This window comes from Nomascus leucogenys, chromosome 10 (genome assembly GCF_006542625.1).
Source record: "Nomascus leucogenys isolate Asia chromosome 10, Asia_NLE_v1, whole genome shotgun sequence".
Lineage (NCBI taxonomy): Eukaryota > Metazoa > Chordata > Mammalia > Primates > Hylobatidae > Nomascus > Nomascus leucogenys.
In genome coordinates, this window is record NC_044390.1 from 196,931 (window position 1) to 307,802 (window position 110,872).

The 110,872-nt window shown below is 52.6% G+C and overlaps 7 protein-coding genes and 2 long non-coding RNA genes across 16 annotated transcripts; 3 read left to right on the top strand and 6 right to left on the bottom strand.

The window, feature by feature from the left end:
• Positions 1-9,857: 9,857 nt before the first annotated feature.
• On the bottom strand, positions 9,858-23,633 carry ZNF584 (zinc finger protein 584). Of its 2 annotated transcripts, XM_030819442.1 has the most exons (4): positions 19,761-23,621; positions 18,814-18,940; positions 12,554-12,676; positions 9,858-11,377 (listed from the first exon to the last, which is right to left on the bottom strand). In XM_030819442.1, the coding sequence occupies exons 1-4, from the start codon at positions 19,776-19,778 to the stop codon at positions 10,401-10,403; spliced, it is 1,245 nt and encodes a 414-aa protein (XP_030675302.1). In that variant the 5' UTR covers positions 19,779-23,621; the 3' UTR covers positions 9,858-10,400. The 2 variants fall into 2 exon arrangements, 1 of the variants encoding a protein (XP_030675302.1); XR_004031880.1 differs by lacking the exon at positions 18,814-18,940 and having other exon boundaries at positions 11,099-11,377; positions 19,761-23,633.
• A 6,005-nt stretch (positions 23,634-29,638) lies between these two features.
• On the bottom strand, positions 29,639-30,631 carry RNF225 (ring finger protein 225). Its single transcript, XM_003277302.2, has one exon. The coding sequence runs from the start codon at positions 30,629-30,631 to the stop codon at positions 29,639-29,641; it is 993 nt and encodes a 330-aa protein (XP_003277350.2).
• A 1,414-nt stretch (positions 30,632-32,045) lies between these two features.
• RPS5 (ribosomal protein S5) lies at positions 32,046-39,224 on the bottom strand. Its single transcript, XM_030819443.1, has 6 exons — positions 38,932-39,224; positions 38,026-38,134; positions 34,051-34,260; positions 33,749-33,877; positions 32,255-32,353; positions 32,046-32,168 (listed from the first exon to the last, which is right to left on the bottom strand). The coding sequence occupies exons 2-6, from the start codon at positions 38,131-38,133 to the stop codon at positions 32,100-32,102; spliced, it is 615 nt and encodes a 204-aa protein (XP_030675303.1). The 5' UTR covers position 38,134; positions 38,932-39,224; the 3' UTR covers positions 32,046-32,099.
• A 5,468-nt stretch (positions 39,225-44,692) lies between these two features.
• ZNF837 (zinc finger protein 837) lies at positions 44,693-58,974 on the top strand. Its single transcript, XM_030819444.1, has 3 exons — positions 44,693-45,282; positions 56,677-56,786; positions 57,244-58,974. Exon 3 carries the CDS (start codon positions 57,273-57,275, stop codon positions 58,857-58,859), a length of 1,587 nt encoding a protein of 528 aa, XP_030675304.1. The 5' UTR covers positions 44,693-45,282; positions 56,677-56,786; positions 57,244-57,272; the 3' UTR covers positions 58,860-58,974.
• LOC115836895 lies at positions 47,200-63,609 on the bottom strand. 3 transcript variants are annotated; one of them, XR_004031881.1, is made up of 6 exons: positions 63,455-63,609; positions 62,008-62,071; positions 56,711-56,807; positions 52,332-53,929; positions 50,308-50,421; positions 47,200-47,442 (listed from the first exon to the last, which is right to left on the bottom strand). It is a non-coding gene; the product is annotated as an uncharacterized LOC115836895 (long non-coding RNA). The 3 variants fall into 3 exon arrangements; XR_004031882.1 differs by having other exon boundaries at positions 50,308-50,424; XR_004031883.1 differs by lacking the exon at positions 50,308-50,421.
• A 3,060-nt stretch (positions 63,610-66,669) lies between these two features.
• Positions 66,670-70,466, top strand: ZNF497 (zinc finger protein 497). The gene has a single exon (XM_030819446.1). It carries the CDS (start codon positions 68,731-68,733, stop codon positions 69,973-69,975), a length of 1,245 nt encoding a protein of 414 aa, XP_030675306.1. The 5' UTR covers positions 66,670-68,730; the 3' UTR covers positions 69,976-70,466.
• Positions 70,467-70,929: 463 nt separating this feature from the next.
• Positions 70,930-78,647, bottom strand: LOC105738372. 3 transcript variants are annotated; one of them, XR_004031884.1, is made up of 4 exons: positions 78,483-78,647; positions 73,055-73,278; positions 72,624-72,719; positions 70,930-72,393 (listed from the first exon to the last, which is right to left on the bottom strand). It is a non-coding gene; the product is annotated as an uncharacterized LOC105738372 (long non-coding RNA). The 3 variants fall into 3 exon arrangements; XR_004031885.1 differs by lacking the exon at positions 78,483-78,647 and adding an exon at positions 74,491-74,576; XR_001114172.2 differs by lacking the exon at positions 78,483-78,647 and having other exon boundaries at positions 73,055-74,133.
• Positions 71,664-80,435, top strand: A1BG (alpha-1-B glycoprotein). Its single transcript, XM_030819447.1, has 7 exons — positions 71,664-71,745; positions 72,902-73,171; positions 73,549-73,821; positions 74,412-74,708; positions 75,450-75,731; positions 78,642-78,929; positions 79,248-80,435. Exons 1-7 carry the CDS (start codon positions 71,742-71,744, stop codon positions 79,253-79,255), a joined length of 1,422 nt encoding a protein of 473 aa, XP_030675307.1. The 5' UTR covers positions 71,664-71,741; the 3' UTR covers positions 79,256-80,435.
• A 5,822-nt stretch (positions 80,436-86,257) lies between these two features.
• ZSCAN22 (zinc finger and SCAN domain containing 22) lies at positions 86,258-99,738 on the bottom strand. Of its 3 annotated transcripts, none has more exons than XM_012500251.2 (3): positions 99,648-99,738; positions 90,852-91,302; positions 86,258-88,369 (listed from the first exon to the last, which is right to left on the bottom strand). In XM_012500251.2, the coding sequence occupies exons 2-3, from the start codon at positions 91,249-91,251 to the stop codon at positions 87,294-87,296; spliced, it is 1,476 nt and encodes a 491-aa protein (XP_012355705.1). In that variant the 5' UTR covers positions 91,252-91,302; positions 99,648-99,738; the 3' UTR covers positions 86,258-87,293. The 3 variants fall into 3 exon arrangements, with proteins under 3 accessions (XP_012355705.1, XP_030675311.1, XP_030675312.1); XM_030819451.1 differs by lacking the exon at positions 99,648-99,738 and adding an exon at positions 94,292-94,319; XM_030819452.1 differs by lacking the exon at positions 99,648-99,738 and having other exon boundaries at positions 90,868-91,571.
• Between the last annotated feature and the right edge of the window lie 11,134 nt (positions 99,739-110,872).

A 110,872-nucleotide genomic window follows, 5' to 3' on the forward strand; every position in this document is an offset into this window, starting at 1 on the left:
ACAATGATAACCACATTGTGAGCAGAAGCCACAACAGTTTTGCCATCAGCAAAGTTTACAGCAGGGCTTCTCAAATACTCCCCAGCACAGTGAGGTGTCTGGGGGATCCCTACCATGCTCAGGCCTTCCTTCCTGAGTGTAATGTCTCCAATATGGAAGACGCAGGTGGGATCAGAATTAAAGGTTAGCTGAGCCATATGGGACTCAGCCTTCTAAGCAAATAAAGTTAGGGTAGACACATCATCAGAGCTCAATCCTCTGTGTGAGTGGCCAAGATTAGATCTCATAAGATGGTGCTGGGCATGATCGTGGCATGCCTGTTCCCAGCTACTTGAGGCAGGAGGATCACTGGATCCCAGGAGTTCAAGACTGCAGTGAGCTATGTTTGCACCACTGCACTCCAGCCTGGGCAACAGAATGAGACCTTGTCTCTAAAACAGGAAAAAAAAGGCTGGGCGCGGTAGCTCACGCATGTAATCCCAGCACTTTGGGAGGCCAATGCGGGCGGATCACCTGAGGTTGGGAGTTTGAGACCAGCCTGACCAACATGGAGAAATCCTGTCTCTACTTAAAAAAAAAAAAAAAAAAGAAAGAAAGAAAAAAGCCAGGCATGGTGGCGCATGCCTGTAATCCCAGCTACTCAGGAGGCAGGAGAATTGCTTGAGCCTGGGAGGCAGAGGTTGCAGTGAGCTGAGATCGCGCCATTGCACTCCAGCCTGGGCAACAAGAGTGAAACTCCATCTAAAAAAAATAATAAAAAATAAAAAAAAGGACAATAAAAAAGTTCCCAATATGTGAGTAGAGTCCTATGTGTTTCTACTGAACCTGCCTTCTGATCTCCGACTGGGTCTCAGTATACAGAGCAGCCAACCTGTTAGGGGAAGAGAGATGTTTGCCAATAATGCCAGAATATTCCAGGCAAAGCCCTGATGGCTCTGACCTTTGAGCTGTCCAGGTTACCAGCTTTTGTGGGATTCAGTGGCTCCACTGCTTTCAGACTATGCTCAAACCAAAAGGTAGTTGCCTTCAGCCCCTTGATGCAGTGTACTGACTACCCTGTTATTGTACACTCTGCTGTATGGCAATGGTAGTTCTCTTCTGGAATCTACTGGGCAGTTCCTTGCCCCTGGGCCTTTGCTTGTGCCCTCCCACATCAGGGACACCCTTGAAAGGCTTCTCAGCCTCTCCCAATCATACCTCCAGATCAGCTATACCTCTCCTCCATGCTAGTGTCAGCATCTGTTGATTCCCTCATCTCCAACTCCCAAGCTTTGAGTGAAATATCTGGAACATGGGGGCTGTGAAATCTGAAGAGCAGCAGATTAAGGCCAAGGGTGCCAAAACACTCAGTAACCTTCTCTGGCTTGGCTCCACTTGGACTCCTACTGCTAATAAATTGTGTGATCTGGGGCACAGACTCCCAAGCTTCAGCTGTCTCATCTATAAATCCATGAAATCTGTCTCACAGTGTCCACCAGAATTTCTGACAACACAGAAAACTCTCCATCAATATGAAGCCCTTTACACCTACAGTGGGATCACTACATTCCCCTTAGGCCACACCCACTAACCAGAGCTTCAGCCATTATACCCGGATGGCAGACAATATTGTCCTACCACCCCATCCTCTCACCTTGGACCCCAATTTTGACATTTCCAGACTTGCCCCTTGTGAAACCCAGATCCTCTACCCCCAGCCCCAGCCTTCTTTTGGCACTCAGAGAAGTCAGTCAAGCTTCGGTGTGTGATGGGGAGGCATGACCTGACAACTAATGACTCAGAGCTACCAGTCTCTAGCCTCTCCAAAATGCCAAGAACTCATCGATCTGCAGACCTTGTAACCCTCAAGGAATCACTATACCCTCAATGGGTATGAAAATAGACACCACTGTGATTCAAGAAGGTGATCCCAGAAAGAAGCACAAGTGAAAATTTATAACCAAGAGATTTCAACATGGGAGGGTGGAAATCTAGAGGTAGGGAGAGGTGAGTAAAGCAGTGGAAACATTAGACCCAGTTCACCTGCCTTGAAATCCCAGCTGTCTTTCTTACTAAATCCTACCTACTATGTGACCTTTGTGCTAGGCCGTTTTTGTGTTACTATAAAGAAATATCTCAAGCTGGGCACGGTGGCTCACACCTGTAATCCCAGCACTTTGGGAGGCCCAGGCAGGCAGATCACCTGAGGTTGGGAGTTCGAGACCAGCCTGGCCAACATGGTGAAACTGCGTCTCTACTAAAAATACAAAAAATTAGCCAGGCGTGGTGGTGGCGGCTGTAATCCCAGTTACTCAGGAGGCTGAGGTAGGAGAATTGCTTGAACCCGGCAGGCAGAGGTTGCAGTGAGCCAAGATCACAGCATTGCACTCCAGCCTGGGCCGCAAGAGCAAAATTCTGTTTCAAAAAAAAAAAGAGAGAGAGAAGGAAGGAAGGAAGAAGGAAGGAAGGAAGGAAGGAAGGAAGGAAGGAAGGAGGAAGGAAGGAAGGAAGGAAGGAAGGAAGGAAGGAAGGAAGGAAGGAAGGAAGGAAGGAAGGAAGGAAGGAAAAATCTAGCCTGTAATCCCAGCACTTTTGTAGACCAAGGCAGGAGGATCACTTGAGCCCAGGAATTTAAGACCAGCCTGGGCAACAGAGCAAGGCCCCATCTTTTTTTTTTTTGAGCTGGAGTCTGGCTCTGTCGCCCAGGCTGGAGTGCAGTGGCGCAATCTTGGCTCATGGCAAGCTCCACCTCCCACGTTCAAGCAATTCCCCTGCCTTAGCCTCCTGAGTAGTTGGGACTGCAGGTGCACACCACCACGCCTGGCTGACTTTTTTTTTTTGTATTTTTAGTAGAGACAGGGTTTCATCACGTTGGCAATGCTGGTCTCAAACTCCTGACCTCATGATCCACCCGCCTCAGCCTCCCAAAGTGCTGGGATTACAACCATGAGCCACAGTGCCTGGCCGAATTGCTTCTAACTTTTGACTATCTCAAATGAAGCTGCTATAAACATTTGTGTATAAGTCCTTGTGTGAATATATCCTTTGGATTCTCTTGGGTAGATACTTAGAAGTGGAATTTTGGGGGTATATGGTAGGTGTATGTTTAATTGTTTTGTTTTGTTTTTGTTTTTGTTTTTAGACAGGGTCTGGCTATGTTGCCCAGGCTGGACTTGGACTCCTGGGCTCAAAAGATCTTCCCGCCCAATGTAGCTGGGACTACAGGTGCACTCCACCCTACCCAGCTTTTATGTTTAACATTTTAAGAACTGTCAAACTGTTTTCAAAAAAATTTATAACACTTATATTAGAACTCACTGAGAGTTCTAGTTGCTCCACATTCTTACCATATATTTGTATGTTTGTCTTTTTCATTTTAACGATTCTAATAAATGTGTAGTTGTATCTCATCATAGTTTAAATTTGCATTTCCTGAATGACTAGTGACGTTGAACAACTTTTCAAGTGTGTATTTGATAAACATCTATCTTCTTTCAAAGCATGTTTGTTCAGACCTTTTGCCCATTTTTAACTTCGGATGATTATTAACTTATAATCGAGTTGTGTTACTTATATATTTGAGATAAAAGATGTCGAATATATTTAGCTAATATTTTCTCCCAACATGTGCTTTTCCTTTTCTTTCTTTTTTTTTTTGTTGTTGTTTTTTGTTATATTTTGTTCTATTTTGTTCTTTTGAGACTGAGTTTCACTCTTGTTGCCCAGGCTGGAGTGCAATGGTGCAATCTCAGCTCACTGCAACCTCTGCCTCCTGGGTTCAAGCTATTCTCCTGCCTTAGCCTCCCAAGCAGCTGAGATTACAGCCATGCGCCACCACACCCGGCTAATTTTTTTTGTATTTTTAGTAGAGATGGGGTTTCACCATGTCAGTCAAGCTGGTCTCGAACTCCTGACCTCTGGTGATCCACCCTCCTTGGCCTCCCAAAGTGCTGGGATTACAGGTATGAGCCACTGCCCCCACCCCCTTGTTTTTATCTAGTAGTTTTACAGTTTTGAATCATATGTTTAAGTCTTTATTTAGAGTTGTTTTTGTATATGGTGAGAGATGGGGGTCTAGTTTCATTCAAATGGATATCTAGTTTTTGGATTTATTGAAGAGGGTATCCCTTCCCAATGTACGTTATTGGCATCTTTGTTGAAAATCAGTTGGCTGTGAATACCTGGATTTATTTCTGGGTCTCTGTTATGTTTCTGTGGTCTATGTGACTGTTATACCAATACCACATTCTTTTGGTCACTATAGCCTTGTAACATATTTTCAAGTCAGGTAGTGTGATGCTTCCAGCTTTGCTCTTTGTGCTCAGGATTGCTTTGGCTACTTGGGCTCTTTTTTGATTCTACAAAGCTCTGAAAACTTTTTCTAATTCTGTGGGGAAAAAAATGCATTTGATATCTTGATAGGGATTGCATTGAATCTGTAGCTTGCTTCGGGCAGTATGGTCATTTTAACAATATTAATTCTTCTGCCAGGCACGGTGGCTCATGCCTGTAATCCCAGCACTTCGGGCGGCCAAGCCGGGCAGACTACGAGGTCAGGAGTTTGAGACCAGCCTGGGCAATATGGTGAAAACCTGTCTCTACTAAAGATACAAAAAATTAGCCAGGCGTGGTGGCGCATGCCAACAGTCCCAGCTACTCTGGAGGCTGAGGCAGGAGAATGGCGAGAACCCGGGAGGCAGAGCTTGCAGTGAGCCGAGATCACGCCACTGCACTCCAGCCTGGGCGACAGAGCAAGACTCTGTCTCAAAAAAAAAAAAAAAAAACACACACACACACAGCCGGGCGCAGTGGCTCACGCTTGTAATCCCAGCACTTTGGGAGGCCGAGGCGGGCGGATCACAAGGTCAGGAGATCGAGACCATCCTGGCTAACACGGTGAAACCCTGTCTCTACTAAAAATACAAAAAATTAGCTGGGTATAGTGGCGTGCGCCTGTAGTCCCAGCTGCTGGGAAGGCTGAGGCAGAAGAATGGCATGAACCCGGGAGGCGGAGCTTGTAGTGAGCCGAGATCGTGCCATTGTGCTCCAGCCTGGGCAACAGAGCGAGACTCTGTCTCAAAACAAACAAAAACAAAACAAAACAAAATATATTAATTATCCTAATCCATGAGCATATGTTTTTCCATTTGTTTGTATCCTCTTTTTTTTTTTTTTTTTTTTGGAAGGGGGTTATTTGTGGGCAGAACAGGATGAATGAAAAGGTCTCTTCAATTCTATTATCAATGTTGTGTAATTTTCCTTGTAGAGGTGTTTCACCTCCTTGGTTAAATTTATTCCCAGGTATATTTTGGTAACTATCATAAATGGGATTGCCTTCTTGATTTCTTTTTCAGCTAGATCATTACTGGTGTATAGAAACACTACTGATTTTTGTACATTGATTGTATCCTGAAACCTTACTGAATCTCTTTGTCAGATCTAAGAGTTTTTTTGGTGGGGTCTAGGTTTTTCTAAATATAAGATCATGTCATCTGCAAAGAGGAACAATTTACTTTGTCTCCTCCAATTTGGATACATTTTCTTTTCTCTTGCCTGGCTAGGACATCTAGTACTATGTTGAATAGGAGTGGTGAAAGTGGGCATCTTTGTCTTGTTCCAGTTCTGAGAGAAAAAGCTTTCAGCCTTTCCCCATTCAGTATGATGTTAGCTGTGGGTCTGTCATATATGGCCATTATTATGTTGTATGTTCCTTCCACGCCTAGTTGAGAGTTTCTGCCATGACGGGATGTTGAATTTGATCAACTGCTCATGCCTGTAATCCCAGCACGTTAGGAAGGTGAGAGGGGCAGATTACTTGAGGTTAGGAGTTTGAGACCAGCCTAGCCAACATAGCAAACCCTGTCTCTACTAAAAATACAAAAATTAGCTGGGCGTGGTGGCAAACACCTGTAGTCCCAGCTACTTGGGGGGCTGAGGCAGGAGAATCGCTTGAACCCGGGACGCGGAGGTTGCAGTGAGAAAAGATTGCACCACTGCACTCCGGCCTGGGTTACAGAGCGAGTCAAAAACAACAACAAAACCTAGTGACATTTTTACTGGGACTGCATTGAATCTGCAAATCAACTTGGGGAGGATTAACATACTAATATTGAGACTTCCAGTTCATGAACATGGTAAATGTCCTCATTCACTTAGGTGTTCTTCAGTCTCTCTCAGCAACATTTTGTAGTTTTCAGTGTACAAGTCTTGCATCCCAGCACTTGCCTGTAATCCCAGCACTTTGGGAGGCCGAGGCGGGCGGATCACGAGGTCAGGGGTTCGAGACCAATCTGACCAACATGGTGAAACCCCGTCTCTACTAAAAATACAAAAATTAGCCGGGCATGGTGCGGTGCACCTGTAATCCCAGCTACTCAGGAGGCTGAGGCAGGAGAATCACTTGAACCTGGGAGCCAAGACTGCGCCGCTGCACTCCAGCCTGGGTGACGGGGAGACTCCGTCTCAAAAGAAAAAAAAATTACAATTTGGATTGGCTTCCGTTCCCCCTAAAAAAGCAGCACTGAGATTTCTATAGGCAGCAAGGTGATCAATATCTTATCCAGCAGCTAGTCTGGGGAAGTGGGGGAGCAGTGGAAAATGAAGATAATTCCTCCTTCAAGGGATTTTTGTGAAGCTGAGGTAGGAGGCAGATGGGACTCTACTTCAGAGCAGGTTGAAGACGCTGAAATCAGGAAGAGGCGCTGAAAGCACTTCCCCGTAAGACAGGCCCGCCATTGCCATGGCAGTTTGCCATTGCCTTGGCAACACTCGGAAGTTACTGCCCCTTAGCATGGCAACAGCTGGAAGTTACCACCCATTTTCTAGCCCATTCTGAATAACATTTAGCATCTCGTATGTCTTTATAAGTGGGTATATAGGCTGGGCGCGGTGGCTCATGCCGGTAATCCCAGCACTTTGAGAGGCTGAGGTGGGCAGAATACCTCATTGGTAAATTTGAATTTACCAATCCAAATTGTAAGGTCAGGAGTTCGAGACCAGCCTGGCCAGCATGGTGAAAACCCGTCTCTACTAAAAATACAAATTAGCCAGGCATGCTGACAGGTGCCTATAATCCCAGCTACTCGGGAGACTGAGGTAGGAGAATCGCTTGACCCCGGGAGGCGGAGGTTGCAGTGAGCTGAGATCACACCACTGCACTCCAGCCTGGGCAACAGAGCGAGACTCCATCTCAAAAAAAATAAAATAAAAGTGGGTATAAGCTGGAAACAGTGTCACACCTGTAACCCCAGCACTTTGGGAGTTTGAGGCTAGAAGATCACTTGAGCCCAAGAGTTCAAGATCACCCTGGGCATATGGCAAAACCTTGTCTCTTTAAAAAAAATAAAAATTTAAAGAGATGGGGTCTTGCCGTGCTGCCCAGGCTGGTCATGAACTTCTTGGCTCAAGCGATCCTCCCACCTCAGTCTCCCAGAGTGCTGGCATTATGGGCATGAGCCACCAAACCTGAACCCCTCAAAAATTGTTTTGGTTTTTTTTTTGAGACGGAGTCTTGCTCTGTCACCGAGGCTGGAGTGCAGTGGTGCGATCTTGGCTCACTGCAACCTCTGCCTCCCCGGTTCAAGCAATTCTCCTGCCTCAGCCTCCCAAGTAGCTGGGACTACAGGCGCCCGCCACCACGCCCGGCTAATTTTTTTGTATTTTTAGTAGAGATGGGGTTTCACCATGTTAGCCAGGATGGTCTCAATCTCCTGACCTCATGATCCACCCACCTCGGCCTCTCAAAGTGCTGGGATTACAGGCGTGAGCCACTGCGCCCAGCCAATTTTTTTGTATTTTTAGTAGAGGCGGGGTTTCACCATGTTGTCCAGGCTGGTTTCAAACTCCTGACCTAAAGTGATCTGCCCACCTTGGCCTCCCAAAGTGCTAGGATTACATGCGTGGGCCAACACGCCCAGCCTAAAACGATTTTTTTTTTTAATTAGCTGAGTGTGGTGGCATGCAACTGTAGTCTCTGCTACTCAGGAGGCTGAGGTAGAAGGATCACTTGAATCCCAGGAGTCAAGGGTGCAGTGAGCCGTGATCACACCACTACACTCCAGGCTGCATGACACAGCAAGACTCTGAAAAGGTCCCATAAACCGCAAGATCTGGATCCATACTTTGGTTACCCTACCTGTCTCCCTTGAGCACCAGAGGGAGAGCCCTGACACTATGACAGCAAAAACTTGACAATCGCAAAGGCTACAGCATCCAGAGACACCAGGAGTACTGGCTGGGTCACAAAAGGCACATCCCAGGACTATAGAATCTTTTTTTTTTTGAGACGGAGTCTCACTCTGTCACCCAGGCTGGAGTGCAGTGGCACAATCTCAGCTCACTGCAAGCTCTGCCTCCCGGGTTCACGCCATTCTCCTGCCTCAGCCTCTCCGAGTAGCTGGGACTATAGGCGCCCGCCACTATACCCAGCTAATTTTTTTGTATTTTTAGTAGAGACGGGGTTTCACTGTGGTCTCGATCTCCTGACCTCGTGATCCGCCCGCCTCGGCCTCCCAAAGTGCTGGGATTACAAGCGTGAGCCACCACGCCCGGCGACTATAGAATCTTTCAGTCTCAGGATAATGGCCATGAGAGGTGAACAGCCCAGAGAGGATGAGAATCTAGAAAGTCTGTAGATTATTTGCTGACAGTGACCTTGACACAAATAACAGGTCTGCAACTGCTGAGAAGTTCTGGTGCCCTCACCCCAGGAAACCTCAGTTGCTGGAACATTTGTGGATGCCTCTTTAGAACTGACTGAAGTCCTCTTCTTTATCAGACACTTCACTCCATACTACTTCACTCAGTATTTCTATGCCCACTTACTCTACTCAAATTACTCTACCCAACAGGCCCCTATAGGTCTTACAGTCAGTCTATAACTTACCTCCATGTTCCAGATTTTGGAGAATATGACTTTTGAGCTGAATCTGGAAACAGCTCCTTCTGACCAATGCTGGAAGTTCTGGAACATTCCCTGGGAACAAGGAACCCAACTTTTTCTGTCCATAAACATATAGAAGATCTCTCACCAACTATTCCCTTCCACAAGGTGAGCTCTGGACCCACAAAAAAGCCTGACATCCAGGCTACAAGTCTTTCCCTGGAGGACTCAGGGGCCAATACAAATTAGGCCAACCTTGACCAGAGCTATTTTCTGTCATCCTGCCATCCCCACTGAGGCAGAAAAAACTCAAGAGACGACCTCCACAAAAGCCATTCCCTCAACTTATGGTGATAGTGCCGGATTCTATTCTCAATCTCCCCACACACAGGGATCAGAACCTCAATATTAAAAGAGACTTGGCAGGGCACAGTGGCTCACAACTATAATACCAGCAGTTTGGAAGGCTGAGGCAAGAGGACTGCTTGAGGCGAAGAGTTCATGACCAGCCTGGGCAATGTAGCAAGATCCTGTCTCTATAAAACATTTTTAAAATGAGTCAGATGTGGTGCCATACAAGTACAATCCTAGCTATTCAATACGCTGAAGCAGGAGGATCACTTGAGTCCAGCAGTTCAAGTCTGCAATGAGCTAGGTTCACACTACTGCACTCCAGCCTGGGCGAGACTGTGAGACCCTGTCTCTAAAAAAACTAGGCCAGGCGCAGTAGTTCCCAGCACCTTGGGAGGCCAAGGCAGGAGGATAGCTTGAGGCTCAGAGTTTGAGACCAGCTTGGGCAATACAGCAAGACCCTGTCTACAAATAAAAAAAAAAATTAGCCAGGTGTGATGGCACACACCTGTAGTGCCAGCTACTCAGGAGGCTGAAGCAGGAAGATCCCTTGAGACCAGCAGTTCAAGGCTGTGGTGAGCTATGATGGCACCACTGTATTCCAGCCTGGGCAACAGAATAAGACCATCTCAAAAAAAAAAAAAAATTTTAAGCGGCTTGAACAATAAAGCCTTTATTACCACACAGTCCAGAGCAGTATGAGACAGTCCATGCTAGGGCATGACAAATACCATGTGTAATGTCAACCATGTCCATGAAAATGGTAAACCTTCCCAGGAAGCCTCCAGAAGATACCAGCTCAGCTCCTCTGGCCAGAGGTGGGTTATGTCCACAGCTAAACCAGTCAAGGGTAGGGAATGAGGCCTGTTTTGGGCTCCACCATTAATGACTCTGTACTGTTTAGAGCAAGGAGCACAAGGTCTGCTGTCCCACTTGCTGTAGGGACCTTATGGGGTGGATAGAGGTGGATGGCGGTGGATAAACTGAGTGATGTGACACTGCCAACAGCCCCAGGCAAGTCAGAGTGCAATGTGGCTCCTGAAAGCTTCCCACACACTGGGCACACAGGGGAACTCTCCCCGGGGTGGGTGTTGGGATGTACAAGGTTTAGCTTCTTTCAGATGGCATTCTCATGGCCACTCTCCTCAACCTCCTTTCTGGAATAAGACTTTTCCTGATGAACACGGTGCTAGCAGCTAATGACTTTCCCATGTGACCTGTCCTCCTGAGGCCTTTCTGGAGTATGGACTTTCTTGTGCTGATGGAGGGTGGAACTATGTTTGAAGGCTTTCCCACACTCTGTACATTTATAAGACCTCTCTTCAGTGTGGAACTGCTGGTGCCGATTGCGGTAGGACCTGGTAGTGAAGGTTTTCCCACACAGGCTACATTCATAGGGCCGTTCCCCAGTGTGGACTTTCCAGTGCTGATAGAGGCCTGAACGGGTCACGTAGCCTTTCCCACATTGCTTGCATTCAAAAGGCCTTTCTCCAGTGTGAACTCGCTGGTGAAGAATGAAGCTATTATTGTATTTAAAGAACTTCCCACATTCTGTACACTCATAGGGTCTTTCTCCAATGTGCACTTTCCGGTGCCGAATGAGGGTAGACAGAACACTGAAGGTTTTCCCACATTTGCTGCACTCATAAGGCCTTTCTCCAGTGTGAATCCTCTGGTGTAGAACAAGTGCGTCTTTGCGGTTGAAGGTTTTACTACAGTCACTACACTTAAAAGGTTTTATACCTGTGTGAACCTTCTGGTGTTTCCTCAGCTTAGATGGGTAATTGAAGGTCTTCCCACACTCATTACACACATGGGCTGTTTCTCCAGTGTGAATTTTTCGGGGGTTAATATGAGTTGACTTCTCCTTGAAAGCACTTCTGCCTGTTGGGTATCTGAAGGGTCTCTCTTCAGAATGCGTTATCAGATGGTCAAGGAGGGCAAAGGCCTTTAAGAACACCTTCCCACAGTCACTGCATTTGAACAGCTTCTCTGCCACATGGACTCCTTGCTGTTGCCCACAACTGGAACCAGGTGGGAAGGCTGCCCCATGCTCAGTGTGCCTTCTTGGTTTCCCCTCACTATGAGTGTCCTGGTGCTGGATGACTCTGTAGCTCTTCAGATGCTCAGGATGGGCTCTCTCATCCTCCACTCTACACAAACCATCTGAAAGCAGAGATGAATCTATTACTAAGAGTTGAACTAGAGGGAGGAGGTACCTTCATCACCATTGCATGTCAGACACACCCAAAAGGACTCCACAGAACTGTTGAAAGGGCCAGGCATGGTGGCTCACGCCTGTAATCCCAGTGCTTTGGGAGGCCGAGGCGGGCAGATTACCTGAGGTCAGGAGTTCGAGACGAGCCTGACCAACACAATGAAACCCCATCTCTTCTAAAAATACAAAATTAGCCGGGTGTGGTGGCGCATGCCTGTAATCCCAGCTACTTGGGAGGCTGAGGCAGGAGGATCACTTGAATCTGGAGGCGGAGGTTGCAGTGAGCTGAGATCACGCCATTGCACTCCAGCCTGGGCAGTAAGAGCAAAACTCCGTCTCAAAAAAAAAAAAAAATTAGCTGGGCATGTTGGCAGGTGCCTGTAGTCCCAGCTACTCATGAGGCTGAGGCAGGAGAATGGCATGAACCCAGGAGGCAGAGGTTGCAGTGAGCCGAGATTGCACCATTGCACTCCAGTCTGGGCAATAAGAGCAAAACTCCATCTTAAAAAAAAAAAAAAAAAAAAAAAGAATTGCTGAAAAGTTGCTAGGAAAGGTCTGGGTTGGGAAAGCCTGGCCCAACTGAATATGGCTCCACCAGACTACAGACTAAGGAAAACCTCAACTGAGATGAGGGCACAAGATAGGATGCAGTGCAGGGAAGAGAGGTGGGGTCTCCAAGTCACTCCTCTGCAAAGGGTTCCAGCAGGGACTTGGCTGCTGGTGACAGCCAAGCACTATGAGGAGGCATGTGTCTAGTCCCAGCAAAATGTGATTCCAAAATAGTAGCTGGTGTTTAAGTATTAATTAAGGATTGGCTGAAGTTCAAATACCTGTTTAAGGATATGTGCACGTTTCAAGACACGCACTGAGTCGCCAGCAGTAGACAGCTCCGCACAGATACAGAGAAGGGCAATGAGGAGACACAGGCCAGAGAGGCAGGAACATGCAGGGCCCGAAAATCATGGTAGAGATGGCAGACTGCACAGTGTCCAGATAAGACAGGAAAGGTGGAAGGAAATAAGGTATGGTCACTGCCCTCAACACCAAGGTATCAGTGTATGCAGGTACTCAGCATTCTGTGAGCCCACTGCTGAAACCAAGGTATTCCCCTCCACTCCACTTACCAAGACCAAAACCTCTCCTGGCTTCTGCTCTGCTGACTGGAGTCACGTCCACCCAGTTGGGCACCCACGACTGTTCATCATCCTCCAGCTGGGTAAACACAGGGGATCTCGAAGGTGCAAGTCCTGCGGGTGACAGGTAGTAAAAGAAACATGCTGGGCATGGTGGCTTATGCCTGCAATCCCAGCACTTTGGAAAGTGAGGTAGGAGATCGCTTAAACCCAGATGTTCGCAACCAGCCTGGGCAACACAGTAAGACCCCAACTCTACAAAAAATATATTATTTTAATTAGCCAGGCATGATGGCATGCACCACCTGTAGTCCCAGTTACTGGGGAGGCCATAGTGAGAGGATCGCTTGAGCCTAGGAGGTCAAAGCGTCAGTGAGTCATGATCACACCATTGCACTACAGCCTGGGCAACAGAGTGAGACCCTGTCTCAAAAACAAACAGGCCAGGCGCAGTGGCTCACGCCTGTAATCCCAGCAGTTTGGGAGGCCGAGGTGGGAGGATCACGAGGTTAGGAGATCAAGACTATCCTGGCTAACACGGTGAAACCCCCCTTCTACTAAAAATACAAAAAATTAGCCGGGTGTGGTGGCGGGCACCTGTAGTCCCAGCTACTCGGGAGGCTTAGGCAGGAGAATGGCATGAACCTGGGAGGCGGAGCTTGCAGTGAGCCGAGATTGCACCACTGCACTCCAGCCTGGACGACAGTGCGAGACTCCGTCTCAAAAACACAAATAAACAAACAAACGAAAAGAAAAAAAAAGCCTTTCTATGAAGCAAAGCTGACATAACTGAAGAAACCGACTGTTCAGCAATAATAAAGATTGTAATTTTCCACCATCAATAATGAATAGAACCACTAAGAAGAAAATGAACAAGGATGTAGCGGACTTGAACAACATGAAAACCAACTAGTCCTAACAGACATCTATAGAGCTTGCCACCTAACAACAGCGGGATATACATTGTCACGTGCACATGGAACGGTCTTCAGAACGTACCATTTGCTAGGATATAAAATAAGCCTCAGCTGGGCACGGTGGCTCACGCCTGTAATCCCAGCACTTTGGGAGGCCAAGATGGGCAGATCATGAGGTCAGGAGATCGAGACCATCCTGGCTAACACAGTGAAACCCCGTCTCTACTAAAAATACAAAAAAAAAATTACCCGGGCATGGTGGCGGGCGCCTGTAGTCCCAGCTACTCAGGAGGCTGAGGCAGGAGAATGGCGTGAACCGAGGAGGCAGAGCTTGCAGTGAGCTGAGATCGCGCAACTGCACTCCAGCCTGAGCGACACAGCAAGACTCTGTCTCAAAATAAATAAATAAATAAATAAAGCCTCAGTAGATTTCAAAGGATTGAAATAATGTCAAGTATGTTCTTGTCCACAAATGAATTAAAACAGAAATCAACAACAGAAAGAAATTTAGGAAACTCACAAATTTAAGGAATTTAAACAAAACATTCCTAAACATCCAGAGTCAAAGAAAAAATAAATCACATGACAATTACAAAGTACTTTGAGAGGAATGAAAATAAAAACACAGGGCCGGGTGCGGTGGCTCACGCCTGTAATCCCAGCACTTTGGGAGGCCGAGGCAGGCGGATCACAAGGTCAGGAGTTTGAGACCATCCTGCCGAACACAGTGGAACCCCGTCTCTACTAAAAATACAAAAAAAAAAAATTAGCCGGGCGTGGTGGCGGGCGCCTGTAGTCCCAGTTACTTGGGAGGCTGAGGCAGGAGAATGGCATGAACCCAGGAGGCGGAGCTTGCAGTGAGCCGAGATTGCGCCACTGCACTCCAGCCTGGGTGACATAGCGAGACTCCATCTCAAAAAAAGAAAAGAAAAGAAAAGAAAAACACAGCAGGCCGGGCGGTGGCTCACACCTGGTAGGCTGAGGTGGGTGGATCACCTGTGGTCAGGAGTTCAAGACCAGCCTGGCCAACATGGCGAAACCCCGTCTCACCAAAAAAAAAATACAAAAATTAGCCAGGCATGGTGGCACATGCCACTCGGGAGGCTAAAGCAGGAGAATCACTTGAACCTGGGGGGTGGAGGTTGCAGTGAGCCAAGATTGCACCACTGCACTCCAGCCTGGGTGGCATCAGACTCCATCTCAAAAAAAAAAAAAAAATTAGCTGGGCATGGTAGCACATGCCTGTAATCCCAGCAACTCCGGAGGCTGAGGCAAGAGAATTGCTTGAACCCAGGAGGTAGAGACTGCATTGAGCCGAGATTGCGCCATTGCATTCCAGCCTGGGCAACAAGACTCCATCTCAAAAAGAAAAATTAAAAAAAGAAAAAAGAAAAAGAAAAAAAAACCACAGCAAACAAAAAATTATGGGATGCAGAAAATGCAGAGCTTAGTGGGAAAATTATGGCTATAACTACCCATATTTTAAAAGATCTCAAACCAATAACCTAACTTTACACCTCAAGGAACAAGAAGAAGAAAAACAAACCCAAAGATAGCAAGAGGAGGGAAATAATAAAAATTAGAGCAGAAACAAATGAAACAGAGATTAGAAAAAGAGAATCAACAAACCAAAATTTGGTTCTTTGAAAAAATCAACAAAATTGGCAAATGTTTACCTAGAGTGACAAAAAACAGAGAGAAGACTCAATACTACTTCCAACAGGAATGGAAAAAGGACATCACTAGTAACCTTATAAAAATTAAAAAATAATGAAATACTATGTACCAATGTATGCCAACAAATTGGATAACTTAGATGAAATGGACAAATTCCCAAGTAGACACAAACTATCAAAACTAACTAAGTCAAGAAGAAATGGAAAATCTAAATACAAATGTAACAAAGAGGGTTTTCTTGTTGTTATTAAAAAACTTTCCCCCCAACACGCACACAACCCCAAGCCCTAATGGCTTCAAAGGTGAATACTAACAATACTGAAATAAGAATTAATACCAATACTTAACAAACTCTTCCAGAAAACGGAAGAGAAGGAAACATTCCCAACTCATCCATTGAGGTCAAAATTACCCTCATACTCTATAATACAGAGACATTATAAGAAAACTACACCACTGGCCGGGCGTGGTGGCTCACACCTGTAATCTCAGCACTTTGGAGGCCGAGGCGGGCAAATCACCTGAGGTCGGGAGTTCAAGACCACCCTGGCCAATATGGTGAAACCCCTGTCTCTACTAAAAATAAAAAAATTAGCCGGGCATAGTGGCGCGCGCCTGTAATCCCAGCTACTCAGGAGGCGGAGGCAGGAGAATCACTTGAACCCAAGAGGTGGAGGTTGCAATGAGCTGAGATCGTGCCACTGAACTCCAGCTTGGGCGACAGAGTGAGACTCTGTCCAAAAAAAAAAAAAGTATTATAAGCCATGACAGGGAATTTATCCCAGTAATTCAAGGTTGAACATATGAAAATCAATTACTGTTGGGAGGCTGACGGGGGCAGATCACAAGGTCAAGAGATCAAGACCATCCTTGCCAACATGGTGAAACCCCATCTGTACGAAAAATACAAAAATTAGCTGGGCGTGGTGGCACGCGCCTATAGTCCCAGCTACTTGGGAGGCTGAGGCAGGAAAATCACTTGAACCTGGGAGGTGGAGGTTGCAGTGAGCCGAGATCGCGCCACTCACTCCAGCCTGGTGACAGAACAAGGCTCCATCTCAAAAAAAAAAAGGCAATCAATTATTCTAATATGCTACGTTAACAGAAGAAAGGACAAAAATCACATGCTCATTTCATTAGACATTGGAAAAGCATTTGACAAAATCTAGTGACCTTTCTTTTTTTTTTTTTTTTTTTTGAGACGAAGTTTTGCTCTTGTTGCCCAGGCTGGAGTGCAATGGAGCAATCTCAGCTCACTGCAACCTCCACCTCCCAGGTTCAAGCGATTCTCCTGCCTCAGCTTCCCAAGTAGCTGGGATTACAGGCATGTGCCACTGAACCTGGCTAATTTTGTATTTTTAGTAGAGACAGGGTTTCACCATGTTGACCACACTGGTCTTGAACTCCTGAGCTCAGGTAATCCACCTGCCTCACCCTCCCAAAATGCTGAAATTACAGGCATGAGCCACTGCACCTGGCCATGACTTTTCTTAATAAACACATTAAATGAACTAGAAAGAGAAGGGAACTTCCTCACCTGAAATGGGCATCTGCAAAAAAACCAACAGCTAACACCATACTTAACAGTGAAAGACTGAACACCCTCAAGACAGGGAACAAGGATGTCTCCTCTCCCCATTTCTACTGAATAAAGTACTGGAGGGTCTAGCTAGGTCAGTGAGGCAAAGGAAGAAGTAAAACTATCTCTATTCATAGACAGCATGATCTTTTTTTTTTTTTTTCCTTTTTTTTTTTTTTGAGATGGAGTCTGGATCTGTCACCCAGGCTGGAGTGCAGTGGCATGATCTCGGCTCACTGCAAGCTCCACCTCCCGGGTTCACCCCATTCTGCTGCCTCAGCCCCCCGAGTAGCTGGGACGACAGGCGCCCGCCACCACGCTCGGCTAATTTTTTGTATTTTTAGTAGAGACGGGGTCTCACTGTGGTCTCGATCTCCTGACCTTGTGGTCCGCTCGCCTCGGCCTCCCACAGTGCTGGGATTACAGACGTGAGCCACCGCGCCCGGCCGACAGCATGATCTTATATATGGAAAATAGGAAGGAATCCACTAAAAAACTATTTGAACTAATAAACAGATTTAGTAATGCTACAGGATACAAGATTAGTATATGAAACCGATTATATGTCTACAACTAGCAATGAAGAATCCAAAATTAAATTAAGAAAACAATTCCATTTAAAATAGCATCAAGCCAGGTATAGTGGCTCATGCCTGTAATCCCAGCACTTTGGGAGGCCGAGGCGGGTGGATCACGAGGTCAGGAGTTCAAGACCAGCCTGGCCAACATGGAGAAACCTTGTCTCTACTAAAAATACAAAAATTAGCCAGATGTGGTGGCACGTGCCTGTAGTCCCAGCTACTCGGGAGGCTGAGGCAGGAGATTCACTTGAATCCAGGAGGCGGAGCTTGCAGTGAGCCAAGATCAGGCCACTGCACTCCAGCCTGGGTGACAGAGTGAGACTCCGTCTCAAAAAAAAAAGCATCAAAAAGAATAAAGTACTTAGGAATAAATTTAACGAAAGAAGTACCTTTGTGGCCGGGCTCAGTGGCTCACGCCTGTAATCCCAGCACTTTGGGAGGCTGAGGTGGGTGGATCACGAGGTCAGGAGATCAAGACCATGGTGAAACCCCATCTCTACTAAAAATACAAAAAATTAGCTGGGCATGGTGGTGGGCGCCTGTAGTCCCAGCTACTTGGGAGGCTGAGGCAGGAGAATGGCGTCAACCCAGGAGGCGGAGCTTGCAGTGAGCCGAGATCGTGCCACTGCACTCCAGCCTGGGCAACAGAGCGAGAGTCTGTCTAAAAAAAAAAAAAAAAAAGAAGTACCTTTGTACACTGATAATACAAAACATTGAAAATAAAAGAGCTAAATAAATGAAAACATATCCCATGTTCATTGACCTAAAGATTTAATATTAAGATGGCAATATTGGCTGGGCACAGTGGCTCACGCCTGTTATCCCAGCATTTTGAGAGGCCAAGGCAGGCAGATCACGAGGTCAGGAGTTCAAGACCAGCCTTGCCAACATAGTGAAACTCCTTCTCTACTAAAAATACAAAAATTAGCCAGGCGTGGTGGCGCGAGCCTGGAGAGAATCGCTTGAACCCTGCGCCTGGAGGCAGAGGTTGTGGTGAGCCAAGATTGCGCCACCGCACTCCAGCCTGGGCAACAGAGCAAGGCTCTGTCTCAAAAAACACGTATACATATATTCCCCAAACTGTTCTGATTAAAATTCATGGGTCAAGGCTGGCCCAGGGAGGTCCCTGTAAAATTTCTTTTGTAGGAAGGCAAAACCGGGAGCACAGAGAAGCCATGTCTTCAAGAGAGTCACATGGCCAGGAAAAGGCAGAGCTTGGTGGGATTTGGTGGGCAAACTATGAAACATCTGACCCCCAAAACCTGCTCCACTAGCTCCTGGGGCAAGAGGTGTTGAGGCTGCCAACAGCATTGCTCAGAGAAAGGCAGGGAAAGAGCACACCGCCGAGTCCCACCACCGAGTCCCACCACCCACAACACCTACAACAGGGAATCTGGGAAGGAGAGCCCCCATGGTCTGGCTTTGTTATGCACAGAACTTCACATGGGGAAAATGCGGGGGTAGTCAGTGTGCTGGGGGACAGTGTAAGAGACTTACCCAGTGAGCTAACGAGTGCAAAGTTCTCCAGCATCACATCCCGGTATAGGCCCTTCTGGGTCACATTAAGGAGCCCCCACTCCTCCCTGGAGAAATATACCGTCACATCCTCAAACATCACCAAGCCCTGCAATGATGGGTCCAACTGAGCCTTGGGGTCAATGATGGGCAGAAAAAAAACAACCAAAATATGGACAGAGGGACACATTCAGGCCCTTGACCTGTATCTCAGGGTCCTATCACATCTCCCCCTGACATTATCTTTCCCTATGAGCCCCAGACCCTTCCCCACCTTACTCCCTACACATACCCTTATACCTTCCTTCTATCCCAGAGGAATATCAGAGCTGCTGGTGTTATTGATGCTTCTGGTGTTACTACTGGAAACTGTGTCCAGCCCAAAGCGACACCAGGCTGGTGACCAGACTGATCCCATCTATGTGCAGGGCCAAGCACACAGGCTCCACTCCATCTCCTGCCTGCCAATTCCAGTCCCAGAGATCACACCTCTCAGACGCAACCAAACCTATGCTCATCCTTCTCCCTTAGGTCTCAAGTACCTGGTCCCAGGGTCCAGTTTGCCTCCTGCTCAACAAGCACAAAACTGGACAACAGAATGCCTAAAACTCTGCAACCTCAGCACAACCTCCCCAGTTTACCCTATAGGCAATTGCCTGGCCTTCCACACGCCGTTCTGCACATGCGCCTCCAGAGTGCCTGGCACAGCAACCACGACCCCATACTGTCCCAGTCCTGCGGCACATCTCCAATGGCTCCCACTGCCAAGGGCATGCCCCAGCCCTGCATCAAAGACCTCCCCCTGGAATCATACGCAGATCTCCGAGATTTCCATACGCAGATCTCCTGCCCTCCTCCAACTCTGCCCTGGCACACGCCGCCCCCCACCTGGCGGCCCCCCTCATTCCTCGGAGGCAACCTCTGCTCACCTCCGCCTCCCCGGCCATTGGACCGTGCGGGCAGAACCCGTGGCCTGGACCCACGGCCTCAGCCGAAACGCGTCCCGGGCGCGGAAACCCTCGGCCGCCGTGGAACCTTCCCGGGAAGCTCTCCCCGCGCGGGTGAAATGCGTCCGAAGACAGGGAACCGCTTCCCGGAGCCGCGGGGAAGGAGGACGGTACGGAGGCCCGGGAAACCCACGGCGCCTGTCCGCGAGCGACAAGTCTGAGGAAGATGGAGCCACTCGCCGGTGGGACACGGCGCGTGGAAGGTGCGGCAAGTGTCCCTGCCCTTCACCTCGCCCAGGGGATCGCGAGGAAGTCACCTCGGCCCACGCAGAGCTGCCTGAGGCGCCGGGACAGTCTTCCCGCCGAGGATTGCGGACTGCCGGGCAACGCCGGAACTCCCGTGGCCCGCGCCTCCCCTAGCTCGGCGCCCCTCACGCCACGACCTCCATTCCCGGCTCTCCTCGCGGCGCGGCTGGGTCGTTGCCAAGGCGATAAGGGAGGGCGCCGTTAGCTCCTGAAGCGGGGCGTGAACTACATTTCCCATAAGGAGCCTCGACGTGGGGCCGTTCAGACTTGGCCAATAGCGGCCCAGGAACGGGAACGTTCGGGCGGGCCCTGAGTGGGGCGGGGCTTCCGGCGCCGGCTTTCGGCGCTGGCTTTGGAGCGATTTGCGGCAGTGGGATCGCTGGGCTGTATGCGGTGTGCGGTGTGGAGATTCCGCTGGTCCGCAGAAACGAGCGAAGGCGCGAGAGTCGGGAAGTTCTGCCTCAGTGACCTGTACGCGTCCTAGCCGCTGTGAATGTTGCTGAGCCCCGGTGACCTCACAGTGGAGGGGGCGGCCCCGTGACCGCGCCGCGCGGGGGCATTCGCCAGGGCCTCCGCAGAAGCCCGCCTGTGCCCGCAACCGCCCCGAAACCCTCTCCCTGGCACCGTGTCCGCTTTACGGAGCCCGGAGCAAGGCTCAGAAAAACGTCCCAGCCAAAAACATGGTACATGCCTGTCATCAGGCAAGTCTTCAAAGAGCGGCTGGGACCAGGGGCCTAGGGACCTCGTTTAGAGGCGGCTTCGGGGGAAGGTCAGCAGTTGTGTTTCAGTTGTGTTGGGTTTTCGGCGCCCCACAATGCGGGCGACGTATGGGCCACAGGTGTGGATGCCAGGGACAGGTCGCCCTGCATATGGCCGAGGCACGGTAGGCTGGTAGTCTACCCCATATCGCCATGGTGATCTCGGGTTTGGGGGCCTGGGAGAGGAGAGTGAGTACATGGCTGAGTACGTCAGACACGGGGTCAAGGACAAATGAGGGGCGGACGCTGGCAGGAGAACAACCGGGCTCCTGGGTGTCCTGCGCTGAATTCAGACGCGTTCATGTTAGAGCAGAGGTGGGCCTGCGTCCTCCCGCACGAACGGAGTTCTTAGGCAAGGTCCAGAGGAGCTTCTACCTGAGAGTGATGCTGGAGAACTTTGCACTCAGTGCTGGGTCAGACCACTGGCACCGTCACTCTCCCCAGCCTGAACTCTGGTTTTTTTCCTCTGCTCTTTCCACGTTCCCCTTGGAAGTCGCTGTTGGTCGTGGCACTGAGGCCCAGATCATGCCACCTTCTCTAACAAGTGGCTGAGTGGACACCCCACACATTCTACCCAAGGGCCGTGAGTGGCCAAGATCGGGGCTCAGAAGTCTTTGCATCTTCACAGCTGGTCACGTTCAGCTCGGTCACTTCCTGTAAGATTCCAGGCACTGCATGCACTGACATGGGTGCGTGTGGGGCCCCTGGGTCCTGCCCTGGGAGCCTTCCCGCGATGTTCATTTTGTGCAGTTCTGTTTGTCTTGGAGTAAGGATTATTCTCGCTTGCTGGGGTCATGGTGTTTTGGCCTCTCCTGAGCTGGACTCTCAAAAACTCATCATCCTTCATAGGTCTGAAGGCTTCTACATTCCCACCAGCAGGTGGACCACATGAACTCAAAACTAGTTGTGGCAGAGGGACCCTGAAGAGATCTACTCCTGGTGAATGCCCCCAGGAGTGGGCTGTTCTCACACCTGGTGCCCAGCCTGTGCCCTCGCAGGTCTTGGTGCCTCCACTCAGCTCCCCAATTCCAGTCTTCTGGCCATGCCCCGCTGTGTCCCTTTCTCTCTCCTTAGTGCCTAGCTGTGCAATGTTTGCCTCTCCTTAACATGTCCTCAGCTGACCCCATATCCTCAGATAGTCCTTGCAACCCTGTTCCTCAGTGACACCTGTGTATTCTCTCCAGTGGAGACACAGGTGGGACGCCCCCAAGCTCATGGTACATGCCTGTCATCAGTACCCCTGGACTGTCATGGTGGGTCAGTCTGCCCTAGGCTGGACTGACGAACCTGTTCATTCCCCACAGGATTGCCCTTTACAGTTCATGGGTTCCCCCAACTGGAGTGCAGACAAGAGCACTGATTGATGGACCAGGTAGACTTGAAACCAGGAATAGCACAAGTTAGCACAAGTTATCAAAGAGGCTCAGCCGTGGACATTGCAAGCTGGGGATGGAAGTATCCCTGGAGTTGCGCTGTTCTCACACCTGGTGTCTGAGTTATACCCCTGCTGTCTGGGTACCAAGGTCACTAGTCTTGCCACTTTTCTATGTTCCTGATCCCCTACTAAACAGTCCACCTTTTCGCCTACTTCCCCTGACTCCTGTACCCTGTCCCCCACTTGTCCCCTCTTTCTGCCTAGTTTGAAGACGCTGGTCATCCCATAACATGTCCTGGGCTAATACATATCCTCAAATCGTTCTTGAAAATCTGTTCCTCTGTGAGATGGGCCTGATCTCTCCCATGGGTGGAGCAGAGGAGTAGAGGGTCCAGGGCCTGAGTCTCCCATAGGCTAAGTATTTGCCCTGAGTCATAAAGCTGGTGGGAGGCAGTGCTACAGTTTGATTCCAGTAAGTCTCAGACCAAAGTTCTCTCTTAACCACTTACCTTTCCTGGGCTTAACAGCTCATTATGTTTTTCCTGGCACTGCTTCATTGGACCTCATTTTAGTTTCTTCTTCCCTTTTTATTTTTGAGACGGAGTCTTGCTCTGTCACCCAGGCTGGAGTGCAGTGGCGTGATCTCACAGCAACCTCTGCCTCCCGGGTTCATGCAATTCTCCTGCCTCAGCCTCACGAGTAGCTGGGACGACAAGCGCGTGCCACCACACCCGGCTAATTATTGTATTTTTAGTAGAGTTGGGGTTTCACCATTTTGGCCAGGATGGTCTCCATCTCCTGACCTCATGATCCGCCCACCTCAGCCTCCCAAAGTGCTGGGATTACAGGCATGAGCTACCGTACCCGGCCTATTTGTTAACATTTTAAAATGAGTATTAGTACATTATTAACTAAACCCATATTGTACATCATATGGGTTTTCACAAATGCATAAACTCATGTATCCACCATTACAATATAGTACAAAATACTTTCACTGCCCCCAAAAATTACTTGTGCTACTATTCATTCCCCCCTCCCTCCCTCCCACTGAGCCCCTGGCAGTCACTGCTTTACCTTTTCCAGAATGTCATAAACTTGTAATCATACAGTATGTAGCTTTCTCAGTCTGGCTTCTGTCACTTACCAATATGCATTTCAGACTCTTCCATGCCTTTCATAACTTGGTAGCACAGTTAATTTTATTGCTGAATGATATTCCATTGTGTGGATGTAACACAGATTAGCCATTTATCTGTTGAAGGACATCTGGGTTGATTCAAGTTTTGAGCAATTATGAATAAAGCTGCTATAATAATTTGTGTGGTTTTCACATGGACATAAGTTCTCAACTCATTTGTGCAAATACCCAGGAGTGTGATTGCTGTATCATATGGTAAGACTATATTTAACTTTTTGTAAGAAACTGCCAAACTGTCTTCCAAAGTGGCTATACCATTTTGCCTTTCTACCAGCAGTATTCGAGAGTTCCCATTGCCTCATAACCTTGCTAGCATATGGTGCTATCAGTGTTTTGCATTTTAGCCATTCTAATAGATGTATAGTAGTATCTCATTATTGTTTCAATTTGCCATTCCCTAATGGCATATGATGTGTAGCATATTTTCATGTGCCTATTTGCCAGCTATGTATCTATTTTTCTTAGGTGAGGGGTCTGTTCAGACCTATGGCCTTTTTTTTTTTTTTTGAGACGCAGTTTCGCTTTTTGCCCAGGCTGGAGTGCAATGGTGCGATCTCGGCTTGCCGCAACCTCCGCCTCCCGAGTTCAAGCGATTCTCCTGCCTCTCAGCCTCCCAAGGAGCTGGGATTACAGGCATGTGCCACCACGCCCAGCTAATTTTGTATTTTTAGTACAGATGGGGTTTCTCCATGTTGGTCAGGCTGGTCTCGAACTCCTGACCTCAGGTGATCCACCCACCTCGGCCTCCCAAAGTGGTGGGATTACAGGCGTGAGCCGCCGCGCCCAGCCTTGAATTGTACACTCAAAATGGGCAAATTATATGGTATGTAAATTATTTTTTTAAAAATCTGTGATGTTTTGAAAGAACAAGTAGATGTCTGGGAGATTCTTTGGAGAAGTCCAGTACTTAATGTGAAGTTTTGCACAACGATAAAAATGAAAGCACCCATCCCCCTGGTGGGGGGATATATAGATCACAGGTAGCTTGTGGCCCCTCTTGGGCACTTCTCCCACCACCCTCTGCTCTTTCTGCAGAGGCTTACAGAGCAGAGGAAACCCCAACCTAGGGCGAGACTCCCAGCTTTGCCACGCCAAGCCGGGCCCCAGGGGAGCCAGTGCGAACCCTAGTCTCTTCCCTGGGATGAGAGGACCTCAGGACTAACCGGGTCTGCAGGTAGGTGTGGGGTTAGAGCGGATCAACTATGTGATCCTATAAACCTATGTTCGAATTTGACCGCATTTTAAAAAACACTTCCCCCCCCCTGCAAACGGAGTCTCTCGCTCTGTCGCCCAGGTTGGAGTGCAGTGGCGCGATTTCGGCTCACTGAAGCCTCCGCCTCCCGGCTTCAAGCGATTCTCCTGCCTCAGCCTCCCGAGTGGTTAGGACTACAGACGCCCGCCATCACGTCCGGCTAAAAAAAAACAAAACAAAAAATAAACTTTTTTTTTTGAGAAGGAGTCTCACTTTATATAGGATCCTCACGTTATACTATGTGTGTGGATCTGCGTTAAAATGTATTCATAACTATATGATCTGTACTCACAGTCACCGCCCCCAGACAACTGAAGCCCGCGGGGCCGGGGACAAAACGCGTGAGGGCGCTCGAAGGGACTGGTCTCTCGCTTGCTGCTCACCTAAGGCCCGCAGCCTCCTGTCCCCCATCCTGGGGTCCCGCGGCCTCGAGTCACAACCTTGGGCCCCACAGCCTCGCTCTGCGCGCCGCAGCCTTTCCTCTCGCCAGCGCCATCGGAGTGCTGGTGCTCACTGTTCTCAGCACTCGCTCCCCGAGTTCCCCGCGGTTCCAGCGCCTGACGCATTCTCCGGCGCAACGTGGTCGTCATGGCAACGCCGGCCTCGGGTCCCTGATTGGCCGTCGAGTCTGGCGCGCCTTCCCTGCCTCACTTACTAGAGTTGCGGCGCGGAGGCGACGCGCGCGCACCACAGGCGGGATGAGTTGTTATGGCGACCAGAGTCCCGCCTCTTCAGCCCTACATAGGGCCTCCGATTGGTCCGCGCTTCCCCGAACGCCTCTCCGCGTTCTGGGCGGGGCCCGCCCGAGGCATGATGGGGGAGAAGGCAGGGCCGTGACTATGAGGGCGGAGGAGAGAACTGCGGCTGTGATCTGGGGAAGGAGGGAAACCCAAGGATGCCAGCACGTGCGGTTGAGGTGAGAAGGGATCTTGCAGAACGCTTCCAGGACCCAGATTCGAATGCACGCCCTGCCCAGCTGGTCAGCCTCAGTTTCCCCATCTGTCAGTCTGGACAGTGATGCTCCCAGCGTCCGGCGAAGCCCCGCTCTTGGCCCTTGGTCCCTCGGCCTGATCACAAGAGGATGCCGCGACGGCCGGGGACGGGTCTGGCGTGGGCAGGGACCTCTCCGACCCTCATTGAAGAAAGAATGGTGGAACCCGAAAACCGGGCCCCGGCGTCCCTCCTGCAAGGTGGGGAGGAGAGCTGGACGGCAGGATTTGGGAAGGGCTTGGGGAGCAGGGCCCCCTGAGCGTGGCGGGGGAGGCAGTGCTACCAGAACCATGGTTCGGTTGGCTCAGCCGCCTGGACCTCATCTGCTCCCTGAGGTTGGTCTTTGCTCCGCACCCTGGTGCGGCCTGGTACACAGAAGGCGCTCAGTAAACACTTGCGGATGAAGGAAAAAGAGAATTTATTGTCGTCCATTTACAGAAAAGAGAATCAAAGCTGTCTCGTGCTGGGCCCTCTGGCACCCGGCTTCACAAGCACCCAGGCCTGCCAGGAGGAGCAAGTCTGGGGCCGAAGTGCCAAGGGGCAGGGTGTACAGCAGTGATGGGGTGGGCCGAGAGAGGCTAGGAGAGCACAACTCCAGCTCTGGAGAAAGAGGAGATTGGCTGAGGCTGGGCAAGGGTGGGAGGCGTCCCCCTGGGTGGTTTCAGGCAGCCCCTTTGTTTGAAGGCGGTGGGTAGGCAGGCAGACACCGGGCACCAACGTGGTAATCAGCAGACCAGATGCTCAGCAACTCCTAGGCTCAGTCATCAGCCTCATTTTACTGCAAGAGAGAATGAGGCCTCTGGCTCCAAGCTGGTAGAGTGCAGAAGCCACAAAAGCCCCTAGGAGCGAGCTGGTTAAGACAGAGAATGGGGCCAGCCCCACCCCTGGCCTCCCCAGTCCTCCTGTATTTGTGCTGCCTATGCTACTGGCCTCAATGCCAGCTCCTGAGCATCCTTTAGGATACAGCTCTCTCCTCCAGGCAGCCTTCCTGGACCACCCTCAGGCACAGAACATCCTCTCCCTCTTCTGTGCAACACCAGGCAAGGGCCCCTTTCTGACCCCCCTGCTTGGCCCATCTGGGTCAGATCTACTATTGCACACCCCCACTCCCCTAGGTTGGGTGGGAGAGGGAAGCAATGAGGAAGATCTCTGAGACCCTAGGGTAGGCAGAATAATGGCCTCCCAACATATCCTGGTCTGAATCCCTGGAACTTGTGAATCTTTTACCTGACACCACAAAATGGACTTTGCAGGTGTGATTAAATTAACGATCATGAGATGGGGAGACTATCTTGGATTATCCGGGTGGGCGCTATGTCCTTGTAGTGTCCTTGTAAGTGAAAGAGGGAGGCAGGAGGGTCAGAGAGATCTGAAGATGCTGCACTGCTGGCTTTGAAGGAGCCAGGAGCCAAGGAATGCAGCCCTAGAAGCTGGAAAAACTAATAAAGTGAATTCTCTCTTAGCGTCTCTAGAAAGAACTAGCCCTGTGGGGTAGTTCGCAACTTTAGCCCAGGGAAACTAATCATGGACTTCTGGACTGCAGAACTGCAAGATAATAAGTGTGTGTTTAGCCAGGCATGGTGGCCCGTGCCTGTAATCCCAGCACTTTGGGAGGCTGAGGTGGGTAGATTACTTGAGACCAAGAGTTCAAGACCAGCCTGGCCAACATGGTGAAACCCCGTCTCCATTACAAATACAAAAAGCTGGTCGTGGTGGCGGGCGCCTGTAATATCAGCTACCTGGGAGACTGAGGCAGGAAAATGGTTTGAACCCAGGAGGCAGAGGTTGCAGTGAACCGAGGTTGCGCCACTGCACTCCAGCCTGGGCTACAGAGCGAGACTCTGTCTCAAAATAAATAAATAAATAAATAAAATAAGGCCGGCTGCGGTGGCTCAGGCCTGTAATCCCAGCACTTTGGGAGGGCAAGGCAGGCAAATCACGAGGCCGGGAGTTTGAGACCAGCCTGGCCAACATAGTGAAACCCCGTCTCTACTAAAAATACAAAAATTAGCCAGGCATGGTGGCGAGTGCCTGTAATCCTAGCTACTTGGGAGACCAAGGCAGGAGAATCGCTTGAACCCGGGAAGCGGAGGTTGCAGTAAGCCAAGATCACACCACTCCACTCCAGCTCGGGCGACAGAGTGAGACTCCGTTTCAAAAATAAATAAATAAAAATAAACGCGTGTTCTAAAGAATTAAATTGGGGGTATTTCGTCACAGCAGCCAGAGAAAATGAATAGACCACCAACTCTGCTGCTGTCTGACCAGGTTTCTTCCCTATGAGGCCAGGCTGTGGCTGCCCAGTGACCCAGTACCCTGTTCCCAGCCCCTGTGGGTGACATCGGCATGTGTGTGTGGGCAAGAACTGGTCTGGGAAGACACACTATGGACTCCTTAGTGTTCCTCCTCTGGCTCCCACCAGGAAGCAGCAGCTCACACCAGAGCTAGCTCTAGACAGTCCTGGGCCCAGGGTGCATTCCCAGGCTGCCTGGGTCACCTGCAATTCTGTCCCTCCTTTGTTTGGCACCTACTGTATGCTGGTGCTGAGGACACACGTAAACAAATCAAACAGGAGCCTCCAGCCACATAGAAGTCACGTTTCTCTTTGGAACATGCTGGGTGCCCATTCCCAAAACACAGCACTCCATCCCAGAGTGAGGTGAGGCAGGATGGGGGTGGGGGTGCAGGGCCTGGGAGGAAACAGAAGCCCCAGGTTCAGTCTGCACAGAGAATAGCTGCCATCTACCCCCACAACTAACCCAGGAAGGCTTCTGGGAGGAAGAGTACAGGAGCCCATATGCTACCTTCCCTGGAGGCTGCTGTCTATTGGGAAGGCTCAAGGTTCACCTTGAGGCACAAGAAAGGAGGCTGGGCAGGACAGATGGAGCCCTGGAGGAAGAAGTGCAGTAACTGGCACCAAGATATTAATCGGGGGTGATGGGGACTCTGGTGGCCAGGGAAAGGGACTAGGATCCCTCTGGCTAACCGATGAGGTCCAGGACTCCCACCCCCACCATTGTCTGCCTCTGTCTGACCCCTGGGGTGTTGTTGACCTCTCTGAGCCATCATGAGCACAGCTGCACCACAGCATATTGGGAAGATCCTAGAAGCCACGACCCAGGGGGAAGTGGAGGCTCCCAGAGCAGTTTGGGACTTAGGATTGGGGCAGGAGCCAGTCTTTAAGGCTCAAGTTCCCCCTCAGCCCTGGCCAGGGCACCCTGTTACTTCAAGCCTGAGCCCCAGCCCCAACCGGGTGTGCAGGATGGCAACTCTACAACCCGGACCAGCATGTAGACAGCTGGAGCCCACCCAGGCCCAGCCTGCAGGCAGTAGAAAACAAACTCCACAGATGGGTGGAGTGGTAGGACGTCCCCTGCAATGAGCCAGTTGGGGAGGAGGTGACCAGGGAATAATAGCAGCAGCAGCTCTGCCCTCCAAAGATAGGCGGGCCCCTGCCACCTATGGCCAATCCGAAGGATGAGTGCTTTGGCCTCCAGTGCTAGCAAAGACGCTCCCCCAGGAATCTGTGGTGAGGATGACTGGGGGCACTCCCAGCAGGACCCGTTCAAGGATCCGTGTGGGGCTGCCCCTGGCTGGGCACCTGCATGGATGTCAGTCGGGGGTGTCCACAGCTGGACTCCTACAAGGGATGAGGATCAGGGATGCTTCCAACTGCACCCCCACGGAGTAGGGGTTGCAGAGCAGGAGCAAGCCCCAGCAAGAGCCTTATGGAGGTCACGGTCAGGGCACCCTCCGCTGGACAGCCACAAGAATGGGGGTCAGGGGCGTTCCCAGAAGATCCTTGTGGGACGACTGCGGTGCCTGTTCCTTGAGAGGGTCCACCCCATGGTGACAATGCCAAGGATGCTTGCCCTAGGCCCCAATCTGGAGAAACGGGTAAGTGCTGTGCGCCCTACTAAGGGCCCCAGATAACACAGAGGTGCCACGCCTGGAGGCAGGACTGCAGTGCTGGCGCACTTATTGTGGGCCCCACAGCCTCCTCGCGCCCCGTGGCCACGGGGCCCAGCCGGGGCCAGTCTCTGTGCCCCACGTGCCATCTGATCGGCTGTCCAGCGTCCCCTCGGCCTCCGCCGGGTCCTCGGAGCCCGCCTCGGGCTCCAGCGCATCTTCTGCAGTTCCCGGCAGGGCCGTGTCCAGGTCAGGGCCCGTGGGGCGCGGCGTCCAGGCGGGGGTCCAGGGCGACCCCGGCGTGGGCCTGGGCGGGAACCAAGAGAAGCCGGGTGCTGGAGCGAGCGCCACGAGCTGGGGCCGCGCGGGGCCGGAGGAGGTGGCGTGCGGGATGAGGAAGAAGATGTAGACGCCCGAGACCACGAGGCCCGCGGCCACCAGCACGGCCAGCGCCACGGCCGCGTTGAAGACCCAGGCCGGGCTGGCCAGCGACAGGCGGCGCGACAGCGGGCGGCCCAGGCGCAGAGGCGGTGGGGGCGGCGGGGCGCGGGCCTTGCGCGGCCCGGGCGGGGGCGGCGGCGGCCGCAGGTAGAGAAGGCCGCGGCGCCGGTCGAAGCGCACGGAGCCCTGGCGAGAGGGCGGTGCGCGCGCGTCGCGGGGCAGGAGACCGGACTGCGTTGGCAACGCGGGGAGTCCGCGGCGGGGGGCCAGGCGCGTGGGCGCGCGGCACACAGGACAGGCCACCGCGTTGCCGCCGCCCGCCGTGGCCAACGATAGGCGCGCCAGGCACTCGAGACAGAAGACGTGGCCGCAGTCCAGGCACTTGGGCAGCTTGAACACGCCGTCGAAGGAGGACACGCAGATGAGGCACTCCACCGGTGAGGCGGGGGGCAGGATGGGGCCGGAGCCTAGGCTGCCATCTCCGTCCTCCTCCTCCTCCTCCTCATTCTGGTCTTCCGCTCTGCTTGGGGAGCGGGGCGCAGAGAGCGAGCCCGGAGAGCTGGGACCCAAGCCCTGGGGGACCCGGGAATGGCGGAGCCAGAACGGCCGAGGGCAGGGCATCCAGATGGACCTGCGAGGAGAGGTCAGGCAGGGAAGGAGGCGGTGGAGCCTGGAGCGGGTTCCGAGACCAGCAGGGAATCCAGGGAAGACCGGGGACTGTACTTTAGAGAGGATCCCCCAGTACAGAGCAGCACCATCCCGAGAAGGGTGTAGCTAGCGTCGAGGAGCAGGGTAGATGGGGAGGCCCGAGGCGGAGACTGGGGATAGGAATGGACCCACGGGGGACCAGTTCCTGAATTGGAAACGGAGAGACAGACTGGAGTTGAACACGGAGATGGGGAGGGCCCCAGACAGGGATGGAAAGGACCTGACCCACAGAGGAGCAGAGATAGGCACCCCTCAGGAGCTTGGCGGAGAGAACCTGGGGGACCATACAAGACCCCAGTGGAACAGAGACATTGACATCTAGGCAGGGAAAGGAATTCAGCCGCTGAGATAGAGGAGCCAAGCACAGGGGCCAGGGGCCACCCACAGACCAATGACAGACCCCAGCCAGCCTGTGGGCCCCTTCCTACCTGTGGAAGCCTCCTCCCTCTGACCAGTGGCGTGTCCCTGTCCTGACCGTTTCTGGCCTGCCTGCAGCTGGGCTCGAAAGTACCCTCCCAGGGGGAGGGTGCTCAACCAGGGCCACCCCTCCAGGTCCCAGGTACCCGCTGGACCCGTTTGACTGCCTGCCCCACCCCCTGGGCCAGCCCCACCAGGATGAACACCAAGCCTGCCTTGGCCAGATGCTGGGAGCGGTGGAAGGGTGATGGCACACGGTGGGTGGGCTTAGGCCCACCCCGCCCTTCAGAACCTGATGAGTCTTCTACCAGGTCACCAGCCTGTGGCCCTGGGTGGGTCCCAACCTGTCCCCAGCAGCCTGATGACACTGCATGGACACTGGCAGAAGGGAACCCGTACAGCCCACAGAACCGGGCATGCAGGCCTGGGGTGCAGCCACAACCAGTGTAGCCGGGGAGGTAACCAGGAGCGCAACCTAGCCAGTGTGAAACCAGCCCAGATCCAAGAGCCGGGTGAAGCTAGGGGTCTTAAATCGTGTGCCCTAAACAGCTGAGCTTTCCTCCTCTCCCCAGTGCTACTTCAAGGTGACAGGCCTCTCAGGATGGTCTTGTGACTACCCAGACCTCGCAGGCACCCAAGCCACCCATCCACCCAGACCACAGCAACATCTCACATGCCACGCCCTCAGAAGTTATGGATAACCCCGTCTCACTTCCAGTACCTGCTGGGACACTCCAGGCAGCCTGGCCTGCATCTGGTGCCCCACCTGCTGGCCCTGGGGTGCCACAGTTCTGAGTCAGCAATGCTTCCAGGTACCCACAGGCCACCAGGTCAGGAAGGTGAGCAGCTCCCAAGGCCACCAGGGCTATGCCACCCACGTCCCCCCACTGAAGACAGACAATGGCACAGGTGGGTGGGGCTGCCCCAAAGAGCAGACAGGTTTATTGGGCAGCAGCCGGGAAAATCAGCGGTTGGACTTGGCCACACGCTCCAGCTCGTCCTTCTTCTTAATGGCATAGGAGTTGGAGGAGCCCTGCAAGGAGACAGACAGCTCTGAATTCTGAAGGACCCCCACAAATGCCCAACTTAAGACCCCCCAACCACAGTGCCCTCACCCACCTTGGCAGCATTGATGAGCTCATCTGCCAGGCACTCAGCAATGGTCTTAATGTTCCGGAAGGCAGCCTCACGAGCGCCTGTGCACAGCAGCCAGATGGCCTAGGAAGAGAGCAGGGGTCAGGCTAAAAGGGCAGACTGCGGTCCTCCAGCACCCTGGGCCCACCCCCAACTGATGCTGCTAGCCATGTTGTCACCTATAGGCCCACTGAAACAAGAGGAGGTGGCATCATGCCTGATTTGCAATCAGATAGAGGGTCACAAGAGCAAGTGTCCGGACACACACACACACACACAGGTTGAAGTTGTGTCCCCAATGACAGGAGATTGAGACCTGCCTCAACAGCAAACTGCTAGACGGCCAGGCGCGGTGGCTTGCGCCTGTAACACTTTGGGATGCTGAGGCAGGAGGAACACTTCGGCAGGGAGTTTGAGACCAGCCTGAGCAACTTGGTGAAACCCCACCTCTACGAACAACAAAAAAACCAACGACAACAAAAAAGGCGGCCAGCTGTGGTGGCTCACGCCTGTAATCCTAGCACTTTGGGAGGCTGAGGGGACAGGATCATTTGAGACCAGGAGTTCAAGAACACCCTGAGATTCCATCTCAATTATTTCTAAAAAAAAAAATTAAAGGCCGGGCACGGTGGCTCATGTCTGTAATCCCAGCACTTTGGGAGGCCGAGGCGGGTGGATCATGAGGTCAGGAGTTCAAGACCAGCCTGGCCAAGATGGTGAAACCCCATCCCTACTAAAAAATACAAAAATTAGCTGGGTGCGGTGGCGGGCGCCTGTAATCCCAGCTACTCAGTGGGCTGAGGCAGGAGAATTGCTTGAACCCAGGAGGCAGAGTTTGCAGTGAGCCGAGATTGCACCACTGCACTCTAGCCTGGGTGACTGAGCCAGTATAAAGGGCATTCTGGGGACAGATGCTAAATGGAACAACAACTGACTTGATTATTCTATTGCTGTTAAATTCCTTCCTGGAGTGACGCGGGTAGGTCATCTTTTTTTTTTTTTTTTTTTTTTTTTTTTTTTTTTCTTTTTTTTTCTTCTCTGGTAGCTGGATACCGAACAGCTTTTTTTTTTTTGTAGACGGGTTCACTGGTCGATCCTACTCGTACGCCGTGCTCAGTTTACAGTACACCTTCTTGTTCTTAAGACACTTGCTGTGTTCAGGGGAAACACAATCGAAATGTCTGCAACTGATTCTCAAAATGTCCAAGAAAAAAAAAAAAGAAAAAAGTACATATACACACACAGTGTAAAAATACACACTCAAAGGAAAGAAAGAAAGACCCTGCCAAATGTGTTCCAGAAGACGACCCAGAGCCTGGATCAGCCCCTATGCAGGGCTGGAATCCAGGAAGGCTTCCTAGAGGAAGTGATGCTGCAGGTAAAACATGCAGACAGAGACGAGCCTTCCTGCCCCAGGCAAGACCCCACCCACTCCCGTGGCTGTGTCCACCCTGCCACGTGCATAAGCCCCAGGTTCACCTGATTCACACGGCGCAGTGGGGACACATCCACAGCCTGTCGTCTCACAGTCCCGGCGCGCCCAATGCGTGTGGAGTCCTCCCGGGGACCACTGTTGATGATGGCGTTCACCAAGACCTGCAGAGGGTTCTAGAGAGAAGGGGGATATGAGCCTGACATCCAGCCCCATGCATTCCTCCCCTTTTCTCACACCTAAAATAAGAGTGACCATACCACACAGGGGATAAGCCTGGCATACACTCCGTGGGGCTTTGGGGTGTACTGAGGGCACAGCCTGCCCTCACCAGGCCACAGAGCCCTACCTCGCCCGTGAGCAGGTGTATGATCTCGAAGGCATGCTTGACGATGCGCACAGTCATGAGCTTCTTGCCATTGTTGCGGCCGTGCATCATCATGGAGTTAGTGAGGCGCTCCACAATGGGACACTGAGCTTTGCGGAAGCGTTTGGCGGCATACCGCCCTGCACTGTGAGGCAGGTACTTGGCATACTTCTCTTTCACTGCAATGTAATCCTGACGGAGCAGGAAATGAAGGGAAAATGGTCAGGAGCAGCATGGGCGTTGGCCAGACACCAGAGGAGAAATCAAGTACCCATTTGGGGTATCCAACAGCTGTCTGGGATCCTGGTATGCCTCCCCAGGGAATTGGATGTAAGCCCCATCTACCATGACGGAAAAAACCCTGAACAGGTGACTTTACCAAGTCGCTAAAAAGTACACTTCCTTTATAATGAAAGAGTGGGAATCTAAGGAGGCTAGATTTTGGACCAGATAATTGTCTGGGGGGCTGTCCTGCACACTATAGGATGTTTAACAGCCATCTGGTATGCCACTGGCAACCCCATCAGTTTTTTTTTTTTGAGAGTCTCTCGCTGTCGCCCAGGCTGGTGTGCAGTGGTGCCATCTTAGCTCACTGCAACCTACGACTCCGAGGTTCAAATGATTCTCCTGCCTCAACCTCCCGAGTAGCTAGGATTATAGGGGCCTGCCACCACGCCTAGCTTGTTTTTTTGTATTTTTAGTAGAGACAGGTTTCACTATGTTGGCCAGGCTGGTCTTGAAATCCTGGCCTTGTGATCCGCCCGTCTCAGCCTCCCAAAGTGTTGGGATTACAGGCGTGAGCCACTGCGCCTGGCCTAGTTTTTTTTTTTTCCCCCTTGAGACAGTCTTGCTGTCACCCAGGCTGGAGTGCAATGGCGTGACTTCAGCTCACTGCAACTTCTGCCTCCTGGGTTCAAGTGATTCTCCTGCCTCAGCCTCCTGAGTAGCTGGAATTACAGGCCACGCACCACCAAGCCCAGCTACATTTTTTGTACTTTTAATAGAGAAGGGGTTTCACTATTTCAAGCAGGCTGGTCTCGAACTCTTGACCTCAAGTGACCTGCCCGCCTTGTGCTCCCAAAGTGCTGAAATTACAGGCATGAGCCACGGTGCCTGGCACCACCCCAGTCAGTTTTCACACCTAAAAATGTATCCAGACATTGCTAAGTGTCCCCTAAGACAGGGGACTAACCACCCCAGAGTAAGAACCACAGTTTTTTGGTTGTTTTTTGAGATGGAGTCTCACTGCCTTCCAGGCTGGAATGCAGTGGTGCAATCTCAGCTCACTGAAACCTTCGCCTCCCAGGTTCAAGCAATTCTCCTGCCTCAGCTTCCTGGGTAGCTGGGACTACAGGTGCATGCCACCATGCCAGGCTAATTTTTGTATTTTTAGTAGAGATGGGGTTTGGACATGTTGGCCAGGCTGGTCTTGAACTCTTGACCTCAGGTGATCCGCCTGCCTCAGCCTCCCAAAGTGGTAGGATTACAGGCATAAGCCACTGCACCTGGCTGAGAACTTTTTTGTTTTTGGGTTTTTTTGTTTGTTTGTTTTTGAGATGGAGTCTCTATCACCCAGGCTGCAGTGCAACGTCGCAATCTTGGCTCACTGCAACCTCTGCCTACTGGGTTCAAGCAATTCTCCTGCCTCAGCCTCCCAAGTTGCTGGGATTACAGACATGCGCCACCATGCCCAGCCCAGTTTTTTTTTTTTTTTTTTTTTTTTTGAGATGGAGTTTCGCTCTTGTTGGCCAGACTGGAGTGCAATGGCATGATTTCAGCTCATCCCAACCTCCACCTCCCAGGTTCAAGTGATTCTCCTGCATCAGCCTCCTAAGTAGCTGGGACAACAGGTGCACGCCACCATGCATGGCTAATTTTTGTATTTTTACTACGTAGAGACGGGGCTTCTACCACGTTGGCCAGGCTGGTCTCAAACCCCTGACCTCAGAAGATCTGCCCACCTCGGCCTCCCAAAGTGCTGGGATTACTGCGCCCGGCCCAGAACCACAGTTTTAAAACAATCATTTAACAAGTCTTCTTATACTTACATAGCCATCCCCACACAAAAATCTAGAAAAATGCCAAAAAGTTAACCTTGAGTATGTAAAGGGGAAGAGAGGAGCTATGTGTATTCGAAGGAGACTGCTGTTGAATAGTTCCATTACAAAATGTACCCAAGGCCATTCTATCACTTGCCTCTGAGAATATACACAAAATACCTGTTTCTACAAATACAAGGAATGATGGGAAAAGAACACAGGACACTGAAACTCTCAGTACTATTTCATAGTCTGGCTGCAAGAAAAAAAACTCAGTCTCGTGAAGGGCATTCACGCAGGGCTTTCACTATGCAGAAAAAAACTGCAAACACAAAATTCCCCAGCAAGGGTTTGGCCCAACAGTGGAGCCCTGCACAGGTGTTTAAAATACAGTGAACTTCCACTGATGCTTACTTCCCTAGCGGAACAGGTACTTAACAAACGTTTAGTAGATCAAGGAGTTTGAGGCCAGCCTGGCCAACATGGTAAAACCCTGTCTCTACTAAAAAGACAAAAATTAGCCAGGTGTGGTGGCATGCACCTGTAGTTCCAGCTACTAGGGAGGCTGAGGCAGGAAAATCACCTGAACCTAGGAGGTAGAAGTTGCAGTGAGCTGAGATCATGCCACTGCACTCCAGCCTGGGTGACAGAGCGACTCCATCTCAAAAAAAAGAAAAAAAAAAACAAAATAGCTGGGCGTGGTGGGCATGTGCCAGTAATCCAAGCTATTTGGGAGGCTGAGACAGAAGAATCGCTTGAACCCAGGAGGCAGAGGTTGCAGTGAGCCAGATCGCACCATTGCACTCCAGACTGGGCGACAAGAACGAAACTCTGTCTCAAAAAATAAATAAAAAATTAAAATGTTTTTGGACCCCCCGAAATAAACCCCTGAAAGAAAGAAAAGCCAAGATCCACAAGATATTCACAGTGAAAAACAAGGCTGAATTATCCATTAGCAAAGTGCCTAAGTCCCCTGACATCTTTACAGACAACAAAAAGTTTTCATTCTTTATAAAACAAAAGGTAGCAGGTTTGGTGGCATGCACCTGTGGTCCCAGCTAGTTGGAGTCTAAGACAGGAGGATCCCCTGAGCCTAGGTGTATTGAGGCTGCAGTGAACTGTGATCACACCATTGCACTCCAGCCTGGGTGACAGAGAGCAATCCTATCTCGAAGATAAAACTTTAATGATTAAAAAAAAAGAGGAGAAAAGTGAATAAAGTGCAACCCAAGTTATATTCATCTTTATATCAATGCAGTCACAAAATATAGTTTCAAACACTTTCTTTTAATGGAGGAAGGGCTCACAAAAGCTAAAGTTCCTAAAGCCCACAAAATTCTTAATGATGCCTTCATGGGGAGGGGAAAAAAAGGCTATGTGTAAAACTGTACGGAGTAGGAACAAAGTAGGACAACTCACACTTCCCAGTTGCAAAACTTAATACAAAGCAAGAAAGTGTGGTACTGGCATAAGGACAGCATACAGACCAATGGAATATAACTGAAAGTCCATAATGAAACCCATACATCTATGGCCAGCTGATTTATGACAAGTGGCCAAGGCCATTCAATTGGGGAAAAAAAAACATCTCTTTAGGAGATGGTATTGGATACCTGGATATTGACATGCAAAAGAATGACACTGGATGTTATGTATTTTACTATAAAAACAGTAACAAAAATACCATATGTGAGATGTGATGCTCCTTCTGGTGAAGGAGTCCTCTCATGATAGAAGTTGTAGTCATCTTTGAACAGGACGCAAGAGCGAATGTGGTAGATGTGGTGGTCAAGGGATCCCTTCTTTACCTGTTATGACCTCTATTCTTGACTTAATGGCACAGCAACAAATTTGATGCGTTCCTTCCTGGAGTAATGTCCGCCCCAGCCGGGAAGGCCAATCACCAAGGTCCCCTCACCTGCAGGGAAATGTCGTTGATCTGCACATCATCGGTGCTCCACTTCCCAAAGAGCTTGATGTCTGGGGTCTCTGCCACCGCTGGTGCTGCTGTCTCCCACTCGGTCATCCTGGGACAGGGTGATGACAGGAAAAAAACGTCAGAGCCCAGCTAGCACGGAGCAGAGGCGCACTCATTCCTAACTCTGAGGCTAGCCGCCATCTAGTGATGAACTGGGGGGTCGCAAAGGACCAAGAAAGGCTGTGAACGTGTTTTCAAGCACTAGAAAAATTACTCAGCTGTCAGCAAGAAGCATCTGTCTTTCACCTAGAACCCCTGGGCCCAAGACTTGGCAGCCACCAGTCAACAGCTGCTGCATTGGGACCAAGGCATAATGGCTCAGCAGACACCATACGTCCTTACATTGCATCGGCTGTAATTCAAACCACAACCTCGCCATTTACATGGTCTTTGACCCAAGTCAACAGTCTGTCTTGGGCTGTTTCTCTGGCAGTGAGGTGGGACCGTTATATGACATCAAGGACCACGGTAGGTACTGTGTGGCAAAATCAACCCAAAGCTTTCGATTCTTGACCGACAGCATGAAGGCTCTCGGGGCTGCTCTTACGGGGGGAAAGTTACACAGAGCAAAAGAGGGCATCGTGTGCCTAAGAAATGGAAACCTCCTATCTCAGAGTACAACTGCATAGTCCAAACCAAGTTCCCCAAGCCCCGCTATGGGGAAAAGGTAGAAGCGGCGGAGCATCAGGAAGAAGTCAAGAGTAACTCGTCCCGCGCCCGTTTCTTCTACATTTTCTTTTCCAGAGACAGAAATGAGACCTAATGAGAAAAGGCCCAGGCCGCGGGGCACTATCCCCGAAAGACCATGAACCGTCCCTAGGATCCCCGGCCCCGCGGCAGTCTCACCTGAGAACACAGCCTGAGCGTCTCTGTCGCTCAGCGTAGACCACGCGCCGCCCTGGCACAGACAGGAAGAGGCCGCGCGCAGCGGGCCAACACTTTTAACTGGGAAGAAGACTTCCGGGTCAGCACGGGTGACGCTTGCGTAAAAGGCCATCGTGTCCCTATAGACCAATCCGGAGGAAGGATGTAGAGGAACTTTTTGGGCTAGACGGAACGGGTGCAACCCAAGCGCATGCGCAGTTGCAGAAGCGGCCCTAGAAGCGTGCCTGGCGGATGTCCGCTACCCCGTAGTTGCCGTGTCTTGTGGGTGCCTGCAAAAGCGCAGAGATTTCCGTGAGACCAACGCCGCCATGTCTAATAAAGAAAAAAGTCCGGCCCGCGCTCGCTTCTTTGTTCAGCTGCTGACCTTAACTCCCACCTGCCGCGGGAGTAGCCAGTTCAGTTCCCTCTGACTCTTCGCCGCGGCCACGGCCGCCTCACAGGCACGCGCGTGAAGCGGACCTGGGTTGGCGGAGTGGGGCCCAGTGGTCACCGCCACCCTCCACAGGTGCAGGTTGCCGTGCGCATGCGCCTGCCCACACGCGGCCCCTCCCCCACCGCCCGGCCCAGGAGCGCCACGTTCGCGAGTCCCGGATCCCGAGCCTGTGGCTGGGCCTGTTTCCCTGCTCGACCCTTCCGGCCGTACCACGCTGGGTTCCCCCACAACCTCCGCGCCCTTCACCTCTGCGCAGTAATCTCGCCCGCGGAAGAGGGGAGACCGCCGGCACGAGGGCTCGGGGTTGCGGCGGCGGGAGCAGCGCGACCCGTCTCTGGGTGGAGCGCGGAGGTAGCCTACAGGCTACGCGCGGTGTCGGGGAGGAGGGGGTCGGCAGGTCGGGGACCCTTCGTGTTTGTCCTTGTGTCCTCCACGGCCGGGGAGCCCGCGCGAGTGGTTGCAGCCCCCTGCCCTCAGGGCTCACGTCACGAGGCCCTCGTGTCTGCAGACCTGGCTCTCAGGGGTGCCTCTTGAACGGGCCGACCTCTCCGAGGGCCAGAAACGTAGGGATGGAAGATTAAGCCATGAGATGAAGCAGATGATTCCCGCAAGCACACAATCCCCTGCCCCCCAACTTCTGTCCCTTCCCCCAGCTGCCACTGAACAGGTAGGGCCTCTGAACAGCTCAGCCCTGGCGGGGGGCAGACAGCGAACCCTCTCAGAGGGCCGGAGCTATTGCGTGGGATTGAGGACGTGGGCCTTCGACCCGGGGTCATCCGTGCGTGGGGTTGGCACGGTAGTGAGTGCCCCAGCTCACTCTACTCACTTGGCCACCCTGGCAGCCAGTGTGGACAGTCTGCCTGCCCACGACCCCTTCATACCCCTCTGCCTGTCCCAGCCTCTTAGATCTAGGCTCATGAGCAGAACTGGGACTTTCCAGAGGTAGCAACTACTGTGACTGTGTCTCTGCCTGCAGCATGCATAGGCTTAGCCTTTACAAGGTGACTCCAGGACCACCTGGGGCCGCCCTGTCTCTGATGCTCATCTCTGCCTCCAAGGGGGTATCCCTCCAACTCGGGATCCCAAGGGCCCAGCCACCTGACCCAGGTCCCAGGGCTGGGCCTGCCCCGTACTCCCATCCCTGAGGCATGCACATAGCAGGTGCCCAGCAGCTGTGTTTCTTCACTGCCTGACTGTAAAGGCTCTTCTTACCCCAATTCCGGGGCGTTTCTGTCCAGATATGCTGAGGACTCCCCACAGTGGGCCCTTGGACTGTGGTCAGTCACAGCTCATGAAAGGACACATGCCCTGAAGCTGGCCTGGTCAGGGGGTCAGACCTCAGCCTCTGGTGAGGGGCGCGGCCGACTGCCACCACCTAATGGCCTTTACTCCTGCCCTCCATCCTGTGCAGAGTAGCAGCCTTGGGGCTCCCACTGGGGTCTGTGTGGTTGCAGGAGGGGCTAGCTGGGCTTCTCCCTGGTCTTGAGTGAGGGGCATGGGGGGTGCTGGTTGTAGGGAGGGTGGGAGCAAATGGGCAGCACTCATCAGGACAGTGGGCCCACCCCTCTGAACCTGTTTTCCCCTTCAGTGTGGAGATGAGAATGCAATGAGGTAACGTCAATGTGAACCCTGTGGCCTGGCTACCATGGTCACTTGATAATGGACATCTTTATAGACCTCATGAGAATGACCCACCGTGCTGCAGAGGGCAGGTGCCCTCAGGTGTGGGGTGGTGAATACTGCAGAGCCGAGACTCATGCACCCCACCCCCCGCCAGGCCCAGGGTGGTCCAGCCTCCCCAGGTCCCCAAGGTGCTAGGATAAGATGCAGAGTCTGACCTTATAGATCTAGGGCTGCTGGTGCTGTGTTCTTCAGACTGGATGAGGACCCCAGGGACTCTGCAGAGATCCACCTCACTTCTGGTACATTGTGTCCATCCTGAGTGGCTGGCCCCAGACTGGACTCGTCACTTCTGGGAAGGCACCCTCTGGGCCTTGCTGGGCCACCTGCCCACTCTCCAGGCAGTCACTTTGCCTGTCCACCCTACCAGCCACAGTCCTACTGTCAGCTGATCTGACGTCCTTGTGATGGCTCCCTTTTTTTTTTTTTTTTTTTGAGACAGAGTCTTGCTCTGTTGCCCAGGCTGGAGTGCAGTGGCGCAATCTCAGCTCACTGCAAGCTCCGCCTCCCGGGTTCACGCCATTCTCCTGCCTCAGCCTCCCGAGTAGCTGGGACTACAGGCGCCCACCACCACGCCCGGCTAGTTTTTTTGTGTTTTTAGTAGAGATGGGATCTCACTGTGTTAGCCAGGATGGTCTCGATTTCCTGACCTCGTGATCCGCCTGCCTCGGCCTCCCAAAGTGCTGGGATTACAGGCGTGAGCCACTGCGCCTGGCCATGATGGCTCCTTAATGCCCTTACTGGCACTTTGGTTGTCTGTTGAAGTCCCCAGCCTGATTATCAACTCGTTTGGAGTGTGCTGGATTCAGTCCACCCAGTTGCCTGGCAGAGCCAAGCCTGGCCCTGCCGCACGCCAAACTTGATCTTGTGCCCATGGCTGATACTTCATGGGCTACTTTGGCCCAGCCACTGTCTGCTTCCATGGGATGCCCACCTGTAATGGATTGAATGGTGGCCCCCAAAAAGGTAAGTTCATGCCCTAATACCCAGACCCAGCGAATGTGACCTATTGGAAAAAAATCTTTGCAGATGTAATTTAGTCAAGGATCCCAAGATGACAGCATCCAGGATTAGTGCGGTGGACCCTACATCCAATGACAAGTGTCCTAATAAGAGACAGAAGAGGGCCGGGCGCGGTGGCTCATGCCTCTAATCCCAGCACTTTGGGAGGCCGAGGCGGGCAGATCATGAGGTCAGGAGATCGAGACCATCTTGGCTAACACAGTGAAACCCCATCTCTACTAAAAAGACAAAAAAATTGGCCGGGCGTGGTGGCAGGTGCTTGTAGTCTCAGCTACTCGGGAGGCTGAGGCAAGAGAATCATTTGAACCTGGGAGGTGGAGGTTGCAGTGAGCCAAGATCGCACCACTTCACTCCAGCCTGGGTGACAGAATGGGACTCCGTCTCACACACACAGACACGAAAAGATTCTTAAGGAAATGTGGCCGAGTCATTCAGGATGCTTCAGCCACTGGGGTTTGCTTTCGTGGCTCACCAGCACCTTCTCCCCTCCTGGGAACTGCCAACTTCCATTTCTCCTCTGTTCTTCCAGATCCTACAATCAGGATTCTGTGTTGGGGGCCAAGATGCCCTGCTGAAGCCTCTATCCCCTGAGGCTGCTTTGCAGTAAGCTACCCCAGGCCCTCAGGAGAGGCGTGAAATGGAGCAGAGGCCCTTTGCTGAAGACAGCATAGAGCCAGAGGGGGACCTCTGCGGAGGGATGGCCAGTAGCAGGACAACTCTCCAGGGTGCAGGGTCCCAGGCCTACAGACATAGAATGAGCCCCAGACTGGGGACCTGTGGGATTGGTAAAGTTGGACCCCTTGGGTGGGAGCCCCACTAGAGCTTCCTCTCTAGGTCCTTGCCTGATTCAGTGTCTCATTCCTGAAATCGTTCCTATGTAACCATTGTCACAAGATGCTTCTCTGGTGCTGGCACTGCATGAACCCTGCAGGGTCCACTTAGACAACAGGCTTGTGTAGAAGTGAAGAAAGCCTACAGACTGTCACAGCCCCCATAGCCAGTCCCCTCCAGACAAGGCACCTGTGCCTGCCAAATGGTAGGGCCTTTCACTGGTGCTTCAAACCACTGCAGGGCTGCCAGTCACCCCATGCCAGCCCTGCAGGGACAAGGCCTTTTTGTGGTGGCCAGGCCTGTGGTACCACCAGATGCTTCACTCCAGAGGGAGGGCCTTTCTCTGCCTGGGAGTGGGAAGTTCTTCCACATGGGCTCAAGACTCCTCCAGTAGCAGTGCAAGCAGTGCATCCACAGGCGTGAGAAATCCTACTTGTGTCACGCCGGGTGCAGTGGCTCACGCCTGTAATCCCAGCACTTTGCGAGGCTGAGGCGGGTGGATCACGAGGTCAGGAATTCAAGACCAGCCTGGCCAAGATGGTGAAACCCCATCTCTACTAAAAATACAAAAATTAGCCGGGCGTGGTGGTGGGCACCTATAATCCCAGCTACTTGGGAGGCTGAGTCAAAGAACTGCTTGAACCTGGGAGGTGGAAGTTGCAGTGAGCCGAGATCGCAGCCACTGCACTCCAACCTGGGCAACAGAGCAAGACTCTGTCTCAAAAAAAAAAAAAAAAAATCCCACTTGTGTCCCAATTGGGGCCAGTGGCTGAAACTGTCAGACATCTGCACACCCACACAGAGCCAGCAGCTGCACTCGTTTCTCTGTGACAACTGTCAAGGCCTTCCTGTGCAACTCTCTTCAGCCACCAAGGGACCCACAAGGCGGGCAGCCCTCCAAGTGCCCTTCAGCCTCCTGCTCGCCCTCAATGAGCTTGGTAAGCCCTGAGTTTTGTACTTGGGCAGGGAGAGAGACCTCTTGACAAGGCTTTCGATGTGGAGACACCCAAAGGATGGAGAAAGGGAGTGAAACAGTCCCAGCATCCCTGAAGCAGATGCAGTGGAGGCAGAAGGTGGGGCAAACTGGGTCGTTACATGCAATATATGTGCTGGACTGGCCAACAAAATTAGATATCCCTATTGAGGGCAGGAGCCACACAATAGATGGGGGTAAGAGCTGGGGGTGACAAATGGGTAGGAGGCGTGACCAGTTCATCCTACCTGGGCGGGCCCGTAGAGTCAGCAACATCCAAAGGGGCTGGGGAGGCTGTGGTTCCCCAATGGGGCCGCACATGTTAGAATCAACTAGGGGACTAGGGGCCTGGCGCAGTGGCTCAAGCCTGTACTCCCAGCACTCTGGAAGGCTGAGACACGAGGATCGCTTGAGCCCAGGAGTTCCAGACCAGTCTGGGCAACATACGCAGACCCTATCTCTAAAATAAATAAATAAATTAAAAAAACTATCCAGGCATGGTGGCTCCCACCTATAGTCCCAGCTATTCGGGAGGGTGAGGTGGGAGGGTCGCTTCAGTACAGGAGTTCGAGACCAGCCTGGGCGACATAGTGGGAGGAGGAAGAGAGGGGGAGGAGGGGGAGGGAGACGAGAAAGAAAATTAGCCGGGCGTGGTGGCGCGCGCCCCTGTTAACAGCTACTCTGGAGGCTGAGGTAGGAGGATCGCTTGCGCTCAGGAGGTGGAGGCTGCAGTGAACCGTGATGGTGTCACTGCATTCGCCTGGGTGACAGAGCGAGACCCCCGTCTCAAAAAAGCAAACCAAAAAAAAAAAAAAGACTCAACTGAGAAGTTTTGACGCGCATACGCTCAGGCCCACTCCCAGATCTGATGTTACCGGTCTGACTCGCAACGCGCTCACCAGGACACTTCAGAGCTCCCTAGGTGCTTCCCAGCCCAACTCTTCCACCCGAGGGGAGCCTGCGAAAGGCAAGTCGGTTCCGGGTTGGGACCTCTTAGAAATCAGATTGGGAGAGGGGGGCTATCAATCATAATCATGACCAGTCACCCGCTTTCACTAGAAGGAATGGGCGGGACTCTACGTCCTGGTCCGGAACGCCGTTTCCTTGGCGACGACGTAGGTCCACGCCCCCGCCTTTTAGGTGTAGCCGGCCTCTGTTTCTATGACAACCGAAACCCCTACCCCGCTTTCTCCGCAGCGTCAAAGCGGGATATGACGGGACTACGTTTCCCAGCAGTCCCCGCGCGGGTTCCCGCCTGCGCTTGCTGTGGCCGGGTCCCTCAGTGCCGCGGCGGCCCGGAGGTGGCGGGAGGACGGCTCCGCGCTGCATGCGGGGCGGGGACCAGGGGACCCGTGCGGGCCGCCTCCAGAGAGTAAGTGGCATTCTGCGCGGACCCGCAACCTCGGCCTGCGAGGCGGGGACCTCCCGGCGCATAGCGCGGCCACCACCCCAGTCCCCTCTCCACCTCCGCGCGCGGGGTCCGGGGCAGAGGCGTGACGCCGTGCACTTCCGGTCCTCGCGCTCCGGGTCCGGACCGGCCACAGCACTCGCGACCTTGAGTTCCGGGCGGGACGGGCTTCTGTAGTTCTGGCCCCCGCGTTTCCGTGCTGGGTGTCATTGAAGCCCGCGAGGGGAGGCTCCAGGCCCGGGACCCATCCTGGCGGCCTGCGGCTCTCGGAGTCAAGCCCACCTGCTAGCCGAGGCCGACGCCGGCCTCCCTACCGTCTCTGCCCCCGCATCCTGGCCTTTGCACTTGCTGTTACCTTTCCTTGTCTCCAGACCGCTTTCATGCCCCCTCCTCACAGAGGCCCGAAGAATCCGCTGCCTCCCTCCCCGGCGCCCTCGCGCTGCTCCCTGTCTGATGTTCTTCACGTCTTTTTCTCTTTTAAACTGTCTCCTTGTTCATTTCTTCTTGTCTGCGGTCCCCTCCTTCACTCACTATTAGAGCAGGATGCAGCACCGTTTGGCCCTGACACAGTGGATGTCCTGCGAGGGTTGAAGCTTGCTAATCCTTGAGGGTGGAGGCACTGTGGGGAGGCCAGACACAGAAGGGAGCTGTGCCTGCACTCAGAGGACATTTCTTCTGCTGTACAGTGCATGATGCACTGTTCTTCCCGTTGCGTGCACAGTGTAGAATTGGACATAGGGGCTAGAGTCTGTGTCCCCTGGGACCATCAGTGTGGGTGAGGTTGGTCTGTGGCTCAGAGAGGTGGAGCCACGCTGACCTGGGCACTAGCCTGTGTCCTCCACACCTGAGAGCCACCAACGTTGACTTCCCTGCACATTCTGTTTTTGTTGCTGTTGTCGTTGTTGTTGGTTTGAGACGGAGTTTCACTCTTGTCGCCCAGGCTGGAGTGCAATGGCGCGATCTCGGCTCACTGCAACCTCCACCTCCTGGGTTCAAGCGATTCTCCAGCCTCAGCCTCCCGAGTAGCTGGGATTACAGGCATGCACCACCGTGCCTGGCGACTTTCCTGCACATTCTCTTGGGCAAATAAGACCTCACTGTGCCGTGTCCAACCTCCATGAGGACGTGGAACCTCACTAGCTTTCCTGTGTGTGCTGTTGCTCTGCAGTTCTGCAGGGCTCAGCCTTGGCCACGTTAACCTCTCAGTCCCCCTAAATTGGTAACTCTGCATCCTGTTCCCAACACCAAAAGCCCTAAGGACAACTAGAAAGGCTGGGCGAGCACCTAGGTGCAAGCACGCTCACCTGGGGCAGATGGGAGGTCGCTGTCAGAACAGCCTGGGAGAGCTGTAATGCACCATCACGGACGGGCTCCTGGGGCCTGGGACCCAGAGCCTCCATTGTGTTTGCTGTGCTCAGCCTCAGATCATGGGTCCATGGCTGGAATGCCACCCACCTACAGGTGGGATAGTGGGACAGTGCATCCTGGGAGCAGATCAAGGAGACGAAGAGACTCGGCCATGGTCCACAGCTCCCACCTGCTGTGTCTGGTGCTGTGAGGCAGGTTCTTGTTGCAGCAGAGGAGCCACCCCTGGGAGCAGGGCATCTGGGGACCAATCCAAAGATGCTCTTAGCACATGGCTAGCAGGCGCCCCTCAGCCCCCACCTCCCGCAAGTTCAGGGTCCCTTTCTGCCAAGTGGGGACTGCTGGTTCTTCAGGACAACCCAGCTTCCCCAACCCTCTGTTCAGACACTAAGCAGTCCTCTGACTCCCCATCACTAGGGATCAGGAGAGCCCCATACAACACACACATTCTGTCGAGGGTGCTAGACCAGTCTCTGTTAGTTTCTGTGGCTGCTATAACACACTACCACACACTGGGCAGTTTAAAACAACAGAAATTTATTCTCACAGTCCTAGAAGCCAGAAGTCTGAAATCAAGGTGTCGGCGTCGGCAGTACTGTGCTCTCTGACGGCTCTGGGTGGGGGTCTTGCCTCTTCTGGCTTCTGGTGGCTCCAGGTGTTCCTTGGAGTGTGGCTGCATCACTCCAATATCAGCCTCCATCTTCACACGGCCTCCTCTTCTCCGTGTCAGAACTCCCTTTGCCTCCTTCATAAGGACACCTGTCACTGGAGTTAGGGCACACCCAGGTTATTCAGGGTGATCTCATCACAAGATCCTTAATTATGTCTGCAAAGACCTAATAAGGTCACATTCTGAGAGTTCCGGGGTTAGGGCGTTGGATATATCTTTTGCAGCCTCCTTCAGTGGAACCTGCCCGGTCCTGGGTGACCTCATGTGTCCATCCATTCTTGGGCCTGTCCACTGATTGCATGGTGATCAATTGTCCCTGTTTGGCCAGGCTGTCTCAGGTATGGTCTTCCACCCTGGGAAGTCCTCAGCCCCTAAGTCCCTAGAGTTCTAGGAAGTCATGCTGAATGCTGGTCCTAGCCCTGCTCATGCCACCAGCTGTTGTACAGACTGTGACATGAAGCCAGCAGCCTTGGGGCTAATGGCAAGGCAGGTGCCCAAGTCCCTCCGTCCCTGACATCTGGGTCTCTGTGACCTGGAGTTGTGTCACAGAGGTCCAGATCCTGGCTGTGGGGCTTCTGGGATGGCACATTGTGAAAGCGGGGCCCCTGACCTCCTGCTGCTCAGCATCCATAGTGGCATGCTCCCTCCTCCGTGTAAGGGGCTGCAGTCCACACTGGTACCCCCATCAGAGTCTATGGCTGGGGAGTTCCCAGCCCTATGTGTGGGGACCTCAGATCCCAGCCTGGCAATGACCCTGGACCGACCCCCTTAGCAGTGGGTCCTGGTGGCTTTCTCAGGAGCTCTTCAGTCAGCCTGGCCTCTCAGAGGTAGACGAGGGAACACTACAAAACCTGCAGTGCTCAGAGACAGAGGCTTGAGAGAGTGTGGGGAGGTGGGCAGGGTGGGCCTGCCCCGAATAGCCAGGCCCATGGCCAGCAGAGGGACTCCAGAGAGAGAAGCCGACACCTGTGAGAGACGCCAGATACTGTGTGGTGGGGGAGCCAGCAGGCAGCCTGGGTGTGGACAGAGCTCCATGGTCAGACAGACCAGAACGTGTGTCTCCATGTCCTGTGTCCTGCCCTCAGTCTCCTCCCTCCCAAGTCACAACTTCCCATGTGGTGGCAGCAGTGCCCTTGCACATGTGCCCCTGTAAGGAATTGCCCTGTGCCCTGAATATCATTCCCAGCGAGCATGTTCAGTTTCTAATGAAGAGTTTTCTTTGCTTTCTTTTTTGAGATGTGGTCTCACTGTGTTGCCCAGGCTGGCGTGCAGTGGCGCAATTGTAGCTCACTGCAGCCTCCATCTCCCAGGCTCAAGCGATCCTCCCACCTTAGCTTCCTGGTAGCTGGGGCTACAGGCTTGCACCACCACACCAGGATAGTTTTTTTTTTTTTTTTTGAGACGGAGTCTCCCTCTGTCACCCAGGCTGGAGTGCAGTGGCAACATCTCAGCTCACTGCAAGCTCCGCCTCCCGGGTTCACACCATTCTCCTGCAGGCACCCACCACCACACCTGGCTAATTTTTTGTATTTGTAGTAGAGACAGGGTTTCACCATGTTAGCCAGGATGGTCTCAATCTCCTGAGCTCGTGATCTGCCCACCTTGGCCTCCTAAAGTGCTGGGATTACAGGCGTGAGCCACTGCGCCCAGCCTTTTTTTTTTTTTTTGAGACAGAGTCTCCCTCTGTCGCCCAGGCTGGAGTGCAGTGGCGCGATCTCGGCTCACTGCAACCTCCGCCTCCCGGATTCCAGTGATTCTCCTGTCTCAGCCTCCCGAGTATCTGGGATTACAGGCACACACCACCTCGCCTGGTTAATTTTTTGTATTTTTAGTAGAGATGGGGTTTCACCGTGTTAGCCAGGCTGGTCTTAATCTCCTGACCTTGTGATCCACCCGCCTTGGCCTTCCAAAGTGTTGGGATTACAGGCATGAGCCACCGCGTCCGGCCATTTTTTTTTTTTTTAATAGAGACGGGGTTTCACCATACTGCCCAGGCTGGTCTCTAACTCCTGGGCTCAAGCCATCCACCCACCTTGGCTTCACAAAGTGCTGGGATTATAGGCATAAGCCACCACACCCAGCCAAGTTTTCTCTTTGATATGAGTGAATTGACAGATACCTGGTTAAAGAAAATGGTTTTACCCCAGAGCTTAAGCCTCTGATGTGGAAACCATGCTTGGTACTCTGGTGCGCAGTTGACTTGGCTGTGTGTGAGAAATTACTTTATTTTTACCTAGAGATTTAAAAGAACTTGTTTTTCTCTTTGTTTTTCCTTTTTTTTTTTTTTTTTTGAGACAGAGTCCTGCTCTGTCACCCAGGCTGGAGTGTAGTGGCCTGATTTCGACTTACGGCAAGCTCTGCCTCCCGGGTTCACGCCATTCTCCTGCCTCAGCCTCTGGAGTAGCTGCGACTACAGGCGCCCACCACCACGCCTGGCTAATTTTTTGTATTTTTTTTAGTAGAGATGGGGTTTCACCGTGTTAACCAGGATGGTCTTGATCTCTTGACCTCGTGATCCGCCCACCTTAGCCTCCCAAAGTGCTGAAATTACAGATGTGAGCCACCGCGCCCGGCCAAGAACTTGTTTTTCTCAATACAAATGTATTGCTTAAAAGAAACCACCTTTGGCGGGGCGCAGTGGCTCATGCCTGTAATCCCAGCACCTTTGGGAAGCCGAGGAAGGTGGATCACTTGAGGCCAGGAGTTTGAGACCAGCCAGGCCAACATGGTGAAACCTCATCTCTACTGAAAATGCAAAAATTAGCTGGGCGTGGGGGCAGGCACCTGTAATCCCAGCTACTCACCAGGCTGAGGCAGGAGAATTGCTTGAACCTGGGAGGCGGAGGTTGCAGTGAGCCGAGATTGTTTCACTGCACTCCAGCCTGGGCAACAGAACGAGACTCTGTGTCAAAAAAATAAATAAATAATAAAATAAAAACAAATAAAGAAACCACCTTCATCCCATGCAGTGCTTTCGTGTGACCAGGGCTGAAATGACATCCTGGATGTTGCAGGGTGGGCCGACGCCTGGCAGGCTGCAGGCAGGAGCACTGTGGCATGGGTGCATTCTGCTTTAAAAAAAAAAAAAAAGATATAAATCAGCTGGGCGCAGTGGCTCACGCCTGTAATCCCAGCACTTTGAGAGGCCGAGGCAGGCGGATCACGATGTCAGGAGTTCAAGACCAGCCTGACCAACATGGTGAAATCCCGTCTCCACTAAAAATACAAAAATTAGCCGTTCTTGGTGGCACATGCCTGTAATCCCAGCTACTCAGGAGGTTGAGGCAGGAGACTTGCTTGAACCCGGGAGGCGGAGGTTGCAGTGAGCCGAGATCACGCCACTGCACTCCAGCTTGGGTGACAGAGGGAGACTCCGTCTCAAAAAAACAAAACAAAACAAAACAAAAATATATAAATCATGTAACAAATGAACCATTTTACAATTCAGGTTGGGTTTTAGTATATATATATCTCTAATATATATATTTACATTCTATATAAATATATACTCTAAGTATATATATATATATATATTTTTTTTTTTTTTTGAGACAGATTCTTGCTCTGTTGCCCAGGCTGGAGTACAGTGGTGTGATCTCGGCTCACTGCAGCCTCCTCCTCCCAGGTTCAAGCAATTCTACCTCAGCCTCTCAAGTAGCTGGAATTACAGGTGCCTGCCACCACGCCTGGCTAATTTTCATATTTTTAGTAGAGACAGGGTTTCACCATGTTGGCCAGGGTGGTCTCGAACTCCTGACCTCAAGTGATCCGTCTGCCTCAGCCTCCTAAAGTGTTAGGATTACAGGCGTGAGACACTGTGCCCGGCCATGTTTTTGTGTATATACATATATATATATAATTTTTTTTTTTTGAGATAGAGTCTTGCTCAGTCGCCCAGGCTGGAGTGCAGTGGTGCGATCTCGGCTCACTGCAGCCTCCCCCTCCCAGGTTCCAGCGATTCTCTGCCTCAGTCTCTCAAGTAGCTGGGACTACAGGAATGTGCCACCACATCCGGCTAGTTTTTGTATTTTTAGCAGAGATGGGGTTTTGACATTTTGGCCAGGCTGGTCTCGAACTGGCCTCAAGTAATCGTCCCACCTTCGCCTCCCAAAGTGCGGGGATTACAAGTGTGAACCACCGCCTGGCCAGGTTTTAGTATATTTTTTAGGTTTTAATATATTCACTATGTTGTGCAACCATCACCACTATAATTTCCAGAACATTTTAATTACCCCAAAACAAAACTTGATACCCACAAAGCAATTTACTCCCCATTCTTTTCCCCCTCAGCCCCTGGCGACCACTAATCTACTTTCCGTCTCTATGGATTTGCCTATTCTGGATATATCGTATAAATGGAATCATGCAATATGTGGTCTTTTGTGACTCACTTCTTTTACTTCCCATGTTTTCTTTTTTTTTTTTTTTTTTTTTTTTTTGAGACAGAGTCTCGCTCTGTCGCCCAGGCTGGAGTGCAGTGGCGCGATCTCGGCTCACTGCAAGCTCCGCTTCCCGGGTTCACGCCATTCTCCTGCCTCAGCCTCTCCTAGTAGCTGGGACTACAGGCGCCCGCCACCACGCCCGGCTAATTTTTTGTATTTTTAGTAGAGACGGGGTTTCACCGTGGTCTCGATCTCCTGACCTCGTGATCCGCCCGCCTCGGCCTCCCAAAGTGCTGGGATTACAAGCGTGAGCCACCGCGCCCAGCTACTTCCCATGTTTTCTAAAGTCCATGTTGCAGTATGTGTTAGTACTCGTCCATTTTCATGGCTGAATAATAACCCATTCTATGGATATACCACATTTTATTTATGCATTTGTCATTTTATATACTTGGCTTATTTCTCCATTTTGGCTACTGTGAACAGCGCTGCCGTGAACCTCTGTGAGCCAGTGTTTGCTTGAATGCCTGTGTTCATTTCTCTTGGGTGGATACCTAGGGGTGGAATTGCTGGGGGTGTGGTAGCTCCATCTTTACCTTTCTGTGGAGCTGAAGGTTTCCACGGCAGCTGCACCGTCTATATCCCCACCAGCCAGGTGGGAGCGCGTTCTGTACTTTCCTCTTTTCTGCCAGGTCTTCTTGTCCTCAGGGCAAACACTGAGCATGGATGGTGCCAGCTAAGGCCAGTCAGCTCACCTGCAGTGGGGGAGCCCCATGATAGAGCTTACTGCCAGCAGCTTTGCCAGTCCTGGGTGTATGAGTGGTGCTTTTTGAAATCTTGCCCGCCCCCCTCCACCCAGCTCATTTACTTTATTCACACAGTGAGTCCATACTCTACATTCTGGAGAAAGCTTCCTTGTCTCCCTGTGGGGGCCTGTGAGAACCCCATCCAGACTCAGGGAGCCCAGCTCCCTCTACTCTGGTGTCTGTGGGTTAGACTCATGTCCACCTGCTGTTGGGACCGTCAGTGCCCATGAGCAGGTGAGGCCCATGGCTGCTCGCCTCCCCAGGCGCCCATATCATTCCCCATCCTGTTCTTGGAAGCTGCATGGTCAAGACCTGAGGGCAGAAGGGACAGAAAGAGAATAACAAGCTACAACAGCAGCCAGCCAACCCTCACCTGGAAGGAGTAGCCTCAGACTTCGATCCACAAGTGTTTGGGAAGGGGATGTTTGTAACTGAGTGCCCATGCTGTCTCACACCCTTCCACCTGCGTGGGAGGTGACAGGTCAGTCTAGGTGCCCTGTGCACAGTCCAGGCCACGGGGCAAAGCATGCTGGTGTTCAGCACCACCCAGATGTCCTCATACTCACAGAAGTTCCCTACTTCCAAGCATGCCTCCTTGAGTCCCAAGCTCCAGCTGGCTGATAGGTGGAGAGACCAAGGCATGAAGTGGCAGAGCCCACAGTGGGGGGAGGTGATGGATTTTCTCTAAATTAGACCTGATTAGTGCCACTCTTGAGGGAGGGAGATCGAGGAAGGATCAGTGCCTTTGGGAGTCTGCATCTGGCTCCCGAAGTCTCAGGAAAACCCAGACCCCGAGTGGCTTTAAGGTGCAGAGGGAGGGGCAGCCTCACCTTTCCTGTCTCACACAGGCCTGGAGGGGACAGGAGGGTTGTGCAATTATCACACGTGTAACAAGTGAGGCTGAGAAACCTCACATCACACCAGAGTCCCCTTGTCCTTACTGTCACCCTGGCTTATTAGCAAATGCCTGGCCTGGGACCGGTACTTGCTGAACTCTTGGCACTGGGCCTTTCTGCTCTCCAGCTTAGGCCAGCAGCCTCCCATACAGCAGAGCAGGAACCGGGCCTGGCTGCTTCAAAGGCCCTTCATGACCTGCAGAACTTGTCCAACTCTGCATTTTTGTCTTTAACCAGTTTGGTATGTTTAATTTCCCCTCAAAAACATTCATCCCCAGAGTGCTGGCCATCAATGCATTTCTGCCATTGTGGTCATGATGTCCAAGAAGGAAATAACCCCCCAGGGGCAACTGGCAGCAGCTTCCTTCGGAGAACTGCGGCCAGTCACTGAAGTGTCCTTGGCTGAAAAGTCAACATGTAGAGTCTTGGTTAAATGCTTCGTGAGTTCTTTTGGTCGTTATTTCAGGCCACCAGGTGGCCCAGGGCAACTGCCTGTTAGAAATTTGCAACACAGACAGAAAAAGTGACATCAGGTCAAGGACGTCTCACCATGTTGGCGAGGATGGTCTCGATCTCTTGACCTCCTGATCCGCCCGCCTCGGCCTCCCCAAGTGCTGGGATTACAGGCGTGAGCCACCGCACCTGGCCCTCTGAGACATTTAATAAATGGATATCGGCTGGGTGCGGTGGCTCACGCCTGTAATCCCAGCACTTGGGGAGGCCGAGACGGGTGGATCACCTGAAGTCAGGAGTTCGAGACCAGCCTGGTGAACATGGTGAAACCCCTGGCTCTACTTAAAAAAAAAAAAACAAAATTAGCCGGGCTTGGTGGTGGATGGCTATAATCCCAGCTACTCGGGAGGTTTAGGCAGGAGAATTGCTTGAACCCAGGAGGCGGAGGTTGCAGTGAGCCAAGATGGGGCCAATTCATTCCAGCCTGGGCAACAAGAGTGAAACCTTGTCTCTAAATAAATAAAAATAAACAAACAAACAAATAAATAAAGGGATATCTGGCCAGGCATGGTAGCTCACGCCTGTAATCCCAGCACTTTGGGAGGCGGGCAGATCACAAGGTCAGGAGTTCAAGACCAGCCTGGCCAGCATGGTGAAACCCCGTCTCTACTAAAAATACAAAAAATTAGCCAGACATGGTGGCAGGCACCTGTAATCCCAGCTACTCAGGAGAGTGAGGTAGGAGAATTGCTTGAACCCAGCAGGCAGAGGTTGCAGTGAGCTGAGATCGCGCCCCTGCACTGCAGCCTGGGTGACAGAGAGAGACTCCGTCTCAAAAAAACAAAATAAATAAATAAAATAAAATAAGGGGATATCTGCCTTGCACAGAAAAGGGAACACAGGACGAAAGGAGAAGAATCTGAGCTCCTGTGCTCAATGAAGCAGTGATTTACAAGGGTGCCACAGGTGTGTCCATCTCATGCTCTGCATGTGATATTAGCCATCAGGGCTTCATAGTCTAAAGGCTGTGCTGGACAGATCCATCTTTGTTCTGGAAACAATGACAGGAGGATTGTGCAGTCACCACATGTGCGAGGCTGAGAAACCACATCACAACACAGTGAGGAAAATTCTTATTTATTTATTTATTTTTGAGACGGAGTCTCGCTCTGTCGCCCAGGCTGGAGTGCAGTGGCTCGATCTCGGCTCACTGCAAGCTCCACCTCCCAGGTTCACGCCATTCTCCTGCCGCAGCCTCTCTGAGTAGCTGGGACTACAGGCGCCCGCCACCACGCCCGGCTAATTTTTTGTATGTTTAGTAGAGACGGGGTTTCACCATGTTAGCCAGGATGGTCTCGATCTGACCTCGTGATCCGCCGGCCTCAGCCTCCCAAAGTGCTGGGATTACAGGCTTGAGCCACCGCGCCCGGCCCCTCCCTCCCTTTCTCTCTCTCTCTTTCCCTCTCTCTCTCTCTCCCTCTCTCTCTCTCTCTCTCCCTCCCTCCCTCCCCCTCTCTTTTCTTTTTTTGAAAGAGTTTCACTTTTGTTGCCCAGGCTGGAGTGCAATGGTGCGATCTCGGCTAACTGCAACCTCCACCTCCCAGGTTCAAGTGATTCTCTTGCCTTAGCCTCCTGAGTAGCTGGGATTACAGGCATGCACCACCATGCGTGGCTAATTTTGTATTTTTAGTAGAGACGGGGTTTCTCTATGTTGGTCAGGCTGGTCTCAAACTCCCGACCTCAGGTGATCCATCTGCCTCGGCCTCCCAAAGTGTTGGGATTACAGGCGTGAGCTACCGTGCCCGGTCGCCCTTTGTTTTCACTTGCTATTCAATTGCTTGCTTAGGATATGAATATTTATATATGCACGTGTGTGTATCTCGGCAGAGTCCACTGTTGTAGGCAGAATAATGGCCCCCTGAAAGATCTGCACGTCCTGTTCCCTAGAACCTCTGAGTATGTTACTTCACAAGGCAAAAGAACTGAGTGTGATGAGATTTTGGATCTTTTTTTTTTTTTTTGAGACGGAGTCTCGCTCTGTCGCCCAGGCTGGAGTGCAGTGGCACAATCTCGGCTCACTGCAAGCTCCGCCTCCCGGGTTCACGCCATTCTCCTGCCTCAGCCTCTCCGAGTAGCTGGGACTACAGGCGCCCGCTACCATGCCTGGCTAATTTTTTGTATTTTTAGTAGAGACAGGGTTTCACCATGGTCTCGATGTCCTGACCTCGTGATCCGCCTGCCTCGGCCTCCCAAAGTGCTGGGATTACAAGCGTGAGCCACCGCGCCCGGCCCAAGGTTTTGGATCTTGAGATGGGGGGATTCCTGGATTATGTGTGGTTGGCCTAGTGTGATCACAAGAGGCAGAAGGGTCAGAATCCTATAAGGAGTATCAGGAGATTTGACGACAAACCCAGAAAGAGAGAGATGACCATGTCTTACTGCTGGCTTGAAGATGGAAGCAAGAAAAGTAGGTGGCATCTAGAAGCTGGAAATGGTCAGCAAACGTCCTCCCAAGAGCTTCTGGAAGGAACCCACACGACTGAAACCTTCACTTAGGACTTATGACCTCCAGAACTCTGAGATAACAAGTTTGCATTGTCTCAAGCCACTATGGGGGTGGCAGTTTGTTAAAGCAGCAGTAGGTAACTAATATAGCCACAGTGGAATTTTAAAATAGTAATAGCAGGCGCCAGGCCTTGCTAATGTCCACACTTGCCTGAATGATCTGGGTTGCCTGTCTCCCTACTCAGCTGTTTACACTTACTGTTATCATACCCATTTTGTAGATGAGGCTGCCAGCCTTGAGAGCACCACCGTTACCTGGTTGAAGAGGGGAGGGGATGCCCAGCATTGGCCTCTGCAGCGTGGATCTCCTGGCCAGGCTCTCAGCTGTCAGGTGAGTCTCACCTCACACCTCCTAGAAGACATGGACAATGGCAGTGAATGGAGCCAGGAGGACCCGGACTGTGGGCTTGCCACTGAGAAACTGAGGCCAGGAGTAAGTGAGATTTTGGGGAGCTGGCAGCTGGCCAACGGGGGAGTCCCTGTTGCTTGGGGAAGGGGGACCAGGGAGGGCCTTAGCCAGGGGCGCAGTGTTTTAGGAGCTAGTGTTGGGGAGGAGCGGTGATTCGGGCAGGGAGAGCCTGGGAAGCCGTTCTCTGGGGTGTGGGTGGTGACAATTTGAAGAGGGGCAGGAGGGCCTGCCTATGTCACTCCATTTCCCCCTTTCGCATCTGCAGAGAGCTGGAGGCCGCCCAGTAGGTGCCAGTTGTGGGGTGGTCGCTCTTTGGCCCAGTTCTCCACTTCTGTCCTCCTGGGAACTGCCAACTTCCATTTCTTCTCTGCTCTTCCAGATCCTACAACCAGAACTCTGCGCCCCAGGATGGAGGCTCCAGCCCAGAAGGCTGGGCAGGGAGGGACCCCCAAGGCCGATGCCCAGGGTGCCTCTGGGGCCCGGGAGAAGAGGCCCGAGGAGCCGAGGCTCCTCGAAGAGGACCGAGCTGGGAGCCGCCCCACTCAAAAGGGGGACCTGCGTGGAGCGGCGGGCGGTAGGACGACTCCCCCAGGCGGGGGCTGCAGCCTCGGGGTGAGCCCCGGCCCGGGGACCCGGCACAGCGCCGGGACCAGACCCCTCGTGCGGGAGCCGTGCGGCTCCACCTCTTCTCAGGACCCTGAGCTAGTTATCCCCGAGGGGCTGCAGGCCCGGGAGGGCCCCTGTAGGAGCCCGGCGCGTGGCGGGGACTGCAGCAGGAACTCCTGCCTGGCGCGGCATCGCGGGGCGCCCGCTGGGGAGACGCCACCCGTGTGTGAACCCTGTCCAGAGCGGCTCCGGAACCGCCCCCGGACTCAACTGTGTGAGGTCCACACGGACTGTTGGCCGTGCCAACCGGGGACTGGCGCTCCGACCCGCCCGAGGACCCCAAAGCCGACCTCCCGCGGGAGGAGCCCCCTGGTGGAGCAGCCCCGGGCTTGCGCGTGCGGCGAGGCCTTTGCGTGGAGGGCCCTGCGGATCCCCCAGGAGAGGCTGCAGGCGACGGAGGAGCCCCGTCCGTGTGCCCGGTGCGGGAAGCGCTTCCGCCCCAACCAGCAGCAGCAGACGGGCAAGGGCCCCCCAGTGTGTCCTGAATGCGGCCAAACCTCGCGACCTCGCCCGATTGTCCCCGATCCTCCGGCCCAGCGACTGTACGCTTGCGACGAGTGCGGCAAGGCCTTCACGCGCACCTCCAGCCTGCTGCAGCACCAGCGTATCCACACGGGCGAGCGGCCCTACGAGTGCGCCGAGTGCGGCAAGGCCTTCGTGCGCTGCTCCGGCCTGTACCGCCACCAGAAGACGCACTCGGACGAGCGCCACCGGCGCGGCCCCGTCCTGGCCCGGCGCGCCTTCCGTCTAGGGTGCCCGCCCTGCGGGGACTGCAGCGAGCGGAGTCCCCGACGGGGGTCGGGAACTGGGGAGAAGCCGTACGAGTGCGCCGACTGCGCCAAGGCCTTCGGGCTGTTCTCGCACCTCGTGGAGCACCGGCGCGTGCACACCGGCGAGAAGCCCTACGCGTGCCCCGAGTGCGGCAAGGCCTTCAACCAGCGCTCGAACCTGAGCCGGCACCAGCGCACGCACAGCAGCGCCAAGCCCTACGCGTGCCCACTGTGCGAAAAGGCCTTCAAGGGCCGCTCGGGCCTGGTGCAACACCAGCGCGCGCACACCGGCGAGCGGCCCTATGGCTGCCCCGAGTGCGGCAAGACCTTCCGCGGCTGCTCCGAGCTGCGCCAGCACGAGCGCCTGCACTCGGGCGAGAAGCCCTACATCTGCCGCGACTGCGGCAAGGCTTTCGTGCGCAACTGCAGCCTGGTGCGCCACCTGCGCACGCACACGGGCGAGCGGCCCTACGCGTGCGGGGAGTGCGGCCGCGCCTTCAGCCAACGCTCCAACCTCAACGAGCACCAGAAGCGGCACGCGGGCCGCGCCGCGCTTTGACTGCAGGGAGTCAACAGTCGACGCGTCGCCCAAGCGAACCCTGCGTCGAGGAGGGGCCTTTGTCCCGGAAAACCCACCAACGTTTGTAACCTTGATTAAACTTCACTTTGTACACATGGCGTCCACAGGCTTCCACTAACTCGAGTTTTATTTGACCTTTTCTAACCGGGCGCACAGCATCCGGTTGCAGGCATAAGCAGTAATAATCTCGAGTGGGCGCTGATAACGGCCCAGACGCTGTGTCCACGATCTCTAGGGTCTTTTTCTCCGCAGAGCCGCGGTGCGTGTTACTGGGCTGTCTGGTATGCGAGGAAACGGGGAAAAGTGACTCTCCAGAGGCACGACCATAAGACGGTGGAGGCAGGATTCGAACCTGGGGCCTCTCATATCCCTCAGGCAGCTTCAGGAGCCTTGGGACCTCGGGGTATTTGCACACCCTCTACCGTAGCCGGCCTGGCACAGCTCATAACCCTTCAGAGGTGAGACCTCGGGGCAGGCTTCTGCCTGTCCCAGCCCTGGCGGCTCGGTAGTCGCGGCAGAAAGGGTTCCCTTTGGTGAAGTGTGATGCCCTGGCAAGCTTGCCCTGGTCTGATTGACGAGCGGGGTCGCCGTATTGTTGTCCCCTGCTGGACTCCAGACTGAACCGCATCTCCCCAAGCCTCCGCGGTGTGAGTGGAAGTGGGTGCCTGAGGTGTTGGCACAACGTCCCCAGCACCGCAGAGGTGAGAGTCCACCGGGATCTACCACAGCATGCCTCTTCCCAGCTATGTGAGTGACGTCCATGGCTATGATTCCAGTTTCTCCCTGCATTTCATCCACACTGGTTCCACACAGACCCAAGGCTCCCACTCCAGAGGCCGAATGGGGCAGGCTGACTAGGGACAGATCTGTGTGGAGCACCTTGCCCTTTGGCTGTGGTTTCCTCCTCACACCAGCTGGGAGGGCCGGGAGGATGCTTGCACGTGGCTCAGCTAGAGCCCTGGAGAGGGCAGAGCCCTGGGCCCTCAGGGTCTAGACCTTGTTGCTTCCAATAGGGTTCCCCAAGTGTGGCCTGGGACCCCGAACAGAAGAATCCTAGGTGGCCCCTGCAGCCACACTGGGGACCGCGTGGTCTGGTCACTGACATTTACCACACTCTGTGGCCCTCATGCTACTGTGCAGATGGGCACCGTTTACGCCCCAGACCTTGGTGACCCTCCATGGAGTACCTCCTTATTTGCCCTTGCCAAGGTCAGACCAGGGAAAGTGTCTCTGAAGGGTGGATGCTCAGAGCTTCCAGTGGGGCAGCCAAAGGGCATGGCCTGAAACCAGCCTCAGAGGCCCCTGGGGAATCCACCCAGGAGAAACCCACCTCAGTGTCCTCTGTCCTCCGCAGCCCCCAAAAGGCTCAGGTCTTGGTTAATCCAGGACTCACCCACCAGGGGCTTAAATCCCTCTGTTCTGGGGAAAGCATCCTGATGAGGGAGGCCCTGCCCATGGTTCCTCCTACCTGGTAGTCTCCTTGATGCTCTCCCCAGCCTCCAGGAGAGGGAGAGCAGTGCTTGCCCTGCCCCTAGTCCCCCAGGACTCTTCTCACAGAATTTCCCCAAGCAGCAGCAGCCCTCCTGGTGTTCTGTCGCTTTTATGTGCTGCTCAGTCAGGTGTGGCCAGAAGAGGAGACACAGGACAAGCTCAGGAAAACAAAGTTCATCATGCTCACAGATCCTGGAAACAGGAGGCATGGCCCACGAGGAAGGACATATGAGAAAGCACCAGCATCTGTCAGAGGCAGCAGGGCAGGAGCAAGGGGGAGCTCTAAGCCAGAGCCTTTACTGGGGTTTCCAAGGGAAAAGCAAGGCAGAGCAGAGCCCACAGCACAGGACTGGCTAGCTGGAGTAATCCTGTGGGCTTTCAGCTGTGGGAGTGTTCCCCAGCTGCTTGGCTCCTGTCCCTGGGATGATTAGGACAGAGGAATACTGTCTCCTGCAGTGTGTGGACCAGGTAGAGGGTGAGGCTCTGGATTGGTTAGTTTGCACATGAAGGGCATGCTCCAGGCCAAGCGTGGTGGCTCAGGCCTGTAATCCCAGTGCTTTGGGAGGCTGAGTTGGGTGGATGGCTTGAGCTCAGGAGTTCGAGACCAGCCTGGGCAACATGGCAAAACCCCGTTTCTACTAAAAATACAATTAGCCGGGCATGGTGGCATGTGCCTGTAATCCCAGCTACTTGGGAGGCTGAGGCACAAGAATTCCCTTGAACCTGGGAGGCAGAGGTTGCAATGAGCTGAGATCGCGCCAATGCACTCCAGCCTAGGTGAGAGAGCAAGACTTTCTAAAAAATAAATAAATAAATAAATAAATAAATAGACATTTATCATCGCGCACATTTTCTGGGGGTGGAGAATTCGTGACCAGCTTGGCCTGTGGTTCTGGCTCAAGGCCTCTGACGAGGTTGAAGTCAACATGGCAGTCAAGACTGCAATCATCTGAAGGCCCCACTGGGGTTGGAGGATGCACTGCTCCACTGCCTCTCTACAGGACTGCAGACCTGAGTTTCCTCATGGCCGGGCAGCTGAATTCTTCCAGCATGGGTGATCCAAGACTACAGGCGCACGCCACCACGCCTAGCTAATTTTTGTATTTTTAGTAGAGACAGGGTTTCACCATGTTGGCTAGGATGGTCTCGATCTCTTGACCTCGTGATCCCCCTGCCTCAGTCTCCCAAGTGTTGGGATTACAGGCGTGAGCCACTGCGCCCAGCCCCGTTTTTTTTTTGTTTTTGTTTTTTTCTTGAGACAGAGTCTTGCTCTGTTGCCCAGACTGGAGTGCAGTGGTATGATCCCGGCTCACTGCAACCTCTGCCTCCCAGGTTCATGCGATTCTGCCTCAGCCTCCCAAGTAGCTGGGATTACAGGTATGTACCACCACACACGGCTAATTTTTGTATTTTTAGTAAAGATGGGGTTTCACCATGTTGGTCAGTCTGGTCTCGAACTCCTGACCTCAGGTAATCCGCCCACCTCCGCCCCCCAAATTGCTGGGATTACAGGCCTGAGCCACCCCACCCGGCCAATAAAAATTTTTTTAAAGCTAAAATTGACTCTCATGCAAATAAGATAAAATGAACATATGTTAAATATTTTAACTTAATGAGAGAAACAGTAAGATGTTACCAGTTACTTGATGATGGAGGAAAGGACCAAAAGCCAAGGAATACATGGAATGCAGCTCTAGGTGCTGAAAAAGGCAAGGAAAGGTTCTACGTTAGAGCTTCCAGAGGGAGCTCAGCCCTGTCAACATCTTGTTTCAGCTCAGTCATATCGATGTTAGACTTCTGGTCCCCAGAACTCTGAGAGAATATATTTCTGCTGTTTTAAGCCACCAAATTTGTGGTAATTTGCTGCATAACCACAGGAAACTAACACACCATCCCTCAGTTCTGCTTTTCTGCATGGACTCCCTTCTCTAACAGATTCATCCCTCGGAGGGCAAGAAGGCTGCAGCTGCCCCAGCTGACAGGTGCTCACAGCCTCAGGTTCAAAGCAGACAGAGGTCCTAACAGTTCAGAGAGAAGTCCCACGATGCTCACAGGTCCAAAGTGACCACTGCCAGGGCCAGGGGGACGGACTGCCCCGTGCTGTGGACCTGGGCCATGTACCCACACCTGCCCAAACCACCTGGGCTGAGGTGAGAGCTCCCTAGTACAAACTGGGAAAAATTGGTGCAAAAAGCTCATGGAGGCCGGGTGCAGTGGCTCAAGTCTGTAATCCTAGCACTTTGGGAGGCCAAGGTGGGAGGATCACTTGAGCTCAGAAGTTCAAGACCAGCCTGGGCCATACAGCGAGACCCCGTCTCTAGCTATTCATTTATTTTAGCTTACAGCATCTGGTCTATGTTTTTTGTTTTTTTTTTGAGACGGAGTCTCGCTCTGTCGCCCAGGCTGGAGTGCAGTGGCACAATCTCGGCTCACTGCAAGCTCCGCCTCCCGGGTTCACGCCATTCTCCTGCCTCAGCCTCTCCGAGTAGCTGGGACTACAGGCGCCCGCCACCACGCCCGGCTAATTTTTTTGTACTTTTAGTAGAGACGGGGTTTCACCGTGGTCTCGATCTCCTGACCTCGTGATCCGCCCGCCTCGGCCTCCCAAAGTGCTGGGATTACAGGCGTGAGCCACCGCGCCCAGCCCCCGACTCTATTTTAAAAACCGCGTGGATTCCAGCTTGGTGGGTGTTCCACAGCGCGTGGGTGTGAGACGCAGCTCAGTGGCGTGAACTCAGCAAGGTTCCAGGGTGGTAAAGACGGCCTAGGGCCGGAGGAGGACCGACAGGGAGAAGCTACGACGGCCCGACCTGCGTCCGCGACCCGGGCAACCCCTGGCGCCTGTGTAGCTGTTGGGTGTGTGCCGCAGAGGCGGGCCGAGTGCAGGAAGGGAAGGAGCGCAACCATGGCAACGCAGGACGCCAGAGTAGCTCGGCTGTGGCGCCGTCCCCATGGGAACCAGAAGGCGCGCGCCCCCAGCCGCGCCACAGTTACGCAGGCGCAGTGGGGACAAACGCGAGGCCATGGGCCGCTCTGCCGAATGCAACCGCGCCTCCCAGGAGACCCGGTGCCCGCCCTCCTACCGTTCCACGCGGCTCGAGCCCGCGTGCGGGCCTCTCTCAGGCCGCACCTAGTGGACGCAGAGGCGGGCCGAGGACGGTGAGTGACGCCGACGGACACCCTCGGCCAGGCACAGACCCGCCCTCCGGCTCCAACCACTCCCGCCGCGCGGGGCAGGGCGGGGGCTCGGCCCTCATCCGGGCCCTCTGGGACCACCGAGAGATAGGCCTCCGCGCCGTCCAGAGAGGCCCGGAAGTGGCCCTGCACGGGCCAGAGGCGACCGTGGTCGGGACGGAAACGGCTGCCGTTCGCTGTTCGCTCGGTGAACGCGAGCCTTATGGCGATCAGTTCTGTAGCATCGTTCCTCCTGCTCGTTTATTCTTTCACTTATTCACTCATCACTCTTAACAGCCTTGTGGCTCCGCCTTCATGCCCTGCCGCGCCATCATTTCTTCCCATATTCATTTATTCTTTCATCAGCTCCCAGCCCCGGGTAGTTTCGGAGCTCACCAGGCTGGGCTCGCCTCCGAGCCGCCCGCACAGGCCTCGCGCCACCTACCGCAGCTTCCTCCCCTTTATCCACTCCGTATTCGTTTGTCCAGCCTAGGCCTTGGGGGTTGTGGGGGAGACACAAATACCCGTGACTGGTCAGACAAGTGCCCGCTGTTGGCGTGGGCGCTGGGACTGACGGTGGAGGTGGCTCTGATCATGTCGTGGTGAGGAGGGGACGTTCAGGCTCAGAAAGGGCACGCAGCGTGGATGTGAGGACGTCGGGGAGGCTGGAGCCGTGAGGCCGACAGGAAGGACCTTACGGGGCTCACATGCTATCCCACGACGAGGACGGACTCAGGACGGCAGCCCTGTTAGATGGGGCTGGGGGCTGGCGGGTCGGGGTCGCACAGCACAGGCCCTGGATGTAGGGGCAGCGGTGCCTGGCTCCGCCTTAAGAAACATGAGCCCTTGGGGGACCCGGATTTCTGATTCTTCAATACACAAATATGGATTTTTATTGAAATCAGATGTCATTTTTTAAAAAATTTAACTTTTGATTTGAGGTAATTATAAATTCACATGCAGTAACAAATAATGCATACCCTATGTACCCTTTACCCAGTTCCCCTAAAGGTGGCATCTTGAAAAACTAGAGGCCCGGTGCGGTGGCTCATGTCTGTAATCCCAGCACTTTGGGAGGCCAAGGCGGGTGGATCCCTTGAGCTCAGGAGTTCAAGACCATCCTGACCAACATGGTGAAACCCCATCTCTACTGAAAACACAAAAATTAGCCGGGTGTGGAGGCTGGCGCCTGTAATCCCAGCTACTCGGGAGTCTCAGGCAGGAGAATCGCTTGTACCCAGGAGGCGGAGATCACGGTGAGCCCAGATCGCGCCACTGCACTCCAGCCTGGGCAACAGAGCGAGACTCTGTCTCAAAAAAAGAAAAGAGAAGAGAAAGAAAAACTGGAGTACAATATCACAATTGAGACGTAGAACGTTTCCATCACCACAGGATCCCCGTGTTGCCCTTTCAGAGCCGCATACCCTTCCCTCCCCGTTAACCTCTTTTTGTCAACTAGTAATCTGTTCTCATTTCTACCATTTTGTCATTTCACGAATGTTGCATAGGCTGGACGAGGTGTCTCGCGCCTGTAATCCCAGCACTTTGGGAGGCCGAGGCGGGCGGATCACGAGGTCAGGAAATCGAGACCATCCTGGCTAACACGGTGAAACCGCGTCTCTACTAAAAATACAAAAAATTAGCCGGGCGTGGTGTGGGGAGCCTGTAGTCCCAGCTACTTGGGAGGCTGAGGCAGGAGGATGGTGTGAACCCGGGAAGCAGAGCTTGCAGTGAGCCGAGATGGTGCCACTGCACTCCAGCCTGGGCGACAGAGCAAGACACTGTCTCAAAAAAAAGAGTTCGGGACCAACCTGGCCAACATGGTGAAACCCCATCTCTACTAAAAAATAAAATAAAATAAAATAAAATAAGCCGGGCCTGGTGGCAGGTGCCTGTAATCCCAGCTATTGGGGAGGCTGAGGCAGGAGAATCGCTTGAATCCTGGGGGCAGAGGTTGCAGTGAGCCGAGATTGCGCCACTTCATTCCAGCCTGGGTGAAAGAGCGAAACTCCATCTCAAAAATTGAAAAATAAAAAATAAAAAAATTAGCTGGGTATGGTGGCATGCACTTGATGTCCCAGCGCCTTGGGAGGCTGAGGTGGGAAGATGGATTGAGCCTGGGAGATGAGATCACACCACTGCACTCCAGCCTGGGTGACAGAGCCAGACCCTGTCTCAAAAGAAAAAAAAAAGAAAAATAAAAATGAATGGAGTCATACAGTTTTTAAGCTTTTGGGATTGGGTGGTAACTTTTTAAAAAACATAAATACAATTCATCCTTTTAAAGTGTGTAATTCAGTGTTTTTTTTTTTTTTTTTTTTGAGACAGAGTCTCGCTCTGTCGCCCAGGCTGGAGTGCAGTGGCGCAATCTCGGCTCACTGCAAGCTCCGCCTCCCGGGTTCACGCCATTCTCCTGCCTCAGCCTCTCCGAGTAGCTGGGACTACAGGCGCCCGCCACCACGCCCGGCTAATTTTTTGTATTTTTAGTAGAGATGGGGTTTCACCGTGGTCTCGATCTCCTGACCTCGTGATCCGCCCGCCTCGGCTTCCCAAAGTGCTGGGATTACAAGCGTCAGCCACCGCGCCCGGCCAATTCAGTGGTTTTTAGTATATTCAGTGTTGCACAGTCATCACCACTAATTCCAGAATATTTTCATCACTCCCACGGCTGTATCTCCCATTTCTCTCTTCCCTGCAGATCCTGGCAACCACTAATCTACTTTCTGCCTCTTATAGACTTATCTGTTCTGGACATTTCACATAAACGGAATCAAATAATATGAAGTATTTTGGGTCTGATTTTTTCATTTACACTTAGCATAATCTTTTCAAGATTCATCCATCTTGTAGTGTGCATCAGTACTTTATTCTCTTTTTTTTTGAGACAGAGTCTCACTTTGTCACCCAGGCTGGAGTGCAGTGGTGCGTCTCGGCTCACTGCAACGTCCACCTCCCAGGTTCAAGCAGTTCTCTGCCTCAGCCTCCTGAGTAGCTGGGATTGCAGGCACCTGCCACCATGCCTGGCTAATTTTTGTATTTTTAGTAGAGACGGGGTTTCACCATGTTGGCCAGGCTGGTCTTGGAATTTCTGACCTCGTGATCCACGCGCTTCGGCCTCCCAAAGTGCTGGGACTACAGCTGTGAGCCACCGCACTTGGCCTAACTTAAATTTTTAAAACACTTCCTGGAGGGGACAAACAGGACCCATCTGCTGGTCTGACTCTGGGTGTCCTGTTCACAGTCTCTGCCTTAAGTGTTCTATGTGTGGGATGAAGGGAGCCAAGGAGACAGGGCAGGGCAGGGACCCTCAAGAAAAGCAGGGAGAGGGGAAGGGATGGTACAAGCAGCCATGGCACCTCAGTGTGTCCCTCAGGCACCTGGACACACAGGTGGGCAAAGACGCTGACATTGGGGGCCAGAAACGCTGATACCCCCATTCTTCCCTTTGTACTCAGTCTCAGGTGGTCCCAAGGAGGGGACCTTCCTGGCCTTGCTGTGCTCACAGGCTCTCCTTTGTGTTTCCAGCTGCAGAGACAGTACCCTGGGCCATGCAGCTGCCTTCCTCTCCCGGGGAAAGGGGCAGGATGGCTGCCCAGATGAGTGAGGCATCAGCCCTGGCCCCCAGGTCTTCCAGAGTCCACTGGAACTGATGGTGGGTGAGCCCAGCTCCAAGAGCCCTGGCCAGTGCTCCTGGGGGTTCTGCTACGAGAAGGCAGCGGGGCCCTGGCTCAGCTGCGTGAGCTGTGTTGCCAGTGGCTGATGCCTGAGGCCTGCTCCAAGGAGCAGATACTGGAGCTCTTGGTGCTGGAGCAGTTATTGGGCACACTGCTCCCGGACATCCAGGCCTACGTGCAGGAGCAGTGGCCAGGCAGCCCTGAGGAGGCCACTGCCCTGGCGGAGTGGCTACAGCAGGAGTCAGCTGGGCCAGGACTCCAGATGAGTGGGGGCTGGGTGTGCTTCCCCTGCTCACGACCCCGGCTGAGCTAGCACTGGGGCCAGTGGGGGATTGGTGGCTGAGAGGGCCTGGGGGCTGTGGGAAAGGGATGGTGACAGGTGGGATTTGGTGGTCTTGGCTTGGGCGGCAGAGTCAGAGATCTCCAGTCCACACCTGTGTGCTCTGCACTGTGTCCTGAGAACTGCAGATGCAGAGAAGGGTGGGTCATGCCACTGCATGCCCCTCGTTTTCACCTCAGATCTGCTAGGCTGAACACCTCACCCTGCCCTGCTGCCTTCCTGTCCCCAGGTGCCAGCCCCCAATCCCCAAGAGGAGCTGGTCCCCAGGACAGAGGAGGGAAAGGAGCAAGAGGCTCCCCTGGGCCCCTTCCAGGCCCCACCTCCAGGTACGGCACCATCCACACACTTGTCCCTGCCCTGCCTTGGCAGCGGGGCTGGAGACTACACAAGGATGATAAGGTGCTCAGGGCAAATGGGGATGGGTTTTGCTCGCTGTAGAGACTTCACTGTGGGAAGGATCGGCTGGACAGGCAGGCATGGCCTCAGGACCAAGGAGGCCTTCCCACCCTTGGCCTCTCTCTCTCTCTCAGGGATCTGGGCTGCACAGCCACCCCATGCCTTGGACCACCTGGTCTGACCTGCACAGAGGCCTGGTGTGGACATTGCCTGGGTAACAGCCACTGAGATCCTCCAGCCTGGACATGCTGCCCATATTGTGTGGAGGGGACTACCCAGCGATCCAGCCAGGGTGGAGTGGGTGAGGCAGACATAGCTGTGTTTGGGTCAGGCGGTGTCCTCCAGCCTCCTGGAATGGAGACGGGTCCATCGTCTTCCTCACAAACTGGAGTCTCCACCTGCTTGGCACGGGGCCCCACCCCGTCAAGCAAGGGGAGGAGAGTGGTGCCACAGTAGGGCCAGTGCAGGTGCGTGGGCAGCTTTGAGTCCTTCCCCGATGCTGGCGCCCCCTCCCCTCCTGCTGAGCCGGGCCGGGTGTGGGGATGTGCACGTGGCCCTGTCAGGCAGGCCCAGAGTGCTGGCCCGTCCCCTGAGTGTCTAGCTCGCCTGCTGGCCTTGCTGCTCCAGGCTCCAGAGGGCACTGGGCATCCACGGCCCTGGAGGAGAAGAGTGGGGGATGACAGCCCACCCACCGTCGTGTCCCCCTCTGTCTGGTGTTCTTTATATTCTCTAAGGCACTTGCCTTTTCTCTCCTGTTTTAGGTCACAGGCGCGAGATGGAGTCCCCAGGAGGGTGGACGCTGCAGGTGGCCCCAGAGGAAGGCCAGGGCCTCTGCAATGTGAAGACTGCCACGAGGGTCCCCTCTGAGGGGGCTGTGTCTGGAGGCTGGGGGGCCTGGGAGAACTCCACGGAGGTCCCCAGGGAGGCAGGGGACGGTCAGCGGCAGCAAGCCACACTGGGGGCGGCGGATGAACAGGGAGGCCCCAGCAGGGAGCTGGGCCCCGCAGACGGTGGGCGGGACGGGGCTGGGTCCGGGAGCGAGCCTGCAGACCGGGCGTTGCGCCCTTCGCCTCTCCCAGAGGAGCCGGGCTGCCGGTGCGGGGAGTGCGGCAAGGCGTTCAGCCAGGGCTCCTACTTGCTGCAGCACCGGCGCGTGCACACAGGCGAGAAGCCGTACACGTGCCCCGAGTGCGGCAAGGCCTTCGCCTGGAGCTCCAACCTCAGCCAGCACCAGCGCATCCACAGCGGAGAGAAGCCCTACGCTTGCGGGGAGTGCGGCAAGGCCTTCCGCGCGCACTCGCAGCTCATCCACCACCAGGAGACGCACAGCGGCCTGAAGCCCTTCCGCTGCCCGGACTGCGGCAACTCCTTCTGCCGAAGCACCACGTTGGTGCAGCACCGACGCACGCACACGGGCGAGAAGCCCTACGAGTGCCCGGAGTGCGGCAAGGCCTTCAGCTGGAACTCCAATTTCCTGGAGCACCGGCGCGTGCACACGGGCGCGCGGCCGCACACCTGCCCGGACTGTGGCAAGGCCTTCAGCCAGAGCTCCAACCTGGCCGAGCACCTGAAGATCCACGCGGGCGCACGGCCACACGCCTGTCCCGACTGCGGCAAGGCCTTCGTGCGTGTGGCGGGGCTGCGGCAGCACCGGCGCACGCACAGCAGCGAGAAGCCCTTCCCCTGCGCCGAGTGCGGAAAGGCTTTCCGCGAGAGCTCGCAGCTCCTGCAGCACCAGCGCACGCACACTGATGAGCGGCCCTTCGAGTGCGCCGAGTGCGGCCAGGCTTTTGTCATGGGCTCCTACCTGGCGGAGCACCGGCGCGTGCACACGGGCGAGAAGCCCCACGCGTGCGCCCAGTGCGGCAAGGCCTTCAGCCAGCGCTCCAACCTACTCAGCCACCAGCGCACGCACTCGGGCGAGAGGCCCTACGCTTGCGGCGAGTGCGGGAAGCCTTTCAGCCACCGTTGCAACCTCAACGAGCACCAGAAGCGGCACGGGGGCCGCGCTGCGCTCTGACCCGAGGACGCCCTGAGCGGGAGGTCGCGGACACGCGGCACTGCGGGGTCCCGGGCGTGAGTGCGCTGTCTGCTGGCCCAGACTTTTTCAGGCCGCCGGTGCGGGCGCCCTCCTGCTGGGAGTGCAGGGGCGGCCTTGGGTGTGGAGAACCCTGGCTGCACAGTCCCTTTGACGATAGCCCACCGGCCACCCTGGCCTGGCTGGGGACATGTGGGATGGGCTCTTACCCCAGGGAGGGCGGCAAGCTCCACTTTGGCGAGAGGTTCGTCCGTGCAGAGGTGGGCAAGAACTGGGGTCTCCGACAGGTGTGGCTATTTCTTTAAGTTCTCTGGCACTGTCAAAAGCAGCCAACCCACCCCACAGTCCACATGGTCACCATTGCTGCTACCAGCTGCTCCGTGCAGTGGCCACTGTGTCTCCTAAGGTGCTCGCTCCAGTCAGCACTTCATCTCGGGCAACCACAGGTGACAGTTAAACATGATGAAACCGCATGCTATGGCTTTCTAGTGTCTCATATTCTGTTGGCAAGAGGCTCAGCACTGCATTCCTGACCGAGGTCAGAACCAGATCAATCCCAGAATCTCACCTTTGTAGGTCTGTTTCATGGGACTTTTCTTTTTTGGGGAAGGAGGCAGAGTTTCACTCTGTCACCCAGGCTGGAGTGCAGTGGTGCAATCACGGCTTATTGCAGCCGCGACTTCTTAGGCTCAGGTGATCCTCCCACCTTAGCCTCCCAAGCAGCTGGGATGACAGACTAGTGTCACTACACCTGGCTAATTTTAAAATTTTTTGTAGGGACAGCGTCTCACCATATTGCCTAGGCGGGTCTCAAACTCCTGGGCTCAAGTGATCCTCCTGCCTCAGCTTCCCAAAGTGTTGGGATTATAGGCGTGAGCCACTGCACCTGGCCAGGGAACCTTCTTTATACCAAATACCACACCAGTCAGAGTCAAGTCAGGAAACAGAAACCACACTAGGTATTTCAAACAGAGGGTATATAAGTCAGGGACTGTGCAGGTTTTGCGAGGCTCAGAGAGCAAAAGTGGATGTTGCAGAATCTCAGAGCTGGATACTTGCAGGAAGCTGCCACCACCCTTAGGGCTGGAGAACCCAGGGGAGCTAAGAGGAGGGTGCAACGAGGCTGGTGTTGGGACTGCCAAAGGAAGCAGACTGACAGCTCCATCTCTGCAGACCTCAGATTTGCCCAGGCCTCTGGCTGCCTGGGCTGCCTCACTGCCAATGGGCTGAAAGGTTCAGCCACTGTTCAATGATCTGACTTCTGAGTTCTGTGCACACCCTGAGCTCTGCTCCTCTGGCTGGCCACCAGTCCTTGTCTGAGTGCCCCAGGTCTGGTTATAACTTCAGGCCTCAGCACCGGGTTGTCTCTGCAAAGAATGCATTCTCCCCCAGTCCACCCAGAACACACAGCCTCCCTCCAGGTACTGGCTCTGAGCAGGACAGAGAGCATGCAGCAGGTGCTCAGCAATAGGGAAATGGGACCAAACAGAGGGCGTCTCCACAGCTCCCCATCCCTCACAGCAGAAGCCAGAGCCGCTGCAGTGCGCAGCTGGTCTTCATCACGTCTCTGAGCTCTGCAATCGTTCTGTAGTCGCCTCAACTCCTGGTCTCCTCGGCTCCTTCTCACTGCAACCGCATCTCCCATCTTTGCACTGGCTGCTCCCTCTGCCCGGAATGCTCCTTGCCCAGTTATCCCACTGTCTTCTTTGCATCTGGAACACAGTAGATGCTCAATAAATGCCTGTGGAATGAGTGAGTGGGGGGGATGCAGTGCAGGGGCAGATGAGGGCTAGGCGGTTGCCCTGGGCCCTCACACTCGTAGCGGAGCTAGGCTGGGACACCCAGGGTGGGGACCAGACCTCCCGGGGTGGGAATGACAGGACGTCCATGGAGGCTGAGTGTGAAAGCACCACAGTCTCACCCCTGTCCTGTTCCATCCCAACAGGCTGTGGTGAGAGAGAGGCCACAGGGAGAGGGGGAGGCAGGGGAAGCGGGAGGCCTGGCCTCCAGGCAGCAGGCTATAGCCACATGAGTGGCCACCAGCAGCTCAGGTAACTGAGCACATGGCACGGGTAGGCCTGGGACGCGCAGGTCTCAGCCGAATGACCTGGGTGGGAATCTGACCCCAGAGCAGTGGTCGGTCACGCCATGCAGAATGAACCAGTGATGGAGAAGGAACCACAGTCCTCAGGAAGAGTGACGGTGCACCTCCAGACAGCCCATGTGAGGGCAACCGCAGAAAGTGAAGTGAACCTCACCTTTGGTGTCACGTGCGGGGTGGTGTGACAGGGAGGGGCTCGCTGGGCTTCAGCCCTGGCACTCTCCACTTGACCTCAGCAGCTCCAGGTAGAGTGGGGAGAACTCAGCATCTCCTTCTAGAACAGGATCCAGGATCCAACACTGAAATGAGGATGAGGTGGCTTTAGCGTCATTTTATCACTCTTGATTTAGTTTATTAATCATACATGATTATTGATTATAATTGTTGCTGGGCATCCTGAGGCCTCAGAAGTTCACCCTTTGCCCTGACCCCATGGGGCCCTGCCCCTGCCTTCCGGAAAGGACAAACACGGGAAGAGGTCAGTGCCCTCGCCGCCCTCCCTCGGGGCCTCATTGCTGCAGACGCTCACCCCAGACACTCACTGCACCGGAGTGAGCGCGACCATCATGTCCATGCTGGTGGTCTTTCTCTTGCTCTGGGGTGAGGCCTCCTGGGGTCTGGGTCCCTGGGGCGGGAGGGGGCGGGAACGGGAGCCTCATGGGGGCTGTCTCCGCAGGTCTCCCCTGGGGCCCAGGGACAGAAGCAGCCACATGTGAGTGCAGGGGTGAGGTCTGGGAACGGCGGGCCCAGGCCGTGGGTGAGCCCTGTCTCTCTGGCACTGAGCTGAGCCCAGCCACCCCTTTGCAGTTTATGACCCCCAGCCCAGCCTGTGGGCAGAGTCCGAATCGCTGCTGAAACCCTCAGCCAATGTGACGCTGACGTGCCAGGCCCGCCTGGAGACCCCAGACTTCCAGCTGTTCAAGAATGGGGTGGCCCAGGAGCCTGTGCACCTTGACTCACCTGCCATCGAGCACCAGTTCCTGCTGACAGGTGACACCCAGGGCCGCTACCGCTGCCGCTCAGGCTTGTCCACAGGATGGACCCAGCTGAGCAAGCTCCTGGAGCTGACAGGGCCAAGTGAGCCGGGGCATGAATTGGGGGCCAGGAGGCAGTGGGTAGGTTGTTGATTGGGGGGTCTCCCTTCCTCCAAGTCACCTGATGTCTCTGAGCCCCAATCTTCCCATCTGTCAAATGGGGATGATGTCTGCGTTAACCCCAGAGTGTTGTGAGGAATACATGGCTGTGTCCCCAGCAGGCCCGGCATGCCGTACAGCTCCCACACACTCTTTTCTCTTGCCATATGCCTTGTTTCCACTGGTGCCTGCCTGCCTTCTCCCAGCAATGCCCTCCGTCCCTGTCTCCTTCACAGTTTTGAGTGTGGGGCCCAGGTTCTGCTGGGCTTCCCACGTTTCCCATGTTATGCAGAACCGCTCTTCAACTCCACCCACCCACAGAGTCCTTGCCTGCTCCCTGGCTCTCAATGACGCCAGTGTCCTGGATCACCCCCGGCCTGAACACAACAGCAGTGTGCCGAGGCGGGCTGCGGGGTGTGACTTTTCTGCTGAGGCGGGAAGGCGACCATGAGTTTCTGGAGGTGCCTGAAGCCCAGGAGGATGTGGAGGCCACCTTTCCAGTTCATCGGGCTGGCAACTATAGCTGCAGCTACCGGACCCATGGGGAAGGCGCCCTCTCTGAGCCCAGTGCTACTGTGACCATTGAGGAGCTTGGTGGCTGTGGGAACCATCTTGGGGGGCTGTTGGGGGAGGAGGATACAGGGGGCATGACCACATTCACCTTGACCTCCATGCTGAATGCCCTTGCCCAGGACCAGGTCCAGAAAGCTGGCCACACAGTTGCCTGGGTCTGATGGTTGCAAAGGAGTTTGGGCAGAGGATGCCCAAAGAATGGAAGGGTGGGCCGGGTCCGGTGGCTCATGCCTATAATCCCAGCACTTTGGGAGGCTGAGGCTGGCGGATCATGAGGTCAAGAGATCAAGACCAGTCTATCCAACATGATGAAACCCCGTCTCTACTAAAAATACAAAAATTAGACAGGTGTGGTAGCAGGTGCCTGTAGTCCCAGCTACTCGGGAGGCTGAGGCAGCAGAATCCCTTGAACCTGGGAGGCAGAGGTTGCAGTAAGCCGAGATGGCGCCACTGCACTCCAGCCTGGGCAACAAGAGCGAAACTCCGTTTCAAAAAAAAAAAAAGAATGGAAGGGTGTTCCTGGGGTTGCCACCCGGAGGGCAGAGGTCTGGGGACTGGGCAGAGGGCAGCTCCAGGGATGGGGCAGCCTAGTAACGCTGCCTGCATTGCAGCTGCACCACCACCGCCTGTGCTGATGCACCGTGGAGAGTCCACCCAGGTCCTGCGCCCCGGCAGCGAGGTGACCCTCACCTGCATGGCTCCCCTGAGTGGAGTGGACTTCCAGCTGCGGCGCGGGGAGAAAGAGCTGCTGGTACCCAGGAGCAGCACCAGCCCAGACCGCATCTTCTTTCACCTGAACCCGGTGGCCCTGGGGGATGGAGGTCACTACACCTGCCGCTACCGGCTGCATGACAACCAAAACAGCTGGTCCGGGGACAGTGCACCGGTCGAGCTGATTCTGAGCGATGGTGAGCCAGGGCCAGCAGGGACAGGGCCGCGGCTGGGTCCCTGGGGAGCAGAAGCAGTACCAGGTGTAGTCTGGGGAAGTGCAGCGCTCTGGGCCAGGGTCCAATCCCAACTTTACCCACCCACCTCCCGATTCAGGGTCCTAAACTGCAAATAGGACGATGAGCGTGACAACCTTCAGGCCCCACAGAGAATAACTGGGTGAACAGTTCTGGCCCAGGCCACAGGGGGTACCACCTGGCCAGGGTCCCATCCCAGCTGCCAGGTCTGGGTGAGCACTGAGGGCCTCTGCTGAGGCAGCTCCTCTGCTCGCTTGCCTTTGGCCTGATGGTATTTAGCATACTCTGAGCACTGGACAGCGAACCCCATGCCCAGCGGACCACAGGGGCCCCTCGGTGGGGCGGGCTTTGGGGCGGTGCCCAGAAGACGCTCGTGGAGCAAATCCACTACTGAGCGGCATCGTGCACCAGGCATCAAGCCATACACAAAACATGTCCCCGTCCCCGCTTCCCGTCTGTGTCTGTAGACAAACAAATTACTAAGAAACAGTGAAAGGGTGCATGTGAGATATCCAAGAAGGACTGGGATGGAAAGGTGGGGCGGGCCCAAGGAGGCGAGGGAGGAAGCTGGCCAGATCACTGCGGGCAGAAGACGCAGCCAAGGCAAAGAGCGTGAGCCCAGACCACGCGTTAGGGCCAAGCCATCCGCGGGGCGCCCGGGTCAGCCCGCGTGCTGCTCCGCAGAGACGCTGCCCGCACCGGAGTTCTCCTCGGAGCCGGAGTCCGGCAGGGCCTTGCGGCTGCGGTGCCTGGCGCCCCTGGAGGGCGCGCGCTTCGCCCTGGTGCGCGAGGACGGGGGCGGGCGCCGCGTGCACCGTTTCCAGAGCCCCGCTGGGACCGAGGCCCTCTTCGAGCTGCACAACATTTCCGTGGCTGACTCCGCCAACTACAGCTGCGTCTACGTGGACCTGAAGCCGCCTTTCGCGGGCTCCGCGCCCAGCGAGCGCTTGGAGCTGCGCGTGGACGGTGAGCTCACGGGGCACCAGCGAGGGCGGGCGCGGGTTCAGTGCCCCTCGGGGCCTCCTGTCTTTCCCCTCTTTCCTTGGGCGTCCGACGGCGGCGCTCTGGGCCTTGGTTCAGCCCCCATCGCCTACCCCGGCGGGGAGCGGGCGATCGGTGGTCGAGGGTCTGGGGACGCCTGGAATTTCGGCTTATTTCCCACGGACGCAAGCCCGTAGGTCACGTGTAGCATGGTGGTCGGCAGCAGGGAGGCTGGACCCAGGTTTTCTTGGTCAGATCCCTGCAGCTCTGTGGCTGCCCTGTTTTCCTTACTGGCCATGTCAGTCGTCATACTGGACGCCCCGCCCCGGCCCCGGTCCCGCAGGCGCACGGCTGATGTGTCCTTCTCCCCATCCCCGCCGTCCCCAGCTCTGTTTGTCCCTCTGATTTCCTCATCGACGTCTCCAGGACTCAGAGCCCAGCAGAGCCTGAGGGCACAGGTCTGACCTCCAGACCTTGAAGTCGTGCCCTTTGCTGGGAGCACCGTTTTCTCTTTCCTTTCTTCTTTTTTCTTTCTTTCCTTTCTTTTTCTTTCTTTCTTTTCTTCCTTTCTTTCTTTCTTCCTTCCTTTCTTTCTTCCTTTCTTTCCTTTCTTCTTTTCTTTCTTTCCTTCTTTGTTTCTTTCCTCTTTCTTTCTTTCTTCCTTTCTTTCTTTCCTTCTTCCTCTTTTTTCTTTTCTTTTTTTCCTTCCTTTCTTTCCTTCTTTCTTCCTTCCTTCCTTCTTTCCTTCTTCCTCTTTTTTCTTTTCTTTTTTTCCTTCCTTTCTTTCCTTCTTTCTTTCTTCCTTCCTTCTTTCTCTCTTTTCTTTCTTCTTTTTTCTTCCTTCTTTCTGTTTCTTTCTCTATCTCCCCCCCACCCCATCTCTCTCCTTCCTTCCTCCCTTTTCTTCTCCTTTTTTTTTGGATAACTTTTATTCTTGCAGGCCGGAGTGCAGTGGTGCAATCTCAGCTCACTGCAACCTTCACCTTCTGGGTTCAAGCAGTTCTGCTGCCTCAGCCTCCCGAGTAGCTGGTATTAGAGGCGCATGCCACCATGCCCACCTAATTTTTGTATTTTTAGTAGAGACGGGGTTTTGTTATGTTGGCCGGGCTGGTCTTGAACTCCTGACCTTCTGATCTGCCCGCCTCTGCCTCCCAAAGTGCTGGGATTACAGTTGTGAGTCACCATGCCCAGTCTATTCTTGCAGTGTTATAAGCCACCATCCACAATTGATGAAAAATGTTTAATCTTGGCCAGGCGAGGTGGCTCATGCCTGTAATCGCAGCACTTTGGGAGGCCAAGGCGAGTGGATCACAAAGTCAGGAGTTCAAGAGCAGCCTAGCCAACGTGGAGAAACCCCGTCTCTACTAAAAATACAAAATTAGCCAGCTGTGGTGGTACATGCCTGTAATCCCAGCGACTTGGGAGGCTGAGGCAGGAGAATCGCTTTAACCCGGGAGGTGGAGTTTGCAGTGAGTCCAGGTCGTGCCACTGCATTCCAGCCTGGGCAACAAGAGCGAAACTCCATCTCAAAAAAAAAATGTTTAATCTTTAAATTGTACATCTATATCCTATGACTCCAAATTTTATTTATCACTCTCCTTAAAGTCTGAAGAAAATGATTAATTTACTAAGCTCCACAGACAACACAGTCCCACTGACATAACATTTAGTATGATGTCCTACTCTCCTGTTAGAATTAAGAACAGCCAGTATCAAACTGGCCTGAAATCTGATTGGGTTCCTGGGCTCAGAATAACTGTAGTAAATTTGTAAATCCACACTAAGACACAAAATTAAACTAGGATGTGTATATCTATCTTATAAGAAAACGTTTCACAGTAAAAATCAACATTATGACTTTACCAAATTTCAACATTGTAGTTTGTTAATCCAATCAAGCTTTCAAAATTCCTGATTAGCTGTCAATTAATTGCAAATAACTTCATGTAGTTTGCCCAGCATTTCAAAATGGATAGGGAATATAACTTTTAAAAGCGAAAGTATATTATACATATTGCACTTTTCTGCTAGGCTGGGCTAAGTATCTTCCATGGCAAGATACTCAAACTATTGAATAGAAACACATTTAAATCAAGTACTTACATGTACTTCATTAATTTCCCTGAAATTATCAACAGCATTACCAAAATCTTCCAGGATTTTGTAACATTTGATTCCTTACAGTTTTGTTTTGTTTTTTGTTGTTTGTTTGTTTGTTTTTGAGACGGAGTGTCACTCTGTCACCCGGGCTGGAGTGCAGTGGCGCGATCTTGGCTCACTGAAACCTCTGCCTCCCAGGTTCAAGCAATTTTCCTGCCTCCGCCTCCCGAGTAGCTGGGATTACAGGCGCACGCTGCCACGCCCGGCTAATTTTTTGTATTTTAGTAGAGACGGGGTTTCACCGTGTTACCCAGGCTGGTCTGGAGCTCCTGAGCTCAGGCAATCCGCCTGCCTCGGCCTCTCAAAGTGCTGGGACTACAGGTGTGAGCCACTGCGCCCGGCACCTTAAATACACTTTTAAAGTTAAACTTATGGAGGGAAAACCCTCATCTATTGACATAGATCGTATGTCCTTTTTTGGTCCCTCCACGAAGGAGCACCGTTTTCTCCATCATTTCTTCTTCCCTTCACCCGTCAGAGTGCCCGAGGCTGGGGACCGCAGAAGCCCCAGGGCAGGCCCGAATCCGGGACTTCCACGGTCCTGGGGGAGGGGTGCGGGGAACAGCAGACACTCACGTGTCGCGCGGACGGCCCGGGTGTGAAGGCAGCGGGCGCAGCTCGGCGGGGCCGGAGGAGCCCTCTGCGCCCGGGAACGAGACGTAGGGAAGAGGAAGCCGGGGCTGAGGCGCAGGCGCCGGGTGTGGCCTGGCCCGACCGCCCGCCCGCTCCGCCCAGGACCCGCTCCCAGGCCTCAGCTCCGGGCAGCGTGGAGTGGGGCGGTGCCCGCGGGCCGAGACGCCGTCCTGCGCTGCGAGGGGCCCATCCCCGACGTCACCTTCGAGCTGCTGCGCGAGGGCGAGACGGAGGCCGTGCAGACGGTCCCCACCCCCGGGGCCGCGGCGAACCTCGAGCTGGTCTTCGTGGGGCCCCAGCACGCTGGCGACTACCGGTGCCGCTACCGCTCCTGGGGGCCCAACACCTTCGAGTCGGAGCTCAGCGACCCTGTGCAGCTCCTGGTGGCAGGTGACGCTTCCCTGGGCCCCGGGTGCTGGTTCCGTCTGCTGGCGTTTGCCGGGGCTGTGCGCACCTCAGGGCCTCTCCCGGCTCCTCCCTTGGGCACCGTGGTTAGCGCTGGGTCTCCCCAGGGCTCGTGGGGGAATTGCGGGCGAGGAACCGCCCAGCAAAGGCCCTGCGGCTGGCGGCGCAGATGGGGGTCTCGGCCGGCAGCCGATCATGCGCTTCCTTCTGGGGGGACGTCAGGGAGGTCGGCCTTGATTTCCGCGAGGAGGAGGGCATAGGGTTTCCCCTCCTCCACCGTTTCTCTTTTCCTCCGTTGTCTAGAAAGCTGATGCAGCCGCGGGCCCAGGGTGCTGTTGGTGTCCTCAGAAGTGCCGGGGATTCTGGACTGGCTCCCTCCCCTCCTGTTGCAGCAGAAGGCCGGGTTCCCTGGGGGGCTGGAGAAGGCTCCCTCATTCCTCCCAGGAATTAATAAATGTGAAGAGAGGATCTGTTTAAAATGTCTTTGGACTCCCAGGGCTGAGTGGGCTGGGATCTTGTGTCCTCAAAGTGGATGGGTTCTGGGGTGGCTTCTGAGGTAGAGGAGTGGAGAACTGGCTCTTAAGAGCACATTTCTTTTCTTTTTTCTTTTTTGAGACAGGGTCTCACACTGTCACCCAGGCTGGAGTGCAGTGGTGCAGTCCGGCTCACTGCAGTTTTGACCTCCCAGGCTCAAGCGATCCTCCTGCCTCAGCCTCCCAAGTAGCTGGGAGCCTGGGCATGCATCGCCACGTCTGGCTAATTATTATTTTTTGTAGAGACAGGGTCTCACTGTGTTGCCCAAGCTTGTCTTGAACTCCTGGCCTTAAGTGATCCTCCCACCTCAGCCTCCTGAGTAGCTGGGACTACAGGCATGAGCCACCATGCCTGGCCAACTCACGTTTTTCTTTCTATTATTTATTTTTTGTAGAGATGACTCTCACTATGTTGCCCAGGCTGGTCTTGAACTCTTGGGCTCAAGTGATCCTCCCGCCTCAGCCTCCCAAAGTGTTGGGATTACAGATGTGAGCCACAGCACCTGGCCAACCAACACTTCTCAGGGCCTCTTTCATCTGTGCTCTTTGAGGATGCTGCCTCTTACTCCCTGGGCACCTTGGCCTGGTCCCAGCAGGTATGGGCAGGTTGCTTGAGGCTCTGGACATACCCGTCTCTACCTTGACCACATCAACCCCATCACCAAGAGGAGGTTCAGGGAAGCTGCATTTTGTGGTCTGGTCCTCCCAGTCACAGGGTGGTAGTGCTGGGCTGTTCCCAGCCTCCCACAGCAGAGCTGGACGCTGTGGAAATGGCTGGATTCCTCTGTGGTCTTTCCCATTGTCCCTCAGCTCTGAGTCCTCTTGTGCCATCTGACATCTGATGCCTTCCCAACCCCTGCTGAGTTTCTACCTGGAGCAGGGCCTCAAGGTCCTGGCACACAGAAGATGCGTATCAGTATTATCAACTAATAGTTGATAAATTGTGTTTTTCAACGAATTTGCTAGTGGTCTGGTTTACTGCCTTAGTAATATCTAGTTCCTAATATGCCTATGCATTTTAATGTCTGCACAGTCTATGATGAGGTCACTTCTCTCAAGCCTGATGTGTCCTCTCTCTCTTGCTAGTGGTTTATCAATTTTTAAAAGCTTTTCTTGTTTATTTGTTTTTGAGACAGAGTTTTGCTCTTGTTGCCCAGGCTGGAGTGCAATGGCGTGATCTTGGCTCACAGCAACCTCCACCTCCCGGGTTCAAGTGATTCTCGTGCCTCAGCCTCCTGAGTAGCTGGGCTGACAGGCACCCACCACCACACCCAGCTAATTTTTGTATTTTTAGTAGAGACGGGGTTTCACCTTGTTGGGTGGCCAGGCTGGTCTCCAACTCCTGAGCTCAGATGATCCACCCGTCTCAGCCTCCCAAAGTGCTGGGATTACAGGTGTGAGCCACTACGCCCGGCCCCAGCTTAGTTTTTAAAAAAGTTTATTTTAGCCATTCTAATAGGTGTGTAGACATATCTAATAGTGGTTTTCCTTGCATTTCCTTAATGTCTGATGATGTTAAGCATTTTTTCCACATGTGCTTAGTTGCCATCTATATAGCATCTTTGATGAAATGTCTGTTTATATATTTTGCAGACTTTAAAATATTGGGTTGTTTTCTTTTTTCTTTTCTTTTCTTTTTTTTTGAGATGGAGTCATGCTCTGTTGCCCAGGCTGGGGTGCAGTGGCATGATTTCAGCTCACTGCAACTTCCGTCGCCCAGGTTCAAGTGATTCAACTCCCTCAGCCTCCTGCGTAGCTAGGATTACAGGCATGTGCCACCACACTGGCTGATTTTTGTATTTTTACTGGAGAGGGGGTTTCACCATGTTGGCCAGACTGGTCTTCAACTCTTGACCTCAAGTGATCCACCTGCCTCGGCCTTCCAAAGTGTTGGGATTACAGGCATGAGCCACCGTGCCTGGCCTGTTTGTTTTCTTACTGTTGAGTTTTGTTTGTTTGCTTTTGCTTTTTTGTTTTTTGTTTTGTTTTGTTTTTTCCAGAATCTCGCTCTGTTGCCCAGGCTGGAGTGCAGTGGTGTGATCTCGCCTCACTGCAACCTCCGCCTGCCAGGTTCAAGCAATTCTCCTGCCTCAGCCTCCGGAATAGATGGCACTACAGGCACCCACCAGCATGCCCGGCTAATTTTTTGTATTTTTAGTAGAGATGGGGTTTCACCATGCTGGCCAGGCTGGTCTCAAACTCCTGACCTTGTGATCCCAAGCGCCTCAGCCTCCCAAAGTGCTGGTGTGAGCCACCGCACCTGGTCATTTTTTGTATCTTTAGTAGAGACAGTATTTCACCATGTTGGTCTCAAACTCCTGAGCTCAAGTGATCTGTCCACCTCAGCCTCCCAAAGTGCTCGGATTACACCGCACCCGGCCTCCAGCCATATTTGTTTTTTCCTTTTTTTTTTTTTGAGACAGAGTCTTGCTCTGTCGCCCAGGCTGGAGTGCAGTGGTGTGATCTTGGCTCACTGCAAGCTCTGCCTCCTGGGTTCACGCCATTCTCCTGCCTCAGCCTCCCAAGTAGCTGGGACTACAGGCACCCACCACCACACCCGGCTAATTTTTTTGTATTTTTAGTAGAGACGAGGTTTCACCGTGTTAGCCAGGATGGTCTCCATCTCCTGCCCTTGGGATCCACCCGCCTCAGCCTCCCAAAGTGCTGGGATTATAGGCGTGAGCCACCGCGCCCAGCCGCCTCCAGCCATATTTTAAAGATAAAATATTTGTGCGATCTCTATTACTATTGTTTAATTCCCAAAGCTCCCGCTTTCCCTCTGGTATCATTTCCCTTCTACCAGGAGTTTCCTTTGGCATTTCTTTTCAGGCAAGTCTGCTGGCAAGAAATACATATCTTAGGTTTGCTTCATTTGAGGTTGTTTGTATTTTGCCTTCGTTCTTTAAGTGTGTTTGCACTGGATATAGAATTCTGGGTTGATGGGAGGCGGAGCTTGCAGTGAGCCGAGATCACACCACTGCACTCCAGCCTGGGCAACAGAGCAAGACTCCATCTCAAAAAAAAAAAAAAAAGAATTCTGGGTTGAGTCGTTTTTTTTGTTTGTTTGTTTTTGAAATGGAGTTTTGCTCTTATTGCCCAGACTGGAGTGCAATGGCACAATCTCGGCTTACTGCAACCTCTGCCTCTTGGGTTCAAGCAATTCTCCTGCCTCAGCCTCCTGAGTAGCTGGGATTACAGGCACCCACCACCACGCCTGGCTAATTTTTTGTATTTTTAGTAGACACTGGGTTTCACCATGTTGGCCAGGCTGGTCGCAAACTCGTGAACTCAGGTGATCCACCCGCCTCGGGCATCCCAAAGTGCTGGGATTACAGGTGTGAGCCACCGCGCCCAGCCTTTTTTTTTTTTTTTTTTGAGATGGAGTCTCACTCTGTTGTCGAGGCTGGAGTGCAGTCACCCAATCTCGGCTCACTGCAACCTCTGCCTCCCGGGTTCAAGCAATTCTCCTGCCTCAGCCTCCTGATTAGCTGGATCTACAGGCGTGTGCCACCATGCCTGGCTAATTTTTTTTTTTTTTTTTTGAGACAGAGTCTCGCTCTGTTGCCCAGGCTGGAGGGCAATGGTGCGATCTTGGCTCACTGCAACCTCTGCCTCCCGGGTTCAAGCGACTCTCCTGCCTCAGCCTCCTTAGTAGCTGGGATTACAGGTACACACCACCACATCCAGCTAATTTTTTGTATTTTTAGTAGAGATGGGATGTCACCATGCTGGTCAGGCTGGTCTCAAATTCCTGACCTCGTGATCTGCCTGTCTTGGCCTCCCAAACTGCTGGGATTACAGGCGTGAGCCACCGTGCCTGGCCAATTTTTTGTGTTTTTAGTAGAGAAGGGGTTACACACCGTGTTAACCAGGATGATCTCAATCTCCTGACCTCGTGATCTGCCTGTCTTGGCCTCCCAAATTGCTGGGTTTACATGTGTGATCCACTGTGCCCGGCCCAGGCTGGCTAATTTTCATATTTTTTGTAGACAGTTTCACTATGTTGCCCAGGCTTGCCTTGCACTCCTGAGCGTAAGTGATCTGCCCATCTCAGCCTCCCAAAGTGCTGGGATTACAGGTGTGAGCCACCGCACCCGGCCTGTTCAAATGTTTTCTATCATAAAGAATGTTAGCACTTCCAAGTACACTTGAGCTTTCGTCAGTTTCTCACTGTGATTCTGTTCTACAAGACTCATATTATGTGCCTGGTTTTGAACTATTACATCTGCCTAATAGATTGTTTCTTTTATAAAAACATAGTGACCCTATGATTCCTAAAATGCTTTTATACCTTAATGTATGTTTTGTGCGATTAATGCAGTCCCATCAGCTTTCTTCAGTTTCATGCCTACCTTGTGTATCCTTTTCTATCCCTTTGCCCTCAACTTCCCATATCCTTGTTTGAGGTGTATCTTTTCTAAAGAACATATGGCTGGTCCAAAAAGAAATTCAATCTGTTAGAATTTGTCTTTACACTTGGTTTGTTGAGTACAGTCATGTTTATTGAAATTGCTGACATATTTGGATGTGCTGTCAAATCCTAGTGCTTCCAGTTCCTGGCAGTGTGACTTTGTTCAGTTACATTCTCTAAGCCACTTCCTCCTCTATAAAACAGGGATGGTTCGGCCAGGCGCGGTGGCTCACGCTTGTAATCCCAGCACTTTGGGAGGCCGAGGCGGGTGGATCACGAGGTCAGGAGATCGAGACCATGGTGAAACCCCGTCTCTACTAAAAATACAAAAAAATTAGCCGGGCGTGGTGGCGGGCGCCTGTAGTCCCAGCTACTCGGAGAGGCTGAGGCAGGAGAATGGCGTGAACCCGGGAGGCGGAGCTTGCAGTGAGCCGAGATTGCGCCACTGCACTCCAGCCTGGGCGACAGAGCGAGACTCCGTCTCAAAAAAAAAAAAAAAAAAAAAAAAAAAAACAGGGATGGTTGTGTGAGGATTGAGATGTATATAAATTATTTGGTAGACTGGGCAGCACACACGGGCTCTGAGTAGATTCCCTTTTTTCTCCCTCATCTCCTCCCCTTTTAGACAGACATGGACAGATACGTCTCAATGACCAAATGGGTGAAGATGCTCAGAGCATCAAGGGGATGGAGATCCAGTTCTTGTGACAAAGAGACTGAGCAAGTAGGAGGCAAAGAGAGGTGCTGATGATTGCTGTGAGTCAGAGACAGTGTGCAGGGCCAGGCTTTGGGTCAGGCACTATGCAAGGTGGGTCCTGTCCCTGGTTTACATATAAGGAGGTCATGGAGGTTCAGGAAAGTCACTTATCTTAGGTCCCAAAAGTAGCCGCAGGGAGGAGTCAGGCTCTGCAGCCTGAATTCAGGCCCATGCCTTTTCTGTTCCCTCCAGCCTGCTGGAAGCCTGTGCAATCATTTCACTGGGAATGTGCATCTCTCATCTCTGAGTTTTCCCCTAAGCCTGTCATCCCTCTGTCAGTCTCTCAACCTCTGCCACATCGTATGTGGCCCTCTCTGCCTGTGTCTGGGACTCCCTCAGAGATACTTCCACAAAGTCTCTGTCTCCCTGAGTCTTACCTTCATGTTATGAACCTTTCTCATCAGTCTTTGTGACTCTATTTACTCTTGACATAGACGGAATGGGCCCGAAATACAGGGAGATACATAGGGAGAGATGGTGACGGTGACTAGTACACAATATGCCAGGTCAAACGGTTCACATATGATGAGACCATCACAGAAACAGAGGCATGAAGAATAATACCCTAACAGTAATGAGAAGCTGCAGCATCCGGTGATAGACACGGACCCTAAAAATGGGACAGGGATGCAGCATTGTGGGAGAAGACCAGAGAACACATGGACAGAATGCTGGCAAAGACTAAGCCCATGACACCAGGGGATCTGGGGCCCTAGAAAAAGACTCAATACAGTCACATTTTATTGAGGCCACTGCCTGCCAGGCTTGTCTGGGTGCTGGCCCCCAGGAAAATCAGATTGTTCTTGCTCTCCAGGGTTCAAGCTGCTGGGGAGACATCCATGTAAACATACGTAAGGACAACGTGGGCAGAGACAGCATGGTGGCTGCCTCCTGGGGGCACCAGTCACACTCATGGAAGAGGCATGAGTCAGGGCCTGCTGAGTCCTGTGTGTTGTGGGTACTGAGAGTAAGACGTGGCCCCTGCTCTCAGGAGCTTATAGTATCCTTGGAAAACGCTCACTATAAGCTCTGCAAGGAGCAAATAAGTAAAACAAGGTGGTAGGAGTTGTAAGAGAGGTATCTAGGAGGTGCTCTGGAAGCAGAGAGGGCAAGCGGAAGTCTGCTCCCGGAGGGCAGGGAGGCTTCTTTGGGCGACATTTGAAACACCTTAGATGAAAACGGAGGGCCCGGCGCGGTGGCTCACGCCTGTAATCCCAGCACTTTGGGAGGCCGAGGCGGGTGGATCACGAGGTCAGGAGATCAAGACCATCCTGGCGAACACGGTGAAACCCCGTCTCTACTAAAAATACAAAAAAAAAAAAAAAAAAACAAGAAAAAAAATTAGCTGGTCGTGGTGGCAGGTGCCTGTAGTCCCAACTACTCGGAAGGCTGAGGCAGGAGAATGGCATGAACCCGGGAGGCAGAGCTTGCAGTAAGCCGAGATCGCACCACTGCACTCCAGCCTGGGCAACAGAGCAAGACGCAAGACTCCGTCTCAAAAAAAAAAAAAAAAGAGAGAGGAGAGTTCCAGGCACAGGCACAAAGGCACATAAGTGGGAAAACATATGGCTCCTTTGGGAACCACAGTAGTTCCATGTGGCTGGTGTATGGAAGGTGGAGCCATGGTATGAGATGAGGCCATTTTCACATCACTGCACGCACAGAAAAATGACACTATTCATACACGCATATGAGGATAACTGGAGAGGTTGCTTGGGGCCCAGGGCAGCCTCCATCTCAGCATGCTTATACCCTGTTCAGGAAGCTGTGCTGTAGAAGGAGATGGGTTGGAGAGCTTTCCACCTTGGAGTGACACATTCAGATCTGAGTAATATCAAGAGTCCCCTGGAGAGTGATACAGGGGTAGAGAATAAAGGCAGGAAGGGGTCAGGAAAGAGACCCCGGCTATAATCCAGGCAAAAGGGAATGAGGGCTCACATAAGGTAGCAGTGGTGGAAAAGGAGGTGAATTAGAGATAAGCTTTAGGTTAAAACAATAGCGCTGGTAACTGGTGGGATGTGGAAGGAAAAGGAGAGACAGGAACGTGTTGGGCAGGTGTCAAGCAGCACCACTGATTACGACAGGAAACCATGAGAGAGGCAGAGTGTGGAAAAGGCATCATGGAAGAGGCAGTCTCAAAAGTCAGCCCTGGAGTTAGGCACAAAATAGGCTGGAGTGGAAACAGTAGGTGCCAAGGCACAGAGGTGGGCATGGCAGGTGTCCCTTCTGGGCTAAGCAGCAGAAAAGCAGGCAAGAACCACATGAGAACAAGCTACAGTCTGTCTGCCCAGAGCGTCTTGGGATGCTGAGTTCTGAGAGACGTGTGCCTTCATTTGCCCTGGCCCTCGGAACCAGTCTAAATCCTCAGCTCAGCTGCCTTCTCTCTGGGACAGTCCTGAGTAGGAAATAGAGGGTAGCAGTTCGGGGCCCTTCTGGAAGCTTCTCCAGCTGGCCTGAATCACCTTGTGCTCACAAGGGTTCCTCAAATGCAGAGTTGTTCCTAGACAGCCGAGTCTGCCCTCAGGCACCTATCATTTTGACAGCTCATCAGTCACCCCCCGTTTGTGGCTCTTGAGGAACTCAGGGTTTCTCTTAGATATTGAGCCTCCATGAAGACGCTGTGCTATGCCCCGAGGGGCGACTTCCGGTCATTGCAGTACCGTGATGTGGATCCGCAAGTGAACCATCAGGGCTGAGCTACGGCTGAAGGCCTTCCCACAGTCGCTGCACTTATAAGGCTTCTCTCCTGTGTGGATCCTCTGGTGCTCGATGAGGGAGGAGCTCTGTGCAAAAGCCTTCGGACAAACCTTACACTGATATGGCTTCTCTCCAGAATGGATTCTCAGATGTCGGATGAGGGCTGAGCAGTCGCTGAAGGCTCTGCCACACGCGTCACACTTGTAGGGCTTCTCCCCGGTGTGGATGCGCTGGTGCTGAGTCAGGTGCGTGCTCTGGCTGAAGGCCTTCCCGCACTCGTCACACTCGTAGGGCCGCTCCCCCGTGTGCACCCGCTGGTGCTGGGTGAGGTGAGTGCTGCGGCTGAACGTTTTACCACATTCCCCACATTTGTAGGGTTTCTCTCCAGTATGAATCCTTTGGTGCTGAGTCAGGTGGGTGACTCGGCTGAAGGCCTTCCCACATTCCTTACACTGATGGGGCTTCGCCCCTGTGTGGACAACCTGGTGCTGGGCGAGGTGAGTACTCCGGCTGAAGGCTTTCCCACACTCGCTGCAGGCATATGGTGTCTTCCGAGAATGGGTCTTCTGGTGTGCCTCGAGCGCCGAGGCACTCTGGAACATCTTCCTACACTCGCGACACTGGGAGGACCTCTTCCCTGAGTAGGTGTCTGGAGGCTCTGTCCCATAAGCATCCACCAGATCAAATTTGTCTTCTGAAGGAGGCTTCTCTTGGGAGGTGAGGTTTGGCCACGAACTAGAACTGTTCCTCGAGGCACCAGATTCACGGCCACGCTGGTCTGTGGGGACATCCTTGTGAGGCCCTGAAGTTTTCTTGAAATGGATCTGTTGTGTGATAGACTTTGTCCAGATCTCCCCTGATAGTCCAGACCTCTCTGAGCTGCCCTCAGGTTCACATGCCTTGACAAAGGCGGGTCCGAGGGAAACACCTCCCATGAGGGTCTCAGTGACCACATTTGATGGCTCTGACTCTCCCAGGTCGCTCTGCTTGCAGCTTGCCTCTGTGGGCTCGGCTCCTGGATCCCATCCTGAAACAGTCCGAACCACGGCGTCACTCCTCCTACCACACCAAGCCTCCCCTACTCTGCCGAGGGCCCCGGTCACACTTCGTAAGGGGAGATGTGGCCCGTTCCTAACATCTGGCCCCAGTTCCAAGGGGAAGTTTCTCATTTGGTGTCTTGGACGACAAAGGGTGCAGGGCTGTCCTCCCACACCATCCAAAACTACACCACGGGTTCTGATTTATCCTCCTCCCACCAAACTCTCCATTTTTCAAGGCTCCCAATTTTGGCTCAAGAGTCAAGAGGAGAAACCCTGATGTGTAACTGATCTGAAAGACAGAGAGAGAGGGAGGGTCTGTCCTCGTCAGGACCCTGAGCACATGCACCCTTGCAGGCTCTGATCTCTGTGAGGTTGCAGTTCTGTCCCTCACACTCAACACCTTGCCTCTCGGCCTGGATGTGTCCACAGGTGCTCAGTGAATTCTGGCTGAATGAGGGAATCAATCCAGAAGCCCATGATGGTGAAAACTTCTGCAAGTAGAACCCCAGGTAGAATATGGCTGCTGGGGGTGAGTACCTGGCTTCTCAAGCCCCTACATTATAAAGTACTATGAAGGCAGAGTGTGGCGGAGGTGCTCTTGGGGATGAGAGTGTGCATGAGGTAGAGGAATGCTCGCACTGACCTGCCCTGTATGGGTGCAAAGGACACATAATCTGGCACATCTACTGGATGGATTCCAGGGAGGAGGCAGAGACAGGTGGAATACCCACTGCTCAAGTCCACAGTGGGGCTCAGCAGTGCAGAAACTGGACTCAAACCCCAGCTCTACCACCTTAAGCAGTCCTGCCCTCATCTGGGACCCAGTCTCCCCATCTGTAAGCCATGGACGCTGTGCCGCTGGCCTTCCAGGGCCACTAACCATTATCAGGCTCTTGTCATGTGCTGGGCCCCAAGCACAGTGGGTGACTTCCATTGCCTCATTTCAGCTTCGACCTGCTCTCAGAAGGAGGTACTGCTGTGATTCTGTTGCAGATGGGGCAACTGAAATCCAGCTGAGGGAAGGTGTTGAGTAACTGGTACAGGATTACAGCTAGCTAGTGGCCCAGTTGGGATTTCAGCTCCAGAATCTTCTCCAGGTCCACAGGCAGTCTCCCCTGCTCCCCCAGCCATCTGCTTGGCCCTGCCTCCCCCTTCCTTCCTCTACTCCAGAAATATCACACCACCTGCTTTTACCAGAATACTCCAGTGCAAATCACACTGCTGGCCTTTGACCCCACCATTCCCTCTGCATTTTGCCCTTTCTCTGAGCTTTGGCCAACCCTGTGGGAGGATGAGGCTACTCCCTCTTTCCTCTCCCTGTCTCTGTGACATCTGCTTGAGCAGAGACCAACTTCTGTTCCAGAGAGGCCTGTTTCTCCCAGAGCTGAACAAATTTTCCTAACAGTTGCAGTTACCATTTATTTAATCTATGCCAGGCACCATTTCAGGTGCTGCAAGGGTATTGCCTTTTATCTCTCAACACCACTAAGGTGGGCGTTTTTATTACAATCCCCATTTTACCCATGAGTAAACTGAGGCACAAGGGAGTCATGTGGCCAGGAAGAGAAGCAGCGGTTGGATCTACTGAGCCTTGATGATTCAGCTGTATCCAGACTCCACATTACTCCTGCGCACTGCATGTTTCCTCCCAGTATGTGGTACGCCCACCTCCTGTCTGTTGCCAATAGGCCAGGCCAAGCACATCTGAGACGAGCCACCACTCCCTGCTCTGGACTGTCCCAAGGCTGGGTCTTCCCTGCATCCCACTGGACCTCCCTGGGTTGGGATGTTTGTGTGGGTCTCTGGATAACAGTGCCCAGCTGAGCCTGGGGCAGGTCTGACTCACCCAAATCCTAGAGTCCAGCCCAGGGTGGGCATAGAGAAGGTGCACAGGGACATCTGGTATTTCCGTCCCCCCCAACAGCCACCCCAGGCACCCAGTCCCTCGTCTGGTTTCCTCTGAGAAACAGCCAGTTGGTCACTGTGAGTCCCTGGGATTTGGTTGGCCAAACACAAACATAAGATCCCAACCAGGCCAGTGGGGGCTCAGACCAGGGACCTCTTATTGTTATTACCCTGGGGTTTCTACATTGGTAAGACATAAGCCTGGGGTTCCTGGCTATCTTTGTCCCCTTTGGAAAGAGAACCTAAAATAAGAATGAAGCTAACACAGAAAAAACCAACTGAGAAACAGAACAAGAGAGGAAGAAGAGAGTTCTGATGCTGTCAACAGATCTTCTGGATATAGTCGTATCTGCTGCCTCCTTACCCTTCTTTGCTTCAGCCCATTTCAGCTCATTTTTGGTCATCTGCAACCAAAACACACCTGTCTACAACAGTGTGTGAGAGTTAGGGTAAAGTACGAATGTGAGAATGGGTGCATGAGTAACCCCAAACCTCTGTGCTCCCATGTTCCTGTCCAGGGTGTACCCCTGGAGTGCCGTGAAGCTGCCCACAGCGCCCCTTTACCTCTCTTGTCCAGCACCTGAGTCAGATCCTCCACCAGCACAGCGGCTTCCTCTCCGCTCTTGGGACTCTGGGCTCCCACCCAGGCTTGGATCTCTGGGGGCAGCGCACCCAGGAACTGCTCCAGCACCAGCAGCTCCAGTATCTGCTCCTTGGAGCGCGCCTCGGGCTGCAGCCACTGACAGCACAGGGCTCGGAGGTGGGCCAGGGCCTCGTGTGGACCAGATGCCTCCTCATAGCGGAAGTGCCGGAAGCGCAGGCGTGCAGCCTCAGGGTGAGCAATGTCATGGCTGGATTCTCCGCCCTGGGAGAGGCTGGCTTCCTCTTCCTCCTCCACCTTCACTTGAAGGAAGCTGTCCTCTTCCCACGGCACTGGGCTCAGGGAGTGCTTGGGGATGGCCATCGGGCAGCAGTGCTCAGTGAGACGCAGGATGCCGGAACCTTGGCACTGGGCCTGCAGGAATGTCAGAGCTTCAGCATCACATGGAACCTGGGCCCTGCCTCATGCCTACAGAGCAGGGAAAACACAGGCTTGTGGCCTGTGAGATGTGAAAGACTCTCACAAAGACATAGACAACCCTAATAATTACCCTCAGCACCACTTGGTGGGTGCTGAGCACTGTTCTAAGCTAGTACTGCTTGCATGTAGACTCATTTAAAACTTACAACAAACGCCATCCTGGCTAACACGGTGAAACCCCGTCTCTACTAAAAATACAAAAACAATTCTCCGGGCGTGGAGGCGGGCGCCTGTGGTCCCAGCTACTCGGGAGGCTGAGGCAGGAGAATGGCGTGAGCCTGGGAGGCGGAGCTTGCAGTGAGCCGAGATCGCGCCACTGCACTCCAGCCTGGGTGACAAGAGCGAGACTCCATCTCAAAAAAAAAAAAAAAAAAAAAAAAAAACTTACAACAAACTCAGGAGGTGGGACTTTCTACCTATTTTATGGATGTAAAAACAGACACACAGGAGGAAAAGATTTGTCCACAGTCCCTCAGCTAGTGAAGGATTAACAGAGCTAAGCTACAAACCCACACAAACCTACAGCCAGCCTGTTTAAGGCGTGCTCCTCACCCACAGAGCCAAGTCTTTCTCCCTCTGTCTCACATTCCCCAGGCAGCCACATGGTCATTCTCTCACTTTATTTCCTAATTATTTTGTAGTGTTTGAGATTGATACATAATTGACTTTCAGTCTTTCCTCTTTTCTTTTTTTTTTTTTTTTTTTTTTTTTGAGACGGAGTCTCGCTCTGTCGCCCAGGCTGGAGTGCAGTGGCGCAATCTCGGCTCACTGCAAGCTCCGTCTCCCGGGTTCACACCATTCTCCTGCCTCAGCCTCCCAAGTAGCTGGGACTACAGGAGCCCGCGATCACGCCCGGCTAATTTTTTGTACATTTAGTAGAGACGGGGTTTCACCATGTTAGCCAGGATGGTCTCGATCTCCTGACCTCGTGATCCACTCGCCTCAGCCTCCCAAAGTGCTGGGATTACAGGCGTGAGCCACTGTGCCCTGCCCAGCCTTTCCTCTTTTCTAATGCACATATTTAAGGCTATAAATTTCTCTCTAAACACAGCTTTAGCTATACATCACAAGTTTGATATGCTGTATCTTCATTATCATTTAGTTAAAAATATTTTCTAATTTCTGTTACAATTTCTACCTTACTCATTAATTATTTTTTAAAATTTATTTATTTTTTTTTTTGAGACATAGTCTCCCTCTGTCACCCAGGCTGGAGGGCAGTGGTGCTATCTTGGCTCACTGCAACTCTGCCTCCTGGGTTCAAGCAGTCCTCCTGCCTCAGCCTCCAAGTAGTTGGAACTACAGGTGTGCGCCACCACGTGAGGCTAATTTTTGTATTTTTACTGGAGATGGGGTTTTTCCATGTTGGCCGGGCTGGTCTCGAACTCCTGACCTCAAGTGATCTGCCTGCCTCGGCCCCGCAGAGTGCTGGGATTACAAGCATGAGTCACCACGCCCAGTCCCATTGGTTATTTAAAACTCTCCTGCTTCATTGCCAAACAACTGGGGGTTTTCTAGTTGTCTTTTTATTACTGATGTCTAGATTAAGTCTGTTGTGGTCAGAAAACATGCTACGATGGGTTTCGATCATTTAAAATTTGCTGAAACTTGGTTTGTGACCCAGTGTATGGTTAATTTTGGTGAATGTTCCATGAATACTTGAAAATAATGCAAAGCCTTCTTAGCTATGACACCAAAAGCATAAGTAACAAAAGAAAAAATAAATAAACTGGACTTCATCAAAATTAAAAGCTTTTGTGATTTGAAGGACCACATCAAGAGAGTGAAAAAGCAGCCCACAGAGTGGGAGAAAATATTTGCAAATCATATATCTGATAAGAGACCTGTACCTAGAACAACTCCATGGTAAAAAGATGAATAATACAATTTAAAAATGAGTAAAGGATGTGACTAGACATTTCTCCAAGGAAGATACATAAATGGGCAATAAATACATGAAAAGATGCTTAACATCATTAGCTACCAGGGAACTGCAAATGAAAACCACGATGAGACAGCACTTCACACCTGCTGGGATGCCTATAATCAGATAACATGTAGGCAAAGATATGGAGAAACTGTAATCCTCACATGCTGCTGCTGGGAACGTAAGACGGGATAGCCACTGTGGGAAATACAGTCTGGGAGTTCCTCAAAAGCTTAAACAGAGCCACCCCACGACCTAGCAATTCTACTCCTACGTATAGACCCAAGAGAAATAAGAACATGTCCTCACGAAACGTTATACGCAAATGTGCATAACAGCATTACTCATAACAGGGGCCGGGCGCGGTGGCTCACACCTGTAATCCCAGCACTTTGGGAGGCGAGGTGGGAGGATCACGAGGTCAGGAGATCGAGACCAGCCTGGCTAACACAGTGAAACCCCGTCTCTACTAAAAATACAAAAAATTAGCCAGGCGTGGTGGCGGCCGCCTGTGGTCCCAGCTATTTGGGAGGCTGAGGCAGGAGAATGGTGTGAACCGGGGAAGCGGAGCTTGCAGTGAGCCAAGATCACGCCACTGCACTCCAGCCTGGGTGACAGAGCGAGACTCCGTCTCAAAAAAAAAAAAAAAAAAAAAGCATTACTTATAACAGCAAAAAAGGAGAAACAATCCAAATGTCCATCACCTGATGAATGGATAAAATGCTGTATATACATACAATGGAACACTATTCACCAGAAATAGAAACAAAAGTACTGATTAATGCTACAACATGGATGAACCTTGAAAACATGATGCTAAGTAAAAGAAGAAAGACATGGCAGGGCGCGGTGGCTCACACCTGTGATCCTAGCACTTTGGGAGGCCGAGGTGGGCGGATCACCTGAGGTCAGGAGTTCAAGACCAGCCTGGCCAACACAGTGAAACCTTGTCTCTACTAAAAAATACAAAAATTAGCTGGGTATGGTGGCAGGCACCTGTAATCCAAACTACTTGGGAGGCTGAGGCAGGAGAATCTCTTGAACCTGGGAGGCGGAGGTTGCAGTGAGCCGAAGAGTGTGCCACTGCACTCCAGGCTTGGTGACAGAGGTAGACTCCGTCTCAAAAAAAAAAAAAAAAAAAAAAAAAAAAAAAGAAAAAAAAAAGAAAGCATATTAGTGCTTGTCAGAGGCTGAAGAGAGACAAAAATGGGAGTGGTTGCTAATGGGTTTAGGAATTTCTTTTGGGGATGATAAAAATGTTCTGGAGGCCAGGCGCGGTGGCTCACGCCTCCAGAATCCCAGCACGCTGGGAGACCAAGGCGAGTAGATCACGAGGTCAGGAGTTCAAGACCAGCCTGACCAACATGGAGAAACCCCATCTCTACTAAAAATACAAAATAAGCCGGACATGATGGTGCACGCCTGTAATCCCAGCTACTTGGGAGGCTGAGGCAGAAGAATCCCTTTAACCTGGAAGGCGGAGGTTGCAGTGAGCTGAGATTGTGCCACTGCACTCCAGCCTGGGCAACAAGAATGAAACTCCATCTCAAAAAATAAAATAAAATAAAAATAAAGCTTTAAAAAAAATAATGTTGGCCAGGCATTATAATGTTGGCTCATGCCTGTAATCCCAGCACTTTGGGAGGCCAAGCTGGGCCGATCATGAGGTCAAGAGATCGAGACCATCCTGGCCAACATGATGAAACCCCGTCTCTACTAAAAATACAAAAAAATTAGCTGGGCATGGTGGCGTGTGCCTGTAATCCCAGCTACTTGAGAGGCTGAGGCAGGAGAATCTCTTGAACCCGGGAGGTGGAGACTGCAGTTAGCCGAGATCACGCCACTGCACTCCAGCCTGGCAACAGAGACTCCATCTCATAATAATAATAATAATAATAATAATAATAATGTCAGCTGGGTGTGGTGGCGCACACCTGTAATCCCAGCACTTTGGGAGGCTGAGGCAGGTGGATCACAAGGTCAGGAATTCGAGACCAGCCTGGCCAGCATGGCGAAACCCCATCTCTACTAAAAATACGAAAACTATACAGGCGTGGTGGCGGGGGCCTGTAATCCCAGCTACTTGGGAGGCTGAGGCAGGAGAATTGCTTGAACCCGGGAGGTGGAGGTTGCAGTGAGCAGAGATTGTGCCACTGCACTCCAGCCTGGCCGACAAGAGTGATATTCTGTCTCAAAAAAAAAAAAAAAAGTGCATTTGATAATTGTTAGGTGTTCTCTCCCTTATCTAAGTCAGGCCTCTACACAAAAGACACCTTATCAGTAAGTCTCTGTGCTTCTACACTGCTTTATTTGCTCCTCACCACCTGATATGTGATACACTTATGTGATTACTTGCTTATTATTTACTTGCCCCTGTTGGAGTGTCAGCACATTAAGGGCAGGGGTTTTTGTTTAGGTCATTGCTTTATCCCAAGTGTCTACAGCATTGCTGGGCACATACATCAATAATAATACTTTTGTTCAACACACCCCCATTAGAAATGCAATGAGTGTGCCCAGCACTGTATTAGAAATGCAAATACGGGGAAGGCATGGGTCCTATGCTCAATGACCTCAATGGAAGGGCAGCGATCAACACATGATAAGATAATCATTATGATGGATATGGGTATAGTGTGCAACAGGAATAAAAGAGAATGGGAACAGACAGTCAATGGGAACCTACCAGCTACCAGGCCATACTAGCCTTTTGCATCTGTTATCCCATTCAAGCTTTAGCACCACCCTGTGAGTCAGTATTACCACTCCCATTTTCAAAGTTGGGGAAACTCAGCTGCTAGAGTCATCTGGTCAGTAGGAACAAAGCTAGTGTTTGAGCTCAGGCTATCTGCGGTCTTTCCTCCACACTCAAAGCCTTTCCAAATTCTAGAACTGTGAGCACTGAATGCTGGTCAGGGCCAGCAAAAAACTACTTTCATGTACTATTGGTGAGGGCAATCAATTAGAATATCTTTGGCAAACAATTTGGCAGTATGTTGTAAGAGCTTCAAAATGACCGTGCTCTCTGCCTCAATATTAATTCTGCTTCTCAGAATCCAGCCCCATTTCTAGATGGGGGTGCTACCGACATTCAGAGGGAGATAATACTTTCTTTTTGAAATTTTTTTTTTTTTTTTCAGACGGAGTCTTGCTCTGTTGCCCAGGCTGGAGTGCAGTGGCACCATCTCGGCTCACTGCAAGCTCTGCCTCCCGGGTTCACGCCGTTCTCCTGCCTCAGCCTCCCGAGTAGCTGGGACTACAGACGCCCACCACCATACCCAGCTATTTTTTTTTTGTATTTTTAGTAGAGATGAGGTTTCGCCGTATTAGCCACAATGGTCTCGATCTCCTGACCTCATGCTCCGCCCATCTCAGCCTCCCAAATTGCTGGGATTACAGGCTTGAGCCACTGCGCCTGGCCACGTCTAGCCAATGCTTAACTTTTTAAGAAACTGCCAGGCTGTTTTGCAAATTGGCTGTACCATTTTGCATTCCCACCAGCTGTGGATGAGGGTTCCAATTTCTCTACATCCTTACCAAGGTATTTTATACTATGGTAGTTCCCCTTTATCTGCAGGGGATGTGTTCCAAGACCCTCCAATGGATGCCTGAAACCATGGATATTACTGAATCTTATCTATTCTGTATTTTTTCTTATACATATATACCCTTGATAAAGTTCATAAGTTAGGCATAGTAAGAAATTAACAACAATGACTAATAAAATAGAACAATTATAACAATATACTGTAATAAAAGCTATATTAATGTGGTCTTTCTCCCGCTCTCAAAATATTTTATTGTACTACACTCACCAAAACTGAAGACAAGGGGTGACTACTGTATTACTTTTCTTGACATTCTGTACTTCCCACAGTGAACTTGTTTTCTCTTATAGTCAGGAAGAATACCCTAAATTAAGTGTAACCTCTCCTAGGAGACCTCAACACTTTGCTTTGGCCACATACTACTCCATATTCAAAGACTTAGCCTCTCCCTCTCCCATCCACGACTCTCACAGTTTTAAGTATTTGCAGTTCTTCTTTTTCCTTTCCTTCAATGTCAGCCAGGACACTCAGTGTGCTTGGAGTCTCTGCTCAAGGAAGTCACCCTGGACAGAGATGCAGGAGGCCTGAGAAAGAGCAGTGGCCTTGGGCACAGGAAGAAGAGAACGTTACTCTAAAACAAGACCCCAATCCTGAAACCTTTTGGTGACAGCTGGTGACCCCTGGCGACCTCTGGCAAAGCTGTGTTTAAGCCCCTTCACTGCACTGTAAAGTTCTCTTGGGTCTCTCGTGGCCTTCCTAAACCCCTTATTGCCCCTGCTGTTCTCGAGTTCTGAAATCCCTCTCTGGCTGATTCCTCTGGGCTCTCTAGGCCTCATCTTAGCTGCCACTTTCTTCAGGTGTCATCCCAGATAGCTGGTACTAGTCTAAGTCCTCTTCCCAGAGTGCCCTGAGTAACTCTTTGCTGGCTCTGTACTGTTTCCTCAGAGAGGCTGGGCTGTCCTGGAGCCACAGTACACAGGACTTGCCCTATAGCAGGTTCACAATAAACAGGCATTAAGCAAATGGAATGACCACGAAAGACTGAGCATGCTTACCCACGAATGTAGGGAACCATTTGGGGAAGGGGAGGGGAAGGAGGAGCAAGGGTGGCAGGGATGACAATAGATGAAGCAACAGCTCCCAAGTTCTCTTTTGCACCCCTGGAACACCTATTCTGGAGAAATCCCTCATGACAGTCTCTGAAATACATGTATGTCAAACTTCCTCAGCCTCCTCAGCCAACCTCAACCCCTATCAGGTTGAGGTTCCCCATCCACAGCTGCTTTACCAACCAAGGAGGGTGGTTCTTTTCATTTCTCACACATAGCTTATACCAAGCCTCATAATGGTACCTACCTCAGAGGGTTGCTATGAGATTATGTGAGGTGATTTATTATAAGTGACCAGCACAGGCCTGGTGCACAGTAAACATGTAGTAGATGTATGGATTCCACAGCCCCCTGCTACACGTAAGCAAACACCGGGGGACATATCCATAAGCCCAGCTGAATGACCACTAGTCACCCAATTTCAGCTGCAGACATGGCAAAGCACAAATCCTCTCTCAGATGCTTGGTAAACTGTTTGTGGATCACCCAAGTTTTAGTCTCCCTGATAAAAATCTCAGTCAATCATATATTAACACATATTATCTCAGGTACAGTCTGTCAGCCATAGCCTTCAAAATACCCAGACACAGGAAATAGCTCAATGTCACCTATAATCAGTCAAATAAACACAGGCCTGGCCAGGCATGGTGGCTCACGCCTATAATCCCAGCACTTTGGGAGGCCTAGGCAGGTGGATCACCTGAGGTCAGGAGTTCCGGACCAGCCTGACCAACATGGTGAAACCCCGTCTCTACCAAAAATACAAAAAATTAGCCAAGTGTGGTGGCAAGTGCCTGTAATCCCAGCTACTCAGGAGGCTGACGCAGGATAATCGCTTGAACCCGGGAGGGGGAGGTTGCAGTGAGCCGAGATTGCGCCAGTGCACTCCAGCCTGGGCAACAGAGCAAGACTCCGTCTCAAAAATAAACAAACACAGGCCCTCGCAGCATTTCCATCACACAGTATTATTCTGATCACAGTCATTCATAATCTTAGTCACCATCTCAAGGACGCATAAAGAATATCAGTCACACTTGAAATCACACCGTCACACGCTCACCCTCTCACAGTATCTCACAACCCACCTAGAAAGTCTCAAACGGCAACCATCTGTCAGTCACACACTCCATGGTTAGTGTTACACTCAACCTATCAGAATCACACCCTCCAACCCGTCAGATACACACACCCAAGAGGTGTCAGACACAGAACCGCCTATCAGACACGTAAACGGGTCCGCCCCACACCCTCCCAGGCCACTGGTCCTACATTTTATCTGTTATCTGTCCGCCCGCTCCACACTTCGTCCGCCCCACACCCGGTCAATCAGTCCATCCGACACACTCCGTCGGTCCGACACATTCTCCGTCGGTCCGTCCGACACAGTCTCCGTCGGTCCGTCCGGCACTGTGTGTCAGTCCGCACCACATTCGGTCCGTGAGTCCGTCCACACCGGGTCCGTCAGTCCGTGCACACACGGTCCGTCCACACCTGGTCCGTCAGTCCGTCACATCCTCTGCGCGTGTGTCCGGCACTCGCAGTCCGTCTATTCACGGCCCCTAGTTAGCCTCTCACTCTCTATCCGCTGGGCGGTACCCCGCATCTTGCTCTGGCCACCCCAGAGGTTCGCGGCTTCTGGACCTGCTGTGCTCCTCTCCAGCCTGGACCAGGACGGAGAACACCCCCGAAACCCACCTCACCAGCACAGCCGGCGGACCCTTCCGGAGGTGGCCGCAGAGACTAGCCAGCTTGCGCGCCCGCCGACCCGGACCACAGCTCCCAGCACGCCCCACGGGCCCACGCCAGCCAGGACTACAATTCCCGGCGTCCTCCGGAAGCTCAAGTGTACCGAGGCGCGGTGCCTGCTGGGAATTGTAGTTGACGTTGGTCAGCACGCAGGCCCCAGGATCCCAGCCCGGCCTTTGTGGGACTGAGGTGGCGCTGAGTGGGAGAGCAGCAGGGGATGCGCGAAAGGAGGGACGTGGAGGTGAGGGAAGTGTGAAGGCTGAGGGTGAGAGTGCCTGTGTGAGGCCGAGGGTGCCTGTGTGAGGGTGAGAGCTGAGGGTGGCTGTGTGAGGCTGAGGCTGAAGGTGCCTGTGTGAGGCTGAGGGTGCCTGTGTGAGAGCTGAGGGTGCCTGTGTGATAGCTGAGGGTGCCTGTGTGAGGGCTGAGGGTGCCTGTGTGAGAGCTGAGGGTGCCTGTGTGAGGGCTGAGGGTGCCTGTGTGAGAGCTGAGGGTGGCTTTGGGAGGGCTGAGGGTGTTTGTGTGAGGCTGAGGGTGAGGGTGCCTGTGTGAGGGTGAGGGTGCCTGTGTGAGGCTGAGGGTGCCTGTGTGAGGGTGAGGGTGCCTGTGTGAGGGTGAGGGTGCCTGTGTGAGGGCTGAGGGTGGCTTTGGGAGGGCTGAGGGTGTTTGTGTGAGGGGTGAGGGGTAAGGGTGAGGCAGGAAAATTGGGTCTGGAGGCAGGGAAGCTAAGGACTTCCTAGAAGTAAATCAAATGGAAACTTCAGCTATGGTAGGAAATATCCTCTCTATTTATGCAGGGCGTACATGGAGTAAATAACTTTGTAACTTTACTTTGTCCTCTTCATTTACATAGGGCATATACCAAGTAACCAATGGAAACCTCTAAAGGGTATTTAAACCCCAGAAAATTCTGTAACGGGGCTCTTGAGCCCCTATACTCGGGCCTGCTCCCATACTGTGGAGTGTACTTTCATTTTCAGTACATCTCTGCTTTTGTTGCTTCATTCTTTTCCTCGTGTGTTTTGTCCAATTATTTGTTCAAGATGCCAAGAACCTGGACATCCTCCACCAGTAACAAGGGTACCTGGGTGAGAGGTGAGGGTGCCCATGTTAGGAGTGAGGGGAGAGGGTGCCTGTCTGAGGGGCTGGGGCTGTGGGTGTCTGTATGAGTACTGAAGGTGCCTTTGTGAGAGGTGAGGGGTATGGTTGCCTATGTCAGGGTGTGTATTGAGTGTAGCTATGTGTGGCTCTCTGTGACCACATGTAATCGTTTTTATAAATGTGTATCAGTTTTTACTGAATTTGAGCTGGGCGTCTGTCTGCATGAGTCACTCTGTGACCAGGTTTGTGGGTTGTTCTGTGTACTTACTCTGCATGTGTGTGACCTGTGATTTAATCGTCATATGTGATAATCATGCAGCTGTGTTTGCCTGCACCAGGTGTAACTGTGTCTGAGACAGATACTTAGAGGTAATGGGGTGGACCTGACACAGTATAAAGGCCCTAGACTGTGTGTGATGTTGTTACAGTGACTGTGAATGGTAGTGTGATTGTGTGATTCGGTCGATGCCTGGACTGTGTGTGAGAATGTATCTTCTCTGTGTGTGTGTGTATGTGTAAGATACATTGAGCAGGAGACTCTGGCTTGGGGCCCGATACATAGAGGTTGGTGGCCCAGCCTATGTTCAGGTGAGGCCTTTTTGAGGCAGGGCATGTATGATTGCTTGGTGGTGCTGGTGGTGTTTGTTGGCCCCAGCCTGTGCTCACATCCCCTATTGTTCTCAGACTTTGCCCTGCAGACTGCTAGCAGCTGGAATGAGCATATATTCTTTTCCTTCCACAGATAAATACTGAGCACCCACAACGGGCAGCTAGCACCACTGCAGATTGGATACTGCAATGATGATAAGCACGGCCTGCCTTTATGGAGGTGATGTTATTGTGTGGGGAGGCAGATGGTAAACGAAGTCATTTTTCTGAGGAGTTGGTATTTAAGCTGAGGCCTGAATAGAGGGAAGAACTCAGGGAGAGTAAGTTCAAAGTAGATGGAACACAAATGCCCACGTCAGGAGGAGGCATGGATGAAGAAGACTGGCTGGGGTGGATTAAGGGAAGGAGATGGGAGGGGACAAGGACAGAAAGGGGAGGCCTGTGGGGGCAGATCTTGAAGGGCTTGTGAGCCACATACGACTTTATTTTTTGTAGAGACAATGTCTCACTATGTTGCCTAGGCTGCTTTTGAACTCCTGGCCTCAAGCAATCCTCCTGCCTCAGCCTGTCAAAGTGCTGGGATTACAGGCATGAGCCACCACACTTGGCTCACATACAGACTTTGATTTCCACCTTGAGAGAAGTGGGAGCTATGGGAGGCCTTTGAGCAGAGGAGGGCTGTGCTGTGACTTAGCTCTTCATAGGAATTCTCTGGCTGCTGCAGGAGAAGACTGTCAAGATGAGAGTGGAGTCAGGGAGACCAAAGATGCAATTGCTTTGAGAGTACTGGCACCTGAGGCAGTTAGGTCAGATCAGGGTGGTCAGACAGGGTGGTGTGGTAGAGATGCTGACAAGTGGTCAGATCTGGATCTGTTTTGAAGGTGTATCAGGGGTGTCCAATCTTTTGGCTTCCCTGGGCCACATTGGGAGAAGAATTGTCTTGGGCCACACGTAAAATATACTAACGATGGCGGATAAGTTTATTAAAAATCGCCAAAAAAAATCTCATAATATTTTAAGAAAGTTTATGAATTTGTGTTGGGCTGCATTCAAAGCTGTTCTGGGCCACATACAGCCTGTGGGCTGCGAGTTGGACAAGTCTGGTATAGATGATAGGGTTGATGGGTTGAACTAGTGTCCAAGGGGTGAGCAAGGCTGACCCAGGTGCCTGATAGTGCCCTCTGATTATGGGTGGGAGGAGGGTATATTAGTTTGCTAGGACTGCCATAACAAAATACCACAGATTTGGTGGCTTAAAAGATAGTTTAAAGTTTATTTTCTGGGCCAGGCGCGGTGGCTCATGCCTGTAATCCCAACACTTTGGGAGGCTGAGGCGGGCGGATCATGAGGTCAGGAGATCGAGACCATCCTGGCTAACAAGGTGAAACCCTGTCTCTACTAAAAATACAAAAAAAAAAAAAAAAAAAAAAATCAGCTGGGCGTGGTGGCGGGTGCCTGAGGGAGGCTGAGGCAGGAGAATGGCGTGAACCCGGGAGGCGGAGTTTGCAGTGAGCCCAGATCGCACCACTGCACTCCAGCCTGGGCGACAGAGCGCGATTCCGTCTCAAGAAAAAAAGAATTTATTTTCTGACAGATCTGGAGGCTGGAAGTCCCCAAATCAAGATGTCAACAGGTTTGGTTTCTCTTTTGTTTTTTTTTTTTTTTTTGAGATGGAGTCTCGCTCTGTCGCCCAGGCTGGAGTGCAGTGGCGTGATCTTGGCTCACTGCAAGCTCCACCTCCCGGGTTCACGCCATTCTCCTGCCTCAGCCTCTCCGAGTAGCTGGGACTACAGGCGCCCGCCACCACGCCCGGCTAATTTTTTTGTATTTTTAGTAGAGATGGGGTTTCACTGTGGTCTCGATCTCCTGACCTCGTGATCCGCCTGCCTCGGCCTCCCAAAGTGCTGGGATTACAAGCGTGAGCCACCGCGCCCGGCCATAGGTTTGGTTTCTCTTGAGGCCTCTCTCCTTGGCTTGTAGATGGCTGGCTTCTCACTGTGTCCTCACATGGCATTTCCTCTGTTTGCACATGCTCCTGCTGTCTCTTTCTCCTTACAAGGACACCAGTCATGTTGGATTAGGACCCATCCATATCTTCTTTAACCTTAATTACTTACTTAAAGGTCTTATCTTCAAATACAGTCATATTCTGAGGTATACTGGGGGTTAGGACTTCAACATATGCATTTTGGGGGGACACAATTCAGTCCATAACGGGTGAACAGAATCTCTCCTCATTGGCTTCTTTTCTGCCTAGATTGTGAGTCTGTGCTGTTAGGCCTGAGAGGGGTCCTGCCCTTTTCATAGCCAAGGCCAGGGTATCCTTGATGCCTCGTACAGGGCTAGGTACTAAGAGTTGGCTGACGAATGACTGAATGACTGGCAGACCAACAATGTTCCCTTGCCTGGAGCTGCATAGCTGGATTCTCCTCATTCATCTCCTGCACCCACCATGGCACCTGTAGTCCATACTGCAGACCTTGGAAGGCCTTTCCCTTGGCCACCCCTTTTGTGCTTGTGCTCTGTTCAATCAGCATTCAGTCCTCTGAACTCTCCTGAATGGATGCTCCTCCTTTCCTCTCTCCCTTTGTCTCTTTCTTATCCTCTCCCCAAATTTCAAACCTTATCTTTTTCAGGGAGTATTCACTTTAATTCGGCAATTGTATCAGCTATTGCTCTGTAACAAACAGGTACAACACCTCTGTGGCCCACAGCAAAAAAAAGTACTTATTTTTGTCATGTGTCTGAGGGTTGGCTGATCTGGGTTGGGCTCAGCTGGGCTTGGCTCTAGGCTGCAGTTTGGGTCCAGGTCTGCTGTATTTGTCTTGCAAGGCTCACAGGAAAAATTCTTCTCATCCTGATGGCAGAGATACAATGGGCTTTAGGCCTGGACTCAGGACTAGCATGCTATCACTTCCACTCAGATTCTGTTGGCCAAACCAAGTCACATGGCCACACCCAAACTCAAGGAATGGGTGGGGACATCGAATTTGCCTTTACTGGGAAGAACCATAAATATGGCCATGGGTGTATATATGCAAGGAGCAGTGAAGAATTGAGCTAGTAATTCAAGCCACTACAACAGTACTTTTGGTTTCTTTTCTTTCCATGTAGAAAGCCAACAAAATCATTTGTGACCCTGGTTTCTTTCAGTTCGAGGCACGTGGTAATCGTGCTGCCTAAGAGTATCTTTGTTTACCTGAGGACCTTGGGCCATGCCAAGTATTTGTCAACAATGTGATTTATGGTGAGGAACTTAGGCCACACTGTAACAGTCTGACCACTAGAGGGGTGGGAGACTAAGTGACTAAAGTCAGTCAGGTGGGCACTCCATGCCCGCATGATCATCACTTAGTAAATGTCCTGAACACCAAGGCTTGGGTGAGCTTCCTTGGTTGGTGCTACTCTATACTGTCACTCATTGCTGGGAGAATTGAGCAGTCTCTACAACAGCTGTACCTCTTCTCTTCTGGTTGCTGCCCTACACACCTTTTATCTTTGTGATTTTAATCTGTATCCTTTGACTATAAACCGTAAATGTGAGTATATCAGTTTTCTACGTTCCTCTAGTGAATCTTCACACCTGAGGATCTTGGGGACCCACACATAGAGGCCAGCTAGAGGCCAGATCTCAGCCTGACAGCCAGAGAACCCCTGAGCAATGTTACAGGGGAGAGTGGGAACACATGCAGGGCTCCCAGGACGCATTTAATCAACATCTGGACTGAGCAGTGGCTCCCAGTTACTACTTTGCCTTTGCCTCAAGTCAGCCAAATGGGTCAACTTGCTTCTTCAGGTGGAACCCAATCATTCCATTGTCTCCCATGCTCAACAGGACTTTGTATTTTAGAACTGCCTCCTCAGTTCTAGAATTCCCAGTAAATACCTCTGGGCATTGGTAAAAGGAAAGGAAATACTTCTGCCACCTTGGCCTTATCCATTAACTCAAGTATTTTCGTCCCGAAAAGTGAGTGCCTTTTAGCTAGGGGCACTGGGCAAGTGATTTAACCTCTCAAAGTCTCAGCTCCCTTATGTATGAAGTGGGAATAAAAATACATCCCAGGCCGGCTAAGAGGATGGAATGGGACAATGTACTTAAAGTGCTTCTGAAGTGCTCAGTAAAATCTTAACGAACATCATCACTGTCTCAACTAGTTTTAGTGACATCCTCATGCTGAAGCTGAGGAACACACAAAATTTTCTTTTTAAAGAGCTAGACTCTGTGACACACATTTCAGCATATACATTTTACCTTTTTGGTTCTGGGGAATAAGACCCCAAACCATGTGGTCCCACTTAATACAAGGCACAAACAACTGCAAAAGCATCTTTTAAAAATACATATCTTTTTGGGCGGGCGGGGTGGCTCATGCCTGTAATCCCAACACTTTGGGAGGCCGAGGTGGGTGGATCACGAGGTCAGGAATTCAAGATCAGCCTGCCCAAGATGGTGAAACCCCATCTCTACTAAAAATACAAAAAGCCGGGCTCGGTGGCGGGGGCCTGTAATCCCTGCTACTTGGGAGGATGAGGCAGGAGAATCACTTGAACCAGAGAGGCAGAGGTTGGCAGTGAGCTGAGATTGCACCACTGCACTCTATCCTGGGCAACAGAGCAAGACTCCATCTCAAAAAAAAAATTTTTTTTTTAATTTCATTTTTTTCTTGGCAAAAACTGAAATAAAGTCTTCTAGGACTGCTGAGAGGAAGCCTGTTCATACCTGTGTACTTCCTACCACTTGGTTAGCATCCATGGGAACCTAATTAAAGAAGTGGAAGTGGCCATTGTGCCCCTTGATGATTATGGAGAAGTATCTCCATGTGACATCTGGAAGACATATCCGAGGCCCACTCCCAGCCTCCTCACCTGCCCCAGTGACCCTGAAGGGAGAAATGTATGATAGGGGCTGCTCACACTGACCCTGAGTTCCTCACACTCACAGTCCCTCTCCACCTGCCGCCCCAGTGCAAAGGACAACACACCAAGGATAGATGGGAAGATCTCTGCCATATTTGGCACATGCCCAGTTCACTGACCTACAAGAACCAAAGAGTCACTGAGGGCTTTCTGATATCCACTGTATTCATATGGTTTTACCTGGGAATGAATTCTCTGGTGCTGGGCCAGGAATCTGCTCTGGCTGAAGGCTTTGCCACACTCACAACACTCAAAGGGCTTCTCTCCAGTGAATCCTCTCATGCAGTACAAGAGTTGTGGCCTCCTGGAAGGTTTTCCAACATGTACGACATATGAATGGCTTGGTACATGCATGCACATGCTGGTGCTGTGTGAGGTGTGTGCCATGGCTGAAAGCCTTGCTGCACACGTTACATATAAAGGGTCGTTCCCCAGTGTGTACCTGGTAATGCTCGGTGAGATGTGACATCTGGATGTAGGACTTGCCACACTCGTTCCACTTGTAGGGCTTCTCCCCAGTGTGAGTCCTCTGATGAAGGGTGAGGGATGAGGTTTGCATGAAGGCTCTTCCACAGTCACCACACACGAAGGGCTTCTCTCCCATGTGGACTTGCTCATGCTGGGTGAGAAACTTGATCTGACTGAAAGTCTTCCCACATTTTCCACATGCATAAGGATGCTCGCCCGTGTGCACCCGCTGGTGTAGGGCTAGGGCTGAGGAGTCACTGAATGGCTTACTGTACTCATCGCATATGTACGGCTTCTCACCACTGTGGATCTTGAGGTGCTGGGTCAGGTAGGACCCCTGGCTGAAGGCCTTTCCACATTCTGCACACACATAGGGCCGCTCACCTGTGTGTACCCGCTGGTGCTTGCTGAGGGATGAGCTGTGGGGCTGAAAGCTTTTCCACGTTCCTGACACGCATATGGCTTCTCTCCCGTGTGGCAGCGTATGCGCTCAGCCAGGGACGAGCTGGGACTGAACGCCTTGCAGTACACCCGGCACTCTTAGGGCCTCTCACCTGTGTGGGTTCTGTGGTGTGCAAGGAGGGCCTAGGAGTCAGCGAAGGCTCTGCTGCTCTTGGCAGGCAAATGGCTTTTCCCCAATGTGGAATTACTGGAGCTGTACAAGGTGTGTGTTCTGGCTGAAGGTGCATCCACACTCACCACACACATATGGCTTCTCGCCTGTGTGCACACGCTGGTGCTTGCCAAGAGATGAGCTCTCTCGGAAGCACTTGCCACAGTGGCCACACATGTAGGGCTTCTCGCTTGTGTGGATGTGCCAGTGCTTGACTAGAGACGAATTCTTGCTGAAGGTACGCCCACATTCCTGGCATGCATATGGCTTCTCACTGGTGTGCTGAACAAGGTGACTGCTCTGTCCAAAGGCCTTGCCACACTCTTTGCACGTATAGGGTCTCCTTTTGTTGGGAATCGGCTGATAGCTCACAAGGCACGTGTTCTTGCCAAAGGTATCTTCCCACCCACTACATGGCAGTGCCTCCTCCCCAGGGTGGACTCCTTGTGGCTGATTAAGGTCTGGGAAACAGCTGCAGGCCTCCCCACATACACCCTCTCCTTGGCAGGAGCACCCCGATCTAGGACTGAAACACACGTGAGACCGTTTTCCAGAATGTGGTTAGGGATGACTTGTGTCTCTGGGAGAGTGCCCTGATACTCAGTAACAAATGGATGCCAGTTGGAAATTCCTGTCAGGCTCCACTCTTGGCTCTTCTCCCCCTGGCTGAGTGTCACTGCTTGGCAACATCTTTCTGTTGACTGGCCTCCATGATCCCAGACTTCTCTCAAGCTGCTGGGCCAGAAACCCTGCCTCCGTAGTCTCACTGTCACCTGCCTCCAAGGCAGAGCGCCTTTGCCTGGAGATGGCTGTGCAGCTTGGGTTCCAGGCTCTGAGTCTGAAAAAGAAGCAAAGAAACATACTCAAGGCCCTATCTGAATGTGCACTGCCCTATGGTAGGGGATGGACAGAACCTCAGGGGAAGGCACACCCGTGAGCTGCTGGCCATGGATCTGCAGTCTTGAGATGGGGCTCCTGCAGTTGAAGAAGTAGACAGGGGCTGAGGACAGCCTCTGGGGTGACCCAGGGAAGATGCGACCTGGGAGCAAAAGGCCCTGGGCCTGTGGCTCCACTGCATGCCACTGGGCCCGTTTCCTAGTTTCCTCACTAAGCTGAGCACGTGTACGTCTGTAAAAAATATACATGTAGTTTTGAAAGCACAAAGTTTCACATCTCTGCCTGCCAGTCACTTACCAAACAACCTTTGGTTTAACTTTTCTGTGCCCCAGTTTCCCAAACTGTAAAAGAGGGTAATGAGATGATACCTCCCCTTTGATTGGTTGAGAGTACCACCAAAGGTGTTTGCTGAGCAGCCTGACCTGCAGGAGGTGCTCAGGAAAGGAGAGCAGCTGCTGTTACTTGGTGGAAGTGGGTCGCCTTATTTGGCTAGCAGGGCCTGAACGCTGCCACACTCCAACACACTGTCCCCGTGTGAAGGAACTCAGCATCACACAGCAAGCCCTCAAGAAGCCCACAGCCAGAGGCAGTGTGGGGGCAGCAGCACAGATGGCTGCGGCTGTCTATGGGGACCCAGCCTAGGCCCAGAGGAGGTACCCAGATGAGGTGGGGTGTCTGTGTGGACGGCTTTCTGTTTTAGAGGCAGGTGTCTGAGGCACAGCTCTTAAGCATCAAATCAGGAAGCCTCTTTCTGTGGAGCCCCAAGCCCAGTGACCCCCTTGCCCTTCCTGGGAGTCAGGAGCGGAAGGAGGGTGTGCAAATGGCATGGCTGTAGGCTGCAAAGATGCCATGAGGTGTTTGTGTTTTGTTTCACAGTCTTTCCACAGAGTGATGCCATTCCATCCTCCTGGGAGTCTGTCCCCATCATACTCATCATACCTCATGGCATCTGCTAGCCAGATAAGGGGACCCACCTCCACCAAATGACGGCAGCAGCTCTCCTTTCATGAGCACCTCCTGCAGTTCAGGCCACCCAGCCAACACCTTTGGTGGTACTCTCAACCAATCAAAGGGGAGGTATCATCTCATTACCCTCTTTTACAGGTTGGGAAGCTGGGGCACAAAGAAGTTAAACCAAAGGTTGTTTGGTAAAGTGACCGGCAGGCGGAGACGTGAAACTTTGTGCTTTCAAAAATACATATACATGTTTTACAGAAGTACAAGTGCTCAGTTTAGTGAATTTGGTAAATGCATAGCCCTGTGTAACTAGCATTCAAATTAAACTCTAGAATGTTCTGTGAGGATGGAAAAGTTCTGGAGTTGTGCTGTCCAATATGGCACCATCAGTCCCATGTAGCTCGTGAGTACTAGAAACATAGCTGGTGTGACTGGGAAATGGAACTTGTAATTTTATTTGAATTTAATCATAACTACCATATCAGACAGCGCAGGGCTAGGACATTTCAGCACCTTAGACAGCTCCCCTGTAGTCAGTAGCCCTTCCAGGAAAGGTGTCCCAGCTTAATACATATACATTTATTTTTTAGATGGAGTTTCCCTCTTTTGTCCAGGCTGGGATGAAATGGTGCAATCTCGGCTCATTGGAAGCTCTGCCCCCCGGATTCAAGCGCTTCTCCTGCTTCAGCCTCCCAAGTAGCTGGGATTATAGGCACCTGCCACCATGCCAGGATAATTTTTGTATGTTTAGTAGAGACAGGGTTTCACCATGTTGGCCAGGCTGGTCTCGAATTCCTGAACTCAGGTGATCTACCCTCCTTGGCCTCCCAAAGTGCTAGGATTACAGGCATGGCCACCGTGCCCAGCCCAGCCTCTTCTTGAACTTCATGCAAAATTATGTGCCCTGTTATAGTCTGAGGCCTCAGCTCCATGCTATCAGGCTTCAAAGACAGCAGCCACAGGATACCTCTATGAGGACTATGTGAGAACAAAGTGAGATGTCAAGTGGGTGAGTGCTCTAAAGAGAGAAAAATTGATCATTCCAGCTGTACTGAATTCGAGTCCTAACAGAGACTCCCAGGAAGAAGGGCAGATGTGGGGCCTTTTGTTCCTTCCCACAGAGGCAAGAGTACTGAACAGACTCTTTGGGCCCTGATTTGCCCATTACCCACACCTTCCTCCCCATCTTATTCCTAAGCTGAGAATGGCAAGTATGATGGTAGAGTCTGTCAGATCTAGGATCAAATCTTCACCACTCTCTACTGTGATTCTGGGCTGCTCACCTCCCTTGGGGTCTGTTTCCTATCTATAAAATGGAACCTCCTGTGAAAAGCTTTTTGCTCATTCATTAGTTTAAGGAATGAATTACACTTAACAAAGTTTTGGATTTTATTAATAAAATGTATGGACATGTGTTTTTCTCGTTCGATAGGTACCTTGGTAACATCCTTGGTTTTCCCTCTGAGCCTACAAAGCTGACAACTTTTGCTGCTTGTGTGGTTTTTGTTTGGTTTTTGAGACAGTTTTGCTCATTGCCCAGGCTGGAGTGCAATGGCACGATCTCGGCTCACCGCAATCTCCACCTCCTGGGAACAAGCGATTCACCTGCCTTAGC

Bases quoted from the DNA above. Each gene is read 5' to 3' on its own strand.
- RPS5 (XM_030819443.1), bottom strand. From the start codon at position 38,133: ATGACCGAGTGGGAGACAGCAGCACCAGCGGTGGCAGAGACCCCAGAC. The intron at 32,354-33,748 runs GTGAACCTGGGG...CTCTCTTCCTAG, and splicing joins CACTGCGCCGTGTGAATCAG to GCCATCTGGCTGCTGTGCAC. The intron at 32,169-32,254 runs GTGGGTGAGGGC...GTCTCCTTGCAG, and splicing joins AGCTCATCAATGCTGCCAAG to GGCTCCTCCAACTCCTATGC.
- ZSCAN22 (XM_012500251.2), bottom strand. From the start codon at position 91,251: ATGGCCATCCCCAAGCACTCCCTGAGCCCAGTGCCGTGGGAAGAGGAC. The intron at 88,370-90,851 runs GTAAAGGGGCGC...GGACTGTTTCAG, and splicing joins TCAGGTGCTGGACAAGAGAG to GATGGGATCCAGGAGCCGAG.
- RNF225 (XM_003277302.2), bottom strand. From the start codon at position 30,631: ATGCCCTGCCCTCGGCCGTTCTGGCTCCGCCATTCCCGGGTCCCCCAG.
- ZNF497 (XM_030819446.1), top strand. From the start codon at position 68,731: ATGGAGTCCCCAGGAGGGTGGACGCTGCAGGTGGCCCCAGAGGAAGGC.
- A1BG (XM_030819447.1), top strand. The intron at 73,172-73,548 runs GTGAGCCGGGGC...ACCCACCCACAG, and splicing joins CCTGGAGCTGACAGGGCCAA to AGTCCTTGCCTGCTCCCTGG. The intron at 73,822-74,411 runs GTGGCTGTGGGA...CCTGCATTGCAG, and splicing joins TGTGACCATTGAGGAGCTTG to CTGCACCACCACCGCCTGTG.
- ZNF837 (XM_030819444.1), top strand. From the start codon at position 57,273: ATGGAGGCTCCAGCCCAGAAGGCTGGGCAGGGAGGGACCCCCAAGGCC.
- ZNF584 (XM_030819442.1), bottom strand. The intron at 12,677-18,813 runs GTAAGTCTCTTA...TGTCACCCGCAG, and splicing joins TGCACTCGTTAGCTCACTGG to GACTTGCACCTTCGAGATCC. The intron at 11,378-12,553 runs GTAAGTGGAGTG...CTCTGCTTTCAG, and splicing joins CAGGAGAGGTTTTGGTCTTG to ATGGTTTGTGTAGAGTGGAG.